Source organism: Quercus lobata, chromosome 2, assembly GCF_001633185.2.
Source record: "Quercus lobata isolate SW786 chromosome 2, ValleyOak3.0 Primary Assembly, whole genome shotgun sequence".
Lineage (NCBI taxonomy): Eukaryota > Viridiplantae > Streptophyta > Magnoliopsida > Fagales > Fagaceae > Quercus > Quercus lobata.
The window spans coordinates 100792085-100936263 of NC_044905.1; the positions used below are offsets into that span (position 1 = coordinate 100792085).

At 34.0% G+C, this 144179-nt stretch overlaps 12 protein-coding genes across 24 annotated transcripts in view; 5 read left to right on the forward strand and 7 right to left on the reverse strand.

Annotated features, from left to right (window-relative positions):
• Positions 1-29354: 29354 nt before the first annotated feature.
• Positions 29355-30329, forward strand: LOC115974049. The gene has a single exon (XM_031094274.1). It carries the CDS (start codon positions 29355-29357, stop codon positions 30327-30329), a length of 975 nt encoding a protein of 324 aa, XP_030950134.1.
• A 3100-nt stretch (positions 30330-33429) lies between these two features.
• LOC115977565 (putative mediator of RNA polymerase II transcription subunit 26) lies at positions 33430-37010 on the forward strand. 2 transcript variants are annotated; one of them, XM_031099487.1, is made up of 3 exons: positions 33430-33479; positions 33991-34281; positions 35604-37010. In XM_031099487.1, exons 2-3 carry the CDS (start codon positions 34062-34064, stop codon positions 36359-36361), a joined length of 978 nt encoding a protein of 325 aa, XP_030955347.1. In that variant the 5' UTR covers positions 33430-33479; positions 33991-34061; the 3' UTR covers positions 36362-37010. The 2 variants fall into 2 exon arrangements, with proteins under 2 accessions (XP_030955347.1, XP_030955346.1); XM_031099486.1 differs by lacking the exon at positions 33430-33479 and adding an exon at positions 33767-33856.
• LOC115977564 (stromal 70 kDa heat shock-related protein, chloroplastic) lies at positions 36829-41330 on the reverse strand. Its single transcript, XM_031099485.1, has 8 exons — positions 40654-41330; positions 39411-39663; positions 39180-39259; positions 38866-39008; positions 38647-38745; positions 38220-38409; positions 37614-38012; positions 36829-37507 (listed from the first exon to the last, which is right to left on the reverse strand). Exons 1-8 carry the CDS (start codon positions 41179-41181, stop codon positions 37088-37090), a joined length of 2112 nt encoding a protein of 703 aa, XP_030955345.1. The 5' UTR covers positions 41182-41330; the 3' UTR covers positions 36829-37087.
• Positions 41331-48370: 7040 nt separating this feature from the next.
• Positions 48371-51941, forward strand: LOC115977566 (uncharacterized isomerase BH0283-like). The gene is made up of 6 exons (XM_031099489.1): positions 48371-48531; positions 48613-48813; positions 49690-50001; positions 50908-51069; positions 51569-51652; positions 51740-51941. The coding sequence occupies exons 1-6, from the start codon at positions 48502-48504 to the stop codon at positions 51845-51847; spliced, it is 897 nt and encodes a 298-aa protein (XP_030955349.1). The 5' UTR covers positions 48371-48501; the 3' UTR covers positions 51848-51941.
• A 9185-nt stretch (positions 51942-61126) lies between these two features.
• LOC115977570 (phenazine biosynthesis-like domain-containing protein 1) lies at positions 61127-61804 on the forward strand. Its single transcript, XM_031099492.1, has 2 exons — positions 61127-61206; positions 61334-61804. Exons 1-2 carry the CDS (start codon positions 61177-61179, stop codon positions 61613-61615), a joined length of 312 nt encoding a protein of 103 aa, XP_030955352.1. The 5' UTR covers positions 61127-61176; the 3' UTR covers positions 61616-61804.
• A 1849-nt stretch (positions 61805-63653) lies between these two features.
• Positions 63654-65122, forward strand: LOC115974050 (galactinol synthase 2-like). The gene is made up of 4 exons (XM_031094275.1): positions 63654-63959; positions 64176-64496; positions 64600-64734; positions 64837-65122. The coding sequence occupies exons 1-4, from the start codon at positions 63654-63656 to the stop codon at positions 64993-64995; spliced, it is 921 nt and encodes a 306-aa protein (XP_030950135.1). The 3' UTR covers positions 64996-65122.
• Positions 65123-66419: 1297 nt separating this feature from the next.
• Positions 66420-70847, reverse strand: LOC115977568 (phosphoribosylamine--glycine ligase). The gene is made up of 4 exons (XM_031099490.1): positions 70330-70847; positions 68843-69216; positions 67904-68434; positions 66420-67136 (listed from the first exon to the last, which is right to left on the reverse strand). The coding sequence occupies exons 1-4, from the start codon at positions 70664-70666 to the stop codon at positions 66714-66716; spliced, it is 1665 nt and encodes a 554-aa protein (XP_030955350.1). The 5' UTR covers positions 70667-70847; the 3' UTR covers positions 66420-66713.
• A 2654-nt stretch (positions 70848-73501) lies between these two features.
• LOC115977569 (50S ribosomal protein L21, mitochondrial-like) lies at positions 73502-78267 on the reverse strand. The gene is made up of 5 exons (XM_031099491.1): positions 77684-78267; positions 77511-77591; positions 75235-75336; positions 74160-74234; positions 73502-74074 (listed from the first exon to the last, which is right to left on the reverse strand). Exons 1-5 carry the CDS (start codon positions 78143-78145, stop codon positions 73931-73933), a joined length of 864 nt encoding a protein of 287 aa, XP_030955351.1. The 5' UTR covers positions 78146-78267; the 3' UTR covers positions 73502-73930.
• A 1395-nt stretch (positions 78268-79662) lies between these two features.
• Positions 79663-81730, reverse strand: LOC115977571 (G-type lectin S-receptor-like serine/threonine-protein kinase At2g19130). Its single transcript, XM_031099494.1, has one exon. It carries the CDS (start codon positions 81653-81655, stop codon positions 79895-79897), a length of 1761 nt encoding a protein of 586 aa, XP_030955354.1. The 5' UTR covers positions 81656-81730; the 3' UTR covers positions 79663-79894.
• Positions 81731-83649: 1919 nt separating this feature from the next.
• Positions 83650-93488, reverse strand: LOC115977572 (shaggy-related protein kinase kappa). Of its 2 annotated transcripts, none has more exons than XM_031099496.1 (13): positions 93099-93488; positions 91442-91681; positions 91077-91160; positions 90911-90970; positions 90546-90818; positions 88444-88518; positions 86671-86727; positions 86447-86587; positions 86269-86319; positions 85922-86017; positions 85119-85202; positions 84935-85037; positions 83650-84087 (listed from the first exon to the last, which is right to left on the reverse strand). In XM_031099496.1, exons 2-13 carry the CDS (start codon positions 91586-91588, stop codon positions 83999-84001), a joined length of 1260 nt encoding a protein of 419 aa, XP_030955356.1. In that variant the 5' UTR covers positions 91589-91681; positions 93099-93488; the 3' UTR covers positions 83650-83998. The 2 variants fall into 2 exon arrangements, with proteins under 2 accessions (XP_030955356.1, XP_030955355.1); XM_031099495.1 differs by having other exon boundaries at positions 91068-91160; positions 93099-93487.
• An 8041-nt stretch (positions 93489-101529) lies between these two features.
• LOC115977573 (prolycopene isomerase, chloroplastic) lies at positions 101530-108083 on the reverse strand. Its single transcript, XM_031099497.1, has 9 exons — positions 107799-108083; positions 106761-106984; positions 106402-106512; positions 105422-105475; positions 104733-105020; positions 103823-104014; positions 103571-103729; positions 102914-103150; positions 101530-102057 (listed from the first exon to the last, which is right to left on the reverse strand). Exons 1-9 carry the CDS (start codon positions 107965-107967, stop codon positions 101743-101745), a joined length of 1749 nt encoding a protein of 582 aa, XP_030955357.1. The 5' UTR covers positions 107968-108083; the 3' UTR covers positions 101530-101742.
• Positions 108084-130452: 22369 nt separating this feature from the next.
• Positions 130453-144179, reverse strand: part of LOC115977574 (regulator of nonsense transcripts UPF3-like) — a 13766-nt gene continuing 39 nt past the window's right edge. The window contains exons 1-14 of one of the 11 annotated variants that reach the window (XR_004088577.1): positions 143782-144179; positions 140889-140995; positions 140506-140601; positions 140255-140353; positions 140011-140090; positions 139083-139196; positions 136923-137070; positions 135847-135920; positions 132580-133027; positions 132252-132350; positions 131996-132114; positions 131841-131917; positions 131209-131339; positions 130453-131102 (exon numbers count right to left, since the gene is read on the reverse strand). The exon at positions 143782-144179 is cut by the window's right edge and continues 39 nt beyond it. Coding sequence is in view for 8 of the 11 variants with exons in the window: in XM_031099498.1 (XP_030955358.1) it covers positions 131855-131917; positions 131996-132114; positions 132252-132350; positions 132580-133027; positions 135847-135920; positions 136923-137070; positions 139083-139196; positions 140011-140090; positions 140255-140353; positions 140506-140601; positions 140889-140995; positions 143782-143921 (1587 nt within the window). In the remaining 3 variants the exon portion in view is untranslated. The other 10 variants (XR_004088576.1, XR_004088575.1, XM_031099498.1 and 7 more) reach the window with 10 other exon arrangements.

A 144179-nucleotide genomic window follows, 5' to 3' on the forward strand; every position in this document is an offset into this window, starting at 1 on the left:
GTTTGAGCAAACACAAATTTAAGTTGAATATTGCGAAATTAATTAAGCAATGGACATGTGAATTGGCAATCCGAGACCTCAAGTATGTCACGCAATCTATTAATTGTGCTTCAACTTAAGTTAATTAGTGGGCTAGTTTAGTTACCAAAGACACGTAGAAACACTATGACAACTTCACTAAAGTCAATGTAATCAATGTAGTATTAAGCAAGTAAAGCAAAGCATACTGGGGGTGACAGTTCGGGACTTTCACTGGCCTAAATGGTTTTGTTACTTTCAAAGATGTGTGTTCTTCTCTTCTTGCAAGTTGCAATTGGCTTTCCAATTGGAAGGACCTACCACGAGTTGTAATGTCGATCTAATATGTATTTTATTGAGTAGTAAAACTAAAATATATATTGCATCATCTAGAAGAACAACCTAGAGGAAATTGAAGCAGGGGTTTCAAAGTAAGTTTTTAGGACATATGTGATTCAATATTAGGAACATATGTCAACATTTTATATAATTGGCTAATCTTTTGACAAAACGCATTTTATTTGTAATTGGATAGATTTAGAATGTGTTTAATACTTCAAGAAACAAGATTTCAAATTCAAGTGTTAAAGCCATGCAAGTCTATCCAAGAATCAAGTGAGAAAGTGCAGCATTTTAAAGCTCGACAGCTAGTATCTATTGAGGTTTAAAAGCTGTTGAAGCCCGTGGTTTGACAAATAGCTCGATAGATGGCTATCTATCTAGGTTTATGAAATTTAGTTTTTTAGAGCTGATTTCAATCCAATCCATAGGTATATGTTTGGGCTTTTTTTTCTTATAACCCTAAACATATATAAGAATTGTTTTGAGGGCCGTAAAAGGTTACAGAAATTGCACAAGAGCACAATTCCACAAGTGTGAAGAAAAGTGTGACCGGAAACCTAGTTTGTCCTAGTTCTTCTTTCTCTTGAAGAAACTACTGTGTTTGTATACTATAGGGTTTTATGATCAAGCAACTTCATGATCAGCATCGTGTGATGAACTAAAGAATTTTGCAGCTAACATCCTTCTCAAGTTGGTGATTAAGTTGCGTACTGAGATCCGCACTATTGGTTAGTCATGTACTGGAAGCCGTGCATTAAAAATGAGAGATTGTCACTACAGAACAAGTCCAATTGGGTATTGGGGTAAGGGTTCAACTATAGGTTGGTATAAGGTATTGAAATTCTTTTACTTGTAACCGCTTGTTTTGATAATAGTGAATTCTTGGTAATTGCTTGTTTTGATAATAGTAAATTACCGGGAGTAGTGACCTTAAAATCACCCGGTGGAGTTTTTGCTATGTAGGTTTTCCCCATTCGTAAACAAATCACCGTATCAATTTATTTTCCGCTGCATACTTTAGTTAATTGGTGATTTGTTTGTGTTGTCACATACAATTGCATGTTAATTTGATTAATTAATAAACTTGGCTAATTAATCAATTAATTTATCATAAGGGGTCAATATGTTTTGGCCTATCATAAGGCACATTATCCACATGCTTGTCAGTCTGGCACAATACATGTCAGAAATGGCATCGATCAAGGATTCAAGGATTGATACTTGCATGATTAAAAAATAAGAGATAATTAGCAAACAAAAACTACAAACTTTCAATCAAAATGAGAAAAGAAAAAGAAAAGTAAAATTAATACTCTTTTTTTTTGGGAAAAATAGTGAAGGAAAGTTATTATTTATTTAAATAATTACAATAGAATTATTCATTGTCCACCATTGTGTATTTCTAAAAATATCCTTATTATGTAATTAAAAATGAGTTAACAATACGATAAATTAAGAAATTTAAAATTCAAAATCCATAAAATTTAAATACACATTTTATACTTAATCTATAACTATTTGCGGTAGTTACAATTAAAAATGTAAGTTTCTTTTATTGAAAAAAAGGAGAAGAACCTTTGAAAACACATACTTTAGAAGAGATTGATTTTTTTTTTTTTTTAGAAGAAGAGATTGATTACTATTATTATTATTATTAATGAGAGAAACTATGATAAGGCAACATCCTATGAAAGTTGAAAGGATCAAGTTGAAACCATTAAGGCTACCTTGCTATACCTGTTGCACAAACTTAATTATTAGACCAAAGTAAACATTTTTTTTTTTGAGAGCTTCGGACACGTTACAAACTTACTGAACCAAAGTAAACATAATATCTTTATTTTTTTGAATGTCACGTGGTTGATACTTGATATTATATTTGGATTGGGTGACAAGAAACCTTGCTCTAATTAGTTACATAATTTCCCATCAACAAAAAACAAAAGTTGGATACTTAAGACGTTCACTTCTGTTAGGACATATGTGTTTTAAATGTCAGGAACATATGTCACTATTTTATATAATTGGTTAATCCTTTGACAAAACACACTTTACTTGTAATTGGGTAAATCTAGGATGTTTAATACTTCAAGAAATAAGGTTTCAAGTTCAGGTGTTAAAACCATGCAAGTATATTCAAGATTCAAGTGTGAGAAGTGTTGTTCATTAAAACTCGATAGCTAGAATCTATCGAGCCTTGAAGAGCTGTTTCAGCCCGTGGCTCGATAGTAGCTCGACAGATAGGGTATTTGTCGAGGTTTATGAAACTCAGAATTTCTGGTTTGTTTTTCATCCAATTTGTGATTGTATGATTGAATTTTCCTTTCTCACAACCCTAGACATATAAAAGGATTATTTTAGGGCTGTCAAAGGTGACACAAGTTGCACAAGTGTTGAGCAAAGTTTGTTCATACAAATTGTGATCAAAGATAAAATTTGCCCTAGTTCATATTTCTTGTGAAGAAGCTGCTATGTTTGTGTATCGTAGGGTTTTGTAACCAATGAGCTTCTCGATCTTTATCATGTGATGAGTTGAAGAACTTTATAGCCAACAACTTTCTCTAGTTGGTGATTGAAATTGCGTACTGGGATCCGTGCGACTAGGAGTTGTGCATTGAAAAGGAGAGATTGTCACTACAAAACAAGTCCAATTGGGTATTGGGGTAAGGGCTCAACTGTAGGTTGGCATAAGGTACTGAGATTTTTTTACTAGTAACCGCTTGTTGTGATAATAGTGGATTCTAAGGGGTGGTGACCTTAAAATCACTCGGTGGGATTTTTGCCATGTAGGTTTTCTCCATTCGTAAACAAATCATCGTGTCAATTTATTTTCCGCTACATACTTTAGTTATTGGTGATTTGTTTGTGCTACCACACACTTTGTATGTTAATTTGATTAATTAATAAATTCAGCTAATTAATCAATAAATTCATCATAAGGGGTCAATAAGTTTTTGGCTTATCAAGTGGTATCAGAGCGGACACACTTTGATTAGGGTTAATCTTCACTATATGATCCATTAACCCTTGTTTGTCATGAATAGAGGATAGTCTCTTATTATACCTCCTTTATTTGATGGCACTAACTATGCACACTGGAAAGTATGCATGAGAGCTTTCTTGTAGCCTCTAGATGAGAAAGTGTGGCAAGTTGTGGAGATAGGCTGAACCAAGCCGAAGGAAGTGCCGGCCAAGTGGGATGATGCAAAGATCAATGTGACAAATTTTAACAGTAGAGCATTGAATGCCTTGTTCAGTGCGGTCACAAATGAGGATTTCAAGAAGATATCCTCAACTGAAACTGCAAAGGAAGCATGGACCATTCTCCAAACAACCTATGAGGGAACAAAGGCTGTCAAGGACCGAAGTTTCAAAGGCTCACTACTAGCTTCGAAAAGATAAAGGTGGAGGAGGATGAATCATTTGATGAATTATATGCCAAGTTCAAAGACATAGTGAACTCAGCTTTTAATCTTGGGATAATCATTCCTGAACCCAAGATTGTGAGAAAAGTACTCAGATCTCTACCCAAGAGATTCCATGCCAAGATCACCGCAATCGAGGAATCAAAGGACATTGACAAGATTCCTCTGACAGAACTGGTTGGTAATCTGCAGACCTATGAGTTAGGTTTAACAAGAATTGGTAAGTCGGGTAAGAACAAGAGCATAACATTGAAGGCCAAGAGCAGTGACATGGATGAGTCTTCAGACGATGAAGATTCTAAGATAAAGTCCTATATCACTAAGCAATTCAAGAAATTCATGAAGAATGCAAATAGGAAGGGCTTCGACAAAGACCGTAGACAATCCAGTTCTTCTCAGTTCAAAACCCAAGACGAAGGGAAGAAAGATGCTAGAGATGACGGTTAGTACACTATTCCTTTAGGACCAAAGTGCTTTGGATGTCAAGGTTTCGGTCACATGAAATAAGAGTGCTTCACATATCTCAAGACCATTGGGAAGAGCAAGGCATTTGCTGCTACTTTGAGTAACACCGAGCCTAAGGATGATTCTGACAATGAGGATGACAGAATCCTAAATGCCTTCACTGCCACTGTCAATTTTACTAAGGAAATTGTTGAAGATGTGGATAAAGAAGAGAAATTAGTGGAGTCCAAATTTGAGAAGATGGATGAACAAGATGACATCCACACAGCCTATGCAAAGTTATACAAGGTCTCAGAAAAGTCTGAGAAGTTTTATAAGTTGACCACCAAGAAGCTTAGTAATGTGGAATTGGAGCGAGAAGAAATCTCTACAAAGTTTGATGAAGCAAATCAGACTATTAGAGCACTGAGGTTTGAGAATAATTTTTTGGCTGAAAAGACCAAGAAACTTAAGGCAGAATTATTCCAAGTCAAAGCTCAGTTGGAAAGAACTTCAAGCGCTAAGCTCGATGAGATGATCAGTCTTTACAAATCTGCTTCTGATCGAACCGGTTTAGGATATGATTTCTCTTATCCTAGTATTGCTTCTACTAGTACTACTGTTTTTGTTCCTCCTGCTAATAATATTGAAACTGAGAACAATGTTGTTAAAAATGACTTAGCTAGTGAGAACATAGACAAGAGTAACTCTATCTTAAGAGCACCCCTCAAGCAGGATAAGAAAGAACTTAAAAACCATAGGGCTAATGGAACTTAAAAGAGAGACATAAATAACCATCTCACCACTGTTGCCAGGTAATTATGAAATGACATTTGTATACTTCAGCATAGCAAAAGTGGAATGTCGAAATGCTTAACATAATTAGATATTTCTTTTCTCTCTCTTATATGTCTATGCATGATTTGCTTAAAAAGAAAAATATGCAAAGAAAATAAAAAAGCAAAAAGAATAAAAATGCTTTATATATGATTGCAAGCGTGTATTCAAGGAGATGTGGGAGTTATAAGATGTACCTCGAAGGTGATAGTCCTCATCAAATAGTTATGATTGTGTGTAAGTTAAAATGATTTTCTCATATCTCAAATCGTCATAACATGTAGACACTTATGCAATCTTGCGATATTTTTCACAGATAACATGCAATATTCTTTGCTACTTTTGATACATGTGTAGATACAATGTGATTTGGTCATCATAAGGGATACTTGTGTTAATGTATGCTCACTAAATTGTCTTAACTTGTTTTTTAAATATAAAATTGATTAGACTTGTTTAGTGTGTATGTGTGTGTGTGTGTTTTGGGATCTATGTGCTTAACATTTTTTGTTGAGAGATGTTTTTGAGAGATTAAAATGTTGTTTGGATCATTGGTTGAGTTGCATGGTTGATTACATTCATATTTGTGTTTTTCTCTTCTTGAAAAACTATTTTTAAGCAATCTCGACAGCTCTTTGACAGCTCTTAACACCTAGCTTATCTATCGATCTCTTCAGTTGCTTTTTATCGCAATCTCGACATTTCTCGATAGTTAGGTGGATCGATCGAGAAACTTTCTGTCCCCTCGATAGCTCCTCGATAGCTACCTCGATCTATCGAGCTTCTTTTGCCTTGGACACCTACTTGATTGCAACTTCTATCAAACTCTTTAAAGCTCAACAGATCCTCGACACCTCTCGATCTGTTGAGAATTACTAAGGTGCTATATAAGGGGCGCTCACGATCTCAGACTCATTTTGCTCGATATCTCTCGATTTCTCTAGCCTTTTCACCTCCCAAAACCTCTCTCTTTCACCTTAAACCTCTTCCTCAAGGATTCTTCGACCTTAATCAAGTTTTCTTCACTTGGTAAGTGTCTAAATCCCTCATATTCATGCATTTCATGATTTTTAACCTAAGTTTTTGGGATTTTTGAAAATTTTGGGGTTTTTCAAAATTAAAGAGGTTTTTGCAAAATTTTTGGGATGGGTTTTGAAGATTTGATCTTAAAAACTTCATACATTACATCTCACGAGCATTACAACTGTATTTTCATGCATTTAGATGTGTGTTATATATGTTCTCTGCTTATATGCTGGTAGGTTTGGATTGGACTGAGTCCATGATGCTTTTTCTATTGCATGTCACATGTTCATGCATTCCCATGCATACATTTTTTTCTTTTCAATGTATTTTGATATATTTGAACTACTTGGGACTTTTCTGATTGTCTCTTTCTCCCTCTCTTTCTCTTTTGTTTGCATTAGTCTGCTTCTATGGCACCCAAACGCAAATCTACTCCGTCCCGGAACCCTCTTCATTATGGGGCATCCACTTCTACTAATCCTACTCCTTCCTCGGTTCGGTTCCGTGATGAAAAGGCTAAATCGAACTTTTTTGAGAATTTTTCTTGACGAGGCATTCATTCTGAATGCCAAGTCATCTTGTCGGACTTCTCCGACACTGACCTTCCCACTGTCATTCATAGTAAGGAATGGGAGTCATTGTGTGACGTCTTGGTCACCTGTCCATCCGTGTTGATTCAGGAGTTTTACTCCGACATGCATGGATTTGATTTTTCAGTACCTCTTTTCATTACTCGCGTTCGAGGTATGCGCATTGTTGTCACACCGGAGATTGTCTCTGATGTGCTCCATGTCCCCAAGGTAGAGAATCCTAACTACCCCGGCTGTGATCATCTCAAGACAGTGTCTAAAGATGAGTTTATTTCTGCTTTCTGTGAGCATTTTTTTGATTGGGGTGAGCATCAGTTCACTTACTGTTCAGGCTTTGCTAAAGGCCCTCGTTTTCTTAACATGGTCATGACTTTTGTTTTACATCCCTTATCTCATTATAACTCTATTACAGAGCCTCGTGCTCGATTTTTGCTTTCCCTTCTTGAGCATCTTAGTATAGATTTTCCCTCTCATTTCATTCTTTCTATCATAGATGTGTATAGGGATTTGGCGACCCGTGATAAGCTCATCTTCTCTTCGGCTATCACAAGAATTTTACACCATTTTTCTATTCCATTTTTGGTGTCCTACCACTTCTCTTATATGGGTGCTATAGACACCACTACCATTAAATAGAGCGAGGCGCAGTTTCGGTCGAAGCGGTTCGCGTCAACAGCTCCTCCCACTTCTTCAGCTCCATCCACATCCACTCCCTCTTCTTCTACAAGCGGTGTGACTCTTAAGGATATCATGGCGCAGCTTCAGCGCATGGATGCTCGTCTTGACACTCTTAGTGATGAGTTGTGTCAGGTGAACACCCTTATGGGTCGTATTGCACAACGCCAGGCGGTTATGGATGGCTTCGTTGCTTCTCATCCACCTACTCCTGAGGCTTTTGAGGATGAGGATGATGATGCTATTGCTTCCAATGATAAGGATGATGGAGATGCTAGCTCGTCTAGTGCTGACGTGATGTCTACTTGATACTCTTACCCTTTGTCACTCGTGACAAAAAATGGGGAGTAGTTTTGGATATGAGAGTAGTCATTTTTAGGGGGAGAGTTAGTTTAGGAGATTTTTGTTAGGGGGAGTGTTGATTTTGAGGGATGTAGTGAGGATATTATGTATCTTTTTTTTTTTCTCCACTTTAGATATATTTATATCTTATACATGGGTCTTGTGATCATTTTGACATACATTGTACTTATATTCTTTACATATTGATGTTTTTCACCTACCTTTACATGTATTGTTTCTTTTCTCTCTTTATGCACATGGTTCTTATTACTTGTATGCAATCTATTATTTCTATTTCACACAAAGATACCTTGATGAGTTTTGTTTAAAGTTTTTCAGAAATACAGGTTGTCAAAGTCTACTTGCCATATGTCACTATTTTATGTAATTGGCTAATTCTTTGACAAAACGCACTTTACTTGTAATTTGGTAGATCTAGGATGTGTTTAATACTTCAAGAAACAAGGTTTCAAGTTCAAGTGTGAGAAGTGTTGTTCATTAAAGCTCGATAGCTAGCTCAATAGCTATCGAGCCTTGAAGAGCTGCTTCAGCCCATGGCTCAATAGCAGCTCAACAGATAGGGTATCTGTTGAGGTTTATAAAACTCAGAATTTCTGGTCTGTTTTTCGTCCAATCCATGGTTGTATGTTTGGGCTTTCTTTTCTCACAACCCTAGACATATAAAAAGATTATTTTAAGGACCGTCAAAGGTGACACAAGTTGCACAAGTGTTGAGCAAAGTTTGTTCATGCAAATTGTGACCGAAAACAAAATTTTCCCTAGTTCATCTTTTTTGTAAAAAAGCTGCTATGTTTATGCATCGTAGGGTTTTGTAACCAAGGAACTTTTCAATCTTCATTGTATGATGAACTGAAGAACTTTGCAGCCAACAACCTTCTCTAGTTGGTGATTGAAGTCGTGTATTGAGATCCGTACAATTGGTTTGTCACATACTGGGAGTCATGCCTTGAAAAGGAGAGATTGTCACTACAGAACAAGTCCAATTGGGTATTGGGATAAGGATTTAACTGTATGTTGGTATAAGGTACTGGGATTCCTTTAGTTGTAACTACTTGTTGTGATAATAGTGGATTCTCGGGAGTGGTGACCTTAAAATCACCCGATGAAGTTTTTGCCGTGTAGGTTTTCCTTACTCGTAAACAAATCACCGTGTTAATTTATTTTCCGCTGCATACTTTAGTTATTGGTGATTTGTTTGTGCTACCATGCGCTTTGCATGTTAATTTGACTAATGAATAAACTCGGCTAATTAATCAATTGATTCATCACAAAGGGTCAATACGTTTTTGGCCTATCAACTTCTATAAAAGATGGCCAAAGCAAAAATAGAGAGAGCTAAAAAATGTGGAAGAAAACTCTCTAAACTGTTGCCAAAGTGGTGCTCCTTTCATTCTTGATTTTGACAATTAAACCTCTTGAAGCTACAAGGCCATTGGATGATAAGAACACCTCGAATGTTGCAAAGAAGATGACATTTCAAGTTATTATGATATGATGGCTGGCACAATTTCTATCGTTAAGTAGTTTTAACTTTCATTTTAATTTCCTTGTTATGTTATATCAGATATTGATGAGGGATTAATCAGTTAGAAGGAAAATTAGTGAATTCTTGGAGAGGGTTTGCACAAGAAAACATTGATGAGAACCTGTTATTGAAACAAGTTCTTCTTTTGACAAATCTTGAGAAAGACTGTTTTGTTTGTTGGAGAACATAAATTACATTCTACACATGAAACTTCGTTACTACGAGTTGTTGTAGTGTTCATCATTCTTCTTCTCCTTTAGGGTTAGGGTTTCCGGGAAAAAGAATTGGGATGGAAAGTTGTGTGGTTAAAGAAAGAAACTCAAATTTTTAAGATGAGATTTTTTATATTGTTTATTTTTTCACTAGAAGAAAATTTGAGTAATGTTAGAAAATATTTTACCCTTCTCAAAGACATTACGGGCCTGTTTGGTTGTGTTGTTTAAACAACAGTTTTCGTTGTTTTAAACAACACAACACGTGTGTCTACAATACTTTTTCACTCACACGTATTTCTATAATACAATAACAACATTACTAAATGGGCATTTTACACGCCTCTTTTGAGTTGTTTTTGTTGATTTCAAAAATGATTTTCTATTGATCAGAATTGACATCAAGCACGAGAATTGTGGAGAACATTTTCTAGAATCTAAAACTGATCAATTCTAAGTATTCCCTAAACACTTTCCAGAATTTACATAAAATGGCTAGGTCTAAGTTTAGTATTCCTTTTTGTTGGACTCTGGCTGATAAGGTGGATCTAAGCTGATTCCTTGCATAAATTATTAAGAAAGTTTGCTATATATATATATATATATATATATCATATGTCCATCATAAAAAGTACGACTATACAAGGGAGGCAAGAAACTTAAAGTTTGTAAGCGACTTAGCTTGGCCAGTAACATTAATGTGGTAATGTATTAAAATATTTTTTTTTTTTTTGGCTAAGCAAAGAGTGAATGGGTTTCCTAGCTAAGCAAGTGTGGCGTCTTATCCACAATAAGGACTCTCTCTTTTACAAGGTGTTTAAGGCGAAATTTTTTCCTCATGGCTCTCTAATTGATGCAAAAGAATCCTCTTCCAGATCGTATGCTTGGAAAAGCATCTTGAGGGGTCGTGACATGGTCCTAGAAGGAGCTTGTTGGAGGGTAGGCAATGGGAAATCTATCAAAATCTAGCAACATTATTGGCTGCCATGAAAACACCCAACTATGGTAGCATCTTCGATGGTGGAATCTATGGAGGAAGCTACTATGGATTGTTTGATAGATGAAGGGACACACACATGGAATGCTGATATGGTGGATGGAATGTTTGCACCGGAAGAAGCAGAAGAAATTAAGAACATTCCATTGGCCCGGGTAGCTACTGAAGACTCACTGTTTTGGCCACTAGCACAGGATGGTAAGTTCAATTGCAAGCTGGGGTACCGGTTCTTAAAGGAAGCAGAGGATGGTTCTCACAAGGAGGCTCAGCCTGATCATGAAAAAGGCCTATGGAAGAAAATCTGGGCTCTGGCATGTCCGAATAAGGTGAAGAATCTAGTTTGGAGAGCTTGCCGTGACTCCCTTCCATCAAAGAGCAATCTTCTGCGTAGAACTATTATCACGGATCAGACCTGTGACCGTTGTCGAGGTGAAGTGGAAGACATGATTCATGCAGTATGGACTTGCAAAAACCTGGATTATGTGTGGGATAAGGATACCGCATGGAGTTTTCGGAACCAGACTTTTTTTTCCAGCTTCAGTGAATTGATGGCTTGGGTATTTGAGCATCAACAGAAGCCAGCTCTCTTTGCTTTCACGGTGTGGTCCATCTGGACTTAAAGGAACCAGTTGCGCTCTCAACAACCATGTTGCTCCCTGAATCTTCTTTCTCAATTTGCAGCTGAGAGATATTCAGAATACCAAGCTATCTTACCGCCATCTTCACCTAGTAGACCACGCTTGAGGACACGTTGGAAGCCACCTCCACTGGACGTCTTCAAAATTAATTTTGATGGAGCCGTTTTTGCCGAAGAAAATTGTTCAGGGGTGGGAGTTATTATCCGTAACAGAGAAAGCTTGGTGCTAGCAGCCATGACAGAAAAAATTCCCCAGCTCCTACAGCCGATTGAAATTGAGGCCAGGGCAGCCACAAGGGCTCTTGAGTTTGCTAGGGAGGTGGGCATCTCAGCAGCTGTTCTTGAGGGAGATTCCTTGTTGGTGATTAAGGCGTTAGAAACCAAGGATGTTGGACTTGCTCCATTTGGTCTTTTGATTCAGGATGCTTACAGTTTTATTCCAGCTTTTTCTTTATTGTCTTACTCTCATACAAAGAGAGAGGGCAACCTAGTAGCGCATGATTTGGCGAAGTTAGCTGTTACTATCCCAAATTGTGTAGTATGGATGGAAGATGTTCCACCGGAAGTTTTTGATTCATATCAGGCTGATTTGGCCGGGTTTTCTTAATAAAAGTTCGTAGCATTCATTCTAAAAAAAAAGTGAATTTACTAGGCCCTTTGTGGCAGATATGTCAGCTGGGGTAGGCTTTACGTATGTAATTTTTGTTAGGCCCAAATCATTGGGTACTTAATCTTACGGTTTCCTTTTTAGATTTTGATTGAGGTAAAAGTAAATTCTTGGATGCTTTCTTGTTCATTAATTTTTCTTGGCGAAAAGCATATTTTAGTCCCTACATTTTCAGACGATTCCCATTTTAGTTCATACATTTTATTTTTATCGCTTTTAGTCTCTAACCTGAAAAACGCTTCTCGTTTTGGTCCCTGCCATTACTCATTTAACAGAAATATCCTACGTGGCAAACGGTCTAACAGTAAATGCTGACGTGTCTATTAAAATAATATTAAAAAAGCCACGTCAGATAAAAATAATATTAAAAAATGCCACGTCAGTAATTTAATTTTTGAAAAAAGCCACATCAGATAAAAATAATATAAAAATTTCTAACCTAATTATTTGTTTTTTAAAAGAAAAGAAATTAGTTAAATTAATTTTTTTTCCTTTTTTTTTTTTGGAAGAACATGAAGAACGTTCTAGGAGATGTTTCCCATTCCTCTTTCTCTATTCACAGTTCTCCATCGCTCCCTCTATATCTCTCTTCTACGTTTCCCATTCCTCTTTCTCTATTCACAACATGTTTTGCTCATCTATCTCTTCTCATCTGACTAAATTTTGGTTGGATCGAATCGGTGGTTGCTAGGTTTTAGTGGTGGTGTTTCGGTGGTGGGTTTCGGTTGTGGAGTTCAATCGGTGGCCGGCTTTGGTGGTGGGTTTTTTTCGGTGTTTGTTGGGTTTTAGTGGTGGCGTTTCAGTTGTGGAGCTGAATCGGTGGCCGGCTTTGGTGGTGGGTTTTTTTCAGTGTTTGCTAGATCCATTTGGTGGTGGGTTTCGGTGCTTGCTAGGTTACTTTAGTGGTTGGGTTTCGTGATGGTCTTTTTGGTAGTTGGGTTTCGTTGGTAGCCGGGTTTTGGTGGTGGCTGGGTTCTGTTCGATGTGGTGGTGGTCGTGCCTTTGGGTTTTGTTTGGGTGTTTGGTGATTTTTTGTTTAGGTGTTTGGTGAGTTAGGTATTAGGTTTGGGTTTGAATTGCTCGGCAGTGGGTGGTTTGATTTTTGGGTTTGTGGTGTATGTTGATTTATGGGTTTGTGGGTTTGTGGTATATGTTGTCTGAATCCAAATCGACTACTCATTTGGAGAAGATTTCGAATCCAGAGTGGAATCAGGTGTATGCTTTCTCTAAGATCTTATTCAAGCTTCGCTGGGTTTGGTTGTGCATGGAGGCTGAAAATCTGGGTTTGAGTTTTGTGTTTTTTGTGTTCGGTTTCAAAGCATAAGAAAATCTTGTTGAATGTTTGTGTTTTGTAAATTTTTATGGGCATATCTTTTTATTTTGTAAATTTGAATGATTTTATGGTTTTTGTTGCTAAGAAAATGCAAGAAAAGAAAAGTAAATTTTTTATTTTTTATTTTCTGGGCAAGCTTAGTTGGGGAAGAAAAATGAAGAACATGTTCTTCATGTTCTTCCAAAAAAAAGGAAAAAAAAAATTAATTTAACTAATTTCTTTTCTTTTTAAAAAAAATAATTAGGTTAAAAAATTTTATATTATTTTTATCTGATGTGGCTTTTTTCAAAAATTAAATTGCTGACGTGATATTTTTTAATATTATTTTTATCTGACGTGGTTTTTTTTTAATATTATTTTAATAGACACGTCAGCATTTACTGTTGGACCATTGCCACGTAGGATATTTCTGTTAAATGAGTAACAGCAGGGACCAAAACGGGAAGCATTTTTTAGGATAGGGACTAAAAACGGTAAAAATAAAATGTAGGGACTAAAATGTGAATCACCTGAAAATGTAGGGACTAAAATGTGCTTTTCGCCATTTTTCTTCTATAAAAAAGAAGATCAGATTGATGTTCTTTGCTTTTCTTGCAGGGAATTTTTTTTTTCTCTCTTTTATACTTTGTTTCACATTGCAAGTCTGTTTGGCTAATACAATTTTTATTGTAAAGGGATTATACTTTTTTTTTTTTTTTTTGAAGAATAAGAAAGACAATACTTATTATTTAAGGTAGGCCGTTAAAATTGGTCTGAAACACATGAATAATATCTAATGGTACATCTCTCATTTAGACTTGCATTTGAGAAATAGAATTTGCTCGTCTTGCTAACGATTGAGCTATAGTGTTACATGGGATATTGATAGGGCATTCTTGAAGATGAAAATTAGAGAATAAATGCCCCACCCCCCTCCCCAGCCAAAAAAAAAAAAAAGTAATTTCTCAATCAAAATTTGGCAAATCTAAAATTGATCAAATCTCACTATCCCCCAAACACTTTCTATTTGATTCTAATTTGGAAAAATAATTTTTTTCTGTTTTAATGTTTAATTTCAATAAGAAAAATTTATAATTGTTTTTCTTATTTATTTTACTATCAAAATTTTATTGAAAATTGAACCTCTTTAATTAGGTTCAGCGAAGAAAAGGAAAAGGATATAAAATTTAAGAACTTTCGTTGGGTAACCTTATGAAGTAATCATATGTGAGTTTGAGGGTTACTAAATGAAAAAAAAAAAAAAAAAATCATATATAAATTATAAATTTAGAATTAAATTAGTCTCTTATCTTATTAATTCACATTGATTTAAAGCTTTAAAAAATGTAAGACGTGTTTAAGTTTATATTAAGAGAAATGTTACATCTACAATAATTTTATAACATTTTCACAACAAATCATAGGTGGTTAGTTGTTATTGGTTCAAATTTGAATCTAACACTAAGATTACTTTTTTGCCTTAACAATGACAATTACTAATAACCTGCCACTTAGAATTTGTTGTAAAAATGTCGTAGATATATAATTTCTTTTATATTAAGTAACACTCATTGTTATGATAATATATGAGAAAATTATTGGGTAGTCTAGAAATATACTCCCTCTCTCTCACATTAGGTAGTTTGAAAATATACTTCCTCCCACTTACAAGGGTGGGTCCTATACACCATGACCCATCTCTATATAAGAGGGAGAGGTTATACTCGCAAGGTACCCAATAACAACCTTGATATATGTTGTCCCTGTACAAATTTTTTAAATATAATTTCGTTGTGAGTGTATCTACGATAAGGATGTCCTCACGAAGGTATGGCGGTATGGCTGAGAAAGTGTTACTGATCGAATTGACAATTTTTTTATTTTGACAAGCTTGAGGAGGAGCTTTACGTCTAATCATACATATGATTTGTTGAGGCAAACCATATCGGAATACCCAATAACAACCCTAATATATGTCGTCCCTGTGTAATTTTTTAGAATATAATTTCGTTGTGAGTGTATCTAATGATAAGGATGTCCTCACAAAGGTATGGCTGAGAAAGTGTTATTGATCGAATTGACAATTTTTTTATTTTGACAAGCTTGAGGAGGAGCATTACGTCTAATCATGCATATGGTTTGCTAAGGCAAAGCTTTGCCCACCAACTACGCTGGATCATTCAGCCGCAATTTATGACCAAGTCCTTATAATAAAAGACTAAGAGTACGTTTGGATTGCGTTAATTTCCAACGCATCTATGTTTTTTTTTTTTGTTCTTTTTTTCACGTTTTTGGGACTTGCGGCTACTGTTTATGTACTGTTTAATGAACAGTAGCCGTCATGTTTGTGGGACTTGCGGCTACTGTTCAATGAACAGTAGCCGTAAAATTTGACTTTTCAAACTTTTTTCAGTTAATTAGTGCACATCGTGTACTGTTTACGGACCCACAAATTTCACTTTTCAATAACTTTTTCATTAAGAATAGGTCACACGGTACTATTCACACATTTAAAAATTATTTTGTTACAGTGTTTTTCAGTTTTTAGCTGTATCCAAACGGATCCTAAGTTCTGAACAAAATCTAAACTCACCTTTTGTCGAGACCTAATTCATAAATTTTATTGAAAAATGCAACTAAGTTCCAAACTAAAAAGAGTGTTGATTCTAAACAAACTAAAAAATGTGTTCCACTACGTACGTTTTGATTCATTCCATGTTGGACGGCCGGGCCATTATACTGTTGGTAGTGTTAGTGGTAGTAATGGTAGTGGGTTGGATAAAAGGTGGGAGAATAGACTGATAGAAGATAATAATAAAAAAAAAAAATTAAAGAAGAAGAAGGCCGGGCCATTATACTGTTGGTAACTTGGTAGTGATAGTGATAGTGTTAGTGGTAGTAATGATAGTGGATCGAATAAAAGGTGGGAGAATAGACTGATAGAAGATTAAAAATAAAAAATAAAAAAATTAAAGAAGAAAGAAGAAGAAATGTTAGCCAAAAGAAATGTTATTTTATAGGTATTAGGGATTAGGGAACACGAAAAAGAAAAAAGAATAGAAAAGTCAGCCAAAAGAAGAAATGTTATTTTATTTTTGAGAAAAGAAATGTTATTTTATTTTACTGTAGTTATTCGGTAGAAATTCTAGAGAATATGAAAGTAGGAAAATATATAATTGAGATAGGGTTAATTAAAAATAAAAATAAAATAAAAAATAAGATACTTTCACTTTGCACCTCAAACTATGAACATTTGTAAATTGCACCTCATAGCTTGATTGGCTGTTAAAATTAATGACCACATGTATGTCCTTGACCGTCAAAAATTGAATTCTTCGTTTTTCCTTCACTGTTAGTTATTGTACTAAATTTTTATGATCACATGACTTGCACGCGCGTGTTTGATAATATTAACTGTCAATTAGTCTATAGGGTGCAATTTGTAACGTTTGCTGTAATTAGGGTGGTGATTGTATGTTTTCATGGTTAATGGGGGCAAAGTGCAATTACCCTTATAGTTTAGGATGGTTTTCTCTACATTTAACTCATGAAAATATCTATTATCAATTTTTTTTTATGAGAATTTATTTTTATTATTTGGTAGAGAAGAAGAATGGAAGAAAAAGTCATTTATTTAATATAATCTATATATGCCCCACGTTGCACAAACTAATTGGACCAATGACATGCACATAATTTGAAGGGAGTAAGCGAGTCAATTTTAGATTGCATGACAAGAATTCTTGCTTTATAAAAGACGGCCGAAGCAAGAATACAGAGAGTATATCTCCAAATCTTTCTTTCTCCATTATTAGCTAGAAAATGTGGAAGAAAACTCTCTTCATTGCTGCCAAAGTGGTGATCCTTGCGTTCTTGATTTTCACAATCAAACCTCTTGGGGCTACCAGGCCTTTGAATGATAAGAAGACCTCAAATGATGCAAAGAAGATGTCATTTAAAGAAAATAGAGCAGCGGTTCCACCTTCTGGCCCTAATCCTTGCACATACATCCCCCGACCTGGTAATGGGTATTGCCATAAATGAACAAGCTTCTAAGCTTTGGTCTATGTGGAGTCATAAGTCACAACTCTTTGTTAGTATGTCTGTTAACTTCTAGCTAGTATGTAATGTAAGGGTGAATAATCATGGGTTTTTTTTTTTTGTTGGGTCAAAGCGAAGGGTAACTAATGTGTTTTTTTTTTTTTTTTCTTTTTTTTTGTATCTTTATATTAGGTTGATAACTTTTTGTGTTCTCTTTAGAACTCTATATTGGTTTGATGCAATTTGGTTTTGTGTTTTTAAGTTGTTATATTTTTTCTTTTCTTTGATCGTTAAATATTATCTTATTGTATTATAAAGATAACGTATAAGAATATAATGTAATTCTATTACATTGCATGGCTTAAATAATTTGGTGTTTATGAATCATGACTATATCTTTTATTTTGACTCGTCTTCTTCTTATCCTATTTTCTATAAATTTGCTATTCCCCTCACGTTCTCTTCCAAAAAAGGTGATTATTCACTCTATCTATTTCTCTTGATTATTTATTCTTTCTTGTAACTCTACTTTAGATTAATGAATCATTGTGTTTTTTTTTTTTTTTTTTTATAACACTATTTTGGATTAATACAATTTGGTGGTGTGTTTTTTGAGTTCTCTATCACAAGTCCTCTCTCTTCCTCTTATAGCTTTTGTTTGATATAATACTTAGTTATTTTGGAAGTGAGAATTTAAGTTTATATCAAAACACAATCTTGGCTATGTATTTGAATGTGCCTCTCAATTATTTGAGTAATATTAATTTTGTAATGAATTTTAATTAACTGATAATCTCTTTTAAGAGAATGAAAATTTGAATAATATAATTAAAACTTAAAGAGTTTAGTGTTGTACAGGAAAAAAAATTTAGGAAAATACAACACACCATAACATAATTTAGAAAAATATAAGTCACCTCAAAAAGGAATAATATCAATCAAACATATATCCAAAATAATAAAACGATATATTTGTAGATATGGATAAATGGAAAAAAAAAAATTGTTAAATTTTTAGGAAGAACATATTATCTTCCACAAAATTTAGAGAACAAATTTTATATTATACCATGATTACAAAATAATTATCTATTTCTCATGGCATGGCATACGACTAATACTAAATAATAGTGATTGAGAAGTATGTTTGGAAGCTAAAGAAAAGGTTCTCTCAGATAGCTTTACATTCAGCTCAAGAGCTTAAATGAAATGCTCTCTCTAGTTTGTCATTTACTGCTGGAGCTGGGGTCACCAAAGGAAGCTCTCTAATCTTCAAGAGCAAATATCCCTCAAGCTCCAAACCCCAAGCTCTTTTTATTCTACCTTGGGCGCAAATGGTTCAAGGAGCTTTTACCTCACTGCCTCTAGCTGTGCGAGAATAGCTCAGCCTCTCTGTGTGTGTTGTTTTCTTTTCAGCTCAATAGGTATGGAAGCTAATTCTCTCTTCTTCTCATACACGAGTAAGATCTTTCTTATAGCAAATTTAATTAAGCAGCTTCAAGACAGGTTTTTTGACTTGACAAATTCATCAAGAATCACAATTCTTTCAAGTAATACATTGTCACGGATATTTGACAATTCAAATCCTACACAGCAAAACAAAAACTCTATTTGGCCAATAAATCAGCCACTCTATCACACAAATCTTGGGACTCAATTGACCTCTTTTAGCGCGTATCACATATCAATTTTTATTTTGGTCATATCATCATTCCATTAGACGGCCGGCCTCTAATGCATCCGTGCATGTTGTTAATTACTTGTAACAATACAAGTGATTTGCTAAAGTAGAAAATTGAAAAAGATTGATTGCACATAATAGATTTTAACCATGTAAAGCATATAGTAATAGAGAAGGGCTCTCTCTGTCCATACATATTTTATACACATTATGTGTGATCCTTAGTTAAATATGGATATTCTTAAAAAAATGTGGATATCTAATTTAAAAGTGTGAACATTGGGTATATGGAGCGGTATACATCACAAAGTGTGAAATAATAATTTTCCTCTATGTTTTAGTTAACATTAGTTAGATTATATCCTAATTTGTGTTTGCACTATGTTACTTGTTTTTGTATTTCTATTTTTATAGATATATCAATAATTGAGGGTAAGGGATTTAAATTCTGGATATTTACATTAGAAATACTAGAATGTGCCAACTTTTTTATAATGTTTAGTTATGGTACTTGTATTTATTTTAAAGCACACAAATTTAAATTAAATATTGCGAAATTAATTAAGAGTTAAAGAATGAGAATCAGAGAATTGTGAGTTGACAATCCAAGACCTCAAGTATGTCTCGTAATCTATTAATTATGCTTCCACTTAAGTTAGTGGGCTAGTTTAGTTAGCAGAGAGACGTGGAAACACTAAGATAACTTCACCAAGTTATCTTAGTAAAGCTTTGTAAATTAAGCATGTGGTATAATTAAGTAAAGCAACTAATAAGCAGGCATATTGGGTGGAAGTTTAGGGGTTTCACTGACCTAAATAGTTTTAGAACCTTCAAGTTAAAGATCGATGTGTGTTGTATTTCCAAGTTGCAATTGGCTTTACAATTGGGGAGTGACCTATACGGTACCACGAGTTGTAAATCTCGACCTAATATGTATTTTATTGAGTAGTAAAATGTATTTTAAAGAACAGCCAATAAGAAAGCAGGGATATCTAATTATCTTCAATCAAAACTCTCATCATTATCTAATTAATTACCATTATAGTTTAGGTGATTTCAAATCAAACCTTAAATTTTAAAAAGTTTTCAATCATAATCATGAACGATTTACTTTTTTGCCAAAGGTTTTAAAAATTTTAGTAAAAATTACTTTGATTAACCAAATTCTCTAGAAATTTAAGAGAACTTTCATTATTTTTCTTTTAATTTTTTTTTAATCATTTACCTTTTTTTTTTATTTTTCTTTGTTTTAACATTAATATTCAAGCCAAATGCTTTGTAGCTGAATTGGCACCTCCCCATGCACAAAGTGCTTGGGAGTTTAGGGGAAAAATAGTTCGAGCTGCGGGGTTAGCGGCATGTTGCAATTATTTCTCAAAAAAAAAAAAAAAAAAACACTAATATTCAAGATTACATGTTGGGTTTGGCTATATGGCTCACCTTAAGCATTACACTACAACTTACATTTACATATGGTGTGCTATAAGTAAATTAAAATTAATGTGGATGATTACATGAAATATGAGAGCAAATTTGGTTATTCCCATTGTTAAAGATAGGTGCATAATTTGTTGACCATGAACGTAAAAACCAAATGAGATGATTTGCTTCATGTAAATGGCCTTCTCAAAAACATTACATATTTTACGCCTCTTTTGAGCTATTTTTTGTTGATTTAAAAAATAATAATAAAAATTTCTGTTGATCAGAATTTACATCAAGCACGGGAATTGTGGAGAACATTTTCTAAAAACTATAACCGATCAAATCTCAGTATACTCGAAACACTTTCCACAATATATATATATATATATATATATATATATATATATATTAATAGGCAAAGTAAATGATACATTAACACCTAATACGCAAGCCAAGAAGACCACAATAATAACCTTAACAATTCAGCCGCAATTTATGCCCAAGTCCTTAAAAAGAGAGGGTTGTGGCCATAAATTGCAGCGCAGAGTAAGCCACTATCTCATGTGAGACCTCTCAGAGTAGCCCTGAACAAAATCAAAACCCACCTTTTGTGTAGATCTAATTTATAAATGTTCTTGAAAAATGCAACTAAGTTCCAAACTAAAAAGAGTGTCGATTCTAAATAAAAATGGAAGCATTGGATTTTAGTTTATGAAAGTTTTAACTTTTCTAGGATCAGTATTTTAATTGAAATATACTAAAGTGTTATATATTAATCACAAACCAATTACCATAACTTACAAAACTAGTCAACGACTGACAAAACTTTTGTAGCGTAGGCTCTGTACAACCTCTTTGAACCCTCAGCTTATCTTCCTATCGTGGAAGTCCCAGATCCTCTAAATTCCTAAATTCCCAATGTAGTTATTTCCTCCAAACTAGAACCTCCTTGAAGGTTTCACTACAATAAATCTCACTCAATATTTGACTATATAGTCTTAAACTTATGAACACTTTCTTTTAGGATTGAAAGAAGAGTGGGATAATGAAAGGAGTATTTTATCGTTGGCATAGGATCTATTACGATCTTGGCTATAACTAGGTTCCAGATATGATGCAATAGCTGCACCATGTAATAGTGAATTACTGGGTGAGATTGAAAGTTAAAAACTTACTTTTAATCTCACCTTTGATCTCAGCCTTTCGATTAGAAAATTTTTTAATTTACTTTTTTTAACTTTTACATCTCATGCAATAGTAGCATGCAATTATTGCATGGATCCAAATCCTAATATTGGATGCAAAACAAATGCGCAAGATCAAGGGCCAAAGCTAAATGAGATAGAAGGATGTTTGGAAGCTAAAGAAAAGGCTCTCTCTCAGATAGCTTCACATTCGGCTCAAGAACTTATAAATGAAATGCTTCCTAGTTTCTCAGTTACTGCTGTACCTGGGATCACCAAGGAAGCTCTCTGATCTTCAAGAGCAAAATATCTCTCAAGCTCCAAACCCCAAGCTCTCTCTCTTTCCTACCTTGGCCACAAATAGCTCAAGGACCTTTTACCCAAATCCAAGTTCATTGCCTCTATAACTGTGCAAGAATAGCTCAGCCTCTCTTTGAGAGTTTTCTTTTCAGCTCAATAGGTATGGAAGCCAAGTTTCTCTTCTTCTCACACACAAGTAAGATCTTTCTTATAGCAAATCAAAGCAGCTTCAAGACAGATTTTTTAACTTCACAAATTCGCCAAGAATTACAACCGTTTCAATTGATACATTGTCACAGATATAGGGACCCAACTGACCTAACTGACCACTTTTAAACCCCATTTGGCCAATAAACTCTATCACACAAACCTTGGGACCCAACGGACCTCTTTTAACTAGAGTCCTTTAAAAGCTGCTAGAGTTTCACCTATTTTGTCTCAAAACTTTTTATAAAAGATGGCCGGGGTCCATCTGTTAATAGGGCAAGACTACACCTGGGTGAACAGTGTTTCCATACCAAGGCAATAATATCTGGAGTTTGGACACTGCATCAAGCCGGCCTGAACCATTCATGGAGGAAAAGCCTTTAACCCCAACCATTCCTTACCTAAAAAATGTGGAAGAAAACTCTCTTCAATGTTGCAAAAGTGGTGATCATTGCGTTCTTGAGTTCCAAAATCAACCCTCTTGAAGCTACGAGGCCTTTGGATGATATGAACACCTCAATATCTGCAAAGAAGATGTCAGGCATAGAGCATTGGTACCACCTTCTGGCCCTGATCCTTGCACATAAATCCCCGGACCTGGTTTTGGTAATTGCAACAAATGAACAAGCTTTAGCTTTGGTCTTTGTTGAGATCTAAGTCACAACTGATCACAATGTTGGTTTTTAGTATGTTAACTTCTATTTAGATAGTATTTAAGAGTGAATCTATTAGATAGTTGGTTTTTAGTATGTTAACTTCTGGGGTCAAGCTTTGTATTTTTCGTTAAAGCGAATCATGGGTTGCTTAATTTTATGGTTTCCTTTTATCTTATTGTATTTATTGTAGTAGATGTAAAAAATTTGGATGCTTTCTTGCTAGTAAGCATAGTTTCAGATTCCAGCCCATTAAAAGATGGTTGGCACTTCGCACAATTTTTATTGCGAAGTAGTTCAAATGTCTTTTTCCTAGCTAGCTAGTTTTGTTACATTGGATTTTGATGAAGGCATTAATGGTTGATGATGAAAATTAGTGAATCTATGATGCAGGTGCGGCCGAAACCAGTTATTAAATTTCAAGTTTTAACAATTTTTGAGAAAGACAGTTTTTTGTTTGTTATAGAACATTGATTACATTCTTGTTGTCTAAAACTGTTTCTGCTTTCAAAGGCTCAGCAGGACATGAATTGTTTTGGGGTCGGGTTTTAGGAAAAATAGTTGAGTGGGAAAGCGATGTGTTTAAGGAAAGAGAGACGGATTAGATTTTGAATTGATTTTAAAAGAGTATTGAAACTGTCAGAAACACAACATTTTTTCACAAATATTTTTCATAATTGCGAAGATGACTTACTTGGATCTACCACTATAACATGTTACATCAACAACTAAACAATTACGATAAAATTTGTGAAAAATGTGGTTTTCCTAAGTTTATTGGTTTAAAAAAAAAAGGAGATGGGTTACACAAATCCATGGAGCTTCCTTAACACAAACAAATCTTTCTTTTGAGAATGCAAATATAACCTTCAGTAGTTCAGTTCGCTCAACTCCAATTGCAACCAGACTAATGTGCAATATGTGTAAAGATGATATAAGTGAAAAAGGGTGGGGAGTGGAGTGGACCCTATTGGGTATTGAAGAAAAGACAGGCTAAGGAAAAATTAACATTTGTGAGGTATAGACTGTGAAATCAACTCAGAGTCAGTTTTTGTTTTTCAATTAGCTAGGACGATCGAGAAAGGAATTCAGTGGGGCATCATCAGCTGGCTAATAAAATGGGCTATGAAGAATGATTTTATTGGATAGCTGCTGTTACAGAGTCCTATGAGCTAGTGTTGTGGACTCGGAGATATAATATTATGTCTGTTCTTACATGTAGTTGTAAGCATACAACTGTTTTACTGAAATAAAAAGCTGATTGCACATATTAGATTTTAACCATGTAAAGTTTAAACTCAGAGAATATTGCTATGTTTTAGTTAACGTCATCTAGTTTATATCCTAATTATAAACAATCAGGTGAATGTTAGGCATTTTTCAATTCCATAGTTTTTCTCCTTGTTTTAATGTGAATTCTATTAGATGTCAACAAACAAGTAGACACACACACACACACACACACACACACACACACACATATATATATATATATATATCTTCTCAAGAAAAAAGTAGACACATATATACGTCCCTGCAAACTCTGGGGATAGAGCAAGAATTTTATATTTTTGTTTCTTTTTTTACCTAAAATATTTTCAAGAAAATAACTTGTTTAGCTAAGTTTGGATAGTTTGGTTCTGATCCTAAAAATCATTCCGAAAATCATTGTCATTCTTTGGCTCTCGAAGAAGATACATAAAATATTTTACCCTTCTTTTGAGTTATTTTTTTGTTAATTTCGGAAGAGATTTTCTTTTGATCAAGATTTATATCAAACATTGAAAATATGTATATAAAATTTTAAAAATATATATATTTTACGTAGAAATAAACATAGAGTAAAGTTACTTTTGTCTCCCATTGCATGGGATAGAGACAATTTCTTTAAAAAAAATAAATAAATAATTGTGCCCTTTTCTTCCTTACAAACTAAAGAGGCTTTGTGCTTATGCTACTAGGAAAATATGCATTGTATAATATGTCCAGAAAAATCTATAAGCACATACTACAAAACAAAATATATTCAATTTCTACTTAAAAAATCTATCATTTTAGGAAAATGGAAAAAAATACTATAGTTTTTACTACATAATATTTACAAGTTGAAATGGTGGTTGTAATTGTGATTGATGGATTTCAACAACATAATAAATGAATGTTGAAATACTTTTTTCTAATTTATGACACTTCAATTTGTGAAGAATTATGCTGTAAAATTTGTAATATCTCTAAAATCACTCAAATTCTTAATTAACATGCAAAAAGAAATCTTCAACTTTTCTCCCTACTAATAAGAGGCATCTTGTTTTGGTACTAACTTATAATCATGAATAAGAGTCTTTGTGAACTATGGAATCTAGTTCTTGTTCAATGGCAACTTTGACACCAATTCACTTAGGTTGTGTTTGATGCAATGTAAAACATTTTTGAGAAGAAGAAAAAAAAATTCAATGTTTGGTGTTTTTGCATGACGTACTTCCACTCAAGGAGGTTCAATATTGTTTTTCCTTAAGTTATAAGTATAAATTGTAAAAACAAAAATGTGAGAGAGAGGGGGAAAATAAAATAGTGTATTTGTAAATATAGAGTAGTTAGAAGACTAATGTGAAGGGGTGTTGTGATGAATATTATATGGGTTATTCATAACAATAATAGTATATAGTTATTGGTTACTAATAACCTATAAAAGTCCAATAACTAGTTTACCCATTATTATCTAATTACTATTTTTTTCATAATTGCCTGAAGACTATTTTATTCTTTATTGCCCAACAGTTAAAAAATATAAAATATTATAAATGTTTAGAATACACATTCACGTCAACAATTTTCATATTAATATATTGTCTTTTTTCTCATTACATATGATCGATGATATTTCAGTGTACTTAAGCTAACCTAATTCAAACACGTGTCCACCTCATGTCGGCTCCATATCATTGGACTATTGGAGGCAAGTGCAAGCCAAGTATGAGGATAAGTTTACCTATCTAGCTGTCAATTAATGGTGGTGCATTCTTGCTAATTATTCCCACGAACATTATTACGTGTCATTGATGGGTGGCCATGAATACTAAAAAGGGTCCCATGGAAAAGGCTGCTGCTCGGCCGATCTGCTGTCCTGTGTGTCCATCGATCTACATCGTCCTCCGGCGAGAGATGCGACGTTATGCCACGTCATCAGTGAACACGTACTATTTGTGGAACCCACGAAGAACATGCAAACTTGGGAAGGGGCTTAGCCTAAGTGGGACCCATAGGAAATGCATTCGTGGCTAAAAACAGTTTGCCAAGTGTGTTCCAACATTTTAATGCAGTATTTGGCAGATTCCGACAAAGCGACAAAAAATTCGCTTTAGGCAATAAAGGAGTAGAGTCTAATTTAGTAACTATACTATTTTCTATTTTTGCTTCTCTTCTTCAAATTACCAAAACGTACAATAGTCACGAAAATTAATTAATTTACGTAGGACATGAATAAAATTATAAATATATTTTCAAAGTAAATGAATTAAGATATAAATATATAAGCTCAATACATTCACATCCGAAAAATACAAAAAAAATACATTTTACATCATCAAAAAACCCACTTTTATTCATATATAGAATCATTTAGTGTTATCTTTTTTTCCCATAATCAAAAATTATATAATTTTATGGTTCATAACCTAGTTAAACATGTTAGATATGTTAATGGTTTATTTATGTGAATGAAGAATATTTCTCCACAATTTACTGATATAGTTTTAGCTAATTATGGCTAATTCCTTTTAATAAAAGTTTATGGTATTTCTTTTATTAAAAAAAAAAAAAAAAACCAATTTTATCTATGTCGCACAATAGCTCTAACAACACATTCTTTATTTTACAGTTCCCCTTATTAAAATAATACCATATTTTGACACCTACACACCAACAACAAATGTTTACATGTTGCTAGTAGAGGAGAGTAAGAATAAAAGAGAATAAAAAGCTTTTACATGTAATAATGAACATGTAAACATCTAAGTTCACTGTTTTTTTTTTTTTTTTTTTTTTTGTCGCAAAATACCTCAACAAATGTAGGTTTTTTTATTCTTGTGCTTTTTGGTAAATATTATCATTTATTTAGCATTTTGATGGGATATGCCTCATTGGACGAGAATGCGTTGTTCTCAATTCCACCTAAAATAAATTAATTGCATTAGAAGCCAAAAAAAAAAAAAAAAAAAAACTTTTTTTATGGCAGTTAAACATGTGAAATATGTTAATGATTTATTTATGTGAATGGAGAATATTCTTCCACAACTTACTAATATAGTTTTAGCCTATTATAGCTAATTCCTTTTAATAAAAGTTCCCGGTATTTCTTCTATGAAAAAAAAAAAAAAAAAACCAATTTTATTTATTTTGCACAATAGCTCTAACACATTCTTTATTTTACAATTCCCCTTATTAAAATAATGCTATATTTTGTACACACCAACAACAAATTTTTACTTGTTGCTATAGTAGAGGAGAGTAAGAATGAAAGGGAATAAAAAACTTTTACATGTTATAATGAACATGTAAACATATAAGTTCACTGTATTTTTTTTTTTTTTTTTTGGTCGCAAAATACCTCAACAAATGTAGGTTTTTTATTTTTGTGCTTTTTGGTGAATATTATCATATATTTAGCATTTTGATGGGATATGCCTCATTGGATGAGAATGCGCTGCTCTCAATATTCCACCTAAAATAAATTAATTGCATTAGAAGCCAAAAAAAAAAAAAAAAAACTTTTTTTCTTTGTTGGAGGAAGTAGAATATAAAGTATAAACACTTGTCATGAGAATACAAGTACAACACTCGTACTTATCTAAAAGAATTTTTGGAGGAGAGAATTTTTTCTTTTTTTGTTATAAAGGAATAAGTTGATTTTGTATATCTTTACGGGAAACCATGCGAGCCATTAAAAATATGTAAAAAACTTCTTTATTGTGAACCTTTTGCAAGCATATTTGCTCTTCATCGTTCACTTGTATAGGTTAGAGCGAGAGAATTTCTTTTCACCTAATTGATACCTTTATTATGGCACTAACAAGTTGATTTATTCTGTTTTAAAGGTTGAAGGCTTGAAGGGGACATTTTCTTTCGTTCTTAAAGAATTTCTCTTTTAAATAATTTTGTATATAAAAAAAAAAAAAATCATTGAAATGGTTAAATAATATAACTTCATATATATGATGGAATTTTAGAAGCTTCTGAAGTGATTTCACTGACATGGTAAGAGTCTAGTGTAGTGTAGGTATCAATTACTTTATATATTCTCTTTCTCCCAAAGCCAAAATGTACGTTTGCCATTTTTTCACCATTTATTAAAAAAGAATCTACGTACGTAATCATCCAAAAATTATGTGTCCCATATATATATTTATCAAGATAAAACTCCTATTTTCCTTAATCACATTGTCATTTTAAACAACTTTTAAACAAGGATGATAGTGCTATTGAATGTCCACAAACACCAGTTAACTATAAACATCTTCGTTTTCTTTAGTGCAAGCCAAAGCCAAGGGTTACTACTTACAATAATTTTATAAACATGCAAGATTATTCACAGCTATTGACATATATGCTTGCTAATGACAGTCGCAACCATTAAGCAACCGAAAATAATGATATTTTAGCGTTATATATTGACAATGCAACAGAAATTATTAATTGGTAAATCATGAGACTAAATTCAATTATATTTTTTGATAAGGGTAAAATTGTGAATGTGAATATTCATGAATATAGTATCATGAAGCGACGTTCAAAATAGACCCGTCGGCCTCACTTGTCATAAATGGCAGTCAAACAGCTTTAGGACGTTTACAGCTTTAGGAAGACGAGGTTAACTTGTCATAAATGGAAAGCTGACACTACTAAGCTGAAGGGAGTAGGCGAAGCTGACGACCCTAACGAGGCTGACGACCCCAACGAGGGAGTAGGTGAAGCTGACTACCTTAACGAGGTTGACGACCCTGACAAGGGAGTAGGCAAAGCTGATGACCCTAACGAGGCTGACGACCCCGACGAGGGAGTAGGCGAAGCTGACGACCCCGACGAGGGGGTAGGCGAAGCTGACGAACTTAATGAGGCTAACGACCCTGACAAGGGAGTAGGCGAAACTGAAGACCCTAACGAGGCTGACGACCTCGACGAGGGAGTAAGCGAAGCTGACGACCCTGACGAGGCTGACGACCCTAACAAGGGAGTAGACGAAGTTGACGACCCTAATGAGGTTGACGACCCCGACGAGGGAGTAGGCGAAACTGACAACCCCGACGAGGGGGTAGGCGAAGCTGACGACCCTGACGTGGCCTTGCTTGGTCTCCACGTTTGCATATATAAATATCTTGCACCCCACGCTTGGTGTTAAATAAAAAGACTCCTACAAGGAAATGATCTCGCAAAATACGTCTAAAGAGACTCCTATAAGGAAAAGACTTCTAATCCAATAAGGAGAGGTCAACCCTCTACCACTATAAAAACCCCAATACCCTCACCAACCAAGGTACGCATAATTTACCCTCTCTAACACTTTAGAGTTGTGAGAAATTCTAACTTGACCTTCGGAGGGTATTTGGCCAGCACCACACCGGTGCTCTCTGCGAGGTTTTCTCTTTTTGTGTTGTGCAGGCGTTGTTTCGAGCATGTGAGTGCCGTGTAGCTCACTGACGATTTTTCGGCATCATCAATTGGCGCCGTCTGTGGGGAACGAAGCGTACTTTAGCCTATCGCTTCTTGGACAAAGAGTTGCATGGTACTTACTCACTCGATGGCAACTACCAACAACGTTCAAGGAGACGAGCTGCGACCCACTACCCTGGAGAGGCAGGTCCAAACCCTCATGGCAACAATGGAATGTCTCACCAAACAGAATCAGGACCTTAAAGAACAGCTACGGCAAAAGAACGCCGCTATGGGTACCCAAGGGGAAAATCAAGAAGGTACCAGTGCCGAGCGAAGAGATCAAGAGGGGTCGGAAGGTAGTAATGCCCCAAGCAGACCCAAGCGACAAGATATGAGCTGTCCATCCGTCACTGATATGGCTCAACCCCACATTGTCGCGGAGATACAGGCGATGAAGGAACAGATGGACGTCATGATGAACGCCCTCAAAGGACGGGTGTCCAGCGACCTTGATGATCTGGTCCACCAAACCGACTCGCCGTTCACCGCGTCCGTCAACTCCTTCCCCCTTCCACCAAAGTTCCGTATGCCGCAAGTGGAAAACTACGACGTAAACAAAGACCCTCTAGATCATTTGGAGTCCTTCAAGACCCTGATGCACCTTCAGGGGGTACCCAACGAGATCATATGCAGAGCTTTCCCCACCACGCTGAAGGGTCCCGCAAGGATATGGTTTAGCAGGCTGACGCCTAACTCCATCAGTACTTTCAAGGAGCTAAGCGCCCAGTTTGCTTCGCACTTCATCGAAGGACACAGGTATAAGAAGTCTACAGCATGCTTGATAAGCATCAAGCAGCGGGAAGATGAGACGCTAAGGTCTTACATAGCACGCTTTAACAAAGAGGCGCTTTCAATTGATGAAGCTAACGACAAGATACTTGTAGCCGCTTTCGCAAATGGGCTGCGGAAGGGTAAGTTCCTATTTTCACTATATAAGAACGACCCGAAGACTATGTCGGACGTGCTTTACAGGGCAACCAAGTACATGAATGCTGAGGATGCGCTTCTGACTCGAGAGAAGAGAGAAAGGCAAGAGGATACGCGACAGGACAGAGGGTAGAAGATGGCAAGAACTGGAGACGCTGAACGGATAAAAGCTACATCGCCCGTGGAACACCAAGCACCTACGGAAGTATTACCAGTAAAAAGGATGGCATGAAGAGCAGCACCCCTTTATTTCTAGTTTACCTTAGTGAATTTTAGTTATACTCCTCAGTTTTTCTATTTACTTTAGTTTTTGCTACAATGACTCTTTTAAAGCCCAAATGGCAGGTCTTCGTTTTCTTTTTAAGAACTACTTTTTCTATGAATGCATGGTTTATTTTAATAAGAGGCGTTTATTCACGCATGGCCAAAGTCGCCTACGGGTGGAGGGTCACTACGCTAAGTTACCTACGGGTAGACGCATGGCCAACGCCTACGGGAGGACGGTCACTACACTAAGTTACCTACGGGTAGATGCATGGCCAAAGTCGCCTACGGGTGGACGGTCACTACGCTAATTTACCTACGAGTAGACGCATGGCCAAAGTCGCCTACGGGTGAACGGTCACTAGGCTAAGTCACCTACGGGTAGACGCATGGCCAAAGTCGCCTACGGGTGGACGGTCACTATGCTAAGTCACCTATGGGTAGACGCGTGACCGAAGTTGACTATGGGTGGATGATCACCATACTAAGTCGCCTACAAGTAGACGACCAAAAAGGTAACAAGGCTCCAAAATTTAGTCACCTCAATTAGTCCACGACCCCAAGTGGACAACTCACAAGGTGACGAGGTACCAACACTTAGTCACCTCAACAAGTCCACAAAGTGGAGGAATCCAAGTCTACAAAATAGACGACCCTAATATGCAGTCCATTAAGTGGACAACCTCATCTCAAGAGGATGAAATGTTATCAAGTCCATAAAATGGACAAGCTTATTAAGTCCACAAGATGGACGATTTCATCCTAGGAGGATGAAAAAATTATGAAGTCCATAAAATGGACACAAAGTGGACAACCATGTCTTATTAATTCCATAAGCTAGACGACCTTATTAAGTCCACAAGCTGGACGACCCTACTAAATCCACAAAGCGGACAACATTGCTAAGTCCAAAGTGGACGACCCAATCCTAAGAGAATGAAAAATTATTAAGTCCACAAGTGGACGAGTTTATCATTAAGCCTACAGATTGGACGAGTCACTTAGTAATACCCACGAAATGGACGATTGCGCCAAGTCCCCAAAGAGGACGAGCCCATAAAGTTGACGAGTTCATCCACTAAAGGATATGACTAATACTACAAGACGATGGTTTTAACATAAAAGATAACGAGATGAACAAGTCTACTAAAGAGACGAGTTGGAATTATCCAAATGAAAAGGACTTAAACTCCATGAACCTGTCAGTTTAAGCTGACGAGATCATGGAGTGGGGGGCAGCTGATAAGGGTAAAATTGTGAATGTGAATATTCATGAATATAGTATCATGAAGCGACGTTCAAAATAGACCCGTCGGCCTCACTTGTCATAAATGGCAGTCAAACAGCTTTAGGACGTCTACAGCTTTAGGAAGACGAGGTTAACTTGTCATAAATGGAAAGCTGACACTACTAAGCTGAAGGGAGTAGGTGAAGCTGACGACCCTAATGAGGGTGACGACCTCAACGAGGGAGTAGGCGAAGCTGACTACCTTAACGAGGCTGACGACCCTGACAAGGGAGTAGACAAAGCTGATGACCCTAACGAGGCTAACGACCCCGATGAGGGAGTAGGCGAAGCTGACGACCCTGACGAGGGGGTAGGCGAAGCTGACGACCTTAATGAGGCTAACGACCCTGACAAGGGAGTAGACGATGCTGAAGACCCTAATGAGGTTGACAACCTCGACGAGGGAGTAGGCGAAACTGACGACCCCGACGAGGAGGTAGGCGAAGTTGACGACCCTGACGAGGCTGACGACCCTAACAAGGGAGTAGACGAAGCTGACGACCCTAACGAGGTTGACGACTCCGACGAGGGAATAGGCGAAGCTGACGACCCCGACAAGTGGGTAGGCGAAGCTGACGACCTTAATGAGGCTAATGACCCTGACAAGGGAGTAGGCGAAGCTGACGACCCCGATGAGGGGGTAGGCGAAGCTGACGACCCTGACGTGGCTTTGCTTGGTCTCCACGTTTGCATATATAAATATCTTGCGCCCCACGCTTGGTGTTAAATAAAAAGACTCCTACAAGGAAATGATCTCGCAAAATACGTCTAAAGAGACTCCTATAAGAAAAAGACTTCTAATCCAATAAGGAGAGGTCAACCCTCTACCACTATAAAAACCCCAATACCCTCACCAACCAAGGTACGCATAATTTACCCTCTCTAACACTTTAAAGTTGTGAGAAGTTCTAACTTGACCTTCGGAGGGTATTTGGCCGGCACCACACCGGTGCTCTCTGCGAGGTTTTCTCTTTTTGTGTTGTGCAGGCGTTGTTTCGAGCACGTGAGTGCCGTGTAGCTCACTGACAATTTTTCGGCATCATCATTTTTAACAGATAATTCTAGAAGATTAATGTTTAATTTGTCACAAATCTAATGCACATGGGTTAATTATATTTAACAATTTTTAAGTGAAGAAACTTTTCAACCAAACTTAAAAGTATATTTTAACAATTTTTTTTATATATATAAAGAAGGCTAAAATCCCAAATTACACCCTTTAAACTTAGTGAATTATTATTCATTCCTATATATATCATTTATATATTTAGCATTTTAGTACTTAAACCTTTACAATTATAGTCAAGTTTGTTTTTCCATCTATAAAATTGCATTAATCACACCATGCCAACAATTTTATAAATTGCAATGGATGAAAGTTTAAAAACTAAAAGATCAAACAATTTATAAGTTAGAATTCTACCATATTTATAAAAAATAAAATAACAAAAAATAAACTTTAAAGAGGTAAATAAAAGTTTAGTGGAATATGGATTTTTGTAAAAAAAAAAAAAAAAATAATAATAATAATAAAGGTGCAAATTTTTAAGAAAAGAAAGAATAGGCTAATTTCGTAACTTCAACATAGTACAAGCTACAAACATGTCATCTTGTCCTATGAAAATATGGGACATAAAAAGGTGGGGGTGAGAGTGCAATTGCAATTGCAATTGCAATTCATTGAAAATACAGTGGTGGAGACATAGCGATTGACACACAGAAAAACCAGAGGTGCGCGTGTTTCTAGCTCCATGTCTCTATGTCTTATGTTATGTGTGTCTCTGTGTGTGAAATTGTTGGTCTAAGCGTGGAACCAGTAAACCTTTTAGTTTTAGAATCTTCCAAACAAAACAAATCCCATCCATTTTTTTTTTCATTTTTCTCAGAACTCCTATTTTCGGTTCCTCCGAAAAAAGCTTTTGAACAACCTTAAAACTCTCTCTCTCTCTCTCTCTCTCTCTCTCTCTTCCTTTATTTATGCTCTTCAATATCTTTCAAAATAGAAAGCCCAAAAACAAAAAACCAAAAAAAAAAAAATTTCTCTGTTTTCTTCTTTGTCAATTTTATCATGTTTCATTATCTCTAATGCTCTGCTCTCACTCCTTCACGTACGTATATTCAATATATTTCATTCCATTTTTTGTTTATTACAATCTTTGTTTCAATTATGTTATGTTATTTTGATAAATTTGTTTTGTTTTGATGGGTTTCTTATTTATTTATTTATTTATTTATATTGCAGAGTTGTTGTGCGAAACGGGACTGAGTTGGGGTGAGTTAGCTGGAGCGAGTTATATATATATATATATATATATGATGGGAGCTGAGGTTGATAATAATAATAATAATAATAACAATAATAATAATAATGGTGGAGTGGTGGAAGAAACGACGTCGTCGTCGCCGGTGAGCAGGGTAAAGTTCATGTGCAGCCATGGTGGGAGGATTGTCCCTAGGCCCCCCGATGGTCAACTCAAGTATGTTGGTGGCGAGACACGTGTCATTGCCATCCCTCGAGATATCAGCTTCTCAGGTTTTCATTTTCTTTTTCCTTTTTTTAAATATATTTTGAGATTCTTTAAGAGTCATAAGAATTATTTCATGGTGGGCAATTTTTAAATTAGATGAGGTGGATATAAGTGGTCTAAATTTTTAGCAACATCGTCAAGATTATTGTTTCTATGTAATAATAGGTTTTATTGTCGATAGCTCGATTGATATTTTAAGGTATTTTCAATAAAAATGTCTGGAATTTAAATCTTCATTTTTTATTGTAATGTTGAATTATAAAAAAGATTTTGTTAATTAAATTTATGATAGAACCCATAGTTTATGAGAGAGAAAAGAGCATTGCATTTAAGTTATAGAATAATTTTTTTAATAACTTAAGCATTGTTTAATAAAAATTTATAATCTAGTGAAAACTTAAGTCCTCTATTATTTTATGGAGTTGGAGGTTTGATAGAACTCCCAAAGTCTTCAAATTTCAATATGAAAATATTAATAAGTCAATTCAATAATTCATCTAGAACTTTTTACCAGAATACAAATTATTTATACCATTTTATTGAAGTGTAAAATGATCCCTTATTAAATGATGTAATTTAAACAAAAAATTACAGGAATTAATTTAAACTATATATGTCAAAGATTTGGAGATATACTATGACAGTTAAGCAAGCTCTATTAATCTTGAGGAGGCCAAATGGTATGATATCAAGAAAATTTTGTTTCAAAAACTTAAATGGTTAAAATCTAACAAATTTAATTATTATTCTAACATATCCCTACATGCCATAAACTTAGATGTGTATTGATACTTAATTGTGCTTTTGGTAAATTAATGAACTCTAGTTGCCCGATGGTGTTTGAACTGTTCCCATTCATTAATATTCAATTTATGTGTGATACAATTTCGTAAACAAATGGACTCATATCCGTTACATGAGAAAATATTTTTTGTAATAGTTATTAAGTCTCCTGTGTAACAACCCAATAAGCAAGTGAATGTTATATAATTAATTTTATACTTCTTTGTCAGAGTTGAACCCACCAACCTCCCACATGATATTCATCAATTGGATTATTACATGACTTGGTATTAACTGTTACAACTTAAAAAATAAAAATAAAAATCCCTTTAACAGATTATAAACAAGTGGTGAATACTATCTTGGGCTCAAGTCCTCTTGAACATGTCGTTTTGAATGAACCACAGTCATTGTATTAGCAACTTCTTGTGTTGTGCACTGTTTCATTTAGAGTGCTGTCAATAAAAGTAGAAAATGTGCTTATGTTCCTTTTAATATTAAATAACATTGCCTTTTGTTGTTTTGACCTCTTTGTTGTTAACAGAGCTAATGAAGAAGCTAACTGCAACGATTGATGGGGACATGGTTCTCAAGTACCAAGTAATCCCTGAGGAACTTGATGCCTTGGTGACTGTAAGATCAGACGAGGACCTTAAGCATATGCTTGATGAACATGACCGCCATGAAAGTGAAGGAAACCCGAAGCTCCGAGCCTTCTTGTTCCCATCCAATCCAATCATACTTGAGAACCAAGCAACCTCCATTGAACCCCATGTATTAGAGCAGCGCTACATTGACGCCATCAATGGCATATTTCGTACAACTCCCCATCCTAAACTCACCTCTATCAATACAAATAAATCCACCTTCAGCATTTCTTCTGGTTGTTCTTCCCCCCATAGCAATTCCCCTGATGGCCAAAATGTTGATGCTATTATGACTCATGAAAGCAACTTGTCAAATGTCAACCAAAATGGCAAGATTTCAGTGCATAGAGTACAAAGCTCTCCTACCCTTTATTGCCTCAACAATTTCCAAAATCTTAGCAAAAACCCTGGAAATCATCACCTTTACCAGCACCACCAACATTACCACTTAAACCATCAACACCACCTTCATCACGGCTATCATCCTAGACCAATGGATTCTCACAGAGGTGATGTTGGCAGAGAAATGTTAACCCGAAATTGGTCATTGGGCAGGGTTGATGGTGGGAGGAGCCTAATGGGTCGTGGCCTAAACCCCCATTACACATCAAGTTCCCACCATAGAGAGTCTGGAGGCTGCATCAACTGGGGGTAGTACCATGAAGAGCATAGTGTCCTTGCGTGTACTAGGCTAAGTAGATCTGGGAGTCTTTCTCGGAGTCCAAGAAATGCCTTTTTGGAGGGTGAGAAGGCATGAAGTTCTTCAAGGTATTCAAGCAATAATTACCTTACATCTCATATATATATCCTCTCTCATGTGAGACCTCACATCGAATGGAGTCTCACCAGAACTTTTAACAATGGTATAGATGATTTTTTTTTCTTCCTTCTATACCTAATATTTGGTGTTGGTTTTGCATGTTGTATATAGCCATTGCATAGAATTGGAATAGACTACATAGTCTGCGTGTTATGCGAGTTACCTGTAAATATAATGATTAATGCACATTTTATCTAGTATATGTTCCAGCAAAACGCATCCACAAAAAAGGGCCTAATCTAACCCACAAATCATGTGTGTATACATTACACACACAAAGCAAGCAAAATGGCAAGATAAGCTTTCCTCTCAAATCCAGCTTTCCTCTCAAATCCATCATATTGCATTTTATAGTAGTTTTAAATGAAGTACATGGGACTTTAGTCACCCAGAGATTTTGATATCAATGGAAACTATTATAGTTGTTTTCAACTCTATTTCTAATAAAAATGGCTAGAACTGTTAACCAAATAACAACCAAATCTGATCCCGCAAAATCAATTCTTATACACATTAGAAAGGAAGAAAAGGGTGACAAAAAAATATCAAATTTTTGCTATCTCACTTGCTGTCGGTGAAATCTGCATCTATAACATCTCCTTCAGGCCCCTTGCCTGATGATTCCGAAGACCCGGATTCACCGCTAGGTGCAGGTCCAGGCCCAGCACCAGCACCAGGCCCAGCACCAGGAGCACCTGGTTGGTTGTAAAGGGACTGACCTAGTTGCATGACTTCTTGATTGAGGGCAGCAATGGCATCCTTGATGGCTTGTGTCGAACCCCCTGAAATTGCTTCCTTGAGCTCGCCAAGCTTGGCCTCCACCTTCTCTTTCACTGGGGCAGGAACCTTGTCTCCCAGTTCCTTGAGCTGTTTCTCTGTCTGGTAGACAACAGAATCAGCTTGGTTCTTTGTGTCAATGGCATCTCTCTTCTCCTTGTCATCCTTTGCAAACTTCTCTGCTTCATTAACCATCCTTTGCACCTGCATATTTTGACACATTTAGCTTAGTTCCTTTTCAGCTTTTGACCTAATCCTACAAACTGAAATAAAGCTCAAACATTTATCCAAACCCTATATTATAACATACCTCATCACTGGGCAATGTGCTAGCACCGGTAATGGTAATGTCTTGCTTCTTCCCTGTGCCCTTGTCAGCCGCAGTGACCGAAAGAATACCATTTGCATCAATGTCAAACTTCACTTCAATTTGAGGAACCCCACGAGGTGCAGGTGGGATACCATCCAAACGGAAGCTGCCAAGAGATTTGTTGTCCCTAACGAATTCTCTCTCTCCTTGAAGAACATTAATCTCAACACTAGTCTGCCCATCTGCGGCTGTGGAGAACACCTCTGACTTGGAGGTTGGCAAAGTAGTATTTCTTGGGATGATCTTTGTCATTACACCACCTAGGGTTTCAAGACCTAGTGACAATGGTGAAACATCCAAAAGCACGATATCACTGACATCCCCAGACAAAACACCAGCCTGAAAATAAATTGTCACACATGAATCAAACAAACAACAAAGTTATTTACACAATACCAGCAAGCATTTTGCAACATAAAAGAATGGAGAAAAACATTAACTAGAGCAATCTTATACGAGTATATCACAACAATAATCATCAAAATTGTCACACAAGACAAGGGAGACAATATATTAGTTAAGGTGAAAGCATTCAGTAGGCCTCACCTGAACTGCAGCCCCAAGGGCAACAACTTCATCAGGATTAACTGTCACATTGGGGTCCTTTCCAGTCAACTTCTTCACAAGATCCTGAACAGCCGGGATACGTGTTGATCCCCCAACAAGGATTACCTCATCTATATCTTTGAAGGAAAGTTTTGCATCCCTCAAGGAATTTTCAACTGGTGTTTTAAGCCTAACATACAATAACAGACATGATATGTTATAGTCTGTATTATTCCACTTCAGTTGTCTTAAGGAGATTAAGAATAAAAGTAACAAAAATCTGCTAGAAAAAACCCTTTCTAATCAATCCATAGATTACAAGGAACAGAAATAAAGTTACACCAGAAGACAAGGGAGCATTAAAAGAAGAGCATGCAATGATTAAGAAAATAAAGCACTATTGGATGTCTGGAAGAATATTAAGTACCTGTCCAGAAGGTCAGAACACAATTCTTCAAACTTGGCCCTAGTGATGGTGGTCTCAATGTGCTTGGGGCCATCTGCAGTAGCAGTAATGAAAGGCAAACTGGAAGAAGACAATATTTTTATCAATATAAAATTTCAGTTGAACTTCTCACAGACACCCATTTGCACTGTAAGAGAAAGAGAGAGTACTCAAGAAAACATTCTGACAGATGCAAAATACCTAATGCTTGTCTGGGTTAGAGTTGAAAGCTCCATTTTAGCTTTCTCAGCTGTCTCTGTTAATCGCTGAAGAGCTTGTTTGTCCTTCAACAGATCAATTCCTTCATCTCTCTTGAAGCTTGCAGCAAGCCAATCAACAATTCTCTGCATGCATTAAGAAACACTTAGCACTTAAGTATCACTATATAATTCATCATACCCTCCTGCACCCACCCAAAAAGACAAGAGAGAGAGAGAGAGGACAACAGAGTAAAAAAATTTAAGTTGCTCATAATTGAACAGGCCCAGAGGGGTAGAAAAAGCGAAGATTCAAACCTTGTCAAAGTCATCACCACCCAAATGAGTATCTCCAGAAGTAGAAAGAACCTCAAAAACTCCATCACCAACCTCAAGCACTACAATGTAAAAAGAAAAAATCAATTATAGAAAGCCTAAGTCAGGAATACAGAATGTCCAATATACAAACTGACAAAATGAACTAGAATAATCACAATGTGCTAATGTACATGGCAAGGAGTTACATAAGTCTAGAAACATATTTGGTACCTGACACATCAAAAGTACCACCACCAAGGTCAAATACCAAGATGGTCTCGTTGTTCTTCTTTTCAAACCCATATGCTAGAGATGCAGCAGTAGGTTCATTAATGATTCGAAGAACTTCCAAACCAGCAATTCTACCAGCATCCTTTGTTGCTGTCCTTTGGGAATCATTGAAGTAAGCAGGCACAGTAACAACAGCTTTTGTAACTTTGTCATTCAAAAACTTTGAAGCATCGTCCGTAAGCTTTCTCAAAACCTAAACCAGAAATAAATGAATTCAGAACCCACGTGCCAAAACAACATAAAGAACTTTAAATTATAAACTTGCAACCATATAATGCCACCATTCACCCAAAAAAGTACATAATTTCAATTAACTAGAATTAAATAGCAAGAAAAGGGAACTAATGATGTATACTTGGCAATAAAAACTAGCATGCTGATGCCATGTAACAACTGAAATGGAATAATCGAAAAGGGAGAGGGCGGAATAAAACCACCTGGCATAACTTTTTTAAGTTCAAACACAAACACCAAAGTTCATAGCAACAACCACCATATATCTGCAAGAATTGCAATATTTTTCTAATCCAGGAAGTGAAAAACGTGTCACGAATGAAGAAACACAATCTCTGCCTCCAATCAACTCTGAGAATTTAACAATCCAGCCCACAACTAACCAAAGTTTCCCTTATCCAAAACCTCAAAACTATCATTGAAGTTACTTTTTCCCCTTTCATCTCCTCCTACTACATTTAGTGACCAACCAAACATAGCCCAAAAACAATATCTTCAATATGAACCCATTACCAAAAACTAGAAACCAAAGCACAAATACCGCATTCACAAACCAAATACCGTCATATTAAACCAATAAAAATTAATTAATTAATAAAGCTCTCACTTTAACAAAGACAAAAACTTTTAACAAACCCATTTAACCAAAAAAAGCACAAAACTTTGAGCTTTTACTACCAAAAACACAAAACCAAGCAAAACCCATTACCCCATTTCTAATTCCCTTCCTCTTAAACAACATTTCAATGTCACAATTTCCAAAAGGTATAAACTTTCACAAACCCATTACCCAAAACACAAAACAAAACCCAACCCAGAACCCCCATTTCTAATTCCCTTCCTCCAAACACCATTTCGATGTCACAAATCACAAATTCCAAAACAACAAAAACTTTAGCCCATTACCAAAACAAAACAAAACAAAACCCCAACCCCAATTCCCTCATACCTGAGCAGAAATCTCCTCAGCCGCAAACTGCCTCCCAATCGCCGGACAATCCAACTTCACATTTCCATTCTCATCTCTCACAACTCTATACGAAACCTGCTTGCTCTCCTCATCCACCTCCGTCATCTTCCTCCCAATAAACCTCTTCACCGAAAAGAACGTGTTCTCCGGGTTCACAACGGCCTGTCGTTTCGCAATCTGACCCACCAACATATCACCATTTTTCGCATACGCCACCACAGACGGCGTCGTTCTCTGCCCCTCGGCGTTCGTCACTATCGTCGGCTTCCCACCTTCCATCGCCGCCACCGCCGAATTCGTCGTCCCCAAATCGATCCCAACCACTTTCTCGTTCACCACTCTCAAGGGTCCCACCCTCTTCGCTCTCAGCTTCGGGTAAAATGCCGTCGTTTTGTGAAGCTTCTGTCCGAAGAAGAACGCTTTGGAAGAAGCCAAATTGAGCTTCCCGGAATACCCACGAGGGCTGATTCCGAGGCCATGGATTTGGGCAGAGGTTGAAGACGCCATTGAAGAATTGAGAGGAAATTGAAAGAGATAAACCCTAACCCTAGAAATTTGAGGGACAGAGAGAAGTGAACTTGGGGTTGAGGGAAGAGATAAAAGTGAGAGAGAAGAGGGTTTATGTGTATGAGAACTTAATAGTGAGTGCGGGTTAGGTAGTGACACGCGGAGAGTTCTAGAATTATCTCCAGCTTTGCATGGTAGAAGACAAGATGGGTTGATGAGGAAATCTTGACCGTTAGATTGGATTTTTTTTTTTTTTTTTTAATTTCTTTGTGTTTGGTGAGGGTGTGGCCCAAGATATGGATTTTTGGGTTGGGTTCATTTTATGATGCTAGATGGGCTTGAGGTTGAGCTTAAGCTCTACTCCTTCCAATTTTTTTGTATAATATAAGTAATAAACAAAATTTAAAATTTTTTTGAGCAAATTACATTTTTCCACTATGAACTATTGCATCTTATTACACTTAACCCTCTAAACTACTGAAACTCACAATCAACTCCACAAATTTAAAACTATGTTACACTTAACCTCTTGCTATCTATTTTGTTATTAACTTTAATGAAATTAATTATTGAAAGACATATTTATCTCTCAATTGTCTATTTTGAGAGAGTGGTAGAATGGTAGATTGGGCATTTAATGTTAAATTCTGTTAGAGTCAATAGTAAAACAAATGTGTGTTTTAATGGTATAGAGGGTTAATTGTAATCAAAGACTCAGCATAATAATTTATGATGGAAAAATGTAATTTGATCAAAATTTTCATTGAAGATATATGGAGAAATGTTAATTTTTTTTCCCCTATAAATAGAGGACTGTCATATATTAAATAATTAAATTAGGCTAAGAGCCTTAAAGTTTAATTGGTATTTTCATGTGTTTTTAATGGAAACATACAAAGTTCAAATCTCCTTTCCCCAACTATTGAATTAACCAAAAAAAAAAGGATTTAGGACATGGACTCTCATAGTATATACCCACCATGTCATAATAAAGCAAAATATAAACATTCACAAGAGGACTATTGAAAACAACTAAATCTTGTTGAAGATAATGTCACTTTCTAGCCAACTCGTTGGCTAGCCTCAAGAAAACAATGCTTCATAAATCCAAGGTATGTATATGAGATGTTCCCGTAATTCAAGATAAGAGATATACATGGCTTAAGGTGTTGTTATAAGTATCGGTATCCCAATCAAGGACTACTTTAACATCAATTCATATTTCTACCACTTGTAAATTAAGGTTTATGCACATGTTAAGGCCATCTCTTAGAGTCCAAAGTTCATTGACACTAGAAACCACACCTATAGATCGGGTAAAACCCAATATCCAAAGGCCTCTATGGTCCTTGATAACACCTCAACCACTAGATAGGTTGGCAATACTCAATAACTTAACCACATTCCTATGGATAATTTGAGTAAGCACAAATACTTCATTTATAAATTGCTTAACTTGTTTCTTATCATAAATTTTGGACTTCTTAATGGCTACCACTCTATTATCTAGAAGCACTCTTATGTAATCAGTTCCAAAGCCTCGTTTACATTAATAATAATTAGTTACAGTAACTTATTCTTTTTAGTTGCAATAAAGGATTTAATACTAAGTTGCATTAAGAAATTCTTTTTGCAATAATTTAAATTGAAGAAATTGTTATAATAACTTTATACCAATTATTTTGCAACGAATATAATATTACAATAATCTAATACAAATTATTTTACAATCTATTGTAATGATAAATATGAAACAATTATCTATTATAATGTAGATATCGTTGCAATAACTTGACTCAAATTATTTTGGTCAATTATTTACAATCTATTGCAATAAAATTGGTGAAATAATAGCCTATTGCTACAATATATTTGAAGTAGTAAATTTTTTTATTACAACAACAAATATATTATTACATCAAAATTGTCATTAAAATGTTTAAAGTTTATTGCAACGAAATTTTTTATAGCACAAACCTATTACCTTAAATTTTATTGCAACACCTTGCATAAACTATTGCAATAACTCTTAATTGTTAACTTTAATGAAATTTATTATTGAAAGACTTGTTTATCTCTCAATTGTCCATTTTGAGAGAATGGTAGAATGTTAGATTGGTCTTTTAATGCTCAATTTTGTTAGACTCAATAGCAAAACAAACGTGTGTTTCAATAGTATAGAGGGTTAATTGTAATCAGATACTTAGATTAATAGTTTATAATGGAAAAATGTAATTTGCTCCAGATTTTCATTGAAAATATATGGAGAAATGTTAATTTTTTCCCCTGTAAATAGAGGACTGTCATATATTAAATAATTAAATTAGGCTAAAAGCCTTATAGTTCAATTAGGCATGAAGTTCTTCAAGGTATTCAAGCAATAATTATCTTACGTCTTATAAATATCCTCTCTCACATGAGACACCTCACATCGAATGGAGTCTTACTGGGACTTTCAATAATGGTATAGATGATTATTTTTTTTCTTCCTTCTATACCTAATATTTGGTGCTAGTTTTGTATGTTGTATATGGTTGTTGCATAGAATTGGAATAGACTACATGTAGTCTGCATGTTACCTGTAAATATAACGATTAATGACACATTTTATCTAGTATATGTTCCAACAAAATGCATCCACAAAAAAATGCCTAATCTAACCCACAAATCATATGTATATATATTACACAAAACAAAGCAAGCAAAATGACAAGATAAGCTTTCCTCTCAAATCCATCATATTGCATTTTATAGTAGTTTTAAATGAAATACATGGGACTTTAGTCACCCAGAGATTTTGATATCAATGGAAACTATTATAGTGGTTTTCAACTCTATTTCTAATAAAAATGGCTAGAACTATTAACCAAACAACAACCAAATTTGATTCTGCAAAATCAGCTCTTATACACATTAGAAAGGAAGAAAAGGGTGGAATAAAAATATCAAATTTTTGCTATCTGACTTACTGTCGGTGAAATCTGCATCTATAACATCTTTTTCAGGCCCCTTGCCTAATGATTCTGAAGGCCCGAATTCACTACTAGGTGCAGGTGCAAGTCCAGGCCCAGCACCAGGAGCACCTGGTTGGTTGTAAAGGGACTGACCTAGTTGCATGACTTCTTGATTAAGGGCTACAACATCATCCTTAATGGCTTATGTTGGTCCCCCTGAAATTATTACAGTAATAATAATTAGTTACAATAACTTATACTTTTTAGTTGCAATAGAGGCTTTAATATTAAGTTGCATTAAGAAATTGTTTTTGCAATAATTTAAATTAAAGAAATCGTTATAATAACTTGATACCAATTATTTTGCAATGAATATAATATTACAATAATCTAATACAAATTATTTTATAGTCTATTGTAATGAAAATATGAAACAATTATCTATTACAACGAAGATATCATTGCAATAACTTGATCCAAATTATTTTTGTCAATTATTTGCAATATATTGCAATAAAATTGGTGAAATGATAGCCTATTACTACAAGATATTTGAAGTAGTAAATTTTTTATTGCAACAACATATATTATTACATCAAAATAGTCATTAAAATATTTAAAGTTATTGCAACAAAATTTTTTGTAGCACAAACACATTATCTCAAATTTTATTGCAATACCTTGCATAAACTATTTCAATGACTCTAATATTATTGCAACAATTTTTTTCGTATGGTATTAATCAGTACAAATATTTCATTTTCTTGATCAAAACGAAATGGCTTCCAATATGGTTTTAACTTCCTTGGTTGTGTGTGAAGAAAGAAGAACAATTAAGAAAATCAAGAAGAATTGATATTTTAATAAATTGTAGTGTAAAATAGATTGTTGGAAATTAGATAGTTTCTCTTGTAACATTAAGCCACTACTTTGTTGGAAGAATTTTTCTTTGAGTTGATGAGCCTTCTTCTTTTCAAGTCCCAATGTATCCAAAAACCTCCCATAAGCAATACTAAAAGGCCAACACTACCACCTGCAAAAGCTCAAACATATATTTGTCAATACCATTGTTTTTGTAACAGTAAATACTTTGACACAATTGAGAACTAGATATGTTAATAAATAACACATATAATATTTATAATATAAAGATAATTAGAATTACAACTCAGTTGATGATTGCCGCGTAAGCATATATCTGCAAGCAGCTCTCAAATGTGGTCATGTCTACTTAAATCAATATTAAACATACAACTAAAATAGAACTGGTGAACCACAATTTTGAATTTGACCTCAATTGTTAAAACCTTAACGTTCCTTTCTTAGTAGAGAAGAAGTCAATTAACCTAGAAATTTATGTTTGTTCTTGCTAGTAGCTTAAATCAAGAAATCTAAAATAATATGACTGAATTTTATAAGTTTTACAAATTAAATATGATCAAGTATAACTTTTTTGTACTCCCAGTCATCAATGAAGAAATTAGAATACTTTAGTGTCCTTGGTCAAGTGTGTGTTGAGATGTGCAGTGATGTGTGAGTATTCTGTTGTGGCATGTACTGTGCTAAGCTGGATGTGCACTAAACTGATTAAGTGTAATTACAATGTGACATGTCTAGGTATTGTTAAGCAAGTGCATAACTAGAATTAGAATTAGTTAGAATTTTCTCCTTCTAACTTCTCTCTTCTTAGTCTTCTATATCTCTCATTCTAAGGAGGATTATGGTTTCCTTGAATCAACCATAACTCTATAGCCATACAACCATAAGATTCTACAGAATCTTATTAGAATTTTTGTTGAGATTGAGCAATAGAGAAATCAATACGAAAACAATATATACTTACATAGTGCAATAATGATAATCTTGGATTGACTGTTCATATGAATGCAACCTATTCCATTTTTAATCCCATTGCCTTGATAACCCTTGGGACAAAAGCAATTAAAACCCCCAGGAAAATTGTGGCATCATCTGCTATAGGAGTTTAGAGTTTCACACTCATTGATATTTGATATCAATTATTTTACAACGAAAATAATATTACAATAATCTAATACAAATTAATTTACAATCTATTGTAATGAAAAAAACAATTATCTAATACAATGAAGATATCGTTGCAATAACTTAACCCAAATTATTTTTGTCAATTATTTGTAATCTATTGCAATAAAATTGGTGAAATAATAGCCTACTGCTATAATATATTTGAAGTAGAAATTTTTTATTGCAACAACAAATATATTATTACATCAAAATTGTCATTAAAATATTTAAAGTTTATTGCAACGAATTTTTTTTTATTACTAACCTATTACCTTAAATTTTATTACAACACCTTGCATAAACTATTGCAATGACTCTAAAATTATTGCAATGATTTTTTTCGTAGTAATAAATATATATATATATATATATTTTTGGTAGTGTACCTTGACAACCATAAAGGAGGTATGGGTTTTATTGATAGTCATAAAATGTAATGAAGCTCAACTATAGGGAATTTGAGTATTAAATCAGGTGTAGCAAATTACAAATAGCAGAGCATGAGGATGCAAGTGGTTTGTGTCCACCAATAGAGTATTAGTTAGTTAGTAGTGGGGTTAATTGTACAACTGGAGGTGAGCCTAGCATAAATACTTGTGATGGAACTTTTAGAGAACAACCAGAAATAAGACTACAATTTGTTTCCTTTTCTTCTCCGTGTTCCCTCTCTTTTCCCTCTCTACGTTCTTGGATGGTGAATCCCTCGAACCAGTCAACATTTTTCTTCACTCTCTCCATTAATTCCCTTTCAATTTCTGTTTTGCTGCATTAGTTTACTGCACTATTACCAGAAGGTTCACTGCATAGAAGCACTTGCAACAATATCCAGGACCGTTGTTGGAATCGTAACACTCACTATGCATTGCCACGCCTATAGATCAAGTAAAACCCGCAATCTAAAGGCCTCTATGGTCGTTGATAACACCCTAACCACTAGATAGGTTGGTAGTACCTAATGAAGAGCTGTTTAGTTTCTACCGACCTTTCTTAAGTTTAGTTTGTACCAAACTTTTTCAAGTTTGGTCCATCTCACTCTAACTACATGCTTATTCTTGCTCATTTGAGACAGAGCAGTGCAAAAGAAATATTATAAGGGATCGAAAATATGCTTTAATTTCTCTAACGAGCTCAAGTTTCACAAGTTTAAAAATTGTCTTTGTTTTTATGAAGCCAAATGTTTCAAATAGCTCAGCTATCTTATTTTCCAATGTTTGATAGCCACACGTGTGGGGTCAGGGCCGGCTGAATGGGTGAGCAAAAGATGCAATCGCCTAAGGCTTCAAGTAAAAAAAGGCCCCTAAATTTTAACCAATAGGGTTATTTGTAATCAATAAATAAAATATTTTTTTTCCCATATGAGAAACAAATAAAAAAGAGAGAAAAATGCAACGTTTACAATATTTTTTGTAACACTTTTGCAACTAATGCTAAGTAGTAGGTTGTTACAACTTGTTATTAATGGCAAAAAAAATAATTATAGTGATATTTTCATATAGAAAACAAAAAACAACTTAAAACCTAGAATTTGTTGTAAAAAAATATTGTGAATGTTGCACTTCTAAAAAAAAATAATAATAATAATAAGAGGTGAGTTAGCAAACTTTTACTAGTTTTCATTTAAATCTATCACTAACCCCACTCTTTTACTTACCACTACAATCTGCCACATCAATAAGTATGAAAAATTTTGTCAAGTTTTTTCTGTCTATAAAATTTCTAAAAAAAAGAAAAATTCTATGTAATTCATGTTAATTAGTAATAATTTTACATTTAGGCTCAGTTTGGATCCACGTTGCGTTTGCTGCGTTTAAGTTTTCTGTGTTTTCCCTTTCTTTTTTTTTCTTTTTTTTTTTTGCACGCCTTTTCCCCCAACAAGCGACTATTGTTCATGTACTGTACATGAACAGTGGCCGCAACTTTTGACCAGTCTTCTGTGAATAGTGCATCTATGCACTGTTCACGGACCCACAAATTTCATTTTTTATCAATTTTTTCATTAAAAATGGGTCCCATGGTATTATTCACATATTTAAAAATTATTTTGCTACAGTATTTTCAATTTTCAGTTTTAATTTCAGCAAAATAAGTTCTATCCAAACAGACTCTTAAAACAAAATAATCAAATTTCGTGTTAGGCCCAAATACATCAAGCCGCCTGTGTGGTAGGCACAAATACATCAAGCCGCCTGTGTGGGGTACGAGGAAGGGTACCTCTTCACCAACCAACTAACTTGCGTTGACCAATGCTACATATAAATCTACGAAAATGTTTTGACAGCAACCCACATTTTCGCTGCTTCTAAAACTCTCTCACGGCAACATGGCAAAGCTACCTGTGAAGTACTATGTGGTACCTCTCTCTATCTCTCTCTATTATGTATATATATATATATATATATATATGGGATTCTGAGTTGGGTTTTGGGTGCAGGTGGACGCGTTCACTGACTCAGCTTTCAAGGGAAACCCAACAGCGGTGTGTTTATTAGAGGAAGAGAGAGATGAGAAATGGTTGCAAGATGTGGCAACTGAGTTCAATTTCTCTTGTTACTTGACTCGGCTATTTGGGTCCAACTCTCTTGACTCGTCCAATCCTAGGTTCCGTCTTAGATGGTTCACTCCTGCTGCTGAGGTCTCACTTCTTAATTTCACTTCCACTCTTAAAAAAACCATAATTTTAAAAATGTTTCAAAGTGCTACTTTTTGAATTTTAGGCGGTGTTTGGTAGAGTAGTTTGAGAAAGGTTGTTTGTAGTTTTTTGAAATATATATAGGTGAAAAAGTGTGTGGAAATATGTGTAATTTTGTTTAAAATGTAAATATGTGAGTTTAAGATGGTAAAACAACTAGACCCTAATATTTGCCTTTGTGGGTGTTCTTAATTCATCTTATTATATATTAATTTTAGATCATTAGAATAATAGTTAAAAATTTAAAATTGGGTGCTTTCTATTAGCTTTTAGATCATGTAGTAGTTGATCATGTTTTACAATTGGAAAATGGTAATGATATTGACGTGCAGATGAATGGGATTGTTGCCACTTCAAAGATATGGTAAATAAATATATCTATTACCTTTTATTTACTGACATATCAGTCTGTAAGATTTATATAAAAAATTAATTGTATATTTATTATTACTCTTTGGTCTTAAGAATTTCAAGGGATGGGCCCTACATATTAAGGTGGAGTATGAGCCACATATGAGAGAAAGTGTTAGAAGAATATTGTATTGGACAATTCTATGTGTTTGGATTCTTTATAATCTTTCTTAATTTTTTTCTTATTCCAACATTGCATTTAGAGCTATGTCTTGTCATTTCTAACAATGAGTTTGAGTTAAGATTGTTTATCACTTAAATTTCATACAAGTATTAATTACTTTTAAATGCACTTAAGATTTCTTATTTTCTTTCAAAATTGAACATCTTGCCATTATTTATTTACTTTTAAGTCTTTTAGCAATGAATTATTGATCAAATGAGTAATTGATACCTGGCCTTTTGCAGGTTAAGATATGTGGTCATGCTACATTAGCTGCTGCACATACACTCTTCACTTCTAGTTTGTTGAATTGTGATGTCATTGAGTTTGTCACAAAATCGGGAACATTAACTGCTAGAAAGGTTGCAGATATACAAACAATTGATGGTTCGAATATTCAGAATCATGAGTCACAAGAGAGTTTTCTTATTGAATTGGATTTTCCTACCATCCCAATGATTGATTTCAACCCTGCTGAGTTTTCACCCATTTCCAAAGCCCTGAATGGTGCCTCTGTGATTGATATAAAGAGAACAGCAACTTTAGACGATCTCATTGTAACGTGTCCTAACATTTTCTCTTTGATTTAATTTTTCTTTCATACTTACCTTTCAAAGTTCATAACTATAGTAGTTATATATGCATTGAAAAATTTTCGATAAAATATACTTAAAATGAATGATATGAACTAACTTGTGTATGATTTGTTGACCTATTGGAATCATGGCTCGTTCTCATTTGCAGCCATAATTGTTGGGTTAGATGTATAATAGGTTGTAGTATGTCTATTAAATGTTTTGTGTCTAAGTGAATCTTAATGGAAAAAATAGCATCTTTTTGTCTGGTTTTAGAATATTTTTAAGCCCCTAAAAGTAATGCCTATCATGTTTCTCCTAAGATTTTGTGGTAGGAAAAGCATTGGAATGGGAAAACTATAAGAGCAGAGATATGTAAATTAGCCTTGGCAGCTGCTGTCTATCACATTTAGCAACAAAATGCTATCCTTCATTGTGGGGTTTAGAGACAGAATAAAGAATTATTCAATCCATTAAGAGAGAAGTAAAAGCAAGAATTGAGGCTAGAGCGGAGTATATTGAATTCCATTCTAAATAGAACTTTATGTAGTAAATGGGGAATTTCTCTATGTGTTCTAGTATCCCCATGGTCTAAGTGATAGTTAAAGTGAATGGCTGAAGGTCTGTAATGTGTTGTCTAGTTGGTTTTTTCTCCTTTTATGTTTGGAGTTGGTGTTTAAGCATTTGTATTTTGTAAGCTTATTTTGCTCCTGTGGTAGCAGCCCTTCAGCTGCAAGTTTCAGTTGTATTGAAAATTTCTATTTATTTCAATAATATATCTAATTCACGAAACCCTAACTAGTCTATTGAGGATTCATAACCGATCCCATAACTTTGGAACTAGCACTTGGTTGTTTCATTCATTGAAAAGCTTATCATGTTTTGCAGGTAATACTCTCATCTGGAGAAACTGTCGCAGAACTTCAGCCACAGTTTGATTTGATATGTAAATGTCCTGGAAGGGGGATAGTTATTTCAGGGCCTGCTCCCCTAGATTCTGGATTTGACTATTACTATCGATTCTTTTGCCCAAAACTTCGGCTCAATGAGGTAAAATATGTTTGGCATTTGGTCTCAAACAATGTAATGTTATTCAAGAACTTGATATATTATCAATCTCTGTTTGGTCTTTTTATTGCATTAATAACATGTTTTTGATTATGTTAGAATGAACATTGAATATCTCTAGATACATGATTCAACAAGTCATGAGGGACTTTTAAGGTTGACACAGTTTAATGCACTTATTAGAGCCTGCATAATGAATTGATCAATATTATTTGATTGCAAAAAACAAACAAATGAGAGATGTTATCAGACTTAAGTAATACCCTTTACTCAAACAAATTTCGTCATGTTAAAGGATGCTTCTTCATATGTTGAATAGCTGAGTAATTCTTGTATCTAATTTTTTTATAATGACTTTGTACCGTGGATGATACTAGAATGCAGAAATAAAATGAGAAAAAAGAACCTCCCCTTCTTGTTATTGTCTAGAATTGAAATGAAACTAGTGCAATTTCCTCTTACCTATTTCGCTTCTTTTCAGGATCATGTTTGTGGGAGTGCAAATTGTTCCTTAGCATTGTACTCGAGCAAAAGGCTAGGGAAGTGTGATCTTGTTGCATATGCGGTATTCTTGCTTATCTTTAGTGCATGCAAACTCATCATTGTAGTTTCTGTCTTCATCATATTAATTGACATTGTTGATTCTGTTCAGGCTTCAGCTAGAAGTGGAGTAGTAAACATTCATCTCGATGAACAAAACCAAAGAGTGCTACTGCGAGGAAAAGCTGTTACTATCATGGAAGGGTCTTTATCAGTTTAGACATTTGGAGTTAAAACTCCATTTTGCATGTATTTTGCAATGAAATAATTCCCCGATGACTGGAATTGAAATTTTCAATCCATAGTTGATTTAAGGTAAAAGCAGTTTATTATCATCATTTTTTTTTTAAAAAAAAAGCAAAAATAGTTATAAGGCAATCTTTGGCCTTGAGTATATTTGGGACTATAGGTAAAAACAGTTGAACAAACTTTTTTTGGCAGAGTTATTAGAGGGACTAAAATCACAATTGATCCAAACTTAGATTGTATAATTTTCATTTTAGTCTTAAAAAATTTTATTTTATGTAACACCTTGAGATAAAGGGGAAAAAATTAATGATCCAAAGAAGTCTAGGATTAAAAAATATATATATAAGTGAATAATATAAAGGAAGGCTTTTAAAGATCATAGCTTCGGATTTGTTTGTTTATTTAATGTAATTTTTCAGCATAGAAATCAGTTAAAAAGAAATATCGTCTTATACTTTCAAGTATAAGTTATCAATGCTATCGATAAGAACTTGAAAATTGATGGCCCAAGCCCACTAAGAAAAGTAGTGTCTTGTCCTTCAAACTAAGCCCAAACAATAAAAGGTAAATATGTAGAGAGAGGGAAGACAATTTTGGTGTAATTTTAAGCTAAGTTCAAATCTAAGGCCGAAGAGCCTAAAGTAACAAAGAAAAATAATTCACATTGTAATTGAGAATAAAGCTCTCCTCAATCAGGTCCAAGGTTAAGTTCTTATATATGATTGATACAAGTTCTAAGTCAGGCAATGAATTGTTCACTTTCTTGTTTATCTTCTGTAATTATTTGTTTGAGTAATTTTTAGTTTACACGTTACTATCAAAAGTAATGTAAACTTATATTATGAGGCCACAATATTTATTAGCTTTTATGTGTCTTGCACTGTTGCTCCTTTTTGTTGATACCACCACAATAATACGTTGTGGTTCATGACGACAAGGACGTTGTCTACCATTTCTTGTTAATTCCTATCTAACCCTCAACCAACCAAAAAAAAAACCTAAACAACAATTTCAGAATGCAGATCAGAGCAAATTTTCTTCCATTTCTGCTTGAACCCTATGCCAGAATCCTCTAAGAGGGATTGACCAAAGCTTCCCAAGCTGAAAGCCAATCTCTTTCCCCACTATCTGTCTTTTACCTTCTACCATCCTTCTTTGTTAACTTCAGATTTGTGAAACCATCTTTGCTTGAACTTAAACTCTTTCTTCTTTCAATAACTTCACAACCAAATAGAATTACGCAGCTGCATTTCTTCACTCAATTGCATGCTTTCTTGGTTTTATCAGTGTGCAGATTATAAAGCAAGTTTTTGACATCATCTTGACACTTTAATGTGGTACTTTAAGCACACGTTTATGGATAAGAGTAATTCTAGGTTGCTTTTAGTATGAAGCCCTTCGGTTACATAAAAGGCCAATGCATCAGTATCGACGGAGCTATACTAATTGCAATGACTATAGATGGCAAAAGCACTATCCAATGGGCCAAATCATTGTTGCCGGAATCATAAGCCGGCATTTTTTCAGCAGAAATATTATTCTTTATCACCAAACAATTTATATCAACCTCACATCTTTATATTTTAGTAAAATACCAAACTACAAAGCTAGCTGTTCTTCAAGATTTGCATATTGCATAAATTCCTTTCTTTCTAATTATGCATACTCCAATGAACTAACTAAGCATACTTAAACACATACCAAAACAATGAACAAAAACTTGTAAGAAAACAGAGTGTAACAAACACAGTGAAGCTAGAGAGAGAGAAAGAGAGAGAGAGAGAAAGAATGAAGAATCAAAGCTCTGTGAAATTTCTGAATCAATACATCAAAGAAATAGTTACAGAAAGATTATATAGCCTAAAGAACAAAGAGAATAATCTAACCACTCCCTAACCAATTCTAAATTTCACGGATCAACTTCCCACCATCTGATCATTACAACCTACAATTGATCATCACCTTACACATGTCAACACAAATAAACTAACTTCACTACAATAGAGAGCTACATGTAAACTGATTACACTATTACAGAAAGCTACAGGTCGTATGCTTTGTAGCTGAGGCAATTGTCGTTTAATGACTTTGGCAAACTTCATCAACGCAACATGTACTTTGCCCCAATACTCTGCCTCTCTGCCTAATCTGAAACCTTATCTTGAAATACTCTCATTTACCTTCAAACTTTGACATTCCCCCTCAAGATGAGAATCCAATCTGTTGCTTGCATCTGCATCTGTTTTCTTTGCAACTGATCTATCACCATCTAAGATTGTACATTCCCCCTGAGGAAGAGAAGCTGAAACATGAATGTTCATAACATTCATTTTACTTAACAAATGTCTCAACTATGAACTGTTAAGGGCCTTAGTGAGCAAATCTGCCAGCTGAGTGTGTGTGGGAGTGAAAAACAGCCTAACCACATTGTCTTGTACCTTATCCCTAACAACATGACAATCAACCTCTATGTGTTTGGTTCTCTCATGAAACACAAGGTTTTCTCCAATATAAATGGCTGCTCGATTGTCACAAAATAGAAGAGCAGGTTAAGGATGCCAAATCTCCAAATCCTTTAACAATGATAACAGCCAAGTCAGCTCACACACAGTGATAGCCATAGCTCTGTATTCTGCCTCAGCAGAAGATCTAGACACTATAGATTATTTCTTAGACTTCTAAGAGATTAAGGAATCACCTAAAAATATGCAATAGCCTGTGGTTGATCTTTTGGTGTTTATACAAGATGCCCAATCAGCATCTGTATAACCTTCAAATGAAAATCTGAAGATGCAGACAAGAAAATTCCTTGACCTGGACACCCCTTTATGTACTGCAAAATCTTGTAAGCTGCATCTAAGTGAGGCTTCCTTGGTTTGGACATGAATTGACTCAACTTGTGAAACGGGTAGGCTATGTCTGGTCTGGTGATGATTAGCTATATCAATCTACCAACTAACCTTCTGTAGACTCCAGGATCAAGTAACAAAGTACAATGTAGCTTGCTCAACTTTAAATTCTGCTCCATTGGTACTTTACTAGGCTTTCAAGCTAACATACCAAAATCCTATAGAATCTCCAAAGCATATTTTCTTTGGCATAAGCTTATCCCTTTGGCTAATTTGGCTATTTCAAGACCAAGAAAGTACTTCAAACCTCCAAGGTCTTTAAGCTTGAAGTGTTGATCTAAGGAGACTTTGAGTGCTTCAACCTCTTGAACATTATTGATGGCTATGAGAATGTCATCAATATAGACCACCAATGCTATGAAAGAACCACCAAGCCTCCTTGTAAACAGTGAGTAATCAGCCTTGGATTACTGAAAACCAAGCTGTTTGACAACAAAAAAAAATTTAGCATTCCATTGCCTTGAGGCCTGTTTGAGTCCATATAAAGACTTATTTAACTTGCAAACAATGATGGTTTTTAGACCCCATTAAACTATTGATTAAACCTAGGTAATTAGCCAAGTTGTTACTTAGTCCAATTAAACAAGTCTAGGTTACCACAATATAAAAGATCAAATCATGCAAAGTAGTGGAAAATAAATAACATAAGATATGATCACCTAGGAAACCAAACCGGTAAAAACCTGAGGAGGATTTGACCTAACTATCCTCAAGGTAAACTTGAATCTACTATCTTGAAAGAATCGAAGTTCATACAATAAGACTTACAAGCCCCCACGCTCGACTTCTTATTGCTACCAACCAGTAGAACTTACTGACACGACCACGTGCAAACTCCGAATCCATGGACTCCTTCTTTCTTGGATTCACCACCAGATATAAGCACACCTGCTTGTGTTTTCTTTGAGCTTCAATGGCAGCAACTGAATTGATTATCAAGGCATAGATAAATCTTCTCCTTGAAAACCCTAAGTTTGTGTAAAGGAAAGCTCCTCTAGATCTCACAAGAGATTTACACAAACCGCAAATATGAGCAACACTAAAATGTGGTTAGGGTTTGCCTTTTATACCTAGGACAAATAAGAAATCCTAAAAACGTTTTAAAACACTTAGGGCTGAGTTGGACGAATATACAGAAAAACATTCTGCCCGAGCTTCAATCGATCGAGCCTATCTTTCGATTGATCGAGCCAAGCCGAAAGGCACAATCCTTTCCTGCTTTAACTCGATTCCAACTTTACATAGACGCACAACTTTGAGTAGGACTTAAACACTTCTAAACACATTGTTTTGATCATGGTTTGCCAACAATACAAATTAGAGTTCTAAATACATAAAATCCTAAACTTTAGAACCGAACAAACAACATTCCCCCTTTTGCTGTGAAAGCCTTGAGGGAGTTGTATATACACCTCCTAATGTAAATCCATATTTAAGAATGCATTGTTGACATCTAACTGTACCAAGTGCCACCCTTTCACAGCAGAGATAACAAGAAGAGTTTTAATGGTAGTTAACTTGGCAATAGGTGAAAAAGTGTCAGTAAAATCTAATCCCTCTTGCTGAGTAAATCCTTTTGCAACTAATCTTACTTTATATCTCTCCACAAATCCATCTGCCTTGTATTTAACCCCATAGACCCACTTGCATCCAATTGCCCTTTCGTTGGAAGGTAAAGGAGTAAGTGTCCAAGTATTGTTAGAAACCAAAGCTACAATCTCAGCATTCATGGCATCTTTCCACTTAGGATCCTTAATAGCCTCATGATAGAATCTTGGTTCAGGGATTGAGGTAATAAGGGAGCAAAAATGGGCATAGGGGGGAGAGAGTTGGGAAGAATCAATGTAATTAGAGAGAGGATATTTAGTACCTGATGAGTGAATAGAACCTGACTTGTTGCTGCTGAGATGAGTGGACTGTGTAAGCTCATTTGAAGTAATGGTGCTGCATTTGTAATCCTTTAAGTATGTAGGAGCCTTAGAAGGTCTAGAAGATCTTCTTAAGGAAGGGATAGATGCAGGTGGATCATTTATAGGATTTTGAACAACTAAAGGAGTAGTAACAGATTTTGCAGAAGTGGAATGACTAGAATCTAATATGACAGATTTAGGTACAATAGAATTAGAGATGACAGTATTGATAGGATCTACTGCTTGATGTGAAACTTGAGTAGGATTACAAGGGGAAGGAGAAGTGTGTGAAGATGGAAGGATAGGATCAAGAAATATGGCATCAACTGGAGTTGCCACATTAGGACAGATATGAGGAAAAGATATAAAAGCTTGTGGTGAAGTGATAGAAGAGATGAAAGGAAAAATATGTTCATGAAAAGATACATCCCTTGAAATGAAAAGTTGTTTGGTTATCAAATTCAACAATTTGTAACCCTTGACACCAAAAGGGTATCCAAGAAAGACACAAGGAATAGATCTAAGAGCAAATTTTGATCTATTGTGAGCTAAGGTAGATGCAAAACATAAACATCCAAACACTTTTAAGTGATTATAGAAGGAGTTTTGCAATAAAGTTTCTCAAATGGAGTTTTATGATTCAAAACAGTACTAGGCAGCCTTTAATAATGTGAACAGCTGTCAAAACACAATCCCCCCAATAGCAAAGTGGTATATTTGACTGAAATTTCAATGTTCCAGCAATGTTTAAAATGTGTTGATGCTTTCTCTCCACAACTGAATTTTGTTGTGGAGTAGCAACATAGGAGTGTTGATGTATAATCCCATGTTGAGCATAAAAATCTTTGAAAAAAAATTCTTGAGCATTGCCAGTCCTAATTACTTTAATATGAGATTGAAACTGAGTAAAGATCATGTTATAAAAAGAGATTAACAAAGGCCTAGTTTCTGTTTTGGATTTTATTAGATAAACCCAAGTGGATCTTGTAGTATCATCCACAATTGTAAGAAAGTATCTAAAACCATCATGAGTTGCTTTAGCAAAAGGTCCCCATACATCACAATGTATTAAATCAAAAGCATGCTTAGATATATAATTAGAATTAGGAAAGGGTAATCTTTTAAATTTGGCAATTGGACAAACAACACATTCTTTATTGGAATGAAAAGAAGATACATCTGATACATAATAAGGAAGTTTGTCATCAGACACATGTCCTAATCTAAGATGCCATAAGTATGACTTATTGACAGTAGAATCATTAGAGATAGAATGAACAAAAGATTTGAAAACTGACTCTAGGACAGTAGTTGCTTCTGAAGCAGTCTTGCAATTTTCTGAGGTTTGCAGCAGATAAAGATTGTTGTGAAGCTTACCCAATCCAATTACTCTTTAACAAGTAAGGTCCTGTATAAAATAGTAGTTTGAAAGAAAAACCAAACAGCATGATAATGATTTGGTTAATTTGCTCACTGATATTAGATTAAATGAAAAAGCTGGGACACAAATCACATTTTCAAGAATCAATGTTAGGGTAAGTTGGACTGTGCCTATATGTGTGACAAGAACCCTTTCACCATTAGGCAAATGTACAAAGGATGACAAGGAACTAGTTATGCTGGTGAAAAGGGATGTAGAATGAATGATGTGATCAGTGGCTCCTGTGTCTAGAACCTAAGTTTTAGCATTATGAGATATTTTATTTGAAGGATTTTTAGAAAAAATTGAATTCTTCAAATTAATGCAAACAGAATCCTAGAAAGAGGCACAAGAAATACCTGAGAGAGTAGAATTGGCTGCATGAACAACATCTTGACTGGTAGAGGAAGAAGCATGAGAGCTCAACATTGACAGTAATTGCTAGCATTGCTCATCTGTGAATGGAAAGGAGCTTGAAGTAGCCTCGGATTGACCATTTTCACCATCAAAAATCACTTGATTTGCCACAGAAATTTTGCCTTTTTGCTTGTATCCTGGTGGAAATCCTACTAGTTTGTAGCATTTTTCCATGAAATGGCCAAGTTTTCCACAATGACTGCAGACAGGTTTGCCTTTCTCTTTGTTCTTTCCTCCTTGATTGAAACCTTGAGTCTTGAATGCCAGAGCTATTGAATCAACTGACACATCACCTCCATTGAAACTTAAAGCCCTCTGCCTCTCTTCTTGTATCACCAAAGAGAAGGCTTTGTCAATTGAAGGACTTGGCTCCATCATCAGAATCTGAGTTCTAACTTGTGAGAAAGCTTCATTCAAGCCATTGAGGAATTGCATCAATGCATCTTGATGATTGAAGAGTGTGATTTTATCATTCACTCCACAAATGCATCAACCACATGAACAAGATGGTGAAGGCCTGAGATTGAGTAACTGATCCCATGATGCTTGAAGATTAGTGAAGTAGGTAGTCACGGTTGCATCTCCTTGCATAATTGTTGAGATCATCTTCTGAAGCTGTGAAATTCGTGGACCATTAGCTTGAGAAAAACGGTTTTTGAGAGAATTCCAAACCTCCATTGCAATGCTTCTGTAGATCACACTTGCAGTGATATAAGGTGAAACAAAATTCAAAATCCATGAGGAAATCATGGAGTTGTTCTTCGACCAAGCAATTTTCTCCAGGGGTGTGACAGCCATAGAAATCGTGATAGAGCCATCAACAAAACACAACTTGCTCTTCGCATCTAGTGTCATAAGCATAGCCCTAGCCCAATTGGGGTAATTGTCCTCAATCAAGAGCTGAGTAACGAGAATCGCACCTAGTGACTCTCCATGGTGCAAAAAAAAAAAGGGCTTCTCGAATCCTCCATTGGAGAAAGCTCACGATGAGCATTAGATTGAGAAGCAGTGGAAGAAGGAGCTTGATCTTGATTCGCCATTAATGGAAGCAAAAATGCTCTGATACAATGTAAGAAAACAGAGTGTAATAAACACAGTGAAGCTAGAGAGAGATAGAGAGAGAGAGAAAGAAAGAATGACGAATCAAAGCTCTGTGAAATTTCTGAATCAATACATCAAAGAAACAGTTACAGAAAGATTATATAGCCTAAAGAACAAAGAGAATAATCTAACCACCCCCTAACCAATTCCAAATTTCATGGATCAACTTCCCACCATCTGATCATTACAACCGACAACTGATCATCACCTTACACGTGTCAACACAAATAAACTAACTACACTACAATAGAAAGCTACATGTAAACTGATTACACTATTACAGAAAGCTACAGGTCGTATGCTTTGTAGCTGAGGCAATTGTCGTTTAACGATTTTGGGCAAACTTTATCAACACAACGTGTACTCTGCCCCAATACTCTGCCTCTCTGCCTAATCTAAAACCTTATCTTGAAATACTCTCATTTAACTTCAAACTTTGACAAAACTCCTTAAGTATTGAATGAAACAAGTCTGCAAAAACCAAGCTCTATAGCCTTGATTAATGTTCTTTGAACAGCCAGGCATCTGGCTGCCATTTAGTTGCAAATGGCATAACTGCAACCTGCAGAAACTTTTCCCGTCAAAACATGATTTTGCTGCACGGGGAAAAACCAACCCATTTGCAACATCTCTGCCAGCTGGTGTCCCTCCACAACTAAACACTTGCGCTGGTACTCTCCAGCAGTTACTTTGATCCACCACCTGTACATCATAGGCATCTGCATCCCTGCAAAACAAAAGCTTTACTAAGCAATGAGCAGTAGCACTTCATAAAAGCAGACTGTTTTACGCTCTTAAACATAACTTCATTGCGGTGATACTCTGGTGACTGGTCACAATGCAGTTCATTTGAAGAATAGTGTTAACATATGACCGCAGAGAGAGATGTGTTGAATTCACCAGGTGCTAGCACTAGACATTTATAAAATAGAAATCCATGATCACATGCATTATTTTTTTAAGGAGCAATCATTCACTATAAACAAATAACAGTGGTGTAGAATCATTTGACACTGACAGCACCACTTTAACTAAAAGCACTATATCTAGATAAGGCCCAAAAGGTAAAACAGGAGTCTCCTTGATACATAACCACATCCACCCAAGCCCATGTTGTGACCCAAGGCATGAGATCCACCAATAGCCATGTAAACCCTATAATACCTGATATCATAAAATACACTATGTCCGATGTATGTTAACTTCACACGTGTAAGGTATGAGGAATATGAATTATGCTAGTGTCACATAAAGTGACAACTTATATCACAATTTAAGTCATAATTCGTCTACATTACGAGTTGTGAGTAGTAAAAAGGTGATCTCATATAAACCTACCATCAGCATTTTACCACGCACAACTTGCTACATAGACGAATTGTGACACAAATTATACCACTTTTTACGTGTCACCAGCATTATTCAGAGAATATACCTCTTCACCAACCAGCTGATGTGCTTTGACCAATGCTACATATACATCTACAAAAATGTTTTGACAACAAACTACATTCTCGCTGCTTCTAAACTCTCTCACGGCAACATGGCAAAGCTACCTGTGAAGTACTATGTGGTACCTCTTTCTATCTCTCTCTATTATGTATGTGATATATATATATATATATATATATGTGTATATATGTATATGTATATGTATATATGTATATATGGGATTCTGATGAGTTGGGTTTTGGGTACAGGTGGACGCGTTCATTGACTCAGCTTTCAAGGGAAACCCAGCAGCGGTGTGTTTATTAGAGGAACAGAGAGATGAGAAATGGTTACAAGCTGTGGCAGCTGAGTTCAACATCGCCGAGACTTGTTACTTGACTCAGCTATCTGGGTCCGACTCTCTTGACTCGTCCAATCCTAGGTTCCGTCTCAGATGGTTCACTCCTGTTGCTGAGGTCTCACTTATTAATTTCACTTCCACTCTTAGAAAAACCAAAATTTTAAAAATGTTTCAAAGTGCTACCTTTTGAGTTTTAATATTTGCCTTTGTGGGTGTTCTTAGTTTATCTTATTATATTTTAATTTTAGATCATTAGAATAATATTTAAAATTTTTAAATTGGGTGCTTCCTATTAGCTTTTAGATCATGTAGTAGTTGATCCTGTTTTGCAATTGGAAAATGGTAATGATATTGACGTGCAGATGAATGAGATTGTTGCCACTTCAAAGATATGATAAATAAATATATCCATTATTTTTTTATGATTACTGACACATCAGCCTTTAAGATTTATGTAAAAAATTAATTGTATATTTATTATTACTCTGTGGTCTTTAGAATTTCAAGGGGTGGGCCCTATGTATTAAGGTGGAGTATGAGCCACATATGAGAGAAAGTGTTAGAAGAAGATTGTATTGGACAACTCTATGTGTTTGGCCTCACTTCTTAGAGGGTGTCTAGATCACACAAGTGAGGTAGAATGCTAGAATAAGGATTAAATGATGATAAATGGCTTATTATACTTTTTTTTGTCCTTTAAATTTTGTGACAAGGAGTATGATTTTTCTAGAATGTGATTTAACTTTTAAGTGCATTATCAAAGTTAGATTCAATTCCCATAAAAAAAGAAGTTAGATTCAATTATAGGATTAGATAGACCTTGTTGTATTTATGATTGTTTGTTTACTTATAAAAATGAACATCTTTGATCATATTATAATGTAATTGCATGGATGTGTTTTGCTTCAGTTTATGGTGATATGACACGATTAGTGCTGTACTTTGGGTTCTAATTGGTGTGTCCTAATCTTTTAGCTAATTCAGACGTTTATGATAGAATTAACCAACTGGGAAACGTATTGCCCAAGAGATGTAAAAAGAATACATGATAGGAGAATATTCTATAGATTAAGATAAAGTGGAAAAAGAATATGCAATAAGTTTACCCCGGTTTTTTATCGCAACTACCTTTTATAAAAACTTATCAAAAAAAACTACCTTTTATAAAAAAAAATTAGATGATTGCATTAAAAGTGATTTCTTAATCGTTAAATTTGGAATATATGCTAAATGCTTGCATAGCAAATCTCAGAAATTTTGGAATTGATTACTCACTAATAAATTTTGAGATTTAAAGGTAAGAGAGGGAAACAAATGACAATCACAACAAAATATCCCTTATAACATGTTGAAAAAAAAAATCCCTAACAATGAAAAATGTTATAATTTCCATATTCAACTTATTTGTACTCCAAGGGCAAAAAAAAAATGGAAGTCAATGGAATTAGGGTTTTTTTTTTTTTTTTTTTTTTTGCTAAATAAAAGAATTATGGTCTAATTTTTTTTTTTTTTTTTTTTTTGAGAAAAATATGGTCTAGTTAATTGCATGATATCTTGTGCACGAATTTATACGTTCAATTATTCTTCTTTTTTTTTTTTTTTTTTTTTTTCCTTTTTTAATATTCGTTTTTGCTTTATTGATTGATTTAGACCCACTTGATTAAGGCTTATATCCAACCAGAACCGTTTATCACGTCAAATAATTAAGCACCTTTCATGATCATTCTCACCCACCCTTTATTTCAAGTTTCAAGTTTCAACAATGTGAGGGAAAAAATAAACACACATATATAAAATATGAGCAATGTTACAACTGACAACTACAAACTATTTTACAACATTTCTATAAAATTGTTAATATTGCTGATTTTTTATTAATTCTCATTTAAACTCACCATTAATATTACTTTTTCACTTATCAATAACTATTCACCACGTTGGCAATTTATGAAAATTAATTTTTGTAAAATATTTTATATATAGTTCTAACATTTTCCATAAAGTATATATTTTGAACCAAATCAGTACCATGATTTTTGGCAAAAAAGATACATAAGAATAATTCATTTCCCCTAATATTAAACATTACCATTTTTCACCACCACATACTGCCTATATATACAGCCACAACCCTATTCTTCAAAAACCATCTTGCTAGACCTTCGTGATTTTTGTTCTTTCCCTTCCATTAAAAATCTTGCTTCTTTCTCTTCCTTTCAACCCCAAGAATGGCACTAGAAGCAACAACCAAGAGTGTGAATTTCCCTAAGAGAGCCTATGTAACGTTTTTGGCTGGTGCTGGAGACTATGTGAAAGGTATGGTTGGTTTGGCTAAGGGCCTAAGAAAGGCCAAGTCTGCCTATCCTCTTGTGGTGGCCATGTTGCCTGATGTGCCTGAGGAGCACCGTTGCATCCTTGAATCTCAGGGATGTATTTTACGTGAGATTGTGCCTTTAAGCCCTCCAGAGAACCACACTGCTAAGTTTGCTATGGCATACTATGTCATCAACTACTCAAAACTTCGTATTTGGGAGGTAAATCTTTGCTACACAATATATGTTCATGATTTCATGTGCGATATATACATTTTTTTTTATTGATGTCCACATTTAAAACATGAAATACACTACCAAGTTTTTATATATTTTCTTTCAAAGCACTCGATCTACCAAGTATATTATATCTTCTTTTTTCTATCAATTGTATGCTATAATTAATAAGTGATTTGATTATTGGCATTTGGCATGTAGTTTGAGGAGTATGACAAGTTGATCTACTTGGATGGTGACATACAAGTTTTTGGCAACATTGATCACCTATTTGACTTGCCTGATGGATACTTTTATGCTGTGATGGATTGCTTTTGTGAGAATGTATGGATCAATTCTACTCAACACAACATTGGCTATTGCCAACAGTGCCCAGAGAGGGTCCAGTGGCCAGCTGAGTTGGGCTCACCTCCCCCACTTTACTTCAATGCAGGCATGTTTGTCTATGAGCCAAAACTTTCAACTTACCAGGATATTTTGGAGACTGTCAAAGTCACCCCTCCTACTTTATTTGCTGAGCAGGTAATTTTAATTTAATTTTTGGTTATATATAATATACTATCATGACCATATTTTCAATTTGTTTAACTAAAAAATATACTAAATTCTGGGTTATCTTTTGTAGGACTTCCTTAACATGTACTTTAAGGACATTTATAAGCCCATCCCTCCCATATACAACCTTGTTTTAGCCATGCTGTGGCGCCACCCTGAAAATTTCAACTTTGATGAAATAAAAGTTGCCCACTATTGTGCAGCGGTATGTTAATCTTTTGGTTGATTTCAATTATAGCATCTTATACTTAATAAGTATTATATTTACTAATAATTAATTTGTCTCCTTGTGTTTATGATAAAGCAGGGTTCAAAGCCTTGGAGGTACACTGGGAAAGAAGAAAACATGCAGAGGGAAGATATCAAGAATCTAGTGAAAAAATGGTGGGATATTTATGAGGATGAGTCTTTGGATTATAAGAATATCATTGCTGATCATGACAAGAATGCTCCATCGGCTGCTTGATTAGCTTTAGAATTATTTTTTTCTATGTTGCAATTAGTTTTAGTATTGTTAAGTGCTACCACTTGTCCTTATTTTTTGAGAGACAAGTAGGGTAGATTGCTATCTAAGATATAGCCAAAATAATTAGTGTGGGATATCAATGCGTTTTTATTAGCCATTGTTCCCCGAATTATCGTTATTATTTACGATATGCTTAATGTGACAGTCTTTTTCAATTTTATGAAATTAGTAATAATTTTATGGTTAATCCTTTGCTATCATAATGAAGATCTTTTTAAATCTTAACCCTTGCAACGTGATTAATATTTCTTTTTTGAAGGGAAGGTTATGTAACAAAATCAGTAATTTAATTAATTCCTTAAGAAACTATACGTTTTAGAACCATTAAAAACCATTAATGAATGGCATGGTGTCATCATTCATTAATCATCAAGAGTGTGCGTAATTTTCTGGCTTTCCTACCTTGTTCAGACTACTGACTTACACTAGATTATGAGGCTTACGTACTTTACAATCAAGGCTCTATCTAAGGTCGTAATTTTCTGCTTTCCTAACTTATCAAGACCACCTACAAAACTCAATCTAAAGTAGTTGATCAAGTAAGGAAAGCAATAACATTATATATTTTACAATCAACGTGTTATTCATTACGTCATTGTATTTACATATTTCTCTCCTTAAATAGCTCCTTTAATGTTGGAAAGTAATCTCACTACAAAATACTTTCCCATGATTTTTCTTTATTTGTTTATGAAAGAATCACTTTCCCATGATTTGTTATTTTAACTCATCCATTTATTTTTTAATAATTCGATAAGGGAAATTTAAACCCCTAACCTCTTTGTTGAAAACACCCAAAGGTATCCTACAAGGGGCTTGGCACTCATTAGCTCAAAGAATTGTTTTTTTGTTCCTTATTCATTGGGGCCAAATTACAATGAAAATGTTTGTTTTCCTTTACATCAAATCATTTATTTCAATTCAATGTGCCCTTTCGAAATATGTATAATAGTTAGCTTCATATCAAAAGTAAAGATTTAGGAGTTAATTGCAGAAAGAATATCTTGAGTTCAACTTTTCTCTTTGGCACAAATTAATCATCATACCATCTCAAGTAAACCATACTTTTCTCTAACTTCTTTTTCACATATTTTCCTTCCATGCTAACAAAAGGAGATACTACAAACTTCATTTTTCGCCATTCCCCTTTACCTCACTACTTTTCTCACTAACTAAATTTGTCAAACACACTGCAACAACCTTACTGAAGGTATCCTCTCTTCTTTTTGCCACATTGAAAATATCCTAAATATATAGAAAAACAAATCTAAAAAAAAAAAAAAATATATATATATATATATATATTCACATCTCCAAACTACGCCAATTTTGGCTTCTATGCTTTCTTTTTTTCTTTTTTTTTCAACAAATGGAGAGAGGACTTGAACCCAGGTTTATCTCATAGAAAAATTGGGAAATGTCACTTAGCCTGAGACCTATGTGTTGAGTAATGCTGAACTTTTTTGGCTCAATCTTTGGATACAAAAAAGATGGAATCAATGTCAGTAATATGACATGAAAATTCTATAAGAAGCCAAAAAAGTCCGCCAACAAGAGGACCTTTTTCTTCCTTGGTTAATTTCTATCATGAGCCATTTTTAAATATTCAACAATGTAGAACATTTGTTTTCCAAATGAGCCACCTTTATTTTCTCACATTAGTTCACCCTCTTTGTAGCAAATTGTTTCTGGGGCAGTGCTCTCCATCCAATATCCCGCCTGTAGAATCCTCCCGGCCAATTAATTTCCTCAACAGCTTGGTAAGCTCGTTCCCGTGCTTCTTCAAGATCTGTTCCCTTGGCAGTAACCCCAAGAACGCGTCCTCCCGTGGCAATGATATTGCCATCCGAGTCTTGGGCAGTTCCAGCGTGAAATATCTGAACACATGGAGCAACATGCTCCGCTTCCTCAAGATTTCGAATCACAGATCCTTTCTCATAGGCCCCAGGATAACCCTTACTTGCCATTACCACTACCATGGCTGAACCTGGGGACCAGTTCAGGGATACCCCACTCAGCTCTCCTCTACAAGCTGCAAGCAAAACTTGTGCCAGATCAGACTCCAGCCGAACCATCAAGACCTGTTATCATTAAGGGCAAACAAGGCCAAAAGAATCCAGTTCAATATGTCACCAACAACATAAATTTTTTTTTTCGACAACTAAGAGGGTTACTGGGAAGTGCCAAAAAGTTGTCATGAACAATGTCATTGACACATTGTAATGTCTTAAGTTGATAACGTATTGTTATAGTCACAGCAAAAACATGGATCTCTAAAGCAGACCCATTCAAAAAGTTTTGACTATGCAATTGAACCCATATGTTTGTAGAGTACGTACACAATATAACTTATATCATGTCGGCACTATACTAATTAGAGAAAAGGCAAACCAGAATTTGGCATTAAAAAAGAAGATTAACTAAGTGATCTGCCTTTAACTTATATTATTCTCTTCTTACCTATCTCACTACCTCAGCCATAATATTCACATGCTACATGGTACAATTTTTACACTAGCCTAATACTTGGGCAATATATCAACTTATCCACCATCTACTTTTAAAAACCAACTTAAAGAAAGTTCATTGTGAAAGAATTGCAGATTAATATAAGCAAAGAAAAGCAAAATTTACTGACTTCCCAAACAGTAACAGCACCATAGCTAACTGAACTAAGTTAGCCATACGGGATTGAATTTTGAAGTCAAAATAATTTATGAAGATACCAAATTCAAAGCCTGACCACAATTTGCATCTTGCTATCATGCTTCAAAGCCAGCAGGGTCCACAGTATCCAATTATATATTGGACCATAGAATAAATATCAATTTAGTGTCTGTTAACTGACCTGGCATTCTGGATCTCCAAAGCGCACATTGTACTCAATCAGCTTTGGTAAGCCAGACTTCTTCTCAATCATAAGCCCAGCATACAAAACCCCAACAAACTTACACCCTTCTGCAGCCATTCCATTTACTGTAGGAAGAATTATAGATTTCATGACCAATGCCTGAAGTTCTTTTGTTAAGATGGGCGCTGGAGAATATGCCCCCATCCCACCAGTATTGGGCCCTGTATCACCATCTCCAACTCGTTTATGGTCCTGAGCAGACTCTAGAGGTATGGCATTCTCTCCATCCACCAGGGCAAAAAAAGATGCTTCTTCTCCTTCTAGATATTCTTCAACAATAACACGGCAACCTGCAGAACCAAAATCACCCTTCACAAGCATTGAGTCAACAGCTTCACATGCTTCCTCCACATTCATAGCAACAACAACTCCTTTTCCAGCTGCCAATCCATCCGCTTTGATAACAATCGGTGCTCCTTGCTCTTGAATGTATTGCTTTGCAGCAGATGGATCTGTAAATGTTTTATACTGCACAATTGAATAATAAATTCTTAAGGTAATTTTGTGGGAAAATGGTGACACGATAATGCGAAAGCAAAGAAATTCCAGACTTGAAATTTGTTAAAATAAAAAAGGATAGTAAATTTAACAGTTAAAAGAAAGGAAAGAAATGCCCATTAGAAAAATAAGACTAAAAATATGGATAGCAATAGGGAAAACTGGGATCAAGCTCACTTTTACAGTCCAATAGAGAAGAAACTACACAAATACACGCATATATCTAAAAAGAAATAGCATACCAATGTGCCACTATAAGGAACTTTAGAAAATGAAAGCTAATAATTAGTACTAAGGTTCCAAAAAATATTTAACACAATGAGATGAATGGAGATTGCTCTTCTCTTGGTTTGATGGATTATAGAAAGGAGGATAAACCTTAGCAGTAGGAATTCCATATTTGTCACACAAATTCTTCATGAAGTTTTTGGAACCTTCCAAAGCAGCAGCCTCTGCTGAAGGGCCAAAAGTTGGAATTCCAAACTTAACCAGATCATTTGCAAGGCCTGAAACAAGAGGAGCCTCTGGGCCCACAACAACCAGCCCCACACCCCATTTGTGGCAGAAGGATATTACAGCCGAGCTGTCAAAGATGTCAAGGTCTGAAATACATGTGGCATTCCCTGAGTTGGAAATCCCAACATTACCAGGTGCGCAGAAGACAGCATCACAGGAGGGAGATCGCTGCAAAGCATAACAAAGTGCATGTTCCCTTCCCCCTCCACCAATGACCAAAACTACCACCCTCTCTTCTGCAACATTAGTAAATAAAGAGGACCAGTTAATTACTATGCAAAGTAGATTAAACCAATACCTCGTAGGCTCATATCTTTGCATGAATCAACAGTAATTTTCAAAAAAGAATAACTCCTTAAATTTGACTAGTGTTAATGATGGTGACAACACCACTGATTCCCCAAACCTCCTTGCAAAGGGTTAGAGAAGTTTATAAAAAACAAATAAATAAGCTTTCAGGACAATTGTTAACTTATCAGTCACTAAAGTGATGCAGAGCTAATAATTTATTTTCTCCCCTAACATGAATAAGAACAACCATATTTGAACAACACCAGAACAAATCCTCAGCCTCTCAAGTCTCACCTCCATAGGTCCATAGCCAAGGTCAAGAAACCCTCAATGCCAAATTCAGACAGAGAATCGATGTGTATGCGCAAGCATACACATGATACATCTGGCTTCAACAGGGAACCTCAAATCAACACTTACTAAAGAAATGGACTAATATGTGAAAACTCCTGCAATATCAGGTACGGATTCACTACTACTATCGATGTGGCCAAGCACATTGCTAATTATTACAGTTGGTCTATTTACATGGAAAGGACCATTTTAAAATAGTGACTAAAAAGCTAGTTAAAGAAAACTAACTATATATGTGCTTCTTCAACAGGATTACTCCAAGTAAAGCATAACATATAATAGCTCATGCATTTAAAACCACTTCAAAGCCTAATAATTATTTATCAAGCCAACCACAAGAACAGATTTTGACTTTATTCAAAGAAAGCCCATTTCCCAATTTTTTTCGTATAATTGTAATTTTCTCTAAAAATATAGCAAAATATTTGAGAAATAGCTAGAAATTAAAAAGAGATATATATATATATATATAAGCTTTTTTTGCACCGATAAATTTGAGGAATAACAGGAGAATTCACTGAATTTTAGCAGAATCATTCAACATAATACAGTAAAACTACCCAACAACAACAACAACAACACTGATCACAATAATAATTCGCAATATTTTTTTTCAAATACTGTAACTTTCTCTTAAATTTATCAAATTATTTGTGAAATTAGAACACATAAATTAATATTAAAAAAAAAAAAGATATACTTACGAGAAGCAGAGTTGTTGGTTTGATCAAGAGAGACGGACGGCTGAGATTTGAGAGAAGAGCAGATGAAGAAGGGCGAGGAAGACGATCGTGAGCCGTTGAATGAGGTAGAGCGATGATTGGTTGAAATGGAAAAGAGGGTACCCACAGAGTACGAGGAAGTGTTGTCCCTGTAGTTGTTGTTGTTGTTGTTGTTGTTGTTAGAGACAGCGAAGTAGTGAGCAAAGGGCTTCGGAAATCGCAGGTTGTTGTTGTTGTTGTTGTAGTTGTAGTTGTTGTAGCTGTACTTGTGTAGTCTCAGTGAAGGTCCAAGGTTGAAGGTGGTAGTGGCGCAAGACATGTTTTTTTTTTGGTCTGTTGCTGTTGGGGAATTGGAGGAATGACACTCACCGTCACTGTCGCCGCCGCCTAGGAACTTATCTGGTCGGGCTGATGGTTTCACGATGACCTGCTCTGCGATTCTGGGAGTGTGACGCTTCGTCGGGTTTTGGCTTTTTGATTTTATAACTTGGCCGAACGGTGTCGTATTGGAGCTTGAAGTTTTGTGTTTTTTAAACCTTGGTATTCTCTCCTTCGTAAAAAGGGTGCGGTTTGGGCGGATTTGACAAAAACAAATTTCTTTCGGTGTAAAAACTAAACCTCAGATAAAATATCAAATCTTAAAAATTTTGGGAGCGTAAAATTCAAATAACTCCAAAATTTAAAAAGTGTGTGCAATTTACTCTTTTAAAAAAATAAAACTTAGCATACTATTAGTTTTTTTTTTTTAGGCAAAGATTCTCTCATGCTAATATATATAGATTCTCTTGAGTTTCTTTTAAACGCCTTAGTTCTAATACTTTAGGGGATCGGTGATTGACCTTCAATTGTCTTATTAGAGTCTATTACATGTATTCTTCTCCATTATTCAACTTTTTAAAATAAAGTTTATGGTTTTTATTTATGAAAGGGGGTCTTTATAGTTTATGAATTATAAATGTCATTTATGCTTCCAATGATGAAAACAGTTTATGAATAAAAGTGAAGTTATACTACTAATCCCAAAAAAAATGGCGAAAAAGAAAAAAGAAATTGAGTTTTATTCTTTCTACTTAATGGTAAAAAATATTTTACCTAATTAGACGAAAGAATATTAATAGATAAATTTTCTAGATAAAGGGAATAAATATCTCAATCAAAGGATGATAGAAATGGAAAAGAGAGGGTGAGTGTTTCTTGGCTCAAAACTAAAAACTCTTTCTTTTCTTATAAGGTGTCTTGATAGATGATAAGAATAATGCGTAGATATTAGGTTATACTTAGATCATTCTTTCTTGCCATGCTCAACACTCGTAGAATATGTGTGTTGGCATAATTACATCTGAAAAATATCAGAAAACAAAGCAGTCTGATCGTGCAATTCGCAACCTATAAGTAAGATACATGGATCCATCACTTTTCGTAGACTATTTATAATCACACAAGTTAACAAGTTGAGAAATTTGGCATGAGACTAATTAGTATTTTTAATTGTTTTAAGGGTGAATCGGGTCCAACCTGTTTTATACACAAATACCCAACCAGTCCTGACCCTTCAACCCAGTTTGTCACAAACAAACTGGGTTAAGCACCATAATGAAACATTGAAACCCAGCACAATATACTTGAACCATCCACATTAAATAACATAATTCACTAACTAATCCTAACATCTTTTTTCCTTGAAAGCCCAATCCAAATCCAAATTAAACTAAGCCCAAAATTCATTTCTTTTAATCAAGCCCATCAGTTTTCTTTAAAAGGCCCAATAGCCCATCAAATGCAACTCTTGTATAAAAAAAAATAATAATAATAAATAAACTCAAAAGGTTGAGCTGAACTGAGCAAAACCTTTATTTATTTTGGTAGTGGATTTCTTTAGGCTTTAACAATTATGCATAAAATTGCATTGTTAGGGACAAATTTTTTTACAATTGTGAAGGTGATGAATTGCTATCACATGTGACTTTTATTATACATCAATTACAACATCTTAGGTTGATTATTGTGAAAAAAAAAATTTCCTTAAAAAATTGTCACTCATCTCGTTGTGCTTGTCTCATTATGCATCACAAATCCCTTGATAATTTGGAAATTGTGGGGCCTTAGCCAATAAGGAAGTGGTGGGGAAGAAAATTGGCACATTGGCATAATGGCCGGAGTGAAAAGTATCATCCCCAACCAAGTCAGCCATAGGATACATGTTTCTTAATTTCACTTAAATCACTCTTTGCATAATCAACAACTAAGAACATGTTTTGTTTTATTTTATTTTAATATCCACTTATTTGCTAGGAGTTTTGTGGCTCAATTAGCACCTCTAAGTATTTCCAGTAGAAATGTTCACGGTTCAAATCCTCTATTTTCCAATTAATCTCAATAATTTTAGTTATAATAATTCTTTTTATACCATTTATTTTTAAACAAAATAAACCAATTAAAAATTAAGCTCATCTAGACATAGCAAAATCAAAATTGAACTATGTTGGACAGTTGGAGTGTAGGACAACTTTATATATATATATATATATATATATATAAAATTTGATGAATCAGCCACCTTTGTATAAATCCTTAGCTAATTATGAATGCAGAAATGAGGGTTCAAAAAGAGTATGGCCCCAAAAATTACCAAACACATTTATCAGTCTTGGGCTAGACTGAAGTCCAAAGGCCCAAAAAACCTACACCAGCCTAGAGAGAGAAAGGAAAAAGGAAAATGCGGCACAGGTACAAGCACATCTCTGATCATGCCGTAAATTGAACACTTTCAACAGCATAGACAAAGGTATCGCTACACATGCATCACAATTCACATGCACATCCCTGCCATCTAGGAACCTGTTTCAGCTAATGAAATTGAATTATAGTCTGACTTGGATATAAGACAAGACAGACATGCAACCTTTGAGTTTAGCAGATTTAAGATTTAAAGCAAGGTACAAGTTATGATTATTATGATTAGTAGAAGAACCAAATAGGTGCCATTTTAAAAAGAATCAAGATGTACCTCACAAGGTGGCAACCACATGCAATCTAAGAACCGGTTTCAGTTCATGAGATTGAATTATAGTCTGACTTTGATATAAGACATGAGAGACTTGCAACTTTTGACTTTAGCAGATTTCAATCAACGCAAGGTACAAGTTACTTGTGATAATTATGCAAGAGCACAATAACCAAACGAGTTCCATTTCAAAAAGATACAAGATGTACCTCACAAGGTGGCAACCACATCCACAATGTCAATATATGCTTTAGAATCCAAGAGTTCGGCAAAAATCTAGGAGCAAAGATACGATTCTTTAAGACCACGGTAACATCTCTGTTTGGGAACAGAAGTAGGTGATTCTACAGTAGGCTTTATGAATCAAACTACTATTAAAAAAAAATTATGCAACCAGTCATACAAGTCGTGCCCAATTTGGTGGTATGATTATCTGCCTGACAAGACATCCAAGATGCGTACATGGAGAAAATTAGGAATGGAATCATGCTCATCCTATAAGATTAACAAGTCAAAACTCAGGAGTTATAAGCATGGACGGCCATTATTGTTGATGTATAGCCATGGAAAAAATCCCCCTTAAGCAGCAACTGCAACCTTTTCTGGCTTCTTCCCAGTAACCTTTTCTGGCTTCTTCCCAGCAGCCTTTGAAGGCTTCCCAGTGTAGGGTTTTTCAGGTTTCTCAATTCCTTGAATATCAGTAATCCTTAATTTAGTCAGTTCCTGAAAAGGAGAAGCATGGGTCAAGAAAAATGATCACTGTGAGGTAGCGGAAAAAAATTGTTTAGACCATAGATTTATGAAATACCTGACGATGTCCTTTGGTGCGGCGATAATTCTTCCTTCTCTTTTTCTTGAATATAATTACCTTTGCATCTAATGCCTGAGAGAGAGCAACATGAGAAAAATATAAATTGCCTTACTAAAAAGAGAAGCTGTAACTTTTTTGGTAATTCACAAAAGCCATATAAGTTTGGTCCCAGACAATACAAAAGGAGAAAGTGAAAAGATAACTATAATGTCTATAAACATGGTGATCACAGGAGTAATTTGCTTCATAGGCAAATTAATTAATATCATTGTGATCTATCTTAAACTTTACTAGCACAATGATATAACATGGGGTTATATTAGGAGATCTGCATACATTTTCTCCCTGCCTTGCATTTTAGAAATTTTCAACTTGCACCAACACCTTTAGGTAGTAGTTTAGGAGGTTTCTTGGGCCTTCAAAACCAGGACCCCTCCGTCCATCACTAGTTTGGGGCATATGCCCTGCTTGTATTTGGTCATTTGGCTTATCATTTTTTTAGAACTTTCAAGTAGTCCACCTAGCAATTTCAAATCAAGGTTAAAATTATGCAAAAGCACTTTATTGGCAAACATAGAAGCCAACCCCAAGCATTATGGCATGGATTCCAGAATAGCAATTTCAAGATAACCAGTACTTTCTTGATAAAAAAAATAAATAATCCCATTTTTATTTCTTGATTTTCCCCTGTTATAGAGTTGGGATCATAATCACAACTTAGCATATAACATAGCTGTTAGTTTTCATGTAATTTATGAAGCTAGATAAACTCTAGTTACTATTTCTTTCTCTTTGTATTGCAGTCCATTTAGATAGAAAGTTCTTCCTGGAAAAGTTTGTTTTGACCTTTTTAAGAGGCTCCAAGAATCAAAATGGATATCTTTCTCTGAACTCAAATATAATGACCGCCTCTTCTGAATTAACTCTTCAAATTGGAAATTCCAGTTATCCTAATGAATTAATTTTGCAAGAAATGTATCCCATGAAACAAACATGATTGCAAAAATTATATGCAAATGAGAACACAATGAGAGAGAGACGGAGAGAGAGCGAAGATTAGCATCACACTCACATGCTCTTCAACAACTGCATGAACAGCTGCATCTGGTAATATGGGCCTACCAATAATGGTCTGACTACTAGAGCCAAGCAAAAGAACCTTGTTTAAAATTAACTGCAACGGAAAGAGATGGAAGCATTAATAAAGTAATCACTTTTTTGAGAGAAAAAGACAGGTTATTGAATTTTTGTTGGGAAAGTAAAACTTCATATAACTTCCCAGAAAACTATAGAAGACTACACAATTGAAATCAAGGCAATCTCAAATCAATCCTAATACCATCTTGGATAAAAATGCCTTCAATTGCATCTCCTTTGTTAAGGTAGGGAAAGCATGGATCATAAAGCTATTACATGGCAAATCAGCCCAAGCAGAAATGAACAAGGAGAATATATGTAAGTTTCTATAAGCTGAATTGCTATGTCTTTGTTTTTATGTTTTTTGATAAGTAATTTGCTGTGTCTATTTTGGCTTGCTCCATCAGGTGAATGAGCCAATGAAGTGGTTCATGGAATTGATATATACCCAATTTGGCACCACTTAACAAAAAATTTAATTTATTGACTTGAAAGGTCCAAAGATAATGTAAAATGCCAATTGTCTCATTCGAGAGGCTTCTAAATTTATCTACCAGAGCCTTTTATTTAAAAAAATGTGAGCATGAAGAGAAAGAAGGAAGATTATTTGCATTGCTGTGGGCCACCAGAGAATATTATGATCTGAAGGTTTCTAACAAGGTCATAATAAAAAGAGTATTCAGCATGATGCAAAAGAGGCTAGTCAACATGTGAAATCAGTAACCAATACCATCTAAGATTTTTTGCAAGAGCTTTTTTGAAACTGGTTTACCAACAAATTAAGTTTAAGATACACACTTCTATTTTTACACCTTAAACTACATCGCAGCCTCTCATTTAATGAACACATTGATCCTTAGCTGCTCAACATCTAATATTACTAAGCATGAATGGTCTTCCACTTGTTTTATATAACTTTCTCGTCTATCTCTTCATCTTTAAAGGTAAACCAAGATTAAATATAAATCCTGATTCATTTCATTGGATATCATTTTTGTTTTGAAATTCCTTCTTCATTATGATAAAATAAAAGACAGAGAAACCTATAAGGCATGAAGTTCAGACCAAAGATCTCCTTTATTAGCAAAAAGATCTACTTTTTGAGTCAACTGATAAAAAAAACCAATAACAAGAATCTCATTATTGAGAAGCGATTAACGATCTATCTTAACATATTGAAATACTCGATGGCCAAGAACCAAAATGATTCCAACCCCTCCCCCCTATTTTTGAACAAAAGCAAGACTAAATTCCCATCCATACTTCTTTTGATCCCACCAAGAGCACATTTCAGAACTGTTCATGCAAGTCTATCACACAGCAAGTACACCATGCCATATGACATCCTATATTAGCAGCAAATCTAGTTGCATGCTTGGTGATCTGTAGCAATAATGGCAAAACTTAGGTACACTTCCTGAGACATTGTAACTTAGGTACCCAATTAAATTCAACCGTGTAGCTGCAGTGACCAATAAGCACAAAAAGTAATATCTTCCCTCATGGACAATTAAATTCAACCATGTGACTCATGTTTTTGATAGGTACTGTGAAAAAAACAAAGAAAAGAAACGTACGAGCATCTGAATGCAGAAGCTGCATAGAGAAGTGAATTCACGGCAAGTGCAAGCATATCTGCTCATGTCAGTACCCAAAGTACTAACAACAATTTCAGCAACAGAAAGGGCTGTATACGCTATTGATCTCAAGCGCATTAGTAACTAACTAATTGCCTTCTTCTACCAAAAAAAAAAAAAAAAAATACTCATTAAATCTTATCATCATATATATCTACTAGTATAAACCTTAATCGCAGACAGAGAGAGAAGCATATGAACAATTCTTCATAAAGATCTATGAATGAGCCCTGAAGGCCGCTCTGGTGTAACCATGTGACTCATTGGCAATGCAGCAACATAGTTGAATTAAATTGGAGGACCTAAGGTACAGAAACTGTTTGTAAGTTTTGTCCGGAACTATAAAGCATTCTAAGTACATAACTTCTCCCTTAAAATAGTACTATAAGTAACCATTAACTCTGAATTCCCATCAACATGAGATAATTGGCAAAACCCATTACTTCTTTTTTTTCCCTGCATAATTTATATGATATGGAAATGATATCCTTGACTGTGACTATCAATTAACAATGCAAAGTACAAATGAACACATAGTTTTGTAAGTAATCACGCAAATTCAATAGCAACCCACCTTGTCATTCACTTCGCAGAATTTCAATCTCTCAGTGAAAATCGAATCCCCATTGCTCACCTTGAACTGGTGCGATCCAATCTAAGCACAAAAAGATAACCAAAAAAAAAATCTATACCTCCAAAACATCCAATCAAAAAAACGACACCAAAAGACAGAAGAAGAAGAAGAACCTGAACGACAGCGAAAACCGGGTCGTAGCGCTTGAAAACCCGATCGGAGGGCTCTAGTGGGCCCACCACTTTGTAACCAATCTCCGCCGCCTCGGCCTCTTTCTCCTCCGGAGTGTACTCTCTCTTCACCAATTTAAGCTCGCCCTCCTCCTCGCTAACCCCACCCACTTCATCGTCGTCATAGTCATCGTCATCTTCGTCACCATCGTCTTCGTCATCGTCATCGTCTTCAGCTTCGTCGTCGTCTTCTCTTTTGGATGAGAAATGACGAGTGTTGGACCAGTGCTGGGTGGGTTCGGGAGTGGTGAAAATGTGGGCGGCGAGGAAGGGTTTTAGGGGCTGGGTTTTGGAGAGAGGAAGTGGGAGAGAGAGAGGGAGGGAAGGGAGAGATGGGTTTGTGTTTGTGGAGAACAGGGCGGAGGCGTGGCGGGTCAAAGCGTGGAGACACCGTCTGTTCGCCATAGATGGCTCGTTGAGCTCACCCTGAGTTCTGACAGAGTAGTAGTAGTAGTAGTAGGGTTTTAGATTGATTGTTGAGGGTTTAGGTTTTGAGATGTACTAATTCCAATTGCACGTTAAATTTCACAACTTGCCACAATTATTTTCACTTGTATTAATCATTTTTTTTTTTCTCAACTACTCTCGGTTTGTGACGTAGACAGTTATAACAAAAAATTATAATAATTTTGAGAAATATTATGTTAATAAAATTTTCACAACATTTTCGTAACAAATTATACGCGTTGTTATTAGAGAACAAAAATGTAATTTCAATGATAAGTTTAAATTAGAACCAATAACAACTTACCATATATAATTTATTGTGAAGATTTTATAAAAATAACATTTCTTAGTATTTTTTATATGATTATAGAATCTTTATTAGAGATGACCGATTTTTTTTTTATTCCAGTATATCTAAACTAAGATGATTTGAGTGAAGCTATCTTTTTATTTCCCCCTAATTTTTATAAAGACTAATTTTAGATACAATTCTACTTAATAATTTTTTTTAAATGTTTCTCTCTAAACTAGTTTGAAAAGAGAAAACCTTTAAATTCTCTTTATATATTTTTTATTGAATATGAATTTAGAAAATCTAACGGTTAAATTTCATGTTGTTATTATATCGTCCATGCTTACGATATTATGCAAGGAGACATTGCTTTTGCGAATTCAAATTGAAGGAGACATTGCTTTTGCGAATTCAAATTGAAGGATGATATATAATTTATTTCCGGCATCATATCCATAGATAGCGCATTTGTCATAATTATAAGCTCCAACACTATATTATGGTCACAATCAATATTGTCACGAGCCAGATTTAGGGTGTATGTTTTGCCCTATATAATATGGACCATGATTTCCGATAAATGAAGTTTTGCACCATAAATATTAAAAAAAAGAAAAGAAAAAAGAGATGGCATCGGAGAGGCTGAAACATTTCTGGTGTTTTTGCAGGAATTGGAATTTTCTTTCCTTTGCCTTCAAGAAGCATTTCTGATGTTTTGCAAGCCACACCTTTCAACCTCTTGGCTACAGTGAATGATTCCTTAGCCTGGGCTTTTACTAATTATGGTAATTTTTCCTCAAAGACGGGATTTGATCAAATGCTTTGAAGTTTTAACCCTCTTACTTTCTCAGCTTATTGGGATATGTCATGTAATATTTATCAGCTTTGCACAGAAATGCTGAAAGATAAATATTGCATGACATATCCCAATCCGACTAAATTTTTGAATAAACACTTTGATAAAAATCTAGTTTATAACATAAATATTACACTACTTACAAAATCCCACCGGTTCTTTTTACCCTTAAACAAATGAAAAGGTTTAGATACACAAAATTTGACACAAGTTGACATGGCAAATTATTAGTTGCAGATAAAATTGTAATGTTAATGGTGGGTCAAAATTGAAAACCTATACAAGTTTACCAACTCAACTGGTGTAAATAATATATCTAGCATTACTCTAAACAAATACAATAACTAGGTACAACAGATAAATCAAAATAACCGAGTCTCTTTTAGCACTTTGAAACTACATTTATGTTTATGCACTTGGCTCCTAGCTACTAAGTACTAACAATAGTGGAATCTTTTATTCGTGTTACATAAAAGGAACAGCAAGATCACTAGGTCACAGGTGGGCAAGTATTATGCTTAATGATAATGAAGACAGTTCAGACAAAAACTTGTGGCTGTTAATATGAACTCGAACAAGTCTCAATCTCATGGCAAACACTGGCTTCCATTGGATTTTCTGAAAGGCGCCGGAAATAAAGAGGTATTTGAGGTATGCCCAATTGCATCAATCCTTCAAGAATTTTAACTACATTTCCCATTGTTGGTCTATCACTTGGATCATCTTGAATGCACCAACAAGCAACTTTACAAGCTCTAGTTAGCTCTTCCATATTAGCATTGCCCTCTAACTTTAAATCTAGCAATGTTAGAAGGTCTTCTCCCTTATTTATTGCCATTGCAACACGAGCTGGAAAGTAGTTACATATCTCTTCATCTACCATGTTTATATTTCTCCTACCAGATATTATCTCAAAAAGCAGCTTCCCATAACTGAAAACATCAACTTTTGAAGTGACAGCTTCACCTGAGATCCATTCTGGTGCCAAATAACCTCTAGTTCCCCTCATGGTGATTAAAACCCGACTGAAGTTCCGACCTATTACCTTTGCAAGCCCAAAATCAGCCACTTTCGGGTCATACTCAGCATCCAACAATATGTTCTCAGGCTTGATGTCACAATGTATGATACAGTCTATACAAGTCTCATGAAGGTATGCCAACCCTCTAGCAATCCCAATTGCAATATGATATCTTGTATTCCAATCCAAAATTTTAGAAACCTCCTTAAACAAATGAGATTCTAAAGAACCTTTTGGCATATAATCATAGACGAGAAATCTTTTTGAAGCTTCTACACAGAATCCACGTAGGCGAAGAAGATTGACATGCTGGATTGCTCCAAGTGTTCTCACTTCTGCACGAAATTGTTTCTCTCCTTGCTCTACACTTCTTATATTCTTCACTGCTATGGCTGTTGAATTCAGCAAAGTCCCTTTGAAAACAGTTCCAAAACCACCCTCCCCAAGTTTTTGGGAGAAGTTGTTTGTTGCTTTTCGTAAATCCCGATACTTGAACAACATCAAAGAAAATTCTGATTCCTCGAGTGCACCATCAGCGGAAGGCGTGCACAATATAATTGCCAAAACAATGCTAAGGAGAAGAATGAGCATTGCAAGAACTCCAAGAATCCAAGCAGCCTTTTTCGACATCTTGGTTCTACTTCTATGAAGCACGGGTGCGTCTCCACTTTGTTCTAATTCAGCTGAGAACTGGCCACTACCTGGATTTTCTGAACTTGTCCATGTATTGTACCCAATCTTGGCCCCTGGAAGCAACGTATTGGTTTGCTCCTCAAAACTCTGCCACAATACATTATCTAATTTATCCCTTAAGATAAAATTCCCATTATCGAGAAGCACTGCTACAGTATAATTAGGCATGCCAGAGTTTGTGCATTTGCAAAAAGGAATTCCTTTTTCTGTTATCAACAAATTGCCATCCTCAGATATTTCTAGTGCTTTAGAGGACGGGTCAGAGACTGGGCAGTCTCTATTTGCCACCCAAACCGCTCTTAACTCTGCTCTAGTTTTATACCATATGCCAACATAGTACTTGTGAGACTTACCAGGTGTGAAGAAACCCAGTTCGAAAATTCCGCTTTTAGAAGTAAGGGTCTGGTTCCATGCTAGAGGCTGACCTCGGTACATGGTATCAGATGCAGATGCAGTGGAGAGATGAGCTTTGAGTGACAAGATGAGAAGTAGAGCAAAATGAGACCATGCCTTCTTGCTTGTAGTATAGATTTCCTGCTTTTGGCTTCTTTGTGCCATACTACGATTGTTCATCTTTCTAGCTAATTTATCGAGTGAGTCTTCCATTCTCTCTCTCTAACTAATTTTATTAGAGTCGCTGTTTTTCTGTTTGAAATGTTTCAATTGAACCGAAGTACTACTTGCAATTAAAGATCCAAAACAGCCTCAAATCACGCCCCTTATGACTCTATTTATTCAAAGATATGAAATTTCCATGTGCGTACGTATTGCCAGCTCAAAATTCTACAATTATTTCTTGAACATGAATTTCTTTTTCTTCTGTCCTTCCAGAAGCTCCCAAATTGGTAGATGAGGGTGGACTCAGGAAAACATGAAGACTTAGACACCCTTTGGGTCAGAGAAGTAACACATGCACAAACGAAAAAAATCCAGAAACACAAGCTTTGCCACTCAACAGTTTAATAGCTTTACCCATAAATCAGATGAATTTCAGGCAGGACGACCCAGGATTTTAAAGTTAGCGGGGTCGGGAAAAAAAAAAAAAAAAAAAAAGATCATATAATATTAAAAAATTATAAATAATCAAATGGATGTTGCTAAATACATTAAATTACAATAATTTATCAACAAAGATAAAGACAAAAACAAAAACAAAATAATATTCTTTTTAATACTAGGCCGTTACGATTTTTTTTTTTTTTTTTAAATTTAGAGCATTCACAGTAGTGACACTAAAAATTATAACTTTTAACATTTCAAAAATCTTTTTAGTGTGAGTTTGGATAGTAGTAGGAGTGGTGTTTTGTGCATCTATGTTTCACTTGACTGGTCTAGGCATTGTTTACAAGACCCGCAAGTATGGAATTCACAAAAAAAAAAAAAAAAAATTAAAACTAGGTCTACACGACACTATTTATATTTAAAAATTATTTTACTACAGTGTTTTTAGCAATAAGTTTTCAATTTTCAACAAATATCGGTATCCAAACAAACCCTTAATCTATTTTACCAACTCGTTTTACCATACATCTAATATCAAATATTCTATTTTTTTTTTATCATTTCATTTAAAATAATATAAACAACTCTTTCTTTTCTTTTCTTTCATTTAAAATAATATTTGCTTATTATTTTTTTATCTTTTTTAACAGGGGTTATAGAGATATTTGTTGTTATAAGTGTTTTGGTGCTTGAAAAATTTTTCATTTTCATTGTAAAGTTATAATTTTTTTTACTTACCATGATTACATTTTGGTAAAATGATTCTCATACAAATTTGGAATATTACATTATTAATTTAAACAGAAAGGAGGAGAGTGTTTTTTCTCTTCAAGTTTGAGATCGAATGTTATTTTTCCAAACTTCAAGGGAGGGGAATGTAATTACCAAAAAAAAAAAAAAAATATATATATATATATATATATATACATATTGGACCCAGCAGGGCTTGTCCCTGATTTCAGGTTTTGTTAGTGTATCAATATCATGTAGGATCCTATTATCAAAATATATATATATATATCATGTAGGATCCAAAACGAAGAAATTAATTTAAAAGAGAGGATGACCTTTATTGATGAAAAAAATGAGTGAAAATTGCTTGAAATGTTTGATCATGTTTAAAGGAAAGTAATTAAGGCACCAATAAAAAAGAAAAGTGAGTTTATTCAAGTTCAGCTAAAAAAGAAGATAGAGGAACACCAAAAATAATATTTAAATTTATAGATGTTGTAAAATATGAAATGTCAATTAAGGAACTAACTGTGGGTTTGACTTTCGATAGAATAAAATGGCGGAAACGATTATATATAGATTACAAAATCATTTTCGACTAATGAGCAAAAGAGGACTTATTACAGGATTTACCATACAGTGCTGTAAAATTGGGGGCATTGGACAGCCACAAATCAGCAATAGATGATTCCCAATCAACCATAATAAATGCTAGTGTAGTCTTAGGAATAAGTTTCAGACATGAGCTTAATCTTTTCGTCGAAAACGTCAAAGATCAACCACAACTATAATTTTTATAATGAGATCTTTGTCATAGTTATATATGGGTAAAAACATAAAAATGGAATAAGGGAAGAACAAGATCATAAGAAGGGTTGCTAAAAGAAAAACATTTTTAGCACAGGGTATACATACATACATACATACATACATACATACTCATACTTTTCATCCTACTAAAATCCCCTGCAATTGGGGTCACAATAAATACACATGATATAAGTCATAGTGTCTTTGAATTAAATTTAAAAGCACCATCAGCAAGCAAATTCAAAGCCTCAGGTTTCCTCTACTGTCCTAGGAACTCCGTTTGTAGTACTCTCTCACAGGAGGCAAGATGACTAATAATAAGGGTGAGGGATTTTGGACAGATGCTGATCAAGACCAAACCTGGGTGGAATGGCAACCAGAAGTAAGAAAGATTTGGTACGGTTGCTAAGAGTGCAAAGCCATAAACAAGTTCTGCTTCCGAGCATGTTCTGGAATAAGTTTATGGATGATATCAGGTGGTATGCCTGAGAGCTCTGCCAATAAGAATAAAAGAAAACGTTAGTAAGCATTAGAAGCCGGGGCAAAACCAAACCAAAATAATTTCAACAGGTTCAAGAATGCACAAATGAGTACATTGTCTGTAACCAATGACAATTTCTCAATTCATTTTCTTTTGTCTAATCAGGTACAATATTTCATACCATTAAGTAGGAGAAGTAGAAAAATAAAGCTCAATATTTTTTTGTCTTCTTAATCTTCATTTTCTTTGGGATAAGTAGTGTAGCTTCACTTTTATATTCTTTTTTGATAAGTAAAGATGAAATTCAGCTTCACTTTTATATTCATATAACTGTTTTCAACATAGATAACATAAATGACATTTGATGAAGAAAAAAAGTTATAAATTGTAAGAGACCCCCTTTCGAAAATAAGAAGCTCACGCTATTAATTGAGAAACATGCTTGCTATGAAAATAATGACGATGCTGATGAAAGATATCACCAAAAAAAAAGAGAGTATATAAAAAATTCTGAACTTTTACTACAATATTAATAAATCTGCGAAGGGAAAAGGATTAGTAAATGCAAGATCAGAAAGCACAATACTCATAAGATATGTTCATGCTGCTTCAAGGTTACTGAATTGCCCCACCTAAAGCTTTTCTCATCTAGGTTTGACAATACTACAACACAATCAAGCCACTAATTTCTTTTTCATTCTTTCTTCTTCTACTTCTTTTTTTATTATTATTTTAAAAAATATTCATAATAACAACAATGAACTTCAAAGAATTAACAACATGAAGGACAAAGTAAAATTTTCAAAGAAAAAGTAGGAACACCATGATGGTATGATACGCTTATTTTATTCAGTATTTACCTGGGGCTTTAAAATTAAAGAGAGGAGGAAGAGGGCGGCCATTAGGAAGGCGAGTGTTTGGGTCCCTCAGCTCATCAAAGAAAGGATGAACGCAAGCTTCCAACTGCAGTACCACAACAAAAAAAGGCTGAGCATTGAATAATATTTTCTGGCCAAGTAAAGAATACAATGGAAATTAACTTACAGCAGTGCATCGCAAATTGGGAGAGTACTGAAAAAACCTACAAACGAGGTCCACTGCTTCTGGGGGTAAACGTTTTTGGAAGACCTGTTTAATGAGAATACCGTCAGAGAACAAATTTAAATGAAGAAGAAAAAAAGAGGGGGGGAGGGGGAGGAACAGACACATTGTTCGATTAAATGAGGCAAATAATTTGCATGGGCTAATATGAGCATGCAAAGACACTATTAAAGTAATCATAAATTCTTCTGGGGAATAACATGAAAGATTCCTAGGCTTCTAGAATAGCTAGCACAAGCCTTACCCTAAGCAGAAGTTATTCATGGTTTAAAGTTATTTCATGACCCATAATATATACCTACTGCTTCTCTCCCCATGCCAATGGCCAAGCCCCATTGTAATACCTCTCAGACTTCTTGACAGTCTCAAACCATTGGTCTATATACGCATTTCCTTTCATTTTTTTTCTAAAATTACTCAGTGCACCTAAAAACCAGCAAAGCATGCACATCAACATCTCAGGAGAGTCAAAACCACTTCCTCTTTGGTTCCTGAGCCAGAATCTTGCTCAAAAGTTCTACCTTTATATTTTTCCTACACAGTTACTATATAAATATGATCTTGGTCATATTAGATGTCCTCAACTTGCCAAAAAATGTCCAGTCCGAGGGATGTCTGATCTTAACACTTTCACTAAAGCATCCTCCAAAAACTGTGAAACTTAGACAGCCCACACGAAAAGGCACTCAAGAACAAAGACAATTGAAGACAATATAAAAATGGTACAAGCAAGGAAAAGGACATACCTTGTGCCATGGATGAGGCTTTATCTGTGGGAACTTAAATTCAGTATAATTTGGATTCATGCACTTTATCTCCTCCCTGGTTGGAGTTCCCAAAACCTGGAAAAAGTTTTAAATAAATGAAACACTTATTTAGACTTATGTTAACCACTAAAGAGTATATTTTTTAGTTTTATAATGACGAAAGATCTTGTACTCCTTGTTTCCTATTTCACTTCCAAAAACACAAGGTGAAAAGTCTTTAGCTAATACAATTGAGTTGATGTCAGTGGCCAAAATCCAAATCCCAAAATATGAATAGTAAAAAGGATATTCACAAAGACAGATGAAAAATAATAAAGTAACCTCACCTTAATGATCTCAACTAGTTGGTCAACCCCACTTTCACCAGGAAACAAAGGCTGAAAGATAAGTTGCAATAAAAGTGTTAATGACAGTACACAAGACGGTAAAAACAGAGCTATTAATGACAGTACACAAGACGGTAAAAACAGAGCTAAGTCCGTATAATTTCAAGTATTGATCCACCTGTCCAAGAAGTAACTCAGCCATCACACAACCTGTAGACCATATATCTATCGCAGTTGTGTACTCAGTGGCACCAAATATGAGCTCTGGAGCACGATAATATCTTGAACAGATGTAAGAAACATTGGGTTCTCCTTTCACCTGATAAAATGCAAAAGGGATAAACTCAAAGCAAATAACAAAACACAACCATCAATAACCAAGGGGAGAGGCATGAAACTTACCAACTTTTTTGCACTCCCAAAATCACAAAGTTTCAGCTGATGTGTATGGGGATTGACCTGGACAGTGAACACTTAGCACTTTAGTGTGAAAATTATTGAAAAGGAAATATCCTGAAATGTGTAATTAGAAAGTCACCAAGAAATTCAACAGATTCTATACACATCAAAGAATCACAAAATACAACTAAGTCTTCATTATCAATAGATAAACTGAACTCATGGAATGATAGCAAACAACCAACATTTTTATAAGCCAAGTCGACCAAAAGATAGTCCAAAGTCATCCACATCCTAGAACTAAGTTACGAAAGCAACAATTATAATGTGCATGGGTTTCCACTTTATAAGAAATCCAATATAAGCATAATACTATCAAACATTTTGAAAGAACACAACTTTCTAACAATAACATGGGTTCTAAAGGAAACTGACGGCTTACATAGGTTAGAAAATTGTATGCTGAGATATGAAAGAAACTGACAGCTAATGATGAATTTGAAGTAAGAAAATATGAATTAATATAACAGGAAAATAGGGATCATGAAGCCATCCATCCCATTTCAAACAAAAGAAATTCAAGAAAGAGGTGCAGATGAATGTACAATAACTAAATCAACTATATGGTATATCTGAAACCTGTGAAGCATGGATACTTCAAACTAATAGCTGTATCCATATTGGATATATTTCTAATACAGATACTTTCTAATACGATTGGATACTTCCCACCTTTTTTTTTCTTTCACTCTCTCCATGTGAAACTACTTTTTTTCTTATAAGTAAACTCTCTCCATGTGAAACTAATAGCTTCTTAACTAGTTTTATATTTAGACATTGTCTGCCTTTTAGCCTCAGATATTATCTTTTAAACTAAAATATAAAAATATATACATTTTAAAAAAATTATTAGCACTTTCATTGATAATGGAGAGGAAACAGATGTACAGGGTCTACACAAAGTGCTCCTAAAGAATTACATTCTAAAAGAGTCTATATAATCTACAACAGAATGCAGAATGCATATTGCCAGTGCCAAGTATATGAGACCACTCAAACAATGATCTCAAATGCAAGGATTTCAGCTCAGTAACCGAGACCGCCACTCCATTAAATGGGCAATTGTTTCTCCCCTTCCATATTACCCATATTCCAAACAGAAAGAGCTTCCATGTTTACCAAACCAATTCCTCCATCCAAAAAGTAAATCCCCAACTCTCTTTATTAATCAAAGTATTTCTACCATATCATATCCCAAGTTTTCAAAATTTAATGTATTGCCACGTCCATATTGTATCATATGTATATTTTGAATCTGCATCAGTGCTTCTTAGTCTGAAATTAAAAGGCATATTCATGATTATGGACATGTTATATTCCTTATACTTAAACAAGTATGCATGCATGTTTATATATGTACACATACTAGTGTACATATACAGATGTATTTTGACATAGAAGCCACATAACCTCCTTGCCATTTTATAATATATGGCATATCCATTGCACAAGTGCAATATGACCCCATCAGCATTTCTTGGTATTATATAGATTTGTCAATAATGTCTTGAGTACACTACCACCAAAGTAATACATTTTTTTATTTTTTGCAAATGAATTTAACATGCAACTGCCAATGAATGACCAGCTTCAATAAGCTTTAGTCAACCCACAGAATTAGTATGATAGATATCATGCATTCATGCAAATCAATAGTCACATGCAAAATAAGTCTTGAGCAACAAACACCAACTTCTTCAAAAAGAAGAATCTTACTAGTAGGTTTTGTGGCTTGATGTCACGATGACAAATATTAATACAATTATGTATGTAGGCAAGCGCTCTGCAGATCTGCACCCAGAAAACAACAACAATGAGAAACAGAACTCTAGCTGATAGCAGATAAGGTATTTCTTCTATATTGGTAAGCAACACATGCCCACATGAGTTTTAAACCCACAACCCCATCCTCCACCCCATTCTTACATGGAGAGAAAATTCCATATGAGTTGGAGCTCATTTGTATTAGTTTTTCCAACAAAAAGATTAACGTACATTTGAGTTTTTTTCTTAAGACATAAAGCAAGAGGACATGCATTATATGTTTCCTCTGCACATGGCTACAACAATGCAATAGCTACAGCAGGAACATATAATGGGAACATAGTATGGCTTTCACATTTTACAAAACATCAGCACGCTTTGAGCATAGAAATCATAAAATTCGAAAAAGCAGATGTGGAATTATTTTTTAAATGCAAAAATCATATAAATTTGTAATATGTAAACACCATTCTTTAATCTTATCAAATGAAATGCTTATAAGTCACTTGATTATAAAATTGGAAAGTAAGGAGACCCAAAAAAAAACCCCAAGGCATAGCTAGCCTAATACATTGGAAGAAACTACGCACTCTTTTTCACAAGTATTTTAAGGGATCCTTTTGAAACACTAGGACCATTAGAATAACTAAAAATCGGAGAAAAAGGAGAGACTTATTTATAGACAACACAACTTGGAGCTAAGTTTTGTCAACTTGAAAAAATTAATCCATGAATAACCCTAGAATAAATACATTTGCAGCTTTCATTTAGTAGTTAATATATTAAAAATAATATACTAACTTAAGAAGCTTTTAACAGGGCGGTTTTTTTTATTAAAAAAGATATTCTATACGGCCAAACAAAAAGTAAGAAGAGGGAACCACAATTTTATAAGCCCGCATAATTGAATACAGTGATATTAAGGCTGCTGATAAAATGCAACTAACTACAATAATTTTTCCTGTTGAGGAACCAGCACCCAGATTTCATCCTCAAATCAATCGACAACACTTTCCTTATTACACAAACTTTGGATTTTAACCTAGGTGAGAAATAATAGGAAGAAAAGTAATGCAAAGAGAAATGTTAGGAAAACGTGTAAATTTCTCATAATATGTTAGGGTTTCTACAATAAAGTTTAAAATACCCAATGCATGAGCTATGTGAATTCTCTTTTCTATCCTCTATTTATACTTGTTTTACCAGTCTGAGTCAGGCAGGGGTCCTAATGATACAATGATAAAACTTTTTTTTTTTGACAAGTAAGAAGATCAATGATAAAACTATAAAAGACTTAACTCATCTCCCACCAATGCTCAGCACTTTTGGTGAGGCAAAAAATGAGCCTGGTGGGAAGTTTACCTCACTCACTTCTCTTCATTTCTTTCCATTCATTCTCCAACTCATCCAAATATCCACACTAAAGAAATAATGTCTGACGTATTATATTTTTATATCATATAGCTAAACTATTATAAGCATCATAAAAGAATAAAAGATGCCACTCCTTTTTTTTTTTTTTCTTTTGATAGATAAGATAAGATTTCATTAAAAAAGACTACTGGTGGGAAGTATACCTCACTCACTTCTCTTCATTTCTTTCCATTCATTCTCCAACTCATCCAAACCAGGGAAATAATGTCTGACCTATTATATTGCTATATCATATAGCTAAGCTATTATAAGCATCATAAAAGAATAAAAGATGCCACTCCTTTTTTTTTTTTTCTTTTTTGATAGATAAGATAAGATTTCATTAAAAAAGACTATTGCATGGAAAAGTGAAGGAAGTAGCCAAGAAACTACAGTAAAGACTCAAAACTATGTACAAGGATGCCACTTCTAATTGCATATACATATACACTGAAGTATACCATAAAGATTATACTTCTATAAAACAACATTTCTAAAATTCCTTCAAGTCCTGATACACAGTTGCCATACCCATACATTCAATAATAAAGGCAAGATCCATGCAATAGAAATTTGTGTTCTTGAAAGCAAAACAATATAATTAATGATCAAAAGAAATATACCAAAACAAAAAGAACTACCTGATAGGTATAAAGTTTAACATATATTAAGGGCATTCGCTGGTTGTTCCTGCTATAGGTTCTTGCAATACGGTTAACAGTTTCAGGGACAAATTCTAGTACAAGATTCAGATAAAGCTCTTCTTTGTCTGTAGTTGAAAAGAAACAATGCTTAAGGGCAACAATATTTGGATGATCCAACATCTGCATTATCTGTAACTCCCTATTCTTGTAGCGCTTGTCTTGTAGAACCTTCTTTATAGCAACAATCTCTCCAGTTTCTCTACATTTTGCCTGCACAGAAAATATAATTATTTCAACAATGTGAAATTATGTCAAAATGAATAAAAAGTAGTTTAATAGCAATTCATTACAAGTAAACTTACTTGATAAACAACACCAAAAGAACCAGTTCCGACAACATGTTCTGCAATATAACTTACTGTCTGTCAAGTAAAATACAGGAAAATGTAAGGTACTCACCAATTAAGATCACAACACCATATAAAATTTTCACATTCTACAATTAGAATTACTTTCAACCTGCTTAACTTGACCATTTCGACCACCAATAGTGGTTCGTATTACATGTCCCGTTTCAGCACCAACACCATCAATTACATCTGGTTCACTATCCTGCAACAGATTAAACACTAAGGAACAGAAACTGGTACAACAAAAAATAAAGGTCTCAAAATTTTTCCATAGCTTGAAGAGAGGAGCCAATCATTCTCCAATCAGGCAAAGTGTCTTTACAAACAGCAAACCATTTCAGTACCACTTCACCAACATGTAACCCATTACAGTAGATACTTATATGGGATAGAAGTGAACTATTGGATAATTGAAATGATTGAAACGGAACAGAAAGAACTTTTGACATCAAAGATAAACAACTCTAATTTATAGCCACTTACTCTGTCCTCATCATGGTCCACCTTGTCCCTCAGTCTCATCTCAAGCATCTCTCTCCCCAGCCAGTCAACCGAACTAGATGAACCTTTAAAGCCATTAACAGACCTGGAACTGCCCACTCCACCATTCCCTAGGCTGGCAGATGCCATAAATGCGCTTGGTGTATATTACGGACGCTAGTATGTGCTACCCTCGTGATACTTTTCTGTTCTGCCTCCCATACCATCCAAGCAAGTACCTTCCTAAAATAATTAATTGCATTACTTTAAACCGAGAAACATATACTGAGCACAAAACACGGTAGATATCATGTTGATTTTAGACGGCATTAAATATCTAAACTGAATGTTGTCCTCAATCACTTCATCTAATTTAAAAATTCCAACCAATATTATAGACTTTTTAATCCTTATAAGTGAACAATACGGTAGAATCTTGTTAGCCAAAAGTAAGAAATAAATAAGCGATTTATACTATTGTGAACAGATAGTTAAATGACAGGAAAAGATTCCCCCACATATCACCATCAAACATCAAAATGAAAAACAAAAGAAATATTTACAACCATCTTATAGGGAGCCAACAGTCACATAATCACATAAAGATACTAGCTTTTAGGTGGAAGAAGAATTGCCAATCATAGAGCTATGTCAGAAAACGTTATTATAGATTTGTAACAGAATGAATAATAAAAAACACAGTAGCATTATCGTGATCTTTCTTCTCTCTGCACCAAACATATATATGACCATCACTACAAAGGTATGCATCAACAATTTGGCAGCCAAACTCAAACAACAAAAAGGAGGAAAACAGAAGTGCACAAAACTAAGTCAGAAATGCATAATAAGGGAAATAAAATATAAAAAAACCACCAACACAAGACAATCGCAACAATTAAAGTCTCAATTAATTCGGCAACATAGAAACCCATGGTTGAAAGCCTTATGAACACACATCCTACAATTTTTCAACTTTAAATTGCGGCCCCTCCTAAACCAACTAACCCAACTTGAGTAAAGCATAAAATTGGCAAAAATTAAGCTCTACCAACGAGCTTCGGCTCAAATGATATTTCTTGTTTCCACAAGAAGAGGTGCAAGGTAAGACCGCGTGCTCAAAACCAGCGTGTAATTTATCAATCAAAAACAAATACATAAATAAATAAAACCATAAGCTGCACCATCTCAAGTATGAATTACCTTTGTGGAAGCTAGAATAGAAGTAATTAAAACAAGCAAATCAATGGCATTAAAGTTTAATACTCCATTCATCACAATTACTTAAAACAAGGGCCACTGTAATTGTACAAAACCACAATCTTTTTTTCCTTGTTCTTACAATTTCCACTACCAAATTACCAAATTGAGACCCAAAACAAAATGAGATACGAAAATTTACATTTCAAATTCCTATCAGATTCATCGCACAATTTATCCACCAATTAAAAACAAAAATTCACAAAACCCAATAAACCAAAACCGCATAGATCTACACCAAAATTACCCTTTTTTTTTCTTGTAATATTCAAATCCAATTTACTCAACACCGAATTTTTCCCAAAAATAAACAAAAAAAGCACAATTTTTTTTTTTCAAAAATCGAATCAGATCGATGAGAAATGAGAATTCAGTGACGCAGAAAGAGAGAGAAACTCACCAGCGAGTGTTTCGGAGCGAATTCGAATCGGAGCTCGAGCATTTTACTTTAGCTTTTCGATTTTCGCAAAAAAATTTTTTTTTTTTCTCTCTTAACCAAAACTTTTTCGCTTTCACTAATTAAATATAAATAAATTAAAAAAAATAAAAATAAAAATTTTGATCGGAGAGCGTGAAGTGAGTGAACTGTGTGTTTGATCTGATTGATTGATTTTCTTTTTTGGTTTTTCACTTTCTTTTCTTTTTTTTTGGCTTTGTGTGTTTGAGAGAGAGAGAGAGAGAGTGGAGGGGATTCAAAGAATAGTGTTGTGAGAGAAAAGAAAAGAGGTGGTTTTGGTGTTTTCAAAAAAACAAATGTCTCTCTCTCTCTCTCTCTGACAGTTTTTTATTTTTGGTTTCTCTGACAATTATCAGTATCACTCTACATTTATCTCTTAAAATGGAGTGGTTTGGATTTTGGGAATTGGATACCATACATACTCCACTACAAACGTTGTTTGTATTGTAACTTTGTATACACCACAAATATGACCTTTTTTTTTTTCTCAAAAAGGCTTAAGTGGCATGCTACGAGTGGTGCATAATTTAACAACAAAGAGATATAAATTAATCCATCTTTCCAAAAAAAAAAATTATAATATTTTTTATAATTAATGATTTTGGATAAAGTAATTTCAACAGTAAACCTAGACCAGGAGCTGTAAAAGTTTGTCAACTTAATTCTTTTAAAAAAAATTGAATTTTTTATTTTCCTGCATATTCAAATATCTTCATGCTCTATTTTATACTCATTTGTTAATTTGTGTTAGTGCGAATGATCGATTAAAAGTGACGGATTCCATGTAAATAAGGAGGGAGAGAAAATGTTTACTGCTTACAATTGTATACATCAACATATTATTAAATTAAGATGTGAGATTGAGTGTATTCCTATCATTATTCATGCCCATGTATTATTAGTTTATTAGCTTGTAACTCCATGCATATACATAGATACACTTAAAGATATACAATAAAATGCATAATATAATTTTTATATATAATTTAAATATTATTGATAATCATTTTTGTATTTTCTTAACGTTTAAAAAAATGTAAGGATATTATTAGGTATAAAATTTAAATTGTCCATTTTTTTAATTATTATGAAGTACTTTTTTTTTTTACGATTCATTTATTCTAGACTTTTTGGTTTTTGTACTTAATAACTTACTTGAATGAATATTTATGATATGGTCCCACATTTGATTTTAAATTTAAAAAATAAAACTCTTTAAGAATAAATAATTTAGGACACATGACGCAAAATTGGAACTCTAATTTAGAATTATAATTTGAGTTTCTCTCAGTTTCACCTATTATTATTGGAATAATAAATTAGGAGTGATAGTTTTAAATTCAATTATCAAATTTGATGGACCGTGAGTTATGTCATTCTACCTCAAAATCAATTAGTGATGAAGAAAACACACTCAAATCTTTTATGGCATTCAACATTATACTTTGAAGGCCTATTTTTAGAGTGGTTGTATGAAGTTAAATTATGGTCACCTAACAAAATTGATAATGTCTTGGTTGATAAGTATTGTTTTCTTACATTTATTAAAAAAAGAACCTAAGCTCGAATACTCTTGAGTTTGGTTTTTTACTTAATATTCAATTTTGATTTACCAAAGGAAATGAATTTCAATTATAAATTAATAATATAAAAAGGCAGCACCAACAGTCAAAAAAGTTAGAATCTTTAATAGTAGTAATTTTATTGTACGGTCTATTAATTTATAACTTCATGTATATACATGAAGACACTTAAAAATATACAATAAGATACATAATATAATTTTTATATATAATTTAAATACTATTGATAGTCATTTTTATATTTTATTAACGTTTTAAAAAAATTTGTAAGGATTTTATTAGGTATAAACTTTAAATTGTCCATTTTTTTAATTATTGTGAAGTACTCTTTTTTTTTTTACGACTCATTTATTTATACTTTTGGGTTTTTGTACTTGATAACTCACTTAAATGAATATTTATGATATGGTTACATATTTGATTCTAAAATTAAAAAATAAAACTCTTTAAGAATAAATAAATTAGGACACATGGCGTAAAATTGAAATTCTAATTTGGAATTCTAATTTGAGTTTTTCTCAACTATTATTATTATTATTATAATATAGATTACTTTAATAGTTTTTTTTTTTTTGGGTTAAATTTGTTGTGTTCCTATTGGTTGATTGCATAGGGTAAGCGTACATATTACTATATTGCATACGCACTCCTTAGTTATACTACGTTCATTATTATATTTGCCATGTGATTTAAGGAAAGAAAATAATGGATAGGGTGTTGATTAAGCATCACTCTTTCTCTACTCGCATTATTTCACTTATTATCTTTATTAGTCATTAAGATTAATAAAGACTTATTCATAATAATAATAAAAAACTAATAAACACTTAAATTATAAACAAAAACTTAAACTATTGAGCATGTAAATGAAGTAAATTTAATTAAAATTTATTTTAGAGAATATCAAAATGTAATTAATCATGATTGAGTTTTAATTGGTTTTAAAATAGTGAAATAAAAACGTTAAAAAAAATAGAAAGAAAGAAAGGAGAAATTACATAAGAAGACCTAGATGACGCCACTTTTGTTTTGGTTAATTATCTCCTCCTCCAATTAGAAGGAAAAACTGGGAGAGGAAAGAAACACATAACACAACACCATTAAAGTAAATAAATAAAAAAAGTGAAAATTAATAAATTATAGAGCGGAGTATTTTTTATTTTTTTTTCTTTGAGGAGATAATAGGGTAGAGTTGAAGTAAAGAGTATAAATGGTTCATCATTGAAAATAATCCTCTTCCATTGAATCATTCAATTTTCTCTCATTTTTAATTGAATATGAAACACGTGACATTTATTTGATCTTAAATGGCACAAGCACATCTAGCAAACAAGTTGGCTCAATCGAGTTCTGGTTAGGAACATATTAGACTAAAGTGGATCGTTATTCTTATAACCCTTATTCTGACTTTATTTTTTCACATTAAAAAAAAAAAAAAAAAAAAACCATTAACATTCTAAGATTCTAACATCTTGTTTCATATATTTTTTCAATATAAATAAAAGAAAAAGGAAAAAAATCAAAGATAAAACCAGTTTTTATTCAATTTGACACTATCTTTGTAGGATAATAGTAGGGTGGGAAACCAGTTTTTCTTCTTCTTCTTTAAAACCAAAGAAACCGAAATAATCATATAATTGATTGATTGAGAGAGAGAGAGTATTGTCAATTGTGTAATGTACGTGAAGTAGTACTCACGCTGTTAAGTAAAAATTTGAGCTGTGAAGATCTTAGTGGATCTGGGGATGATAATAACGTGTGAGATGAAATTTGGTAGATTTGATGCTGAAGCCTGAATCAGAGTGTGGGGTTTTCCTGTTCAAATTTCACACTGTTTTTTCCTGTGTTTGTATGTGTCAAACTGTCAACATCTTAAAACTTTTTTTATCGACAAAATAAAGAATGAAAAGGTTTAATTACATATTTAGTTCTTGATTCTTATTTCATGTTTAAACACGGCTAAAAAAAAAGGCGGATATAGCCCGCGTGTTTTGTAGTGTTTTAAACTAGCCACCATCTTTGAAAATGTTTAATTTTAATTTTATATTTTTAAGTTTGTGTCAAAAAGTCTTCGTCATTAATTGTTACTTTGATTTTCTCTATCTCCAAACAGTCATAAAAAAAAAAAAAAAAATGCAAACAAATTATTTGAATAGGTAATTCATTTCCTCATTTGTTATCAAAATCCATAAGATCTTGCTAAAGTGTTTCAACACATTTAAAGCAAGAGTTTACAGGAAGAAACTTTTTTGCATAAATTTAATTTGAGTCATTTTCAACATCTTGGTATATGTTGTCTTGAAATGGAGCTTACCCTACTTTAATAGTTCCACTGTAACAACATATGATGTTTTAGGAGCACTATTTTTTTGTGTGAAGTATTTTCTAAGGTTTCATTAGATACATGAGATCTTATTTGAAACCTCTAACTAATATACTGAGATCACTCTCAAAGGATTTATCCTGATACTTAATCAATGTATATAAGATTATGCTCACCCAAAAAAATAGTTAAGTACTCGTAAAACTTTGGACATCATAACACTAAAAAAGAAAAATGTAACAACTCAAGGAGTTCTTTGCTTGAGGTGGCTAGGGACCTTTAATTAGTGAAAACCAAGGATTTTAGGCATTCAATAGAAACAAAATGGGGCTGGCCTGCTAGGAGAATTCAATATGCAGGAAAGAGAGAATGAAGAGATTAGAAAGAGATAAAATGAGACAATGATTGTGTTGATTGAAAATGTCATTTTTTACCATCATTCATATTTACATATATAAAAATCACAAGTTCATGAGAATCTAGACACTCACAAATCACAATCATAGAATGTTCAAGAAGAATTCTGATTAAAATTTCCCCAAACCCTCAAAATTTCCCATCAATCAAACAGAGCTAAAGGATTAAGCAAAGATTATTGCAATATTTTTTGGGGCATATAAACGAAGATAAGGTCATTGTAGGGCTCAACTGCTCTTGCATCATGATGGTGACATTTTTATTCTCTAGTGTAGAGTCTATTCCAAAGTTTCCAAAGCACAGGCACTCAAATAGCTAAGCTTAAGCATTCACTGACCTCATATCATGATCACCTACAAACAAACATGCATGAGCTCCCATGCTAGACAATTGACACGCAGAACATGCATATATTATATCATACATGGGCCACTTTTATATGGGACCCAATCTAAAATGTATTCAAGAAATCAAGGGTCAACATCTACGTAATGAGATAATCTTGTACCATTTTGTTTGTTGAACTTTTCTCACTTAAATGATCCATCCCTATCTTTGTTGGGTAGAATCATTTATGATACCTTACTTTCATTGCTTTTAGAACAAGCATCATATGCATAATTTTTTTGTTTTTGGCTTGTTATATTGTCTTTTTCAAAAGCTTATAAAGAACTTAGATTATCTAATCAAATATAGTAGGCGCATGCATTAAATTTCATATATATAGTATGATGCCAATTGGTAATGTAACAGATGGTCTTTTTTTTCAAAAGGTTAGGTAGAATCTTTGTAATTTATTTTGTGATGATTTTAATTATTATTTAAATAATTTGATTAATACACACATAGATAACACATCAGAAGAGTTTTCCTTCAATGAAAATTTTGTTGTTACATGAGTATTGTGGGATTAAAATCTAATCATAGAGCAAACAGAACAATTATACATCAACTACACATCTACCAGTTGAGGTGGTTCTAATTTTTTTTTTTCTTTACTTCAAGAGAAGTTATAAAAATCAATGAACACTACTTTCAACTAAGGATCCTGAACTCATAAGGTCTTACAATGTGTATTTCTTTTCTTTTCTTTTTAAATATTATTAGGTTAAAAAACTCTTGCTAAAATAAAATATTTGGGTCATGTAATTAAAGGTGATTTGGAATATTAGAATTAAATTTCTTTAAATTAAAAAAAAAAAAATGTAACTAGTTTAGGAGTTCATATAAGTAAATCATAAAGGGTTTGTCTGGTTTTACTTTTGAAGGGGTTGAAAGGTGTTTTAAAAGGGTTAAAAGCTCTTTTAGTTGGCTGAAGTGTTTTAAGGTCCTTAGAGGATTTTTTTTTTTTTTTTTGGAGAAAAAGGTCCTTAAAGATGATATATCTGTAAAAAAAGAAAAAAAAAATCCAATATATCTGCTTTGAGTTTTCACTAGAAATATAAATGCAGTAAAAAATTTAGAAAAAAGATGAAGAAGTTGAATTCAGCCACATGTATAATTGGACCATGTCATTTTGACTTTTGAGTTCCTCAACTTTTGTCTACATTCTTCATGTGCAAAGGATGAATTTTTGCAAAGAGCTTGTCAAATTTCGTGTCATAATTATGGCCATTAGGTGGTCCTCCAATTGAATGGTCTTAATCAATAATTCAATTACTAGTGCTTGTCAATTTTAGTTTCACAAAAATGCAAGGCCTAGTAAAAACCAGTACACATATATATTGTACACCAAAAAACAGACTAGTACTCCTATATATAGGCTGGTCCAACCACAGTCCAAAAAGAATTAATAGACAGATCTAGATGCTAAAAATGATAAAAGTAGGATAAGAATAAGCAAATCATAAAAATAAAAAGATGATAAAGGCAACGTATCTTAAATGATTGCAAACTAAATAAAGACTACCTATTGGGCTGTTTGACCGTCCAAGCTTATGATTAAAAATCCCAGTCCATTTCTAAGTGTAAAAGAAGGGCATGTTGACAACTTGGGCATCTCTTTCTCCTTCTATTTGTGCGTGCACGCATGCTAGCTGCTGTGTGCATGCGTGAGCGAGAGCCTGGAAGTGAACAATTGCTCTTCAACATTTCAAACGAATCAACTGCTAAGAAAATTAGCCTCATTCTAACTACACTCCATGACTTTTTACTACATCAAATTCAGATATGATCAGTCAGTGAAATGCTTAAAAAATAAGAGTAACTTTATTGGGACTCCACACTTTAGTTGCATTGATACATCAATAAATTTAGGGACTAACAATTTTCACAACCGTTAATATGACATGTTTATGACTCAATTGAAAGTGACGTTACTTCAATCACAACAAGTCATATCACCCGTTGTGAAAAATGATGTCTTTAGAATCACTCTTACTTACCATTGACAACTTGACGTCTTAGTAATTGTGAAAAAGTCTATGGAAAAAAGTTAGGTCTATAGACTTAGCGAAAAGAGAACTATACCATAACAATGGACTATGTACAAACCAAAAATATTATAAGATATATGAACATAGAATAACAATGCCTGCATAAATTTTACTTTTCCAACCCTTGTTGCATGCTTTGTTTCTTCTTTAAATCACATGCCATCTACTATTTAAATCCAAAAGGTACATCATTCAATGAGAGTCTTTATGACAGCTTCATAGGATTCATAAACTTCACAGATATGTAATCTCGTTACTCATCTAAATGATGTTTCACTCTTGGATTAATCTATGGCCAGAAATATAGAAATAAAGAAGATGTCAGGTCCTTTAAAAAGCTTTGGCTATTGCATAGTGCACCTGCATATTATGTTCTGATGCTAGTTCTGCTCTCATTTTACATACATATATGATGTTTTATACCATATTTACCTGAAGTTCTCATCCTTAAAACAGACTTGTTTTTTAGGGTAATCCAACACTCTCAAGAAAATACATCTCTCTATAATTTTTCCATAACTTATGAAGACAACATCCCTTATAGTAATAGTCCTTTTACACTTTCCTAATTCTTCTACATCATTATCTCTCGTTGTAGTCATTAGCAAACAAGTTAACAATATTTGTGTTAACATAACTGGATACTAAAATTTAGCTAAAAAAAACAACGGTTACCAAAGATTAACACCTGTTAATCTTTGGTATCCATTGGTTTTATATTAGTAAGAGCAATGTTAAAAACAATGGAAACGAGTGCTCAACTATGGTAGACGAGGCTTTCAGGTGTTAATGCCAAGCCCACCAATAAGCCTCTTCTTCTCATCTCCTTTTTCACTTAGCCTAAAAAAAAGAAAAAGCTTAACCACTGTTTTTAGTACCTAGTTATCACCATGCATGCATCTATCACAAAATGTTGGGAGTATATTCCAAACTGTCTTATCTAAAGCATCTATCTAATGCCTAGAATATAGTGTACCAAGTGATAGCACCTATTAGCAAGTTTTGACTAGAAACGATGCAAGTGCAATTAAATTCCAAAAAAAAAATCATGAACACAGGAATCATGACACCCTGTAAAGAAACATTACGATGCCACTCCTTAGTAACTACTTTGACCGTTTAGATCTACAGGGTTATATCATCTCAATGTACCATGAGAAACATATTTATTTGTATCATCCTCCCACCAAAAAAGCATCTTGATGTATCATCAACTATTGACTAAAATATAATGATGCCTTGTAAATTACATCACACTTTAACAAGTGCACTCAGTATCTACATTGGAACTATTTTTATTTAACAGGAAAAAAAAAAAAAAAAAAAAAAAAAAAGTAAAAAGCATCCTGCTTCATGAGACAAGCACACTTTTCTCTTTTAAAAAGTCAAAAGGTGCATGAGACTGAGTACAATGTGCTTTCAAAATAATTGGCAAGTTCATTTGAATGCACACTTCTATTGCAACATCTGGTCCATCTTGACATGCCAAAGACATTACATTCAAAGTCACAATGTTTCAAATGATTTTCATGTCTAATAAAAAAGGACTAGAGAAAAATAGAACTAGGTGGTGGTCATGTCTTAATTTCAGTAATAGAAGTAAACCACATAAGGAATTTCTTGTAAATATAACTTCTTTTTGATATTTCCTTTTTATATGTGACAAATCCAAACTCAACCACTCAGTATGTGTGATAGTACATTACAATATTTATCAAAATGCTCTGGGGGAAAAAAGAACAGTTAATGCTGAGGGAATAACATCAAAGAAGATACACCCAAATAATGGCAAAATTTGACGTGAAGTAAGAAAAGAAAGAACAATACATTCAAATACCAATCGCATCAAGAAGTTGGGAGTGTTGAGACACAGAAACTAGTGAATTGGCCACAATTGCACCACTAGCAGCAACTGCAGGGACACCAATTCCGGGAAAAGTAGAATCTCCACAACAGTAAAGCTGAGGGATGGGAGTTGAATGCCCCGGGAAGGAGTTTTTGCCAGCTTCTATAGCTGGGCCATATGTTCCTCTATTCCTTCGAAGAAACCTTTGATGTGTCAATGGAGTTCCAACTAACTTCACCTCACACTTATCACGGCTGAAATCAGCACCAATTGCACGCTCCACAGCTCTCCACATGACCTGACATATCATTGAAACAAAAGAAATGCTTGAGAATAACTAAATCAAACAGTTCACCTCACTAAAATCTTGTTCTAACAGTAGTAACAAGGTAGAGTTATTGGGACTCTGTAACAATATATGTATAAATATTAGATACCACGAGAATAAGATACAGGTAAATATTTTATTGTTACCAGAAACACGAGAGTAAATTTTGATGCCGATAAATATGTACTATGCTTTGACTTATAATTATTACTGTAAATAGAATTACAGCTACTATTGACTTCCATTTTTCATATATATATATATTTTAAACTTGCATTTTATTCCAATTAGTGTTAGTGATTCTTCTATTTAATATTTGTTTTCTGAATAAGTGAAGTAAACTAATTTTAGTATCTTGTTTGTTGCATAATCTACAGCAGGTTAGGCACTCACTTGTCTACTAATAGATAAGAGGAGTCATGCAACAGGGCATCAGTGGTTTTGTTCTGCAACTTGATCAGAAAAACTTGATATTCCATCAAGTTTTTTCAAATGAGTTCAGCTTCTAAATGACAAAGGAGGCTAACTTGTCATGTTTTTAATGCTCAAGAACATTAACCTCAGTTCATCCTTTCAGTTAGTTCTACAAGGTTTTAAGAAACTCCAGTAAAGAGTTTCCACTCAGTTACTTTTTCATTTTCTTTTTATGTAAATATCTAAACATTAATCATTGGTAAAAAAAAAAAATCAGAACATTATAAGCGAGTTGAATCAACAAACTTGTTGTTTGTCCAACTTTTATTAATATTAAGTTTCAAGTTAGTGTCATCATTAACAGCACCATAAAGCTTTCAATTGACAAGAAATGCAGGTAAATATATTTTACCTCTGATCTTTCTGCTTTTAGATTTTTGTATTCAGTGCTTCTACGATCAAGTCCTTCCCACAGTCCAAAGGGTTCAGTTCCCGGCAAGTAAGCATGTAACACATGCTTCCCAGGGGGTGCTAGATCTGGACTAAGTACACTTGGTATAGATATCAAAACAACATTCTGATCAGCATCAACTCCTCTCTCCCAATCATTTACAACTATATGATGAATTCCCAAGTCCTCGCGTATACCCTGGTAAAAAATACATACTATGAACACAGATGATATCTGAAGCTGTGATGGTGACCTCTAGTTGAAAGGTTACTGAAATTGTGGCACTAAAATAAAAATCATACCGCTATAGTTGAAAACTGCATGAAGCATTAGAGACTAATATGATAGATTGGTTCATAACGTTGGTAATTTTTTTTTTTTTTTTTTTGATAAGTAAATAACGTTGGTAAATTATTTATATCTATATCAAAACTCACTTGCTAGAACAAAAGTTGAATCATAATATATGAAACAAATATTGATTTTTTTTTTTGGGGGGGGGGGGGGGGGGTTCTAATAATTCATAAGGAGATGAATTCAAGCAACATGAATGAAGTGGATCCCCCCCCCCCCCCCCAAGCAGACTAGTCTACAAATTACATTGTGTCACCTACTCACCTCTGCATCAAATCCCAAATGAAGATGCATGAATGATTCACATTGTGGGGTTGTGTTAACCCTGTCCAGGTATGACTTTGGAACAACTTCCTTAGGTAACAGCTTCAAAGTGTCCCACATACTTGCATTGCTTATGACAGCCTTTTTAGCTCGCACGAACTGCAGCATACATACATGTTCCTTCAACTTATAAAATAATAAAATACATATAATTCAATTTGAATCAACTTCAAGCTCCCTGAAGTTACTTACTTGACCACTTCTTAGCTTGACTCCACTAGCTCGGTCATTTTCAATAACAATCTTTTCCACATGACTTCCTAGAGAGAGCCGTCCACCAAACTTCTTCATTCCTTGGACAAGGGCATCAACAACAGCCCCAGTTCCATGAAGAGGGTATTCAAGACAGCTACCAGGCTTGTACCATTCAGAAAACATGTAAACCTGAAAAAATTGGAGAACAAGAAATCATGTTGTCTGCAAAAGAAATTTAATAGCAAAGTTTTATAACAGAATATGATTATAAAAACCAAGATATCACATCATAAGAGAGAAAAAACACATTGAAAGATGAAATTATGGAAATTAAAACCGATTTGCAGTTGACAGAATAAGTTTTTTTGCTTAAATTTGTTATAAAAGTATTTTTACTATAGTGTCTGTGGCTTTGTGCAAGATAAGGTTACTGTCAAGATTTATTATATCACTGCTACGCTCCAATCCCTTAAGCTTGTTGCTTTGGCTGCTAATTGAAAACTTAAAATCTTGAATAGCCAGAGCTATAATACATACACATCAACGACCTGATCATGACAATAAAGTATCCAATATTTTGCTCATGGTGCATTGTATTTTCACATGAAAGCAAGTTAACAAAGTTGGAATAGCTTTCCTTAATATTTGACTTTCTTCTTGAGCATTCTGGAAAGTTTAATGATGCTATGTATGTTATCCAAATATCTAGAAATATTTTTGCTGTGGATTTAACTGGTAAAAGTATTAATCATTAGGTAACTTATTGGTATATATTTACATTGTTTCTTTACCATTTGCATATGTCCCTGGGTGCATACCAAGCATGCATTCAAGACAAGCATCTAGAAGAGTATGCTAGAATAGTTCAAAAGAATGTCTCTATGAATAATTAATATATAATAGTTACCATCTCTGCTGAAAGTATACCATTTGTTTTCACCCCAGCCAGCAAGAAAGACAGTAGGTCCACCCAATTCCGTATAAAAGGGTCTTTTAGCTCCAATGAGTCAATGACCTCTGAAAATGGTCTAAGAAGCTTTGTAGCACCAAGAGCTCCCTGTGGTCCCATTTGGACAAAAGATTTCAAGAGAGATGGGGCATATCTTGCAGCAGCAGTGGAAAGAACTCCAAAATCACCTCTGATAGATAGAGGAGGCAGAGCCATTGCAGCAGCAGACATTGGAAGAATTGCATCCTGTAGGTGAATGGCATTATTCATATGGGAGATGATAACATGAAAATGGAGACTTGTGGAGAAATGTAAAACTTGAACTGCAGCCTGTAAGATGTACATATCTTGCAAAATCATAATCCTAGTATGTAATTTGCAAGATCAAACGATATCAGCCTTTTTGCTGACCAGCAGCTTTTCCATCTTTCTTACTTGGTAATTTTCAAAGACGTTTAAAGAAAGGGAGTTTTCCCAATTTTCGGTTTCATGTTTCAATATGATGGATTTTTTTTTTTTTTTGTAAAAATATTTTGATATCTTCAAACACAAAGAAGATGGTATGTCAACTCTTGGAAGTAAATATCACAATGTTAAAAACATATCTTATTAAAGGTTAAAAGAGATTAACAACAAATGGCACTCACAAGAAGTTTTTGCCACTCTTGAGCAGCATTGGGAGTTCCATACTTCTCAAGGTCCTGAAGACCAGAAAAAACCCACATTGTAAAAGCCTAAATAAAATATCAATGCAGTGTAAGTGAGACAGTAACAATTCCAGGGAGGTAAAGTAGGAATATACTGTATGGGATGTGAAAGAATGTACTAACATGCAAGAAAATTGACTGAGTGATTACTAATAATTCTTTGTTACTCAAGTTTGACTTCATACTTATGATTTTAATGTGCCTTTAGTTTTATAAAAGATGTTGTAAGCCATTTTAAAATTGTTTTTATTATTTGAAAAATTAGTTGATATGCATGTCATTGTGAAATTTAAATTACTGTTGATTTATCAAAATTTTCATCAGTAACGAGAGAGATTTAATTCAAGTTAACGAAGTGAAAAGAGGTGGGAAGGATGTCTAAAAGCAAATATGGGTAGAAGTATTGAAGAAACATATGTTAAATACAGAGGCAAGAGTATAATTTTAGAAAGGGTAGAATGGTATGATAAAATCCATACAGGTGATCCTACTTAGTTGATAGGGATCCATAGAACTGACCTCAATTGAATTGCAATTAAAGCTTAGTTGAGTTTAATATTGCTTTTAAATCTTTATATCACAAGTGAATATTAGTAAAATTTCATTGCTGCCTTGGACTTTGAATATGGTATGAACCGATTAATCATTTTCAACAGCTAGGACTTCAAATTTTGCTTTAGTTCTGAACACAGCATGGTAACTCTTGCACTAAGCCATGGGGAAAATCATTTGTCTAGTTTTTTTTTTTTTTTTTTTTAAATAGACAACACATTATTATTTCATAGAATTTTTTTTGATAGGTAATATGAGAACTATTATTAATGAAATAAGAAAGAAACATACAGGGTGTTCATGATGATAGAAGAGACTATTGTGCAATAGTGAACCTATAATAGAAAGCTTTAATAACCAGAATCTACCTTGAAAAATTCTGTGGGACCAATGCGTGACAAGAATTCACCTTCAGGTATGTAGACCATCCATGAATCATATTTGACACATGGCAGAGACACACCCAATGCATCCAAAACCTGAAAATCATACAAAATATGGTCACTGGACTCATGTCACATTTGATCATAAAAGAGAAGTCATGAGACTTTGGCTTGTAGTAACATTCAAGTTGAAAATATTGATAGGGAACCAATTTTGCTCAATTATCTGAAAGTGATGGTAATATAAATTTCACAAATAGTTTTTCAAAACTGTTGATCCAAGCAATATGTTTATTGATGGCAAAAAAATGTACTCATCGATACAATAACATAAGAAAAATTACTTGTGCAAGAGGATTGGCCTGAGGACCTCTTGATTGAAAACCAGAGAACAAAGATGGGCCAGAGTCAAATTTGTAGCCTTTGATCTCAAACGAGTGAGCTGCGCCTCCAGGTAGATCATGACTTTCTAATACAAGAACATCTTGTCCATACCTAGCCAAAAGCCCGGCACAGCACAGTCCAGCAATACCACTCCCAATTACAACAACATCGGCCTCCGGCTTCCCTGCATATTGCACCACAATCACATGATAAACGTCTATTAAGGCCTGATATATAATCAAGAAGACGTTTTAGACATTTGTGATGACAATTTAAACTTTCACAGTATGTTCAAACAGAAAGGAAGCAAGCTAGTTTTCCGGTAACAGCCCATGTTTACATAATTTAGATGTGAAAAATGTTTTCTTTGGACAGTGGATTAAAAGAGAAAATCATATCAACCGTTTGGAAATTTGAATTAAAAACCAAAAGAATGCACCACAAAATAAGACTGGCAAATCATACTAATTGAGGCAGTAAGTAAAATAGACAAGACACTTTATCAGTTCCTTAAACTATAATCTTAATCTCTTCGCTTACTGGGTACAACCCAGTAATAATAATAATAATTGTTAGAATTTATTAGGACATTATATATCAGGATATTACCATAAATAACTTAAACCATGGATTTGCAAAACCATAGTAATCCCGGGTATTCTACAAAATCATGGTTACTTTATTTATGCAAATACCTTAATATGATATATACTAATATATTCTTACAAGTTACAATAATAAACCTTGAATCTCAAATTTCATCATTTTTGGACTTCCAAAAAAAAAAAAAAAAAAAAAAAAGAAGCTACCACTTAAAGTGTGTCTAATAAAGCAATCTGGTCTAGTTTAACTTGAGTACTCATTCAGTGGATAAAAGGGTAGCATTGAAAGTAATCTCTCTGCAATTAATTCATACACAAACTCCAAATTCCACCACATCAACTTAAAACCTTAAATGTACAATCAAAGATATATATATTTAGAGAGAGAGAGAGAACCTGGGAAAGCTTTCTTTTCTTTGACAGCAATAGAACCAGTGGAAGATGGCTCTTGACCGTTGGAGTTTCGCGCCAAAACAGTTTTTCTGACCGTTGAGGAGTTGAAACTGCAGAGTGAAAGAGGTTGGTGAATTTGCATAAAACTTGGGAAAACAAGACCCAATGCCATGGAAAGTGTGTGTGTGTGTGTGTGTACTAAGAAAGTGAAGTTCAAAGCTCTCCAAAATATCAGATTTGACACAAAAAAAGATTGTTATAGAGGGTGGAGTGAAGATTGTGACCAAAAGGTCTCTTTTTATGGCTCTGTGTTTTGTGTTCCTTAACTAACGTCACTTGTAGTTTTGGAACTAGCCACGTCATCACCCTTTTTATCCCTTTTTTTTTTTGTTAAAAAAAAAAAAAAAAAAAAAACACTTAAAAGTAAAAACTATGATCACAACAATTTCCCAAAAAAAATATTATTTTATTTAGTAAAATGTTTTAATTGCAAATTATGGTGTACTCAAGTATGTTTAAATTTTGTTATGAATTTTTATTGTGATTTATTTTCGCACTATTCTCTCTTGAAAAAGGATGAGATTGTAAATAAAGATTATCAATGAAGAAGAAAAAAAAGATACGATCTTTTATAATTGTATTTTTTGTTATTAAAGTTATACTAATTATAAAGTATAAATTTTGAGTCAATAATCCTTACTAGAAGAGCAGTCTATATGTAGATCTTGATGTATGGTTAGAAAATCTAGCACTAGATTTGGAGGATGTATTCCAAATTAATTTTAGTCAGCAATAAAACTTTTCTTACTTCTTCTTAAAAAAATTCTTTAAAAAAAATGATTTTAATAATTTCACACTTTTTTTCAAGATTTTATATATAGCTTTAAGTGGGAACATTAGTCATAGTGATCTAAGATTTTGTTAAGTGGTTCATTCCTTGAAAGTGAATGATAATTCTCCTTCTTCTTTTGTTTTTTTTTTTTCATTTTTTTGGCACAAAACTAGGAAATAAATGATAAATGATAATTCTCTTCACATAACCATCTAACTCTCAAAATAAAATATAAAATAAAAAATAAAAATTCATTTAGGTCAATGTTAATATCAATTGTAACAGTAAGTATAATTGAAATTGATTTTCCTAAATAATATAATAGATAATAAGTAACAGCAAAACTTAGGTACAGTACTTAGATGCTGTTTCTTAGGTTCTCCTTTTAAGATTCTGCCATATGGATTTTTTTTAATGGAATGAGAGTGTATTTTTTAGTTAAGTAGCCATATAGTTGAATCTTAAGAATGGAACCTAAAAAATAGCATTTAAGGTACTGTACCTAAATTTTGTCCAATAAATAATATACATAAGATATAATATATTTATTATGAAATGTTTTAAAATGCATTGGACATCGCTTGGGAGGGACATCACTCGTATTTAATAATGAAGGATTAGCATTTAACTGTGCCATGTCAACCACCTATTCCCAACCATTGCTATCTCTTTTTTTGTCTTTTCTCTATTATTTTTCACCTTATTGTGACTTTCTTTAACTATTCTCACCCCATTTTCTACTCTTTTTCTCCTAATTATTTTTAACCTTACAATTACTCTTCCTTCAACTTTTCTCCATTTTTTGACATTTCTTCCCCCAATGGACTATGTATTTGATTGTATTTACCAACTATTTTAATTGCTTGAATATTACAAAGTCTATTTTTTATGCTACAATTTCAATTTAGTTTTGGTAAAAATAATATTATAATTTTATAATGGGTTTTTATTATCTTTATAATTTATTTAAGAGAACAACAAATTTGAAATGTCCCAAAATAATAAATTTGAAGTTTAAAAAGTTCAGTTGTACAAAATAAAATCAGAGAAAACATAAACAGTAAGACCACGAGCTAGCCTAAGGCTTAGGCCACAAACTTATACCTAAAGCCCCAATACAAAAAGGTCTCGCCTTTTAATAAGAAATGCCCCCATCCTATTATAAAAGGGCTAAATAAGTCATGTTAGAAATACTACAAATTTTACTCTCTGACCTTTATAAACTAAGATTATATAGTAAAATTTGTAATATTCTTAGCATTTTTCCAAAAACAAATTACTGCATAAGACTTACAATTGATGTGTCAACAATCACTAAAATGTAATTCAAACATTAATTAATTAGGTTATTAAAGTTTAGCAATCACATTCATTACCATATCATTTTGTAAACATTTTGTAGTACCTTTAGATTTTTTTTTTTTTTTTTTCATTTCTAATAAGACCTCCAAAATACCAGACCAATAACAACTTAATCCAATTGAAACCCTAAACAGTTTTGAAAAAAAAAAAGTGATAAATGTGTTAGATCATCAATGATGATTAATTTTCCTCTAATAGCTTAAGACTCTAATTTTTGTAGGGAAAAGTTAACAGGTGTTATAAGGGCATTAGTTTACTATTTTTAGAACATTTTTATGGGAAAAAAAAAGTAACTAACATTTTTTTTATAACTTTCTATATTTCCCATGAAAGTGTTATTAAAATTTCCCTAAAAAGGTCCATTAACAAATGCTTTATTTGCACCCATTAATCGAACCTATTTTTGTAAATCAATAACATTAACCACCTAATTTTCACACAAAGCCACCTACCAAACTCTCTCTCTCTCTCTCTCTCTCTCTCTCTCTCTCTCTCTCAATATAAAATTGAAAATAATTAACACAACTGTAAGGGCGGATTTTGGGGCCCAGGCCCAGTGAGCTGGCGATTCTGGCCCAAAAGACCCTCAACAATGAATTTGTAGAGAGTGGGTCGAAGAACTAGGTCAAGACAGAGTGCACGTAATCGTTAGTAAGCCATGCAACCATTTAAACGTGGGAACGTTTTATTGAGCCTCCTGGGATAACAGTTCATGGAACAAAAACTTAGGCTTTTCTTACAGAACTTCACTCTTTTTCTCTCTCTCTTCCTTACTTTTTGCTCTCCAGCTTTCGATCCCTTGATCGTGGGGGTTCTCTTCTCTTATATAGCATCCTTCGAATGATAATGGCCCTACACTTGTTGATCATCTGGGCCTCTACTTGAGTGCCTGTCCCATAGGACATCATCCTCCTTTTCTGTGAGTTGCACTGGCCAAGATAATACTGTTCTCCTATCCTCTCCACATTAATGCGGCTGGAAAAGTAGCTTCCTTACATTTAATGCGGCAGTTGTGGTTACCCCCCTGTGCGTCCAGCATATTCCTTCGATTTGGGACGATTTCCCACTATGTGAAGGGTGTGTGTTGGACTCCCATTTGATGCGTCCGAGGAGACATTCCTCCTCGGACGCCTCTTAAACTGGCCCGGCCCGGCCCAACAAGGTTGGGCTGGAAGTCCTCTGGCCATGTCCTCACTTCTTGTCATGGTTGGGCCCCGCATGGGTGCCAAGGCCCACTGTTGACTGATGAACTTTACCCCCACAACAACTTTTTCATATCTTTTCATTAAAATTTTATGCTTGAACTATATATGATATTTAATTCTCTATGTGATATTAACCTGAGTTTAGTTAGCATTAATTTATTAAAGTATATTTGATTCATCACATAGCCTTGGTTTGGTTATTAAATAAATTTATTTAATTAACATTTAAATATAAAATATCTCACTTAAATTTATAATACATATATCTCATATGATATTTCCATGTATTATTTAAGAATATATACATAAGTAAAAGAATATGTAAGAATGTTATTAGTGAAAACGATATGTATAAACATGCATTATAATATACATAAACATATATTATTTTTATACATTAGGACTCTAATATTATTATTACAGCAACCAAAGGCTAAACCTTCCGCATTGAATACTATTAAAAGAAGTATAATGTAAGGAAAAATAAATATCTTCAAATATAATGTACTTTTAAATAAATAAATATTTTTCATGTAAAAAAACACAGAGAAATAAATATTTTTTGGAAAATAAAATTCTAAGTAATTTTGTATTGAACATTTTTAACTAAACAAATTATAAAATATATGTATGCCTGCATTTCAAAGAAGCTCATAGGAAAGAAAGGTAGGACTGGTAGTCTAGCAGAAGCAAAAAACATGGATCAATGATATTATGAACCATAAGTATTTGACAAGAATTTGAGCTTCATTAATTTGCTCCATTTGTACTTGTAATTAATCAACTTGATTATTTAGCAAGTTTGCAAGTGATAAGCAAATACAAGGACTCTTTTTCTGTAATTAGATGGAAACCTTAACAAAGTAAGGACAATATTGTCTACTTCATTCGCTAAATAATTTGTCGATTTTAATTTTATATATATATATATATATATACAAAATTAAAATTGACTAATTATTTAGTGAATGAATTAGATATATATATATATATATATATATATATATATATATATATAGATGCTCATTGGCCGTAGCTTTGGAATCTTGACCTGCTATTTAGAGAAAGGGTTGTTGCGTAAGAGATTAAGTAATTTAGTAGTTAACTTGTTCTTTAGAAACAAAACTATTTTCTTCGTAGGTTGCACTTAGCCCTAACCTCAACATCTCTACTATTGTGTGCATTGGCAGCAATCCTGAATTACTTAATCATAATTTCAATCTCATTTCTAATATCCTCATTTTCATTTGTTTTTTTAAGAGAATCTCAGGCTTTGTTGTATTTACCCTTGAAAAATAACAACAAAAAGTGGTCAATGAACATGTTGTTGAGCGGAAATTTTTTGATGTTCCCAAATAGAGTATGGGGTAGCCAAGCCAAAACTCGACGATGGGCCCTTGAAATAAAGCCCAAAGGCTTTCGTTGTTGTGTAAGTCCGCCCAAGCAAGAGATGGAGGCTGCACCCTGACAAGAAAACAACAATAAAGCCCAATAAACATGTTACTGTTATTAGTTTGTTATATTATTAGTACTTTTACAGCATCATAGTTCAAATTAGTCCTCTAGTGGTACGGTATTATTTCCAACGGTAGAGTAATTTTAAGTTAATAAGTGTGTTTACATAATAAAAATCATATTTTTTCCTTATTATTATTATTAAGTTAACATAAGGGAGAACTTCCATAGTTTCCAAAACATTATGGCCTTCATCATAATAATACTAAACAAAGATTAAAGGCTTTATAGTTACAAATAAAAGAGGAAAAAATGATGGAATGAAGGGAGAGAGAGCATGCCCAACCGTGTGCATCAATTGGTTAAGTTTGTCCCCTTAATCATGCACTTAAATGATTTTCCCCATGTAATTCCCTTTTAGTTTTTTGTCAAACATGAGTGAGTTCGTGCCTTTCATAAGAATAGTTTTAAGTATTAGCAATGTATGTCTTCAATGAGAATGATTTTAATATGAAGTCTTTGTGCCTTTTAAGAGAAAGGCCTTAGTATTGATGTCCATATGCCTTCCATGAGAAAGGGTTTTTGTAATGTGTTCTTGGAAGAGTATTTTGATATGTTTTGAGATGTGTAGAGATTGTGAGAAATATATATATATATATATATATTGTGAGATATGGTGTTTGTAATATGTATAAGAATTATATATAAATACTTTGTTGGACATGGATCTTGTATATGTATACTTTGTCAGATATGGAATTTAAAGATATATGAGAAGTATGTATGGGTATTTTGTGAGGAATGTGTTTGTAAAATATATGGGAGTGTGAGATAGATAATATGAAGGTTGAATATAGTAAGTCCATGAGATTATTTATGTTATGGGTTATGTTGTTTTCTAAGAAGGGAGATTTTGTATGAGAAATAAAGAATGAGATGGAGATGTGTTTTTGGACAGCAAAAAATGATGAAATTTCAGAATAATGGAGTGTGGGAAAGATGGGTAATGGATAATAGTGTGTTGTAATATGTGTGTTGTGTTGTTATCTATGAAGAGGGATTTTGTAAGAGAGATGGAGGGGACAAAATGGGCTTCTGCCCTTTTCAGGCAAATTAATTAGCCTTTTGCCCTTCTTCCCAAACTAAATAGGGAAATGCCCCTCTTTTGAAACTCGACTTTTTCAAAATCGAGTTAAGCCCTATAGTGACGTTTTCAAGGACCTATAGTGACGTTTTTAAGGACCTATAGTGGCATTTTGTAACTTGATATCCATGAAATCGAGTTATAGGCAATTTTATTGCCTATAACTCGATTTCATGGATATCGAGTTATAAAACGTCACTATAGGTTTTTAAAACGTATTGCCTATAACTCGATTTCATGGATATCGAGTTATAAAACGTCACTATAGGTTTTTAAAACGTCACTATAGGTTTACAAAAACGTCACTATAGGGCTCCAGAATTTTTTTTTTTTTTTAACTCGATTTTGAGAAAGTCGAGTTTCAAAAGAGGGGCATTTCCCTATTTAGTTTGGAAAGAAGGACAAAAGGCTAATTAATTTTCCTGAAAAGGGCAGAAGCCCATTTTATCCGAGATGGAGAAGTATGAAAATGTGTATGTAGCAGCAAAATGAGTGAGGTTTCAAAATAAGGAGGTGAGAGAGGTATGGATCCCCCCTTTTGTGTGTAGCTTGGTCCTCTTTATATAGAGTCAAGCATATAATTAGATCAGAACTTAGTTGAAGGGAAAAAAACAGCAAATAAGGAAAAGTCCTTGACAAAGTAAGTGGTTTCATTAGAAGGATTTTGTTTTTTAGCCAAAAGAAGAAAGTTAAAGACTTTAAGGCTGATGTTACAGCTGAAAGATGTCATCCAAATGACATCTTGCTTGGAGGAAAAAAAAATATTTGGCATTAAAGTCATGGTTTGGCCTAAAATGGTAAGATAATTTTTATGGGATCCTCTTGTTTCTGACAGCCAGCTGCTGGGATTAGGCATTAATGGGCAAATGACATAATTTTAGGACATGTATCAACCTGCTAGAGCTTCTACAGCTTCTGCTGGAGCTGTTGCAGCTTCTGCTAGAGCTGTTACAGCTTGTGCAGAAGCTGTTACAGCTTGTGCAAAAGCTGTTGTAGCTTCCGCTGGAGTTGTTATTGGTATTTTCGGCTAAGTTTCCTCTCTTGAAAAATTATATGTTTAGTCCATATATAATTTTGGTAAGTAATAGACTAGTTGGTTGATGTTTGATGACGTCTTAGAGATGTAACTATGGTCTTTTTGTATTTTAACAAAATCTTGGAGAGTAAGGAGAGCATTTAATGCTAGATATGAGATACTAATGTATATTTAGCCATATGCTTGGAATTGATTTATATGAAAATAATAATATAATTAATATGAAATGATATAATTATATTTTAAAACTCATATTATATGATGGACATTAATTTTTATGTAAATAGCATAAGGAGTTTTATCATTTTAAGTATTATGTGATACGAGAGGCTTACTAAATGTTACCTATTGCACACTAACCCATTAGAGTTCAGGGAATTGGGGAAGACATGTCAAGCAACATGCTTTCCTTTATCAACTTTGAACCACTAGAGCTTTACTGAACATACTTCTTGGCCCTCTAGACCACAACTCCCAAATTTCCCCTAATGAGACTCATGAGCTTGGATCATGAGCCAAAAATGAGATGTTGTGCCATGAGCTCGAACTATGGGCCTTGATGAGATTATATTGCCATGAGTTTTGGAACATGGGTTTCGGCATCATTTTTGTGAATATAGACTCTTTTGGGCTTTAAAATAGATTTTCCCCAAAATCCATGATAGTTTTGACGTGGTGCAAGTTGCCAATGAAATGAACCCATGTGATGTGGAAAATTTGTCCTCAACACATGTTTTGTCAAATCAAATCAAACCATAATCTTAAAAACAAAATCAAATCACAATAATAAAATAGTAAATGTGTTGTAACTTACTCAAACAAAACAGATAATTCTATTTTTTCACTTTTTAAAAATATTATACCAAACAAATTTTATTTTTAATATATAAGCACAAATTTTAACAACATTTTTTAAGCATAGTTCATCACTCTTTTTTTTCATTGAATAACCATTGACGGGATACCATAAAAGTTTTACTTTCATAGAATCATACCACATATAAATATCTGTCACAATATGTATAAACATATTATTATTAAAAACCAAAGTATAAACATATATCATTTAAAAGACCTATGTAACGCCCAACACATGTTATCTTATAAATAAAATTACAATTTTTTAAAAATAAGAATATGTTAAAATAGTAAACAAAGAAATATTTTTAGGATATTATATATCAGGATATTACTATAAATAACTTAAACCATGGATTTGCAAAACCATAGTAATTCATGGTGTAAGGACACAATTTGTAACGACCCATAATAATGTTGGGTTCGCACGTAAAAAGGTCCAAACAATATCATTTATAGAGCGTGGATTTTGAAAGGCTAGATCTTGGTCACCGGATGGTAGTTCGGGTTGGCTCCGATCAGTTAATCTCATCTGAGGAGTCTGGGGAGCTCTAAGCTCTTCTTATTCTCCTTCTTTCTAGGACACCATGGTTGGGAGGACGGGTTGTCCCCCCCCCCCCCTTTCTCACACTGCCTCTCTTATCCTTTTATACGGGCATTTATCCTCTCACCAGCGTCCACGTATAAGCTCACTATCCTAGGATTTAAGACTTGTCCTGTCAGCCCATACCTAGAGTGGTTGGGGGTGGTTGTAAAAGCTGAAGAGTATGGCTCTGTCAGGTGCAGAGTATTGAATGGCAGTAATAGCAGTTTTCCCTTTGTCCTTGGTCGTTATACTATCCAGCGTCTCCTTCTCTATTGACATAGATATTTTAGATTTTTTCCCAAACTGTTCCTATACCATTTTTGCCCTTCCTTTCAGGGGGACCTCGGATATGCCGAGGACAGAATCATCATCGGCTGTGTCTCAAGACTATTTGGACTTTTATTACCTATCCTCTGCTATACCCTTCCTCGGCTCGGGCCTTGGGCCCCAATGTAAAAATGGGTCAGGGCCACAAATTATTGGACCCCACACATGGTATTCTACAAAATCATGGTTACATTATTTATGAGAATATCTTGTTGGAAAAATTGTAGCATGGAGTGAATAAGAAATTGATGTGTTCTATATTCACTTGAAGATGTTATTATAAGTAGTGAAAATCCTTGAGTCCCACATTGCAAATAATAGAAAATATGAGCTTTGGGCTGGATATTGGGTTGGGCTTTAGGCGTATGTGGACTAGGCCCATTTATCCAATTAATAATAATATTTTATTTTATTTTTTATTATTGAGTCAGAGTCTGTGCACAGCAGTAATCTCTGAAACAGTGTTTTAGTTTGAAGTCACGTATAGTTTCAGAGTCCCTCATTCATGAAAAAGAACTTTTCAAAGAAAACTCTCCCAGTGAGAAATTTTTGGTTCATTCATTTTTGTGTCAAAGAGAGAGAAAGAGGCATTGAGTAGTTCGTAGAGCATGACCCTGAGTGCTTCATCTTCATGCTGTTTGATCATTTTATCCTGGGAGGCAGACGTCCAAAAGTCTCAAAGCACCACAGAGAAAGTGTGAGGGGCGAAATCTGCTTTAAGGAGATTGTGTAAAACACAAGACTTGATCTTAATTGTTCATCCTTTCACGCATTGTTTATCTTTTTAAGCATCTGGTCTGTGAGTCTTCAATTCTTTGCAGATTTCTTATTATTTATATTCAGTATTTATTTATTACTTTTGCATATTATATCTATTTGTGTTATTGTTTAATTTTAGATACGTGTATTGTTCCTTTTACTTTATCCCATCAATAAATTGTTGAAATATATCCAACATATCTAAGTAAAAAATATACTAATATATTCTTACAAGTTACAATAGTAAACCTTGAATCTTAGATTTCATCATTTTTGGACTTCTATAAAAGATTTATAAATTTTTTTAAAAACAAAAAACAAAAACAAAGCTACCACTAAAAGCGTGTCTAACAAGGTGAGTACTACATGCAGTGGATAAAAGGTCGCATTGAAAATAATCTCTTAGCAACTAATTCATACACGAACTCCAAATTCCACCACATCAAACTTAAAACCTTATATGTACAATCAAATATATATATATATATATATATATTTATTTAGAGAGAGAGAGTACCTGGGAAAGCTTTCTTTTCTTTGACAGCAATAGAACCAGTGGAAGATGGCTCTAGACCGTTGGAGTTTCGAGCCAAAAACGTTTTTCTGACCGTTGAGGAATTGAAACTGCAGAGTGAAAGAGGTTGGTGAATTTGCATAAAACTTGGGAAAACAAGACCCAATGCCATTGAAAGTGTGCATCTATATATATATATATATATATATATATATATACTAATGCTATTTTGCCTCCTCGAACTACAAAAGATTGTGCTACATTAGTGATGCCATAACTAAAAAAATTTAGCCACATGTACCTGTTTATGGTAGCAAGTAGCTATTTGTTTTTATTCTTTTGCTATTTTTTTATTCTTTTTTTCTCTTTCAGCTCATCTCTCTCTCTCTCTCTCTCTCTCTCTCTCTCTCTCTCATCTCAAATCAGGTCACACCCTTGCCTCTGCCGGTCAAGCCCTTGCCACCGCCCTTACATCCATCTCTTTTCTCTTTTGCTTAGATCGGAATGCCCTTGCCCCACCCTTGAATCCATCTCCTTTCTCTTTGCTCAGATCGGAATTTGGGTGTGTTGGTTGTGATTGGAGGGATGATTTTTTTTTTTTTTTTTTTTTTTTGTGTTTGTTTGTATGGTTTTGGTGGCTAAGGTGGTGGAATTTTTTTTTTTTTTTCCTGTGGGTTTGATGGCTGTGGTGGTGGTGATGGTGGTTGTGGTGGCTATGGGTTTGGTGGCTACGGTGGTGGTATGGTGTTTGATTTTTTTTTTCCCCTATGGGTTCCGTCGCTGTGGTGGTGGTTTGGTTTTTCAATTTTCCTTTTTTCTATGGGTTTGGTGGTTGTGGTTGTGGATTGATGGCTATGGTGGTGGTTTGATTTTTTATTTTGTTTATGGGATTGGTTGTGACTGTGTTGGTGATGGGTTTTTTTTTTTTTTAAATGAGTTTTCTATATAATTTTAATTAAATAGTTAAAAATATAGGTTCATGTTCAGGTATTGTAAAATGAAGAGAAAAAAATAGATAAAAAAGACTTTTGTAAGTGTCAAATAGCCAAAAAATTTGCTCTACTAAACGTGGATGCTTAAGAGCATCTCCAACAGTCAATGCATAGCCAAAATATAGAGAATATTTTACACTGTTCATGCTCTATATGCTCCTGTTTATGCTCCAACAGCTTAGCTATATCCGGAAATTTTTTTTGCTAATGAACAGTAGCTCATCAGACCTGATGAGCTACTGTACATTAGAGATTGAATTTCTTGCATTAAAATATTATACCAACTCCTTATTTTATCAATTCTTTCTCTCTCATCTGGATTTCTTTTTTTCTCTCATTCTCTCTGTTGCTTCCTTTTTTCTTTTATTTTTTCCCTTTCATTCTCTCCGTTGTCTTTGCTTCTTTTTTTCTCATAAACCAAATGAAATCAGAAAAAAGAAAAAAGAGAAAAGAGAGACCTGTTCATGAGCAAAAGAACTAATCCAAACACAAAACACAAACCACAAAAAAAAATCCAATTCTTAAAATAAATTTGAATCAGAACAAGCAAGTAAAAAAAAAAAAAAAAAAAAAAAAAAAAAAAACTGATCTAACCCAGCCTAGCGGTAGAGATGCTAGAGCGGCAGTGGAGATGCTAGAGCGGTAGTGGAGATGCATGCGGTGGAGGCCCAAGCCGATCTCTCCCAGTCTTTCTCCTCTGTCTCTGTCTCTGTCTCTGTCTCTCTCTTTTCTCTGATGAGAAGAGCAAATTTTTTTTTTTTTTGAGGAACAGAAAAGAGCAAATGAGATGTTGCTGGAAGGTTCTGGAGGAAAAAAAGAAATAAAAGAAGGGGGATAGAGGACACATGTGCAGTGGCGGCTCCAAGAATTTTGTTTAGGAGGTTCATTAAATAATTTTAATAAAAAAAGAACTTGAATATATCGAGTTACCAACAAAAAAAAAAAAAAAAAAAATTAATACATGAAGTTTTACAATTTCCTTCTACAAGTATTCAAATTTTGAATTATGAGTATCTATTGCCAATGTGAGTAGGTATGAGCCTACAATCATTTTATTTTGTTAAGTTTATCTAACATTTTATTTTTATGCAGTTTTTATTATCTATTTGGTATTGTTTTTATAAAAATATTTTAAACTAAATGACTAAACTAAACTCATTGGTTTTGCATTAATTATTGACGCACACAACCACACTCATTCATACATAAAATTATACACTTGTGTCTACTTAACTAATCAAATGCCTGGACAATCACTAATTTTACGATTTTTTTTTCTTAAATTTTACTAACTTTATAACAAAAAGTTATTATAACATGATAACAATACACACACATGTAATAAACAATCTCTATTTCCTAATTACTAAATTATATTATATTTATATTGTACACACATCATAATTCACACAAATAACATTATAACAAAAAGTAATGCATATAATCAATATTAGACACACTCACACACATAATATAAATTTATAAAAAATAGTGACACTTACAATTCACAAACACTTGCTCTTTATTCTTAGAGTTGAAAATACTTATAATAAAGGTGTGCAAAATTTAAGTCAAGGCGTGCAAAAATATTTTTTTAAAAAAATTATAGTATTAAACTAACAAAAAAAAAATATTTTATATATATATATTTTTTTTTTTTTTTTTGAAGTCAGGGGTTCATTTGAACCCCCTGAGAATAATGTAGCGCCGCCCCTGCAAGTGTGTGGAGGAGAATGAAATGAAAGAATAAAAAATAATGTAAAGAATAAAAAATCCTAATTGAGAAATTTTACCATAATATTTTTACAATATTTTCACAATAAATTTTAAGTAACAAATTGTTATTAGTTAATATTGGTGAGAAAAAAATAATAATTTTAGTGGTGAGTTCAAATTAGAATTAGTAACAACTTTCCACATAAATTTTGTTGTGAAAGTATTGCAAAAAAATGTTATAAATATAACACTTTTCATTAAAAAATATAATTGTTGGGAATAAATATAGGAAGAATAAATGACGATAAAGAATGAATGAAGAAATAACATTTAAATGAGATAGAGAATGGGATAGAGAATTTGTTGGAAGTGTATTTGAAAAAGTGGATATGTAAAAACTAAATATCACTGTTCATTCTCCAAACTGTACAAAAATTTACTGAAACTGTTGGAGATGCTCTAAGGAAGTGAACACCAAACAAATTTAGCACAAAAAAAAGATTGTTACAGAGGTTAGAGTGATGATTGTGACCAAAAGGTCTCCTTTTATGGCTCTGTGTTTTGTGTTCCTCAACTAACGTCACTTGTAGTTTTGGAACTAGCCACGTCATCGTCCTTTTTATCCCATTTTCCTTTTTGGTTTAAAAAATAAATAAATAAAAACTATGATCACACCAATTTTCCAACAAAATATATTATTTTATTTAGAAAAATGTTTTAATTGCAAATTATGGTGGACTCAAGTATGTTTAAATATTGTTGTGAATTTTATTGTGATTTGTTTTCTCACTATTCTCTGTTGAAAAAGGATGAGATTGTAAATAAAGATTAAAGAAGGAAGAAAAAAGATACAAGCTTATATAATTGTATTTTTTTTCATTAAAGTTGTAATAATTATAAAGTATAAATTTTAAGTCTATAATCCTAATTAGACGAGCAGTTCTATATGTAGATCTTGATGTATGGTTAGAAAATCTAGCACTAGATTTGGAGGATGTATTCCAAATTGATTTTAGTCAGCAATAAAACTTTTCTTACTTCTTCAAAAAAAAAAAAAAAAAATTTCTTTAAAATGAAAAAAAAAAATGGTTTTAATAATTTCACACTTTTTTTCAAGATTTCATATATAGCTTTAAGTGGTAACCTTAGTCATAGTGATCTAAGATTTTGTTAAGTGGTTCATTCCTTGAAAATGAATGATAGTACTCCTTTTATTTTTATTTTTGTCATTTTTTTTGGGCACAAAACTGGAAAATGAATGATAAATGATAATTCTCTTCACATAACCATCTAGCTCATCAAAATAAAAAATTAAAAACTTTATTTAGGTCAATGTCAGTATAATTGAAATTGATTTCCCTATATAATATAATAGATAACAAGTAATATACATAAGATATAATATACTTTATTATGAAATGTTTTAAAACGCACTATACATCACTTGGGTGGGACATCGGTCGTATCTAATATCGAAGGATTGGCTTTTAATTGTGCCACATCAACCACCTATTTTCAACTATTTCCATCATTTTTTTTTTTTTTTTTTGTCTTTCTTCTATTATTTTCCACCTTATTGTGACTTTCTTTAACTATTGTCACCCATTTCTACTCTTCTTCTCCTAATTATTTTTCACCTTATAATTACTCTTCCTTCAACCTTTTTCTCTCTTTTTTGACATTTCTTCTCCCAATAGACTATGTATTTGATTGTATTAACCAAATATTTTAAGTGCTTGAATATTACAAAGTCTATCTTTTATGCTACAATTTCATTTTAGTTTTGTTAAAAATAATATTATAATTTTATGATGGATTTTTATTATCTTTATAATTTACTTAAGAGAATGATAATTTAAAATGTCCCAAAATAATAAATTTGAAGTTTAAAAAGTTCATTTGTACAAAATAAAATCATGTGAAACATAAAAAGTATGAGCACGAGCTAGCCTAAAGCCTAGGCCACTAACTTATGCCCAGGGCCTCATTACAAAAAGGTCTCGCCCTTTTATAAGAAATGCCCCCATCCTATTATAAAAAGGCTAAATAAGTGATATTAGAGATACTATAAATTTTACTCTTTGACATTTATAAACTAATGTGTTACAAATAACCAAAAAGTAAAGAGATTCGTTTCTTATGTTTTTGAAATCCATTTATCATATTCATTACTACATCAGTTTGTAAAGATTGTATAGTAAAATTTGCAATAGCCTTAGCTTTTTTCCAAAAACAGTTACTAAAATGTAATTCAAACATTCATTAATTTGGTTGACAAAGTTCAGCAATCACATTCATTACCATATCATTTTGTAAATGCTTTGTAGTACCTTTGGAATTTTCTTTTTTCCATCTCTAATAAGACCTCCAAAATACTAGACCAACAAAAACTTGATCTAATTCAAACCTAAACAGCTTTGAAAAAAAAAATGTGATAAATGTGTTAGATCATCAATGATGATTATTTCCCTTAAATAGCTTAAGACTTTAATTTTTGTAGGGAAAAGTTAATGGTTGTTCTAAGGGCATTGATTTACTATTTTTAGAACATTTTTATGGGAAAAGAAAAAAGTAACTAACTTTTTTTTACAGCTTTCTATATTTTCCATGAAAGTGTTATTAAAATTTTCCTAAAAAGGTCCATTAATAAATGCTTTATTCGCACCCTTTAATTGGACCTATTTTTGTAAACCAATAATATCAACCACCTAATTCTCACACATAACCACCTACCAATCTCTCTCTCTCCCTCTCTCTACCAAAATATAAAATTGAAATTAACACAACTTTTTCATTTCTTTTCATTAAAATTTTATGCTTGAACTATATATGATATTTAATTCTCTATGTGATATTAACCTGAGCTTAGTTAGCATTAATTTATTAAATTGTATCTTTAATTCATCACATAGCCTTGGTTTGGTTATTAAATAAATTTATTTAATTAATATTTAAATATAAAATATCTTACTTAAATTTATAGGTCTCAAACTAGGGTAATTATAGAATACTCCCAAAGTACTATAAATGTGTATTCCCCCATTTCACACAATTGTGGGTCCCACTAATTAAATTCATGGTGGGACCCACAATTTATGTGAGAAGGAGAAGTACGCATTTATGGTACTTCCAGAGTATTCAATAATTTTGCCTCAAACTATATCAACCTGACTGACATAAAATGTATCCTATAATATATCTTCTTAATATTTCTACGTATTATTTAAGAATATATACATAAATAAAAGAATATGTAAGAATATTATTAGTGAAAATGATATGTATAAGCATGCATTATAATATACATAAACATATATTATTTTTATACATTCGGACTCTAATATTACTATTACAGCAACCAAAGGCTAAACCTTCCGCATAGCATACTATCAACAAAGTATAAGGTAAGGAAAACTAAATATCTTCATATATAATGTAGTTTTAAACAAATTAATATTTTTCATGTAAGAAAAAAAAAATGAGAAAGACATTTTTTTTTGGAAAACAAAATTCCAAGTAATTTTGTATTGAACATTTTTAACTAAAGAAATTATAAAATATATGTATGTGTAGGGTTTACCCTGCATTTCAAAAAGACTCATTGGAAAGAAAGGTAGGACTAGTCTATAAATAGATGCAAAAAGCATGGATCTATGATATTATGAACCACAAGTATTTGACAAGAATTTGAGCTTTATTGATTTGCTTCGTTTGTACTTGTAATCAACTTGATTATTTTATTTAGCAAGTTTGCAAGTGATAAACAAATACAAGCACTCTTTTTTCTGTAATTAGATGGAAACCTCAACAAAGTAAGGACAATATTTTCTACTTCGTTCACTAAATAATTTGTCAGTTTTAATTTGAAATGTATCATCTATCTAATACACACACACATGCTCGTTGGCTGTAGCTTTGAAATATTGGCTTACTATTTAAAGAAAGGCTGGTGTATAAGAGATTGAATAGTTTAAGCAGTTAACTTGTTACTCAGTAAGAGAATTATTTTCCTTTTAGGTTGTCCTTAGTCCTATGTTCGTGATTTTGACTGTGTGCAGTGGTAGCATTCCTGAATTACTCTATCATAATTTCAATATAATTTTCAATATTCTCGTTTACATGTGTTTTTTTTTTAAGAGAATCTCAGGCTTTGTTGTATTTATCCTTGAAAAATAACAACAAAAAGTGGTTAATGAACATATTCTTATAAAACAAAATCAAATTATAATAATCAAATCAAATCGAACCATAATCTTATAAAATAAAAAAATCAAACCATAATAATAAAATAGTAAATGTGTTGTAACTTACTCATACAAAACAAACAATTCTATTTTTTCACTTTTTAAAAATATGTTATTAAAACATTATACCAAACACATTTTATTTTTTATTATTTTGACTCAAATTTTAACAACATTTTTTAAGCATAGTTTATCTCTCTCTTTTTTCATTGAATAACCATCAACAGACAAAAGTTTTATTTTCATAGAATCCCACCACATATAAAAATCTGCCACAATATGTATAAACATGTTATTAAAAACAAAAGTACAAACATATATCATTTAAAAAGACATATATGTAACGCCCACCACATGTTATCTTATAAATAAAATTAAAATTTATTGAAAAATAAGAAATTTTAAAATATAAGCTACTAGTAAACAGTGAAATATTTTACTAAAACAAAATTCTAAGTGATTTTGTACTCAAAATTGTTCACTAGACAAATTTTTTTATATATATAATTTCGAATTAATCATTTCCTAATTTTGAAATTGTACTTTAATTCTTCAATAATTCAACCTTGAGACCTAATGGCTTGAATACCTGTCAAACAAACAATGTCAGATCTCTCTAACATTTTTTTGTCTAATAAGTATTGAAAATTTGAGATATATGTGATTTGAATTCTAACCACCGAGGGTGGTTGGTCTAGTGATCATTGGCTCACTCCTAAGGGTTTGGGAGGTGGAGGACAGTTATGGCTCATCCAGATCCCCTACTCCCAAAGGCCTGAACCCAGCAGGTAAGGTGTCACTATGGTCATGACTAGATGAAAGATGCCAACTTAGATGACCCATCTACCCCTTTTTTCCATTTAAAAAAAAAAAAAAAAAAAAAAAAAAAAAAAAAAAGGTGATTGGAATTCTAGCGATGATACAGAATCATGAACATAACCTAGACAGAATTGAAACTTAAAAAGTATGACACCACCAATGAGACATGGGATATTCTTGCCTCTCGATATGTCAAGTAGAAATATGGCAACGGGTTGGGCTCGGGGTGGGTTTCTTTATGCTTGAACCCGCCCTGCGAGCCTACCTCTGTTACTCTAACCCGGTCGATTTAATAAACGGGGTTTTATTGCTTGGCTCAAACCCGCCCCATCGGGCCCCACAGGCCCTGTCCAAGCATGTCAGGTTTGAACTTCTTTCAGCAAAGGGGATGGAGACTCTAAATGAAACAAAACCATAACCTAAAGTTCTAAACTCAAACCTAGATCTATAAAACTTCCCATGAGTAAACTATAAACAACGAAAATACAAGTTGAACCAATCTAGTCAAATACAAGTTGAACCAAACCCAGATTAACAAAAATACCCATAAGCAAACACCATAAGCAATGAAAACACCCATAAGCAAAAACCAACCTAGATCAACGAAAATACCCAAAAGTTGAACCTAATCGCCCCGCCATCCGCCACCAACCAAACCCACACACAACCGTTAATAAAGGAAGAGCTAACACTATTATCACCAAACAAGCCAAACAATACAAAGCCATAAACGAAACCAAACCCAATCATAATCAGGTGAGGCCCGTGACCATGAGGGAGGCAAGGAGGAGTAACGACGTCTGCGGCGTGGTGGAGGAGGAAGCATCGAGGTGAGGGAGGCAAGGAGGATCAACAGCTTAAAGTGAGATCGAGAGTGAAAGTGAGAGTAAGGGAGAGTGAGGCGGCTAAGTGATTAAGGAGAGAGAGTTATGGCCCGTTTGGATTGAGGGGGAAGGAGAGGGAGTAGAGTAGGGTAGATTTAGCCCAAAATTAACATATTTTGAGCCAACTCTACTTTACTCCCCTCCACTCCTCCTCCTACTAAACTCAATCCAAACGGGCCCTTAGGGATTAGCTGATTAAGGTAAAATGAGAGAATGAGAACTTAGGTATTTATATTTAGGGTTTTCTAAATTTTTTTAATATTATATTATATATATGTATACAGTCGGGTTCAGGTCAGGTATTCCTAATACCCGAACCCGCTTTGAATTTTATAATTAAAACCCAAACTTGACCCTAATGTTTCACGGATTGAGTCAGTACCTGTAAGTTAGGTTTTATTTGCCATCCCTAAGTAGAATGAAGCATGTTTCCTACTCTTTACCAGCTTTTTGCACTAATTTCAAAATTTTAGTAAGTTTTTTCATTTTATTTTTCACAATGGCTGACCTTGTCCACATAATTCTTCTTGGTTATCAATGCACTCTTTAAGCTTAGGTTACGAGCAGCTTCCTTAAATATCGAAAGTTTTGGCTTTATGTTAATGGAAAACCTAACCAATATTGAGAAAGAGATCAAAAATGACTTCATTTCATTCTTTGAAGTTTGGGAGAGCACAAACAACTAGACTATCACTTGGCTACGCATATTTTCTACACTATCTGTCAGCATGAAATTTGGAGGTTAAGATTATATGAGTGTGCAGCCAATCCCTAGATCTGCCAAAACCGACCAATCCATTTCAACCCCCTGGATTTGGTCAGTTTTAAGGGGTTGATAGGTTGGGTTGTCAAAAAAAAATTTACATGGAGTTGGGTTAGGTGCGGGTTAGTAGATTCACAAATTTGTCTAACCCAACCCAACTCACCTATATTTAATATATATTAAATGGTTTTGTTACTTACTCTTTTGCCACATAAAAAAAATAATAATAAATAATAATAAAAAGAACACTTGACCTATTTTCTCATTTCATTTTAATTATAGATTATTTGTGGATTTGATGCACTAATCAAATAGTTTGTGTTGATTTCGTGTTATGCTTAGGTTTGATTAGAGCATTAAACCAACATAATAAGATTATAAATCTTGTGTTGATAATCTTATAAATCTACTGTTCTATTACTCAATATTATTATTACTATTTTAAATATTGTCCAACCCACGAGTCTAACCCAATTCACATGGGTTGGGTTTGTGGGTTGGATTATTAAAAAAAACCTCCAACCCAATTCATGCACACCTCTAGTTATGAAATCACTAAAAAGGTGCGAGACATGCTTGCCTATGCTGAGAGTCTAGGACAATAGAAATGGATGCCTTTTGTTAAGGAGTTACTTGTTATCACTTTTAAAAGACGTAGTATTTTGAATTTCTTGTATTATATATAAAAATAGAAGATTTTAGTATTTTACTTTTATTCTACTCATCTCCTATTGTGTCACTCATGTCAGTCACTTTTTTTTTCCTTCTTATTTTTAGATAATATTTAAATTCTCCTCATTTATATCAACCTATCAATAATTTTCTTGGTTTTAATTATTATCCTTTCAATTCAAAATTATAAATTGTTACATATCCGAAGAGGGGAAAGGGAAAAAAAAAACCATTGACCGATGAATTAAATGTGATTGGAATTTGTTTCTAGTGTTTCTTACAAATGGTTTATCCTCTGTATATTTCAAATGATCTAAAGATGAAGCAAATATAAGTAAATCTATTACTTGTATTAAAAAAAAAATACAAGACTTAAACAACGTAAGAAAAATTCAATTTTATTGAGAACCTACAAATACTATGCTGAGAATGTGATATAATTGTCAATGAAGCAGCTCTTATTTATACACAATCCTCTCATCCTAATGTAGTATTACCAAAATGGACCAAATGAACTGAATAAAATAAAAGACCAAATGCATCGTGTAACGTATCATTAGATACACAAAAACCTAATTAAATTTATATAAAAAAAAAAATCATAGATACACATTGTAGGGATAAGGGCCCAAATTATGTATTGAACCTTGGGCCATAGCCGAGAACGTGGGGTGATCTGAGGACAAATAAATAGTAGTGGGTGGGTTAAGCTCAGAGTTCCATGAGTAAGTTACAAATGGGAAGGTAGGTCGAGGAGGAATATCTCATCGGATAAGCCAAGCACAGGTCAAATGTATATCATAATGTTCAAGGTGACCTTCTAGGAAGTTTCAGTGATAGGGACGTTCATCATGAACTTACAAGAGGGATGGGAACTCAAAAATATCTAAGAGAAAGCTACTACCACCGCATTGAATGCTCTGCAACTAACTCCCTAGCCACATTAATGAGGAAGTGATCTCTGAACAGTGTTTTTTCAGTCATACAGCTACTCCCAAAGACTTCAGGAGGGGGTGGATGGGACAAGGATCCACTTGAGCATTCTATTGTCCACGTGTATGGGAAGGATGAGAAGGGAAGATGATATAAATTAGAGGGAGAACCCTAAGAGGAGGGGGGATCGGAAATTTGTAAGAGAAAGCACTGTAACAGCTTGAACCATATTTGTAACTATTTTCAATCAATATATACTAGAATATACTTCCTCGGATTATGCCGAGAACAAATTTACTTAGATAAATCCAGTCCATTTCTATCTGATTATCTTTTAAAATTCATTCTAACTGTTAAGTCATTCATTAGAGCCTAGTTCTCCAATTCACTCTCTACAAATTCATTGTATTAGACTTATTGGGCCTGGATCCAATCATACCTTGGGCCAAAGATCCAAAACGCACTCTTACACACATATTTTAATGTATATTCATTATAAATTCAAATATTCAACTTGATGACTAATTTAATCAACACTTACGTAATAATCTTTAATAAAACTAACTAAATAAATGAAATTAACATATATTTATAATATACACATTCAAATTGATTAACTCAAAAGTAAAAATATAAACCAAAATAATCATTTCTTTTCATTACATTCATCATCTTGTTCAGTCAACTCCATCTAAGTTCATGTTATCATCACATTCATCATCTTGCAAATATATTTCTTCATCATCATCAACAACATGTACTATCTTTTCTTATTCTTTATATTTTAAGAATTTTTTCTTCATATTTCTTCTTAGCATTCTAGCTTTTTATACTTATAACAAAAATAAAAATAACTATATTATATTTAATACCAAATTCTTAGTATAGAATAAAAATTTACAAATACAAATGTGAAGTGTCAAGAGTATAGTCCAAATATTGTAAGAGAGAGTAGGAAAAAACAAAACAAAAAACTAATGAACATGTTGTTTTACTAGGCTCAATTACATAGACTAATAATTGTGTTAAAAACAAGTCTAACAATTTGTTAGACTCAAATAAAAGCACAAATTTATCCAAAAAACACTTATTTTAAACTCAAACTCACATGTCTATGTATAATTCAATACATACAATTTTATGATACACATGTCTATTTATAATTCGTTACATACAATTTTATGATTCACACCTTTGTATCCTAGGATACGTAAGTATTGTATACTTACAATACACCCTTACAATATAGAACCTTTTGTATATATGTATTGTGTATCATACAATCAATACATTTGAACTTAAATAATATAATTGCCTAGCATGTGGGCCCCTACTAGCATATACCAAACAAATTTTATACACTTAAAACAGAGTTTATTTAGCTTGGGAAAGAATGACGGAGAGGAAATGGCGGATTGTAAAAGCCAACTAAAGAAGAATTCCATGAGCTGCTTTGCTGTACAAAATAGAACCATTATATTTCTCCTTTTTTTTTTTCAAATGTATGATTTTATTGTACAATATAAGAAGGCTCATTGCACAAATTATGCATATTGAATTCTCCGCAAGGTTCTCTATATTATTGCTGTTTATGCTGCTTGTAAACTTCTCCTTTTTGTCTTATTGCTGCATATGCATATAAATTGCTTTGCAAAACAAAGTGGCAGCAACAGCAATGGAAGAAAAGTATGTAACACATTAAAATGCTTTGATAGATATTGATAAGCAAGATGGTGATACCGATCGCTCTGAGATTATATTTACATTTATACTAACGGGAGAGATCCCATAAAACCAGAATACCCCGATAACTAGTCTAGTCAAAAGCATGAGTGCGGGCTTCCAAAGCTCCTCCGACAGGCAGAACCCCATAGAGGGTCACCCTGATGAAAACTGTGTAATAATACAATTATAACAATGACATCTGTTGCTTTCCATGTCTCCTATTCCAAGCTATCTTTGACGAAATAAAATCAGGATTTCTTCAGCCAACCGAGTATTACTTACATCGGTATCTGCATCATTCAGACGAACTCTACTTTCCTCTAGGGTTTTTCAAAAGGAACCATTGCTGATGCTGAGACTCCATTTACACCTGATAATCTGTCTAGTAAAAAGAGACAGCCTCTCCAGCCACTAGCAAATGCATGTTCCAAAATCGTGTATATGACCAGACATTAAAACTGCAAACAAACGAGACAGTGAACTACGAAAAATCAATACTAATAAAATCCTGCTTAAAAGTTATGACAATTAGCAAGTTCAGAAAGAAAATCCGAAGTTAGTCATGTCAAGGCAAAGTGATACTCTACTAAGGGCGTGATAACGTTGGCAATTTTCATCCAAGGGTGATTCTCCTCTTCACTGTTTTCCCCTCTTAAGATACTAAGAAGTTGTCTGTCTTGTCATTGAAATCAAAACAATATGAAGCTCCAGGAAGAACCTATCCATAGTAATAAAGAAAATTGCATGGTATATGTAAATGTTCCACAGTAAATACAACTGCATTTAGCATCATCTTTGAATCTATCCCACTTTTTCAGCATACTTAAGTGGGTGCCAAGATCCTTGGCACTGAATAACTTAACTATCTCACTTTCTAACAAATAAGAAGGCTCAATCTAAATTCTAGGCATCACCAAAGACATTCCACCAATGCACTTAGATTTTTAAAATACTGATTTAGATGAGTTTCTATCAATTATCATTGTAAATCTCACCTTCCCTTGACTTCAAATTAGATACTAAAGAGTTCAAAAGACTTGCAATATATTCAAACCTCAAGGTTCCATATGAATTCTATATGTGATGATGAATAAGAAGCATCCATTTCAGCCTACTGAACTAGAATCTTAAAAAATATATATATTTTGATAAATAACTTTCAGGAAGCCACTCTTTATTGGAATTGGGAAAGAACATATTTAAAGAGAGTGAGGCTCACCACTTTCAATAACTTTAGGAACCAGAACTTGGTTTCTGAACCCACACTTGTTTCTGCAAATTCATTGCAAAAAACCTCTAAATAATTAGCAGAAAATAGGTGAAAGCATAAAAAAAGGGTACAAAATTGGAATCCAAACAGTTGGGTCTCACTACCTCATGGGAATTAAAGCCAGTGCCTCTCCTCAAATGCTTCCCCTCACTTACATTTGATGAGCCATCAACATCCTTGACACCATGCGTTGGCCCACGGCGACCAAAATGTTTATGGGATCCTGCATATAATGCAAACACTTAATCTGTGGGAGTGGGATACAAAACACAAGCATCACAAATGCACCCACAGAAACACAGAGAGGAATGTACAATCAGAAGCAATGTTAAAGATCAGAGTTTCCAAACTAAAATCTACCATTATCTAAGGAAGAATGGCTACTACGTCCACTTCCAAGGTTTTTAACTTCCCCAATCCGAGCATTTGCCATTTCAAATTTCATATCTCCATGAGATCCTGCAACATCACAAGCAGGAAATAGTAAAAAAAAAAGAATTCTCTTTGACCTCATAAGCACTTTCATGCTTCTTGCAATGGGACAGTGACTCCAACCTATGTATGAGTTGAAGTGCTTTGAAGTCAAGTTAAAATGATTCCTTATTGTTAGCACCATTCACTTATGACTATAATTTGTAAAAACCAGTACACTACATAACCAATAATTACATGATCCAAATGTTTGTACCTTCTGAAGAATCTAGCAGCAACTGTGAAGTACCGGATGACAAAGACTCTTCACTAGCATGAGTTCCATCTGAACGACGAAGAGGAGCCCATACACCACGATCAGGCTTATCCTTATTTCTTGAACGTTTTTCTTGCTTCTCACTATAAAATCCAGGAAAGTCATTCGCAACAACCTTATTTTCTGGAGTTGAATTTGTGTCCTTCGAAGCCAATTGTGCATGTGGGATCCGAGGAGGCCGCTTGTCCTTCTCTGAATTTGAAGTCTGGATTTGCTGCTCTGACTGGCCCACAAAAGACTGACTTTGACGTGAATCCTTGTTTATAAGTATGCTTCTGATTATCCTTCCACTACCTTCACGTTGCTGGTTATGCTTGAGTGGACCAGAACCAATTATATTTCTAACAGGAGATGATACACCCTGCTGCTGTAATATGCTGCCAGACACCTGCACAAGGAGTAGCATACAGCAATTTAACAGTGTAGTGCTTCAACTGAAAGTCACATTGCTTCATAAAAAATACAATAAATGCAAGGAGACAAATCTTCTTAGAAATTGCAAGGATGCAAAGACAGCAATAATCATACAAAAAAGAGCATAAAAAATATATGTGGTCTGGTAGACTGCCTATGCCAACTGTTGAAGACAAAGACCCACATACATACAGTGAAAATACTTCCTCTAAAGAAAAAATCCCTACACCCCCAATTATTCAACGAGACTCTAAATGTAACCTTTGAACTCAATCCACACTACAAAACATATGAGTACAAAATTTTGTGTTTTGTACCTTCCCTGAAAAAGAAGAAGTTGCTTGACATGATGATGATAGATAATAAACAGAACTTAGGAATTGAAAGGAGTTCAAGTTCAAATAAAATCAGGATACAACATTACTTTGAGGCCACTTCCTATAATGGTGGTCAAGGGAGGCAAACTCAATTGAGAGAATCTTTTGGTCAAGAGTGGGTCCTCTAGTCAGAAAAAATTTTGGAAATCCATTGCATCCTAAGGTGCCATCATAGTCATACAATCATTAAAGTCGCTTACAATTCCTTCCCTATACCTTTGCTGCCTACTTGAGTGAATTGAGAAAAACGGCAGTAGCAGAGCAGTTGTGTAGGTGTTGGGAGCAGCAACAACTATGGTGATAGTGGCTTCTCTAAAAAAATTGTGATAGTGATAATAGTTTTTTTAATTGGTAAGTTACATGCACCCAATGGGTCTTGAACCCATGACCTCACCTACCACCTGTCACATTTAAGGGGTCAAAGTGCCACTTGAGCTACAATGCATTGGTAATTATGGTGATACTGATAATAGCAACAGTAGGAATATAACACTGCAGTTTTTTTTGGGTAGTCAAAGTAAAAATTGTTTGTTTGTGACCAAATCTAGCATGTTTTGTTGGAGGCATTGGTGCTTGCTCAAGGAATTGTTTTCTCTTAAGCTTAGGACACCCCTGTTACCAACAAGATATAACTCAACTTGTATTCCTCCTCTCATAATAATGGGATGGAGGATGAGTTCAAGAGTTCAAGACCCTAGTGGGTGTGTGTGTAACTTACCAACAAAAAATAAAAAAATTAGGACACCCCTGTTATTCAAAAAGAAAAAATTATCACAGGATGGTGGAGAATATAGTCTTAGTGATCCCAATAAAATATGTGAAGAGGATAGTAGGAACAGGAATAAAGATACAATGATGAAGCCAGTGCATTGACATAGGTGGAAGATGTTAGCGGCAAAGATGGTGACCAAATTTGTACAGTGTTGTGATAATTGTCGAGATGGTAGCGCAACTACTTTATCAACAAAATAAGGTGGTGACATGGACAATGAGGTGTAGCTAGTTAATTTGAATTTCCTTCTTTGTTGAGAGGGGTTGACTTTGGTGGTTTTGGTTTTTCAAGAATAACACTAGCGGTAGCAATAGTAGTATTTTTCTAACTTTTCACTTTGTTATTCCATATTTATATTCAAAAATATCCTTTCCGTTGTAATAAGTTATAAAAACAACAATCTTCATGAGAAATCACCTATCAGGGACAAAGTGAAAAATAAATTAGAAAATTCTCAATGCTACAAACCATATATAACCATGAAAATTCTCAATGCTACAAACCATACATAACCATTCATCAAAATGGCTTAATTATTATTATTGTAAAAAATATAATAATAATAATATATAAATATAAATAATATTTTTTAAAAACTATTGTAATAAGTTATAATATGTATGTACGGGGCTGTGTTCTTCTTTAATATATATTTTCTGTTACTTATCAAAAAAAGAATTTATAATACTAACAACAATCTAAATGAGAAATCACATATCCAATACAAACTGGAAAATGAATTAGAAAATTCTCAACCCTGCAAGCCATACACTACCATTCATCAAGATTTCTAGTGCAAACATAGTGCCATTTCATAATGCTTAACAAGCTTGTTCTCAGGTTAAAAGATTGTTATAAAAGATTTCCAAGCATGTCAGAAATAATTCCAATAACAATAAATCTAATCCCAAAAGTTATTCCGTGGATTTCTGACTCTCCCGCTACTTCATACATGCTTCAAGCAATGCACATCTAGAAATTGTACCATTCAGAAAATCCAAAACCACATTTTGTCAGCCAGCAATCAATGTTAATCAGGCAGCACTCTTATCATTTTAATTTAGACAGATATGACTTAGCAGAGTAGGAGCAATCTGTCATAGTGTTCTTCTAGTAATACAAGAAGAAACCTTAACATCCAAATTTATGCCACGAGTTAACTGAAAAGGGCACTCAATAAAATCTAGCAAGTTAAATGGATGGTCACTTATAACAGACAGAAGGCCAATGAAAGAGTGCAGCTCAAACTGCATACTGCAATGAGCAAGAAAGGCTTCTGCAGATGGAACAGCTCATATGTGTTCAAGTAATCCTTTAAGATGTCTCCCACATTAGAAAAGAACACAACATATAATACCCCAACCCACCCCCCCCAAAAAAAAAAAAAAAACTTCAAAAAATGATTAAAAGAAAATCAAGAACTTGTGCAACCATAGGCAATCTGTCCAAATTGAGCAAGCGGTCCAGCCTAAGCAGGAATATTGTAGGTGCCTAAATCAGTATATAGACCACTAGTGAGAGCAGCCCACACCAAAACAGTGCTTTACACAGACATCTCCATGCACAGTGATAGCGTACAATAGATATGTAGTCTGAAATGTGCCCAAGGAATACATGTGATTGGTAAGAACCAAAAGTACTTACAGAAGAAATCTCCCTCTCTTTTCCTTTCAGGAGCAGGACTTTCTTTTTCCCAGATTCATTAGTTCCGGATACTCCTGAAAGAAAATATAAGAGGTAATATAACTCCTAGAAGAATGGGGATAATATTATCTTACCCATAGAAAAGAAAAGAGATTCCAAAAACAGATTTTTTTTTTTTGGCACCCAAGTGGATAAAATAAATCCTAGAATAATAGAGATAATAGTATCTTACCCAAAGAAAATAATGAATTGATCCGAAGATAAACTATGAAAAAGAAACCAAATTTATTTATTGCAAAGCATGCTCTCAAGTACCATAGAAAGCCTACATACGCGACAATGAGTACGTAATAGATATCTTATTGAAATAAGAATGTCAAGAACATGCTCGTGTGTGTGTGTGTGTTTTTGTGCTTGAATTCAACTTAGTTGGGTTGGCTGCATAGATCCTTTTTCATTATGAAACCTCTCCACTTTGGCAATTAAAGGACCCACATCATGAAGGTGCGTTGATAAAATGAAGTGTTAAAAAAAAAAGAGTAAGAATTCCAACCATATTAACAACGCCAAAGACATTGAATTAAGGTATACACACCTCAAAGAGGTAGAGCTGTAAAACTTTGAAATGGGTCACCTAATAAGAATCTAGTAATATAATTATAAGCTAAAGAGGCAAATACAATAATAAGAAAGAACTAGATCAAGCAAATGAAGCCATCTATAACAAGTTCAACTAGTTACACAAAAAAACATGGAGTGCTTAAAAAAGCATCAGAAAAGTATGCCTAAGGCGGGCTTCATTAAATGAGCTTCTATTCAGCCAAGGGAAGTGATTAGACCTGCTTTGAGATTTGAACTTTAAGCATTTAACAACACTAGGTGAGGAAATAAAATGGATAACATCCAGATTTTTAGATGCTACAGCTCAGCAGATTAATTAGTCCATGTCCATACTGAATTACCAATGTCCTGAACTATGAGTTAACATGTTTGTGTCTAGGAATTCATTATGACAAATAGAAGGGCGAATGTCAAATCATCACTGAACACTGAATTATCCAGTTTCCCAGCCATACCATTTTCCTCTTCCAATAATTCATTCCCAGCTGCAGGAACCAATGTAACAGACTTGTCAGAAAGCTGCTGATCATCTCGCTTTGGAACCAGAATGTAGGTTGACTTGTCTTTGACACTCATATTCTTTGCAGCATCCCTTAAAACATACTGTCCATCAGACAGGAAACAGTATTAAAATAAGAAAACCAAAACTTCCAAAATCTTTCTTGAAATCAAGTATGGATATCTAGAGGGTCAAACACAAATAAAGATTGAAAATAAATACAACAGTATAAATCTCATACCATGATTCCTACAAGTTCAAGACGATGTACTCCAAAAACCACAAATAACAAACCAAGTTGAAGGAATATCAACCTATTAAATTCTACATTGGCACCACATTTTTCCATTCACAAATACTTTAATCACTTATACAATCAACCAACATCTTTTCACATCAGTGTACTCCACTAATGATTGATCCTAGCTAATACAGATACCAATCAATAAAATCTTTAACATGTTATTCAAATTTAGATCTACAAACCAATCACGAAAACACTGTATCCTTCTAATATTTCAACTGGCCTATACCCAGAGATCGGATGTGTAATATATGTAGATGACCAAAACTATCATGGGCATTTTCTTTTAAAGACTTTGTACCAGAATCAGCAGCCAAGCACAGGAAAGTATGGGCAAACCCACAGTGGTAAGTTAAACATTTGTTCTTATTATGTGGCATTGACAGGATCTATTGGTACAATGTTTTCCTTTGAAGTGTATTTATTGTGCCCAAGTTCCTCAGAAAGTTGCTTCTTTTTTTTCCTTTTTCATTGGGAAGCTGCTTTGTGCAAGGATCTTGATGGTTCAAAAATCATAAGCAGAAAAGTAGGGGAAAAAAGAATTGCGGATATGGTGAGACCTTTTGTTTTTCTTTTCTTATAAGTAAGAAATTTTATGTAATAAAAGGAACCACCTCATGTACAAAGATGTACACAAAGAAATACAATAGACAATAGTATGAGCTAACATCATATTGCCCATCACTAGTCATTCTCCACTTCATTCTTTGAAACCCTGCTTGGTAAATTTGAGTACAAAATATCAAAAAGTCAACCAATTCCATCTCCCAATCATTAACATCTCTCTAATAAACCTCATAGTCCTGGGGTGTCATCCTGCCAATTGGAGTTACCAAACAAGACCTAACCATAGCATCCTTATCAACTACAATGGTGTACAATTTAGGTTACAAGTTTTTCAGAGGCTAATGGCCAGGCATCACGCAAAATCTGCACCCTATTACCATCCCCTAGGGCCCCTACCACATACTTAACATGCCTCGTGAATCCATCCCAACCCGCCTTAATACTGCTCCAAAGGCTGCACCCATGAGTGCTTCTTACCTTGTGTACCATCTTACCCAATCCTACCCATATTTAAAAGCTAAAAGTCTACAACCTGTCCCCAAAAAATGTGGCTTTCAAAGCCATAAGTGAAGTCAAGAGCTCAGGTGATTGTTTGTTATAAAGGGAGAATTGACTGTCACAAAAGCATTAGGATTTGAAAGCCAGTCTATGAGGACTATTTGACAAGAAAGAAACTGCTACTTTTGACTATCAAGCAATTGGGTGACTGATTCAGACATATAACATGGTGTAGGTCTGAGCTGATTATTAAATTCATGTAAGGTCCGTTTGGATGGAGAGGGGAAGGAGGGGGAGTAGAGTAGAGCTGGTTAAAAATAGACTAATTTTGGGCCAAATCTACTCTACTTTACTCTACTCCCCCTCCTTCCCCCTCAATCCAAACGGACTAGTAATGATAGCTAAGTGAAATGGAGTGCAGTTCCACTATGTATAATGTGGACACAGTGGACTGAGAGATATAATTGTACTATTAATGGCATCAAGCCTGCTTAACATGAACTCACTCAAATTGACGGTTCTAAGATCATTGTACAATCAGCTGCATGCTTTAGGCATCATAAATTCCATTAAAAGAGATTTCTTTCCTTTCTTTTTTTTTTGGGGGGGGGGGGGGGGTTGGGTTTAGATGAGGGGTAGTTGTCATGTACAAAATTATAATACTGTGACTTTGATATAGAAAATACATCATTAACAGCATAAACTACTTAATTATTTCATCTAAAATATTTAAAGAAAGATGACTACCATCCTGGTGGAAATCCGTCTCCTCTCAGAACCTCGTTTCGATGAGGCTGAACTAGGGCTTCCAGATGATGATCCAGAAGCTCTTCTGCTCAATTTCCCATTAGACAATGATCTCTGTCATCACATATGGAAGAAGATTCAGGACACTGTTACAAAGGGCTCTTTTTTTTATACATAATAAAAAATTTAATGAGAAAACATAGGGTTTTACCCTTGTACATGGGATGTATACAAGAATAAAACTGGGAAAAAAGAAAATAAAAAATTAACTTAAAACGGACAAAAGTGAAATTTGCTACTTATTCAATAATGAACAGGAGAAACATTTCATTCAATGAAAACTACCATGCAATCAAGATAAAAGATGAAGCAACAAGGCAACCTGCAAACTATACACGACACAAGACAAAATCAAACAGATGCAACAACAAAATTGAACGAAAAAAAAGGAATCAGCACCAAGTTATTAAAGGAGAAACTCCAACAATAATTTTATCACTCAAGCAAACTATCTCCATTGGAGTATAATAGCATGCTTATATAAGTTACTAGAACTAAACCCTAATCCCAGATAACTTAGGCAAATAATTAAAAATACAACGAACTTCTAAAATTAAACAAAACTACATTAAGATTTTTAAAAAAAATTGTCTTCTTGATCCTTGCATCAATATAGGCATGCACACACAAAATGTCATGTGCAGCACGACAGAAACACTGAGTATCCTCAACTAGATTTCAAACAAGCATACCGGACAAGCAAGCATGTCAGCAATTCAAGTATTATTAGCCAGAAATTGAATATATTACAAAAAGATAATACAAATCAGTTATATGAAATTGCATGCAAAATAAAAATTGTTAACAAATTTTCTTCTACAGCTTATTGCTTAATTCTGACAAACTTATTAATGCATTAGAAACATACCCGAGAACCACCCTTAGCAGCTCTTTTCTGACGTATAAATTCCATTAATGGTGTAACAATGGGAGCATCCTTTGCAGATCCTGCAAAAGCATTATGGGAGATAATCACTTGAAAAAACATTTTTCCTTGAAAACTCCCAACATTAACTATTTTTCCCATTCTAATTGCATATTATTTTTCCCTTTTTCACAACATTATTTCAGCATGCAGCGTGTGTCTACCATATGAAATCTTTCTGACTTACCAGCTCGTTCTGCGTCTCTTCTCTCCAATTGTATCTCTGCACTGGGAAGATTTTCGACAGGCTTCGCAAGAAATTCAAGAAATTCCAGATACTCGGGATCTAGATGTTCATCAAGAGAATACTTGTATTTACGAAAAAGAAAAAGAAAATGATCGCATATATAAGTCACAGGTTAATGATTGCATATATAAGCCCACATGCAATAATTATAATTGTTGAACATTTAGTTAAAAAATAAAAACAAGTAGTACCTTTCAATATGCTTCCTTCACGACCATCTTTTTTAACCCACTGCTTTGGAACGCGTTGAGATGGAGCATACTCAACAATAGTTTTAAACTGAGTGCCTGAAGAAATCAAGAAACATTTTAGTTAAAACCTCAAGTCAATGTCATGTACTGCAATGTCACTTAGTTAAAGAAGGATGAAACAAAAAGGAAAGAGAAGCCCCAATCAAACTTTTCAAGGAAAAATCCAGCAGCTCTAAATTTTCTGAGCTGCTACCAACTGAAGAGAATTCATTACCCTATCTGAATTAAAACCGTGGTATGAATAAAAAGATAGTCACAAAATTTCTGGCAACAAGATTGATTTGAATAATCAAATCTCTTCAAAAGATAGGCGCAAAGATTACCCTTCTCATTAACAAACAAATGCCCATCGAAGAACTCAGCGAACTCAATAACATCCTCAGGTTTCTTGAAGTCAATGTAGGCTCTAGAATAGGATTGATGCTTCAGGCTGCAAAACCATTTCAAGAAACAATAAACATATGACAATTCCCTTAGCAGTTGACTTGCTCAAGTCCTAAATAAAAAAAGTGCACCCTGTATTTCTATACTCAATTCAATTACAAAATTAAGCCCAAATAATTCAGAAGAAAAGTGCATCCCTGTAAGAATAAATATCTTTCCTGTGAAAGATTCAGGAAGCACATTTAATAGTCCCCTAGAAAGAAGCAACATTGTGGTATATAGGAAAATACTCTTTTGAAACACCCATATACTAATACTATATAACCAAATTGCAAAAATGATTTGGAATATTGGCTAAAATAAAAATAATATGATAAGTAGTACAAGGAGAAAAGCCAAAAACATGAAACAAAATCTGAGTTTCCAGACAGCACTGGCATCTATGCAATTTTATAATTGGACAAGTGCAATACAAAGAGTGATACACGTTCCTTCATTAACACCAATACAGTCTATGTGCTTTTTATAATAAAAAGTAACATACTGTAACCTAAGCCATGTCTACATGCAGTAGCATGCTGCACTACCAGTTGCATTGCTATAAGTAACATTAATCAAAGGTGTGCTACTATGAGAACGACATATAATTAGATCATAATTTATTATTCAAAACACATTGAACAAATAGATAAGAATCCACTTTGGTGGTTCCATAGGACAAATTTAAAGAAATCATCTGTGTTGGCCAAGGGTTTGGAAAAATTAGCAGTAGCAGGATAAGGGCTTAGAATTGTATAAGTATGTGATGATGGTTTATACCGTTTATGGTTCAAAGGGGTGAGAAAGGGGCTGAAACAAAAAGAAGATCAAGCAATGCCACTGAGCTAGCAAGCTCTTGACAGGTATTTACTTATATTTAAATAAGTAAATAAAAAGGTTCTTAGCTGGTACTTTAAGGTTTCAATCTAGGAATACAAGCCTACATATCTAACCAACATACTGGCCATGATATAGATGTGGCACCAATTCTCCCCCTTTTTGAAAAACTCAAATGATAAGATAGAAACCAAATGTCTTCTTTCCTATGGGAACTGATAGATCTCTAGCTGGCATAAGCTTCATTTCCCTTACCCTTTCCCAACATGAATGAAAATGTATTTTGATAAGTATCATGTTGATTTTTTTTCCCCTTATCAAATAACCATAAATATCCAAAAGAATGTAATGGGATTTGAGAGGAAGGAGTCATACTGCACATTTTCAATAAAACCACCAATAGAATATGAAATCAAACATCTTTCATGAACCCTCAAATTAGCATTAGTCCACCAAGCCACCTTATATGGATTAGAAAGTGTTTTTGGTCTTCAAGCCAAATCTGGTATAAGGAAATTCCACGTTCCATACTAGTCAAAATACCAGGCATCACTTACCAATTTCAACAATATTGAGAAAAATGCAGGGTTGTACAGGCCAATAGTTGGTGAAACAAGTGATAGTTGGTTTTTTTTTTTTTTTTATTAATTATGAAATTCAGATTCTCTAATATTTGGTTTTGAAAGAAGATTGTATGAACCTATTATATTTGCATAATGAGAAGCTACATTTTATTTTGATCAGTTTTGATCCCAACAGAAAGGGGAAGTTATTATACAAATTATTTTTACATAAATAGGAGTAATTGTTTTGTATTAACAAACATAAAAATTACACACAAACACACACACACACACACGTATCTTAAATGATATGCAAGATACACCAGCAATGCAAATATTAAGTTCCAATGAACAAATCAGAAGTCACCGAAGCAGGTTCTAAAATTTTGCTTCAAGTATTAACTTCCTTGCCACATCTTCAAACACACTAAATTAATGCAACAGCTACCAGGTCATGTAAGTATAACACATGAAAATAGTCTTCCATTTATTTACACTTAGCCAGTTCACCTCTTTCATTCAATGCCACCCACATTAACAGCTAATTTTCCTCATTTCTACTAAAGCTTAAAAAGGAATCTATGGATCAACCCCACCTGCAATATATTTTCTACAAGCCAGTGACTTAAACCTCTCAACTATAACTTACACACACATGCTATACATTAAGCCTCCTCAGTTCCAAAACCCATTAACTATGAATAATGGGAAGCTCATTCAATGCCAAAAGTTACAAGATCCAGATACAAACAAAGAATAACGCTACATAACCTTAAGAAAAATTCACACAAGCACAACCAACAAAATATTCAAGCAACTAAACCCTACCATGCTTACATAAATTACCAATTAGACAGATAACCAACCATGCATTTATCCACTGGGGTTCGAGGGATACGCCAGTGGCTCCAGCACCTTTTGTGGTGACTGGGCACTTTAGTTCAAACCCCACCCGTCCCACTCCCCCTGTTTTCTTAACAAAAAAAAAAAAAAATTACCATGCATGTAACGCCAAGCTTAACCCACTTGTTTCAAAGCCATTAGCCTAAGAAAATCAGCTGGGGACCACACCTAATGAAGCAAAGGTCACTCATTCAAATCCCCCTCCCCCTTTCCTTTGGGCCAAAACTCTCTCTCACACACACACACACATTTATATTACCATTTTCAGTATGAAATCCAAAATTTGAAGTGTATAAAACCAAACCCATTAATTAATAAAAACACTGTGAAAACATAAGATTGCATGCACACATTCTTACATACACACACATTTATATTACCAATTGAGCATGAATGCAAAACTGTAAGTACACCAAAGCAAACCCATTGACAAAAACACACCACTAAAAAAAAATTATTACCACCAAAGCAAAAAATAAAAACCCCAAACCTTGCTTTGCCAGGTCGGAAAGTGAGCCAGTGGTAGCGACCGGCGAAGGCGGAGTCGATTTGGTCGGTGAGAGCGGCCTGAGAAATCGCCGGCGGCAAGTGACGGAGCACCACCTTGGTCCGATCCAGCGAGTCCTTCATTTCACAGTTCACAAACCCCCCCCCAAGAAACACAAAAACCCTAGAAAAATTTTGAAAAAAAAAAAATTTTTGAAAATTTACGAAGTGTTTGGTTCGAATTGGTTGGGGAAACGGAAAAAAATCCTCGCTTGGATTACATCTTATCCGCTAAGAAGAAAAAAATGGAGGTCGAGTTCTGTGCCCTAATTTTGAATTTCACTCCAAATCGTCATGAGCGAGAAAAACACAGAGAGAGAGAGAGAGAGAGTAGTGAAAAAT

Bases quoted from the DNA above. Each gene is read 5' to 3' on its own strand.
- LOC115974049 (XM_031094274.1), top strand. From the start codon at position 29,355: ATGGCAACTACCAACAACGTTCAAGGAGACGAGCTGCGACCCACTACC.
- LOC115977565 (XM_031099487.1), top strand. From the start codon at position 34,062: ATGATGGGAGCTGAGGTTGATAATAATAATAATAATAATAACAATAAT. The intron at 34,282-35,603 runs GTTTTCATTTTC...TGTTGTTAACAG, and splicing joins TCGAGATATCAGCTTCTCAG to AGCTAATGAAGAAGCTAACT.
- LOC115977564 (XM_031099485.1), bottom strand. From the start codon at position 41,181: ATGGCGTCTTCAACCTCTGCCCAAATCCATGGCCTCGGAATCAGCCCT. The intron at 39,009-39,179 runs GTTTGAATCTTC...TAATGCATGCAG, and splicing joins GTGGTGATGACTTTGACAAG to AGAATTGTTGATTGGCTTGC. The intron at 38,746-38,865 runs GTATTTTGCATC...GTCTTCTTCCAG, and splicing joins CTAACCCAGACAAGCATTAG to TTTGCCTTTCATTACTGCTA.
- LOC115977566 (XM_031099489.1), top strand. From the start codon at position 48,502: ATGGCAAAGCTACCTGTGAAGTACTATGTG. The intron at 48,814-49,689 runs GTCTCACTTCTT...GGCCTTTTGCAG, and splicing joins GGTTCACTCCTGCTGCTGAG to GTTAAGATATGTGGTCATGC. The intron at 51,653-51,739 runs GTATTCTTGCTT...GATTCTGTTCAG, and splicing joins GTGATCTTGTTGCATATGCG to GCTTCAGCTAGAAGTGGAGT.
- LOC115977570 (XM_031099492.1), top strand. From the start codon at position 61,177: ATGGCAAAGCTACCTGTGAAGTACTATGTG. The intron at 61,207-61,333 runs GTACCTCTTTCT...TTTTGGGTACAG, and splicing joins TACCTGTGAAGTACTATGTG to GTGGACGCGTTCATTGACTC.
- LOC115974050 (XM_031094275.1), top strand. From the start codon at position 63,654: ATGGCACTAGAAGCAACAACCAAGAGTGTGAATTTCCCTAAGAGAGCC. The intron at 63,960-64,175 runs GTAAATCTTTGC...TTTGGCATGTAG, and splicing joins CAAAACTTCGTATTTGGGAG to TTTGAGGAGTATGACAAGTT. The intron at 64,735-64,836 runs GTATGTTAATCT...ATGATAAAGCAG, and splicing joins TTGCCCACTATTGTGCAGCG to GGTTCAAAGCCTTGGAGGTA.
- LOC115977568 (XM_031099490.1), bottom strand. From the start codon at position 70,666: ATGTCTTGCGCCACTACCACCTTCAACCTTGGACCTTCACTGAGACTA. The intron at 68,435-68,842 runs GTTTATCCTCCT...TCAATTGTGCAG, and splicing joins ATGGAATTCCTACTGCTAAG to TATAAAACATTTACAGATCC. The intron at 67,137-67,903 runs GTCAGTTAACAG...TAATGATAACAG, and splicing joins TTGGAGATCCAGAATGCCAG to GTCTTGATGGTTCGGCTGGA.
- LOC115977569 (XM_031099491.1), bottom strand. From the start codon at position 78,145: ATGGCGAACAGACGGTGTCTCCACGCTTTGACCCGCCACGCCTCCGCC. The intron at 77,592-77,683 runs GTTCTTCTTCTT...TTTTGTGCTTAG, and splicing joins CGGTTTTCGCTGTCGTTCAG to ATTGGATCGCACCAGTTCAA. The intron at 74,075-74,159 runs GTATTTCATAAA...TCTCCTTTTCAG, and splicing joins GCACCAAAGGACATCGTCAG to GAACTGACTAAATTAAGGAT.
- LOC115977571 (XM_031099494.1), bottom strand. From the start codon at position 81,655: ATGGAAGACTCACTCGATAAATTAGCTAGAAAGATGAACAATCGTAGT.
- LOC115977572 (XM_031099495.1), bottom strand. From the start codon at position 91,588: ATGGCATCTGCCAGCCTAGGGAATGGTGGAGTGGGCAGTTCCAGGTCT. The intron at 91,161-91,441 runs GTAAGTGGCTAT...AATCTGTTGCAG, and splicing joins TGGACCATGATGAGGACAGA to GATAGTGAACCAGATGTAAT. The intron at 88,519-90,545 runs GTAGTTCTTTTT...TTCTGGGTGCAG, and splicing joins TTAAACTTTATACCTATCAG to ATCTGCAGAGCGCTTGCCTA.
- LOC115977573 (XM_031099497.1), bottom strand. From the start codon at position 107,967: ATGGCATTGGGTCTTGTTTTCCCAAGTTTTATGCAAATTCACCAACCT. The intron at 106,513-106,760 runs GTAATTTTTCTT...TATGATTTTCAG, and splicing joins AGGCCAATCCTCTTGCACAA to GTTTTGGATGCATTGGGTGT. The intron at 105,021-105,421 runs GTGAGTGCCATT...ATTCACCTACAG, and splicing joins AAGAGTGGCAAAAACTTCTT to GATGCAATTCTTCCAATGTC.